Source organism: Corapipo altera, unplaced genomic scaffold, assembly GCF_003945725.1.
Source record: "Corapipo altera isolate COAL_440 unplaced genomic scaffold, ASM394572v1 58, whole genome shotgun sequence".
Taxonomy (NCBI): domain Eukaryota; kingdom Metazoa; phylum Chordata; class Aves; order Passeriformes; family Pipridae; genus Corapipo; species Corapipo altera.
Window position 1 is genome coordinate 2,369,343 of NW_020884898.1, and position 120,682 is coordinate 2,490,024.

General features: G+C 40.3%; 4 protein-coding genes and 2 long non-coding RNA genes across 13 annotated transcripts in view; 2 read left to right on the top strand and 4 right to left on the bottom strand.

The window, feature by feature from the left end:
- Window positions 1–831: 831 nt before the first annotated feature.
- IFT57 (intraflagellar transport 57) lies at window positions 832–15,891 on the bottom strand. The gene is made up of 11 exons (XM_027648602.1): window positions 15,680–15,891; window positions 13,541–13,703; window positions 12,338–12,456; window positions 11,312–11,402; window positions 8,019–8,087; window positions 7,360–7,482; window positions 5,319–5,390; window positions 4,614–4,745; window positions 3,624–3,686; window positions 1,807–1,873; window positions 832–1,265 (listed from the first exon to the last, which is right to left on the bottom strand). The coding sequence occupies exons 1-11, from the start codon at window positions 15,859–15,861 to the stop codon at window positions 1,087–1,089; spliced, it is 1,260 nt and encodes a 419-aa protein (XP_027504403.1). The 5' UTR covers window positions 15,862–15,891; the 3' UTR covers window positions 832–1,086.
- A 108-nt stretch (window positions 15,892–15,999) lies between these two features.
- HHLA2 (HERV-H LTR-associating 2) lies at window positions 16,000–28,525 on the top strand. 5 transcript variants are annotated; one of them, XM_027648605.1, is made up of 9 exons: window positions 16,000–16,127; window positions 17,088–17,209; window positions 17,804–17,860; window positions 19,014–19,092; window positions 20,232–20,328; window positions 21,005–21,322; window positions 21,762–22,025; window positions 24,390–24,680; window positions 28,336–28,525. In XM_027648605.1, exons 4-9 carry the CDS (start codon window positions 19,048–19,050, stop codon window positions 28,482–28,484), a joined length of 1,164 nt encoding a protein of 387 aa, XP_027504406.1. In that variant the 5' UTR covers window positions 16,000–16,127; window positions 17,088–17,209; window positions 17,804–17,860; window positions 19,014–19,047; the 3' UTR covers window positions 28,485–28,525. The 5 variants fall into 5 exon arrangements, with proteins under 5 accessions (XP_027504406.1, XP_027504408.1, XP_027504407.1 ...); XM_027648607.1 differs by lacking the exon at window positions 19,014–19,092; XM_027648606.1 differs by lacking the exon at window positions 17,804–17,860.
- LOC113949700 lies at window positions 24,644–26,717 on the bottom strand. Its single transcript, XR_003528528.1, has 3 exons — window positions 26,437–26,717; window positions 25,940–26,099; window positions 24,644–24,756 (listed from the first exon to the last, which is right to left on the bottom strand). It is a non-coding gene; the product is annotated as an uncharacterized LOC113949700 (long non-coding RNA).
- Window positions 28,526–29,437: 912 nt separating the features above from the next.
- Window positions 29,438–74,913, bottom strand: MYH15 (myosin heavy chain 15). 3 transcript variants are annotated; one of them, XM_027648597.1, is made up of 42 exons: window positions 74,774–74,913; window positions 73,602–73,705; window positions 72,942–73,085; window positions 71,098–71,254; window positions 69,628–69,655; window positions 68,670–68,763; window positions 67,458–67,478; window positions 66,759–66,851; window positions 65,289–65,352; window positions 65,098–65,196; window positions 63,155–63,258; window positions 62,592–62,730; window positions 61,882–62,000; window positions 60,661–60,810; window positions 59,614–59,784; window positions 58,397–58,576; window positions 56,983–57,115; window positions 55,129–55,196; window positions 54,053–54,140; window positions 53,713–53,830; window positions 53,302–53,425; window positions 52,494–52,630; window positions 51,860–52,115; window positions 51,164–51,406; window positions 50,372–50,548; window positions 49,724–49,869; window positions 49,005–49,095; window positions 47,674–48,063; window positions 46,570–46,696; window positions 45,359–45,477; window positions 44,681–44,877; window positions 43,302–43,651; window positions 42,604–42,728; window positions 39,755–39,870; window positions 37,625–37,817; window positions 36,707–36,910; window positions 35,600–35,725; window positions 34,061–34,231; window positions 33,454–33,558; window positions 32,067–32,162; window positions 31,423–31,560; window positions 29,438–29,583 (listed from the first exon to the last, which is right to left on the bottom strand). In XM_027648597.1, the coding sequence occupies exons 1-42, from the start codon at window positions 74,865–74,867 to the stop codon at window positions 29,566–29,568; spliced, it is 5,817 nt and encodes a 1,938-aa protein (XP_027504398.1). In that variant the 5' UTR covers window positions 74,868–74,913; the 3' UTR covers window positions 29,438–29,565. The 3 variants fall into 3 exon arrangements, with proteins under 3 accessions (XP_027504398.1, XP_027504399.1, XP_027504400.1); XM_027648598.1 differs by lacking the exon at window positions 29,438–29,583 and having other exon boundaries at window positions 31,414–31,560; window positions 74,774–74,864; XM_027648599.1 differs by lacking the exons at window positions 29,438–29,583; window positions 67,458–67,478 and having other exon boundaries at window positions 31,414–31,560; window positions 74,774–74,864.
- Window positions 74,914–98,804: 23,891 nt separating this feature from the next.
- On the bottom strand, window positions 98,805–120,143 carry CIP2A (cell proliferation regulating inhibitor of protein phosphatase 2A). Of its 2 annotated transcripts, XM_027648793.1 has the most exons (21): window positions 119,939–120,141; window positions 118,757–118,904; window positions 117,633–117,745; window positions 116,398–116,492; window positions 115,659–115,755; window positions 115,381–115,503; window positions 115,084–115,229; window positions 114,310–114,385; window positions 113,067–113,294; window positions 112,550–112,709; window positions 111,570–111,711; window positions 110,704–110,803; window positions 109,711–109,829; window positions 107,486–107,678; window positions 106,083–106,157; window positions 105,889–105,999; window positions 104,931–105,127; window positions 102,997–103,110; window positions 101,137–101,219; window positions 100,506–100,645; window positions 98,805–99,435 (listed from the first exon to the last, which is right to left on the bottom strand). In XM_027648793.1, exons 1-21 carry the CDS (start codon window positions 120,038–120,040, stop codon window positions 99,265–99,267), a joined length of 2,733 nt encoding a protein of 910 aa, XP_027504594.1. In that variant the 5' UTR covers window positions 120,041–120,141; the 3' UTR covers window positions 98,805–99,264. The 2 variants fall into 2 exon arrangements, with proteins under 2 accessions (XP_027504594.1, XP_027504595.1); XM_027648794.1 differs by lacking the exons at window positions 98,805–99,435; window positions 100,506–100,645; window positions 101,137–101,219; window positions 102,997–103,110 and having other exon boundaries at window positions 104,926–105,127; window positions 111,570–111,713; window positions 112,552–112,709; window positions 119,939–120,143.
- A 42-nt stretch (window positions 120,144–120,185) lies between these two features.
- The window catches only part of LOC113949757, a 909-nt gene continuing 412 nt past the window's right edge, over window positions 120,186–120,682 (top strand). Inside the window, exon 1 of the long non-coding RNA XR_003528552.1 lies at window positions 120,186–120,471. This is a non-coding gene — a long non-coding RNA (uncharacterized LOC113949757). The remainder of the gene's footprint in view (window positions 120,472–120,682) is intronic.

Sequence of the window (120,682 nt, forward strand, 5' to 3'; positions counted from 1 at the left end):
CTGATCCACTGATTCTACAAAATACTGGTCACCTTTAAGTGAGAGAAATTGATTGTAAGATGAAGGGAATTGCCTATGATAGTTAGGGGAGGATTTTAATATCACTGGAATTGCACCAATATTGTCCATGGCTTATGAACAACAGGAACCAAAATGATGTAGTAGTACTTTAATAAGATTATTTCTTTGTTCCATGCTCCTTCATTACCAATAACATCTAGAATCACTCCCTGCTGACACATTTACTAAGACAAAGCGAGCTCCCCTGTTGCCATAACATTTCCAACCCCTTCCTCCTACATTTTTCTTCTCATTCCATATTACTCAACTAGATTTGGCAACATTTTTCCTTCCCAGAGTTCAAAATTAGGTGTTCTGACAAAAGAACAGAAAACAAGAATAATCCAAATTATGTCCACAGAGCTCTACTACATACTATAAATGAAAGCAGCATTTGACCCAATGCTAATATAAACTGACTGAAACAGTGATGACACATGGAAAACAATTAGATAGCCACAGTAATTCCCAAACAGTACTTTCCATCTTCTTTGGTCTTAAATAGATTTTGATATCATTGCTGCTGTTAAAGGCAGCATTGCAGCTGATATCAGTTTTGACCCAGCCTTTTAGAAAAGGTAATGCTGTATTATTTCAATTTCATCAATTAAATACTTTATACTAAATCTATGTAAATGGCAATAATAGACATTTTACATTCCTTTCAAGTAATTTCCTTTCAGCACTGTAGAGTATCAAAATTGCAGGCTGTCGGTATCACTCTACAGACCTTCCACACTACATAACATTCTCCAGTGAAGTAGAGACATCTTCATTAATAAGAATTTATTTGTATATTTGGAAGAGATCTGCAGTAAATCTTTACAGCACAAAACTAAACATGGTTCCATGTTGAGTTCAAAGTGTGAATGTTACTTCTTAAAAGTGCATGACAAGCATCTTGTTAAAAAGGAACAAGAAAAAACGTAATTCCCCTCTCCCAACAAAAAGGAAACCTCTGAACTCACAAAAAAGCAAATGGCAGAAAACTGTATTTTGGGCAAACCAAGTCAGGTCCAAATAATTTTAATAGGCACCTACTGTGGCTTCTGGAATCATTGTTGCATGCATATCTCTAGTCATATTGGACTTCTCTTTCAGCTTTGACTGGAGTAATGCGTGTTCCATGACACCAATCTGTATGTCCATCTGAATGGTTTCTTGCTTCAATTTTGTTAAGGCCTGTTTAATCTTCACTAGAGGAGCTGTTCAAAAAAAAAGACAAACAGTGCAACTCTTGACAGCTACTTAACATAAAAGCATTGTTTTCTATACTTCACTCCTTAAAATTGAAGAGCTGAATGAACAAAAGGGTGTTCTACTCTAAAGACATGATTGTACTGATACATCATTTTTAATATGCAAAAATTGCAAAGACAGAAATAGGCAATGATAATTTTGCTCTTTTCTTGACATCTAAGATCTTCATAAAGATTTGCATCAACACTAAGACAGGTTTTTCAATTATGTGTTTTGCTCAGCTGAAGCCTCATCCCCATACCTGTCTTGAGGTTTGGTAGAGAACAGAAGACACCTTCGATAGAGGGTCATCTTACCTGTGAAAAGCTATTAAATAATTTGTGCTCCACACTTTGTTTTCTAATCCCTCACTTCCCACTATTATGCTGCTGCTGCATCATACTGCTCCTTGTAATTGCTCTTGTTTTATTTTTCTTTAATCAAGTACAAATTATATACCTGTCACTAAGAAAAAGAGTGTTTGGTTTGAAGCAAAAACATACTTACCACCATCAGTCATGCTGCTTCCTTTCTCTTCTGTTTCTTGCTTTACTTTCTCTAATACTTCTGTAATCTTAAAATAGATATTTTTTCTTAATTAAACCAGATGAATGTCAAGTTAAAAAAAAAGTCTCTGCTGAATAACTGCATTAGTTAAAAAAAAATAAATAATCCATCTTTCTTATTGAATACAGAGGAAAAAATTTTTCCAAACATTTTAATTTAACTTTACCTACATTAATGTTGTAAAAAATTACAGCAAAAAGAGTAGCAAGTTAAACAAACAGCATGGTGTTACTGAGAGTCTGTGCATCCCGAATGAGAACAACAATGTAAGTGTCTCAGTGTGATGCTGGACGGAAGAAGATAGGAATCCATATCCTTGCAGACCAAGATTCACCAAATAGCCATGCCCACTGCCCCTTCTGGAAGTGTCAGGACTTCAGCATCTTACAGTGGAAACTTGAGAAACAGCACTGCAGCACAAGAAGGTGCAGCACTCAAGCCTGCTGGCACTGGCACAGGTACAGGTATGAAGAATAAAAATGCATTTCAGCACTGACTATCTATTGCCCAGTGTGCCTTTGTAGACAACGAAGAAAAACCAAATATATCATTCTATGGTACAGTCAAGGTAATAACTCAATATTTTTTTCTATAAAAGCAGCCCTTTATTAAGGGTTCAATAAACCTTTTCAGTAACCAAAAAGAACCATTACCACACACCTGCAGTGGTAACAGTATCACCAAGTGGGCTGAGGTTTGATTGCACTGAAGGCGCATCAGCAGGAACATCCAACGTGTCTAGTTTATCTCAGATATGCACCACTGCATCTACATAGTTTGAAGGATGCCAACCACTAATATATTCATCATCACTAATCAGTCTATCAGCTTCCAAAGCACAAACACATTATAAATCTCAAGTCAACGTAAAATACATTTTTTTTCAAACCTACTTCCTTGAGAGTGAGACAGAAAGCAGCTCTAACTCTGCAGAATTCATATGCTCAGAAATCTTTCCTGGAAAACTCCCATTAAACTGCTGTATTACCTACTGCAGTTGGACTAGGTGATCACTGTAGGTCCCTTCCAACTGAACTATTCTATCCTAAAACAGCTCAAACTTGTTCCACATTTTCCAGCACATTCTTAACGTGTAATCTATTTTATGTTACTTATTCCAGAGACATTATTGTTTAATAAATAAAGTGGGTTGCTCAAACCCAAACAGAGCCATTAAAAAAATAATTTCAGAATTGGACAAAGGGTTGAAGTATTTGGAAATCAGGCCATAATTCTACATGACATGCCATAAAATATTCAACTTGTGGAGGCAGTTAGAAGTCTGGAGATTTTTCTTTGAATTTGTCAGAGCACTGATTTAAAGGTAAAAAACCCCCACAATAGAAAAACAGATTTGGGTATAATTTTATGTATGGAAACAGTTAATATTTAGCCAAATATCGCTTTTAAGTGCCTGGAAGATGAAAATTTCAAATTGTTAATTTGAACTAAAAATAATAGCTAAGCTTTTCTTCTTCCAAAGAATTTATGGATATGACTTATTACTCCTCAATAATTCTAGGACGTAGGTTATAAAATACAGAACATTTACCCTCACTTACAAACTGAGCTCACAATTCAGGAGTTAAAAATCATCAGCAGCCTGGGTTTAAAATTTAGGGACTGGACTAGATCACCTCTCCTTAACAAACATTAATCTTTAACATGAGAACAAATCAGAAAGAACTGGTTTCATTAAACTCCAAATACTAAATACCAACTCTCTGAAGACTGTTTTAAAATAAGATATGTTTTACCTCAGAAAGCACTCTGCTCCTTTCAGTTACTCCTCCACTTCCCTCCTGGTACTTCTCTTTAGCCTGGAAAGAAACATGGTTCTTGCTATAATGACAGAGTTGAAGAGATATATGCAGATAGCTCAGAGAAAACACCAAAACTTGCTCTCACATGTTCCAATTCCAGAAACTCTCCCACAAAGTCCCAGTGACATTTACAAATGAGGACAGGCTTAAAACATCAGCCCCTGTAATGACTATCATTCAAAACTTAAAAGCAGTTTTCAAAATTGTAATTGCCCAAATACACACCAGATAAGGAGTATGTTTTTTAATCATTGACATGAGGAAATAAACATAAAGAAAATTTGCCAGAACACAACAGAACTGAATTCCGGAGCCTGGAATAGTATTTTGTCAACAGTAAATTACTATCTTGAAGATATTTAAAAGTTTAACAGCAAGGCAAACAGAAGCACAGAGGTCAAATCCTGTAAATCTTGTTGTCCTCATGGTCACAAACAGGAGCTTAAACAGGCCTCCCAACTAGGGTATCAAAAAGCTTCTCAGACAACACTCTACTGGCATAAAACCTAAACAAAGCAAATAAGCAATCAGAGTGCTTTGTGCACAATAGCACAAGTACTTAGTCTAAGAGATGGATGTTGGACTGAGACTGTAGCTTCTCCAGTCTGACAGATGTGTGACCTGCACAGGGAAAACAGAACTAGCAATTTACTAGCTGCTCAAGACTGGGAAGAGATTTAGAAAAAACAGGAACTCAGTTTAGAAAACTCAGGGAAAAAACATTTACTTTGCCTTGTAGAACAGTTGAATAAAAATTGCTAGTTTAGCTTAGGAAAAATATAATTTTACAAGAAATCAGCATGTCCCCTGCTTTATATCCAACAGCAAAATTCATAGATACTCACTCCACTTCTTCTTGGCCTCTAACCCTCACTCAATAGCAACTTAATACTAGAGAAGGCAACAACAAAAGACCAGCAATACCTCACTCAGCAAGGCTTGGGCTGAACGGTATTCTTGAACCAAGTGCTCCAACTGATTGTTGATGTACTTTTCCCTGCTATTGATCTTTTCCAATGTTCTGCTGATCTCATTATGGAGCTTGTCAAGGTAACCCTAGAAAATCACATTCTGTGGGTTGACAGTATACAGACAGTACACAAAGAGTATTGAAATGGTGCTGTAGTTAAGAAAGGATATGGAAGCCTACAGTAAGAGAGAAAAATAGTACAGAAATGCTGTGTTTAGCCAACAAAAAATTATTCCCAACTGGTTTGCCCAACTCCAAAACACATATTTCAAGCTCTACTGCTTCCATCACAAATCTCAATGTATGTTACTCCAGCAACAGTACTTGAGAGTATTTTGGTTTTTTTATCAGCACTTATTTTCAGATTCTATTATTCTATTTTGCCTTCTGCAGTCAGCATGTACTTATGGTAATGCATACATTACTGAATCCTGATACCCCTGTTAATCCTCACACATACAACTCTTTCCCACAAGGTATTTTGCCAGTCACACTGTCCCTAATCATCATTATCATATCTTACCCTTTTTCGTTTTACAGCAGTAGCACAAATAACATGAAGGAAAAAGAGATCAGTTTAGTTCTTAGTGCATATCAAATAAAAGAGAAAATAAAAATGCTGACAGATCAGTGAAATAATCTGTACATACAAGACATACCCTAGTTTCTTTCAAAGAAGAATCAATTCCATCCTTATGCTGGTGCATTTGATCTACATGAATCCTCCAATCCTAAAAAAGATGTCACAAATTAAAACACAGGTAAGTACAACTTTTATCCTCTGGTTACTAAACAAAGGCAGGTAGGCAAAGCAGAGTCAGTTCTCTTTTATTTATTTATTACCACATATCATCCTGCCACTGCTTTGTTCATAGCCAGAGGCACTTGCTCAATGTGACACAATCTGTAAATCTCCTAAATGTCATGTGACACTGAGATCAATAAACAAACACTGACATCCTCACTGACACCATAGCAGCTCTGCTTTTGACAGTCTGATCTTCATGGGACTATTTCTGCTAGAAAACACTCTGGACACAAATACTGAAAATATTGAATGTAGCTGCACTAGCTCAGCTTATTCATAGACAAAATTAATGCTTCAGATGTCCAAATCCAACAGTTCCAGACTATCAGTTCTTCCCTTTCTATTTTAGCCTTTACTGTTACAAAGAGAAGAATGGAAAGAAATGAAAGAGGCAGAAATACCTGGTTTTGATAATGGGACACAATCAAAGGAGGGAAAATTACTTCCACCTTCTAGATCATAGGAAACACACATGGACTCAGGGACGGGGGATGAGAAAAGGTGCTGTGAATTGTCACAAGACATTACATATATGTTCTAGCTTCCAATGTCATTGATTAAACCATTAACACACTCCTGGTACTATTTTCACATGCACAACTTAGGAAACAGAATATGATGCTTTTCTTGTAAAATGGAAAAACACCAAACACTTCTGTCCAGCTATTTCTGAAAGCATGAAAGCACAGATGCTAGAAAAAGAATAATGCTCTTTTCATGTTTATTTTGACGTATTCCTTATGGCCAAGAGATGGTGCATTAAGCTGGAAGATAGTAAACCTTAGATCCTACAGTGGCTTTAATTTTTCATGTATGTCTTTATTAAGTTTTAATTCCTTACTGTGAGAATCAAGCATCATGTTCTCTGTAACAGATGGGCTTGCTGACGATCACAGAAAAATTGTTTGAACCAGGCAATTCTTCACATAGAAGAATGCAGGATAGTGTAAGACAGGCAAGCAGTTCAGCAGACACTTGAGAGCTCCCCTATTTTTGGCAATATAATTATCTTTCATTGTATTCATGTATATGTATTGTATTGATCTGCACTGCTACAGGTTGCTCCAACACCCCAAGTAGCTGGGTCACTACAAATGAACGATTTCAATACTGCACTGATCTGTGTGAGCTACCCAAGCTCCTGGAAAGAATTCTTATGGCAATGCCAGGAATAAGTCCTAGGTTTGGTTTTGCCAAAGGTAGATGTCTACTTCTAAGCTGCTCATTCCAGACTACTTGAAATAGATTTTGGAGAGAAATACTCATGATGAATATACATATGGTATTATACACATGATGAATTTCTCCTTGAGATAGTTATCTGGATATGGTAAGCAAAATCTGTTGAAAAATTTCTTTTTGCTAAATGTAAGGAAAGCACATAATGACCAGATTAGAGGTAAAGACCAACTTTACTGTCATGTAAAGTTCAGAAAGATGAATTCCATACAATCAACCTTTCATGTGGCAGACAAATGGAACAGTTGAAAGAAGTTCATCAACTCTCTTCCAGGACAATGTTTTAATAGTTGGTAAACTGAGGGTATAACTTTTCAGAAGTGTGAATACATTGGAAATGTCAAAGGATTGAAGAAGTTTCTACTGAGCAAATATACAGAAATAAATATATGGAAGTAAATATACAGAAATAAGGTGCTCTGTCAGTAGCAGAAAAAAATATTACATAATATTGAAAAAACACCCTACTGAAAATTATTGCTTCTACGGTCAAAGTAAGTGGCTAAGGTTCAGACAAGACAGCACTGGAGAGCCCATTTATTCACAAGTCTTGGCATGACAAAAGACAAAACCTGTAAGTGGAAAGTAAACAACACTGACTGAAATAACATTTTAATCACCATGTGTACACACACAAATCCATTCTCAGGTACCTTATTGTCGGTCCTGACTGTAACTTTCAGCTGTGGAAGCACACGTTCCACTTCCAGATTCCACTCTGCTGCATCTGTTGTGGACTGTAAAATCTCTTCTTGCTTCGCAGTTTCATTCATGTCCTGTGTGAAAATCACAGTTTATATAGGAAATAGCATTGTTATGCACAGTGAGAACTGTTAGAAATCATTATAATTCATATTTAGAAAAATATTTATATCAAGAATTATCTAGACTACAGACATAACAGATTTCTTTAATGGCTTTCTTTGAATTCATAAAGATTAGAAATTAAAACATATATCTTCACATCATACTTAAAATTGAAAAGAATTAAATGTATATAATAAGAAGTTACAATACATTTCAGAAATGGTGTTTGCATGTGTCTGTGAGATTAAAATACATTCAAGAAACTAATATGTTTCCCTAGAAGTTTCTGCAAAAAATTTCTTGCAAATGTGTCCAGCAGTCCTTCAGTGATTTCAGTTTAGAAACTAGGTGCACATGGTTCCTTTAAAATAAGCTGATTCATTTCAGTTGGAATATTTTTTCAAGTTTAGACTACGCAGGGATTTTCAGATTTAAATCAATAGAAACAAATTGCTGCTCCAGATGTAAAAACCTTTCAAGAGAGGACTGATGGGTAACAACTTACTGATCTGTATGTTTGTGCCTTTAGAACATTCAGGTCAATATAATTTTCTTCATTGTCTGATTCTTCTTCCTTAAGGAAAGTTGCAAAGTTAGACTTCAGTAAGTATTGTACAATCTTTCTCCATAGTTTTATTTTGCAGGACCACAGAACAAGAAGCATTAAATTCCATATTTCTGAGCAAAACAAGACATAGAAAGTTTATGATAATAGAGCTTATGAAGAGACACGATACCTGGGACAAGCTGAAAGATAAAAGCTACCCCATATTTCCTTCAGAGTGCCATAGTACTAAAAAAATAAACCAAACAACCAAAAAAATCCCCCTAAACCTAAGCCCTCTCTCCTCAAGTGGGCCATTATCAATAGTTGTATGGTAACTGTAATTTTCTACGTGTTTCTTAAAGCTTTACCTTAAAAATAAAACCAAACCACACCCAGACCTGAATATAGTTTTCAAGATGTTGTTTGCACTACATATTTGGAGTTGCAGAATGATGGCACATTTTTAAGTGTTCAGAATAACACAATTGAAATTGAGGCAACTGGTTTGTTTTCTTGCCTGTGAGACCACACAGTTTCACAGAATTCTCTATTATAGTCTCAAAATTGCATTCTTCAGTGACTGTGATCAGCCCAGAGCCCATCACCCATAACATGCATTTTCTGTGCATTACCCTCCATCTATCTACACCGTATTTCACCTGCCATCTCATCACCCATACACTTCACCCTTATACACCTTGTCCCTCTGTTAACTGGCTTTTCCACTGAAGCTGAAACTTCATCATCCACCTCCTTTCCAGACAAATCATGAAAGCTGCAATAACACAGGTCTTAGTGAAGAACCCTTCAAGACTCAGTGAAAACCTTGGAGGTTGTTCCTCTTTACCCAGTTTGTAACCAACAGGGACCACTATTCTCTTCTGGCATGTTTGACCTCTAATCCCTGACTACTTTCAAGAAATTACTGGTGACTAGATTGGGACTATCTTTTGCTAAATCGAAAATATGTATTTGTGCAGCACTTAAAAGACCATCCTACCAGAACAACAAGACTAGTTATCAGAACTGAGAAACCAAACTGTGCAGATCTACTTGCACACCCAGCCTCACTGGCTACTGCTGGCCACATAGTACAGGCTACCCAATTCCCCAAGATTTAAAAAACTTTTACAGTTCTGATTTACAGACTAGGCTTGTCTCTGCCCCATCAATTTTATTCAGAAGAATCAAAACAAAAGAACAACCAATGAACCTCATTGCTAGCATTTAACTACAGGAAATATTGCTAAATGCAATTATGGATACAGCTAATATCAATATACTGGCAGCAACAATGGACTGGGGGGGGGAAAACTTACTTTGGCCTATAATTAGTCCCTGTAGAACCACTAGGTGCTCTAAAACTAGAGTATCCACTTGGTATAAACCACCTGGGAACAAAATACCTGGGAATGAGGCAATAAAACCTCAATGGTTTTATTAACACACACATTCAGAAGAGCCAATAGAACACCTTAGTTGTGAAAATCATGGCCTAGAGCAAACCTGAGAGCAAACCCAGAGGTTCTTTGAAGGGCTTCATCTGTGCTTTGGTTAACTGTTTCATGCCTGCTTCCCCATTTAAGCAGCTTAGACCTTAACAAGATACAGAAAAGAGCAGACAGATGACTGTTTTCCTACTTAAACCTTTTAGCCAACAGCTTACATTTCTGAGGCTGGTCAAAAATGCAACACAGAATGTCTTTTATTCTTCTCAAAATTATTCAAGACCTTTTCCTGTGGAGACTTGAAAGCTGATAAAAATGCAACCAGACAGCCACATCACAATATTTGCATATTGTATGAAAGTTTGGAATTTTTCTTGGCTAATAAAAATGAGCAAAATAATGTAATACTTAGGAAAACTGAGAGAAAAGGAGGAAGAGAAGTAAACTCTTCAACTGTTACATTATTATGGACTATTGTGTCCTACAAATTGGGACTATAATCAGAACCATATGAAAATGTTACTGGCACTCTATTTCCAACATTTCTGACCTTTATTTTTTCCCAAGCAATTGAACACAAAGTGGGATAGCTGTGGCATTTTCTATCCAACATAGCTGGGCCTTAGCACTCCAGAAAATTGGTTTTCCCTCAAGTAATTTTTACTGACAATGCAAGGGACCACTCCCAGGCCCACAGCTTTCAGTATTCTGGTTTTGATCTACATTCATTTTGCACAGAATCATCAATTTTTGCAGAAATCAGACGTGAAACTAACTTCTTTCTGAAATGTTCACTTTTATTGTCCTCAGCTAACTTCCTCTCCAGAAAAATCTTGTTTAAGTCAACAGCAAAAAGACTCACTTCACAAACATGCCTGTTAACATGCCAATGTATTGTGATCACATTAAGCTACCAGTTTACAGTGAGACTCCATCTCTAGTAAAACTAATCTTCTGAAAAAGTCAGTCAGCAAGAAAGAACTTCTCTTCAACATCCTTCCATCAAAAAGTCCTAAAAGCATATTAGAACTTTCAGGTGTACTTCATAGGCTGTTTCATAGCCATGACAACTTCACTGTAATTATTACAATTAAAAAGTAGGAATAAATAAAACAGTTGATCCTCAAACATTGCCATATTTTTGATAAAAGGTATTTCAAAGCACACAGAAAGACTTACTCTTCAGTCAGAATGAATGATGGAATACTATTACCATTGCATTCATGGAATGTATATCAATGAGCTCCTGTGACCTTTGTCTACAGCAACAGTTCTGCAACCTTTATTTAGGTCTTTGTTGGTATTTTTAAATAAACGTTCTATTTCCAGTTGTTCTTCTTCATCTACTCTGTTCCCAAATTTCAGACGAACTAAATACCAAAGTTACTGCTTCCTATTTGCATGAAATCTAAGTTACAATAGTGAGCACTCTATTAATTAAGCACTGGGCAAATTTTAACCAAATATTAGCCAATTCTGTAAACAGGGATTGGAGTTTTGTTTAACATCAAGAGCTTGTATCAGTAGAACACAAACAATTCTGAATCTCTGTGATTTTAATGCATGGTTAGATTCCACTGCACATAAGAAGATGTGCTCTGTCTCTGTGAGTTAAAAACCTTATCTGAAAAGCAACAAAAAACTACAGAGAATCTGATGATGCAAGAATGGAGCCACAGGGAAAAAACTGAACAGCTAATAGAAAGGACTTCTTAAACAAAGCCAAACAAACTGAACAGTGAATAAAAACTTGCCCATGGCTGACCAATACTAGTATCATCAAAAGCGATGACATAAACCTACTGCAACGTCCTCTTCCAATTTATTAAGTGTTAATTCTGCATCATCTTCTGTTATTTCTTCTTCTTCTAGCTCTTCTGTTGGATATGCTGGCCTGAAATTAATTCACAGAACAGCAGTGCTTTTAAACACAGTAAATTGGAAATACCTCTGTAAATTGCTCCTTAACAAACAAAACATTTCATGAGAAGTATGGATGGTGTGGATTATAATGAGACAGTGATTAGCATCTCACATATTTAAACAAATAAATTAACAGCCTTAAAAGGCATTGTTTATTTTGGACTGTCTTAAAAGTAAGGGTTATTTACTATGCCAGGCAGAACAGTACATTCATACTACAAAGACATCTGAGGAGTAAATTTTGGTTTTCTCTTTTGGTCTAACCTCTTAAAATTCAAGCACAAGTCACCACAGACTTATTTTCAGCCCACATTGGAATCTGTGTATTAAACAGAAGTAAGAGGAAAATATTTCTGAGGTAGAAACTACTTTGCTACATCCATTTCAAAACCCATCAGAGTGAAGGAATGAAATAAAGAACACTTTTAAAGACAGTTTCATACACTGAAAATTATCCGTGATCTAATTTCTCCTAAGATTTCCTTCATATTAAATAAAACTACTGTACCCTACTTGTAACATGATCATACGGTGCCTACCTCCAGTTGAAGAGGTTAAGAATTGATTGATAGAACCTAAAAGGACATTAAATGTTTCAACTCAACTGTCAGATTAACAGGGAGTTATGCATAGGGAAATGACCAAAAAAAAGGTCATCAGTTAAATCTTAATTAGCTAAGTCTATTAATGGTCCAAACTCAGGCTTGCTGGTAATAGACTGAGTTGTGTGAAATTGCATTAGGAATTAATTGGTCCCAGTGCTTCAAGCCTAGTTGAATTTTGCATCTCATGAAACATCAAGTAAAACATTTTTACTCATTACTATGTTTTGTCTTTACCATTACAACTTACATCTGTTTGCTGGAAAACAATGCATAAGGGAGGATGCTTAAAAGTGTATTGTACCTTTTCCAGCTAAAGCCAGTGTGTTTCAAGGCTTCTTCAGCTAAACAATCAAGAACATAGCACACTTGCTCTCCACAACCAGACTTTAATTTTGAGGGAGGAAAATCCACGGGCCTTCCCTAAAATAAAGAGATGTGCTGTTTATTAATGGCCCATTGATCCGAGTTTCCTCGCAGGGAGATAAGATTTTTTTTACACTAAAACCAAAGTGTCTCTTGTGCATGAAGATTTTATTAATGTTAATTCACATTCTTCCCTTACGCAGCTCCAGTCAGGCAACAGAAGGGAAAAGAAAATATCCCAAGGAAGAGATGCAGTGTAGAAATCTTAAAGCACATGGTAACTATCCTCGTAGGGAGCAGATGAGTCAGAATCCACAAGAGAGATGGATGGTCAAGCACACAAGTGACAAGCTGGCAAGGTAAGAACAGCTATGGAGAAACTTCAGTACTGAGACTTAAATACCAGCTTTTCAACATTGTCTTGTTTGCTCCAGATTTTATTTATAAAATATTTTTATTTATTGCTGTCCTGTAGAATAAAAATATTAGTTTGCTATGGTTTAAATCCTTTAGAGAATAGTCTTAACATCATTCACACCTCCACTGTAGTATAATCTTCCCTAAGATCATACTTCCTGTAAGTTGATATATTCTCCTGACCTTTGTTACTGTTGGTTTTTTTTCTTTTTTTTTAATATTGAAAAAAAATCCCAATACTTCCTGGCAGTTTATACAACCTTTTACTCATTAACAAAAAAAAACAAGAAAACATGAACACTATTCTAAACCATTTCCTTCACTGTGAATTATACCATTGATTATGGCAGGAGCAGGATCACATGCACTGTGTAAACTTTCCAGACAAAATCTCTGTAAATTATACTACTATAAATGAGCAATATATGTGGCACTACAAAAAGTAAACCCAGTTTAATCCATTTTGTAGAACAAAAGCAATTGGAATCATATATAATATTATAAGACCGTTTTCTGCAGTGCTAAAAAAAATTAGCAAGTAGGTATAGACTGTATAAACTTCCAATTAACTAAGTAACAGAGTAGAAACTTATAAATAGGAGAAGTCTGTCTGGTCCTTGCAAACAAAAGCAGGAAGGGGAGGAAGTGTGTGATTGCAGTTCTTTCTGAAGGCGATGCCCATGTTTGACACAGGCCTGGGAAAACAGCCTGCTCAACGACTTACAAAGGACCGCAGTTCCGAGAGCACGTTCGATATCACCGCGTTGGGGTCATCGCACTCCTGGGGCTGCTCGAAGGGACGTCCCGCTTTCGTGATCAGCCAGGCAGCGAGCGCGCAAAACATGAAGAACTGCTCACCGGGATTGGTGGGCAGTGCAAAGTAGTGCCTGTTTAAAAAGCAGAAAGAACGGCAAATATTTTGAGCTCCTGGAGCTCGTACAGCATTACAGGCCAGCACGCACCACAGAGCAGTTTCTTTACCCGACTTTCTCAATGAGCAATCCATCTGAACTAAATTCGGGATGCCTCGTTTCACACATAATCACAGCAGATAAAGTTTGCTACATCCAGCTCACTTGTTTCCGGCTTTGAGTGAGCTATTAATCAACATTAACTTCCACGGAAACAAATGGAAACTGGGTACTCCTCTCTCCTGCCAGCAGCACTATATAGCCTCGGTTAAACACCACCAAATTAGCATTTCCACACAAACCCAAGTTACTCCTCTTGTTTGAGGAGCAACTTGGAGGAGTTGTTTATCTGAGCAGTCTCAAATCATGATGAGCTCAGTTCTGTTACCATTTTAGAGATGCAGAATCCCATCACTTCATAAAAATACTACCACTTGAGAACCCATGCAATAGATCCATTCAAGTATTCCTTGCATATCATAAAATACTTGGAAGCTCAAAAGAATCCCAAGTCAAAAATCTGCAATTGCCAATAACTTGTACAAAGAAAGGTATCTGTATTTGGGTATATGACTATGCCGCTTTAAAAATAAGCAAGTAAATAAATAAATAAAATTTGCACCAAGTGACCATATGCAAACTTGAATGGCACTCTCTTGTGGAGGGGAGAACAAATTTATGGAAACTTCACTTCCTCACGAGATGTGTCTTATTTCTACATATTGGCATTATCCCTGCCATTATTCCAGAGCAACATCACCTCTCTTCTTAACATCCCCAAATTCTATTCTTGACAACAGCAATACATCCAATTCCTTTTATTTCAAGTTCCCCCGAGCACTTCCCCTTCATACATTCCTCATGAGTGGCAACAAGCTGGTGTACCTAAATCAGTGCACTCAGCTCAGATCAGGAGCACGTTTTGAAGTGATCCTTCTACCCATCCTCACTTACTGTGCCTTGGGTTGCTTTGGAGAGCAACCTAGACAAACCAGATCTGCTTTGGATCACACTAAATTCAAATATATAGTCTTAACAAGAATTCAGTCAGTAGAACCAGACCACAGTTAGTCCCCCGAAAATGTAACCCACATATGCAGTAAATCACATACTCAGTAAACCACATTCACACTGGCTACTCAGAACCAAACCCTTCTGTTTGCAGACACAGCTGCTCACTACGGTACACAAAGGTTTGCTTCCCTGCTCCAAACATTCCGATGGTCTGACAGCTCGCTAGAACCAACTTACAGCCGCTGTGCTCATGCTTGAGCCTCTTTCCCAACAAGGGAATAATCTGGACTGCCTCTTTTCCCCCTACCTACCAAAATGTTGCTTATAGAAAGCTTAACTCTGTGACACGCTGCTGTGGAGCCTGGTTGAACCTGACAAGATGGATTTGAAAGTTATTTGGGCAGGCAGATGTTGGGAACATATTGGTCCCACTTCCCAAGTTTCCTGCCTCCTCCCATAATCAAAAAAAAAAAAAAAATTACATATGAAACAAATATATATTGGATATGAAAACCTAGACTTAACAAGAATGGATCCAAGACCCTTTTTGTAAAAGGTCAAAAAATATACACTCCCCACAAATAGTTACTCTGAATTCAAGAAACTCAGAATTATTTAGAATTATTTAGAATTTAGGTAGAACTGATTTTTGCACAGCTACCTTGGCATGCAGCTATCCAGTACCTGTCGGGGGCAGGGAAGGTCAAATGCTATTTACTTATCACATCTCAGCCTTCGGCGTTTGGAAAGCTTCCAAATGACACGGGAAGCTGTGCCTCTGGCAGGTTTTGCCTTGAGCCAGGACCTGGCTGGACCTGCCAGCCGGGACCTGCCCTCCTTCCTTCCCTGGGCTCTGACCGCCCGCTGGGATTTCTCCCCCGCCGACCCCTCCCGCTGCCGCGCGAGCGCCCGGAGGAGGCGGCGCGGGCCAGGAGCACCTGGAGAGCGGCCGCATGTTGTGGCGCCTCAGCGCCTCCTCCTCGTAGCTCAGCAGCTTCAGCTTGTCCAGCAGGTCCTCCATGAGCACGAACATGTGAAAGGCCGCGCCGGGGCCGCGCTCCGCCGGCCCCTCTTCCGCCGACCGCTCCCCTCTCCGGCCCACCCCGGCCTCCTCCGCCATCTTGGTTGCACGTAACCCAGGGCAACCGGGTCCCGGTCACGCCCTGGACCAATCAGCGCGCACGGGGCACAGTAACCCCGCCCACCCGATATTTGGCAAAGGTGTATGCTCGGGTGGCTGTGGCGGGGTCGGCGCGGTCTCATGTGACTGAGGCTTGTCTGTCCCAGTATAACACAAACTCCCGAGTGCCTCACACGGTGCCGGCGCAGGGCGAGCAGCGCCTCGTGGCCTGAGGTGCCGTACTGTGCAGCTGGATGTGTGGAAGAGTAAGTCCTGGGAGCTGAGGAGCTGTAGCGGGAGACCAGCTGCGATCGCCGGCTGGAAGCGCCGTGGGGCGGTGGGGAAGGGAACGGGTGGGAAAACCGGGGCTCCCGGGAATGTGCTTGGCGCTGGTGAGGCACTTGGAGTGCTGTGTCACGTTCTGGACCCCTCAGTTCTGGAGGGACACTGAGGTGCTGGAGTGTGCCCAGAGAAGGGCGGCAGAGCTGGGGAAGGGCCTGGAGCAGCTGGAGGAGCTGAGGGGGCTTAGCCTGGAGAAGAGAAAGCTCAGGGAGACCTCTTCACTCTCTACAACTCCCTGAAAGAAGGTTGTAGCCGGGTGGGGGTCAGTGAGTTCTCCCAGGCGACTAGTTCTCCCAGGACATGAGGACACAGCCTCAAGCTGCACAAGAGGAGGTTTAGGTTGGACATTCAGAGGAATTCACAGAAAGTGTTGCCAAGCATTGGAACGGGCTGCCCAGGGAGGTGGTGGAGTTACCATCGCTGGAGGCGTTCAAGAAACGACTGGTTGTGGCACCTTATTCACTAGGTGGTGATCAGTCAAAGGTTGGACTTGATGATCTCAGAGGTCTTTTCCAACCTAAATGACTCTGTATTCAATGAATGTAGGAAACACACCTCACCTGTGTACTGCTAACACCAGACAAGGCCTTTGAAGAGAGACACCTCTTCTTCCAACTTCTTCCTGTGTTTTGTTTGGGTTTTTTGTAAGCCCTCTTCCCGAAAATACTTGAGTCATTGCGTTTCTTCTGCTGGAAACCAGATAGCACACGCAGGGCTTGAGCTGTCCAGAGAAAAAGGAGCACTAGGGAAATATTGTTAGAAAATAATCACCTAACCCTGCAGGCAACCCAAGGCACCCACCTCTTGTTTCACATTACCAGCTTTCTGAGAAGAGTATCATGATGATTTCACTCTTATATTCTTGTTTTCCTGTGCCTACTCAGAGCTGACCTCGCTCCCCATGACATTGTTCTGGCACTGTAAGGAAATTGTCGGTCTCGCTGCTGCTGTGGTGCTCTGGCTCTCTGGATGCCCCAGCACATTCCCAAGTGGCATGGCCACTGCTGTGGGTATCACATTACTGATGAGAACTGATTTCTTCTCAGTTGCATCTTGCAGGAGTTAAAATTAAAGGGTTTGTTCAACAAAGCCAGGCAAAAGAAATGGTTAAGAGAAAAAGACTTTTAGTTCCAAAGAGGGAGAAAGGAACTCGAAAAGTGTGAAAGCTTCACATGTATAGAAACTTAGTTTGCATTGCAGAAACAACTGCTTTCCTTTATGGGAAAGGAATGAACTGTGCCATGTGTATGAGGCAAAGATCAACAGGGAGTGCTGTATATTTGGTTTTTTATATATACCAACCCTGCCTGCTAGTAACTGCAAGGCGACTTTGATTTTTGGCTGCTTGTGAAATAAGAAGAGGTATGAGAACTCCATAATGTAAGTGTATGGAGTGGGGGAGGGTGAGAATATGATATGTGTATATTGAACTAATATAAAGTATTTTTGGTCTACTTCCTAAAACAGTTTTGAATGTTTAGATTGTGAGAACCTTCTTCCATTGGGAATATTTCTCAACAAATGAAGTATGAAGTTAATATTTAAATTGTAAGAGTTTCATTGGAGGGAGATAGAGAATTATTTCTCTTTTCCACTACAGAAAATGCCTCTGAAGAGTCAGTGAGGAAATCCTGAAAAGCTAGTGTCATTATGGCAGGTATGAGATTTTGGCAGTATGTGATTAACATGTGCTTTTTAGAACTTTGCACGTTTGTTTTTCTTGTTTGCTTGTTGGTAAAGATTGAAATCCTTTGGTATTTCCAGTCCTCATAAGTGTGTGTGCTTGAAATGTGGTGTTCTTTAGTTACCTTGAAAAGGAATTAGTCAGAATCAGTTTTACTAAGAAATAAATAAATTTTGTTTGACAGGGATAGAAGAATATTTTTATATATCTGCTCTCAAAGTAGGTCGCAGAGTAAAGTTCACTGAGCTGATTGCTCTTTGCTAGGGGAGTGGTCTTACCTGGTTTCAGATTGAGAGTTCGAAGAGGAGGAAAGATTTAGGATACGTGGTTTGGTCACTGTCTAACAGAAGAAAAGGAAAGCATGTGTTCTTTCCCTATAGTGGCCAAAGCAAATGGCCCAGTGGCCCTACCACTATTTGAGCTGTTCAATATGTCTTGGGAGATGCATTTTAGCACCTTGGCTTGCTCTGAGAAACCCTGGCTGAGCTGCTCACCAGTTGAGACTGTGGTGATTCTGTATGAAATAATTCTCCTGGAAACTAGAGCATCAGTAACTAACATGACTACAGTGATCTTAATTCTAGTTGTACACTGTCTGTATACATAATTTCATATTTCACTGCAAAGCCTTAGGGCACAATTTCGTGGTTGTACCATTTGTTTAGTGTAACAAACAGGAAAAGCATATTTGTAGAGTATTTTGTAGTGTGACTGTAACTATTATCATACACACACTTTATGCCTTTAAGACCCCAGACCGACTGAAAAGACGGGCCAGAACCTACACTCCTTGGGTTTTTCTACAGACCAACAAACACGTTTCTCAACATGGTGCAAAGCTAAGATTTGTGCTGAACATGAAAATTTTCAGCTGACTGGTTGTAGTTCTGTATTTTAGAGCAGGGTTATCGAGTACAGGTAGAAGATGGGAGGCAGTGTGCGCTGCCCATGCAGCCCCCAAAGGCATCACAGAGGTACTGTTGGAACCACTTTACTCTGAGAGCACCACTGCCAATTAAATGTGACTGTCTATTAAACGTGGCACATCACTCACTAAGGGAAATATAGCATTGATTGCAGTTTTTGAAATTCAAACATCAAGCACAGTATGCTGTATCAATCACAAGTTGGAAGTGATGGACAAATGAGTAAAGAATCCAATGAAACATGATGTACACCACTTGCAAATGGAAGGAGAAAAGAAGGTGGATACTGGCAGTTGTTGCTGACATGGAGCAAAGTTATATATCATAAATGTTTGGTTTACTCTTGTGTCACCTCTGTCTCAGATTTAATATCTTGGTGCCTCTTTGTTATTTTTGGTTTGGTTTGGTTTTTTCTCCTAATGAATAGTGAGAATATGTAAAACAATCACTCTAGCTTTACAAAAGAAATAACATGCGAAAATCATTGGGATGTAAGATTTACTTTCACCACAAATGCAGTCTCACACACCCCAGTCAAAATCACTCATTAATATTAAAAGAACTGGGTAGCAAGCCTGTCTAAACCTGTGCCCTGTGTAAGTAGGAATGGTACCTATAGCTGCCTTTTGGACAGAAGAAAAGGACTAGGGAAAACTCTTTAAACTCTTTTCAAGCTATTTGATTAATGAGGTAATTTCTCCACTGTGGTATGCTGTATTTTAGGATGTTATGCCTGAATGGAGGAAGAGTGCAGTTTATCAGTTACAATAAGATTATTCTTTTTCTATTATGCATGAGAGCCTTCAGTTAATTGCTATTTAAGTGACAAATCAGAAGATATGATGAGAGACTCTCCTCCTCCTTTGCATTCCTATCCTACACTTCTATATGCACATTTTTGAAAGTTCAGCTGATGCCCTTTTGATCTGGTGAAAAGTAAAGTGTGAAAAGTTCTCTATATCTGCAATATTTGCAAATACAGTCAAATTTCCCATCCAAGAAAGTCAATGTGGTAGTAATCAGAAATATATTTTAAGTAAAAAAAAAAAATCATGCTTGACAAGGGACATATTACATCCTTTTGCAAATTGTACTTGAGCATTTTTCCTTTGTGTCCTGTTTAGGAACAATGAAGATTAATATTCCCTAGCCCTGCAAGAACACTGAGAGTAAACACTTTCTATTTATTACAAATGAAATATCAATCTGCAAGGGACTGCAAGGTAATGAGAGGCCCTCAGCCATTATGAAATGCATAGGATCAGAAGGCCAAAAATCTGGGCCGAGACTGTTGGAAACGAAAAACATGGTACAAAGGCCTACAGGTCCTAATAAGATGTACAAAGGAAATGATATCATCATGGTATGTCTTTTACCTGCCTTTAAACAAGTTTTCTCCCCTTCTTTTATGTTACAAGTTCGACATGAGTCTACTACGAACCAGTGAAGACATGAAGGGACAGAACATACCAACTCTTACCATCTATTTATTTTACATCAGTGCTACACTTTGGGGTGAGTTTTAGCTGAAAAATAATAAAGACAACAATTATTACTTATTTCTAATAGGGAGAATTAATTAATTCAAACACAGTTCATTAACGGTAAAGAATCGAGGAACGTGCGAGGAATGCACACCCGAGTTATCTCTGGGGGCTGGGACAGAGCTCCCTGTCTGTGGTGGCAAAGTTGTTTCAAGAAGTTCTGTCCTCACTGCCAGTTACACCATCACGTCCTTTTTCCCTGTGATGGTACAACTGCTTGGCACCATGTGAGGGTGATGGGTAACGTGGGTCACTGCAGCATGGCACTGTGAAGGTATGAGGAAGCAGCAAGCTGCAGCTCAGAAGGGTTTGAAGTTCAAGGTGGAAAAGGTGTGGAAAAACATTTGAAGCTCAGGTGGTGAGGTGGCAGTGTGCTGATTTGAACATGTAGGTGCTTACTCAGGATTTCTACGTAAACTGATTGTAAGTTTAAAGACCAGAGCTCTGTGTTATAATATTGATTAAACTGAATGAAGACCCTTGCTGTCTCAAGGGACTCATGCAACAGAAAAGCCATGAAAGAGACCTTGACACACTGGGTAGTGCTGCCTGCAAGAGGTTTTGGGTTTTTTTGTCAGGGATAAGGAACGGCAAAAATATACTTGTAGACTGGATTAAACTTACTCATTTGTTCTTATGGACTTTAGGTTTTACAGAACAGGAAGAAGTTACAGGGCTATTTTCTGAGGATTGCATCCTTCCTTGTTCTTTCCCATGGGGGGATGATGTTGTAATTCACTGGAGTAAAGGTGGAAAAACTGTGCACTCCTACTACCACCAGAAGGATCAACCGGCAGATAGCTCAGAATACATTAACAGAACACAGCTTTTCCATGAGAACATCACTAGTGGAAATGCCTCCTTGAAAATTTGTAACCTGACCGTGACTGATGAGGGCACTTATGAATGTTATGTGGGAACAAAGAAAACTCATACAACCTGGAACGTCACACTACGTGTAAAAGGTCAGTAAGACATCAAAAATGCTTGGATTGCACCAGTGGAAATGGGATGATTTTCTCGTGTTATTTCTTACATGGAATCAAAATCCTCCAACCCAACAGAGCACGTTTTGGGCCTGATGGTGTTATGAAGCAATTTGTTTACTCTAGTGAAACACTGTAACATGAGTTGAAAAATTACAGTGCAGCAGTTGTTTTCATAACCTACTGCACAGTGATTTCTAAGGGGTTATTAGGTGGTACACATTATGTGGCTTCTCGGAATAGTATAGACCCTGGCATTGACAGTAAGTCAATATGCTTTCTTCTGAAACCAAACACACATTAAGTGTTGTTCTAATTATTCTCCCCAATGTTATTTCACAAGAGCAATCACTTCAAGTTAAAAACTATTTTGAAAGTAGTAAGATTTATTTTTTTAAACTTTTTTTTTCATCTACAGTTTCCTCTTATTATGCACTGGAATACGAAAAGACAGACACAGAAAGGAAACTGAAGTGTTATGCCTTTCTCACTTATCCAGCACCAAACATATCTTGGGTACAAGGCAACGTATCCATCCAAGAAATAGATCGTGAGGAAACCAGGGATGGAGTTCTCTATTCTCTTAGAAGTGACCAGAACATTATAAACACAGGAGCAGATCCTTACTACTGTCATATTCATGTCCATCGTTTAAACTGGATTGCTGAATGGAAGATGCAAGGTAAGAATGAATGGAAGTCTCTTCCTGCATCATTACTAAATGTCACAGCTGAAGACAGCTGTTGGCTTCAGAGCCAAACTGAAGACAGTATTTCTACAGTGGGGCAACATGGGATAGTGCAAAAGGATATACCTTTCTCTTTGAAACTCATCTATTAGGATTACAAGGCAGCATTACAATTTATATCCAAGAAGTAGAAATGAGAGGGGCTAGCTCACCCTTCTCTAAGTTACTTTTACTCTGAATATTTCTTCCATATCAGTTTCACATTTTAAGAGGTACCTTTTAAGAGGTACACTCCAGCAAGGAAACAATGAACTTGGACAAAATACACGGAAACCTTATGTGGAATATGTGGGTTATATGAAAGTTTGCCTGCTGCTCTAGATGCATATGGTCCTTACTCAGTCCATTTCCCATCTTTTGCCAGACTTTTATCAGTACTGTTTGATCCTTCCACTGTACATGCATTCTTAGGTGCCAGTTTGAGTGCTGGGCTGAGAGCAGCAAACACTGCATTTTAGCAAACAGCAGCTCATTTTGTTAGTTAAGAAAAATCAGGACTATGAAATTTCAACTCTCTGTTTTGTCCTCCTCCTGAATTTCATTGGAAATTCAGTTTGAGTAAATAAATGGTTCTTTTCAACCTCTCCTGTGTCTTAGGAAATATTTTTTAATTGGATGAAGAGCAGTACAAGAGCAGTTCCCCTGTGAGATGTGCATGGCTGCTTCCATCACCCTGATTTCCCCCTAACATACACAGATGCTCTCAGTTCCTAATCCACTGCATGTGCTGCAGAACAAGAGCGCAGTTTTTAATACATAGAATGGCTTACAATATGGAGAGTTTCAAGTATGGCATCATAGTAGCTAATAATTGCAGTGTGTTTGTTTTGTTAATCTATACCTCTGATCCACAAGAGAAAAAGCTACATTTGGTTACACTTTTGAGTTTCCCTGCATCCATCTATCCCCTCAGTAGAACATCTTGGAAGCAAACTGCTTTACTTTTCCTTCTGTAATAGCAGTGTGGGGTACAGTTTTGTTTTGGTTTGTCTTTATGATTTTCTGCCCTACACCTCTCTTTGTTCAGCCCTATACACAGAAACCAAGCATGGTTATACCACGTCAAAATAATGTATTAGCTTCCTCTCCAGCTGACTGCCAGCCACCACAGCCTCCTCTGGTTTTCCTTTCTTGGCAGAAAATTCCTACTGTTAAATTGATAGTTGTAATATGATGCTAGTTTGTCTTATCTTAATATTTTATAATTTAAGTATTCCTTCCACTTACTTGCCTTCTCCTTCCCCTTCTTATTTTTTTAAAACTATTCATTAACTGTTAAATGTTCAGCATAGATAAGTAAAATACTTAAGTCCACTGTAGCTGAAAGCTATTTCTAACTAAATACAATCTTTTTATTCTTTTATTAAATTATGTTGTAAGAGTTTTATCCTTTTGCTTTAAATGTGCAAGTATCTTATTAGTTGCATTTTCTCTCTGCTCCCAGCATGTGGGATTTCATGCTACTTTACACAGTAACTAAGACTAGACTGAATCACTTCTATTAATGAGCCCCCCAATTAGAGGAGAAATAGTCAAATGAAAAAGAAAGAATTTTTTTAAGTATTGCCAATACCAATTAGAGTTTTTTTTAGTGTAAGGTAGGTTTGTTTTTAAAATCTTCAGATGCTTCTAGAAACATTCTGTGATGTTTGAATATGATATCAAAGTAGTGAACTGTGTTTTTATATTTGTCCGTGGTAGTATTAGACTGTAGCACTAAACCTGCATTATATGGGAAAACTGTGGTTTAAACAGGCTTTAAAATGGCTTTTGGTAGTCTCTTTGCAAACACATGCTTCTTCTTCCCAGCACCCCCCATGTTATCCATGCAGGAATGTCCTGGGAAGGTGTCCTGAGGTGTTTCCCATTGGCCTTTGTTAACCTCTTCCTGTGATTGGGTGTTCCTGTAAACCCCTTGAGACTTCTAATTGGTTACTCTGTGAATCCTCCTAAACCCTATAAATGTAACATCCCCAACAATAAACGCTCTCTTGCCTCCTCTCCACGCCCGGTGTCCTGTCTCCCTGCCTGTGGGGGGGGGGGAAGGGGGAGCACCTCTCCCCTCCAGGCTCAGGACCTGAAAAGACCCCTGAGAAACCCCTGGAGTCCCCTTTCCCCATCCTTCAAAGCATCGCAATGGTTCTTCAGATGGAAATGGAACTAGAACTGGGCCGCCCCACGTCGAGGGTGGGGAAAGGGATCCAGATTAGACCTCATAAAAAAATCAAAATATGTCTAAATAACCTTCAGAGTATTTTCAAAATAACCTGCAGAGAGTTCTTTAATTATCTGTTTCAGACCAACTGTCTAATACAGAAGGAAGTGACACCATAATTCCTTGTGAATGCAGCAGTAACACTGCAAACACTGAAGGTGTCTGTGTTGTTTGGAAACTGAACAGGAATTCAGTGACTTCAGTCGTGGCCTCCTTCAATGGGACATCCCACTCTTACCAGCCTCGAGCCCAGATAAACAGAAGTGACTTTTCACTGATCCTGCATCATCTTACTGCAGCTGACAGTGGAGAATATCTGTGTAATATTTCAACACCTCACTACACAAAAGTTATTGTGACAACTTTGCAAGTTGGTAAGTTGCCACTCCTTTTATTTCAGAGGATGAGGACCATGTAGGGTCATGCACAGCCAAAGAGTCAATCAGAAATCTGTAAAATACTAAGAAAAATCATCTTGTGTAATTGGGACAGTTGGGTAGAAGAGATATATTATTATTGTTGTCCCAGGCAAAAAAAAGGTTAGCTAAGATGTTTTTATTTAGAGAATAGAAATTTCTTATTTTTCAGTCAGCAGCTTTTTTGTGGCCAAGGTCTCAAAATTGGTGGCTGCCTTTGGTTGCCACCAACTGCCCTCAGAGCTGAGGGGACAGGGGGACTCCTAGAATCCTGTCCTAAATGTTCTGCTTACAGCAAATGTGGCTTTAAAGGTGGCAGAGGGATGATGAGAAGCCCGAAGATGTGGTATAAGTTTGCCTGCAGAAGAAACCTGATTGAAGAGAACACACAGTTGCTATTTTCAAAACTTTAATTCTATACTGTGGGCCTCTTTTAGGCCTGGGTATATATATGTTTAAATGCATGCCTGTGTTTTTATGAACTGTAGTAAATTTCCAGCTGTGAAGTCTTAGTTACAGTTTTTTCTTTGTCAGTAGCACATAAAACAACAGTAGCACACGGGCTACTTTAATTTTACACAATTAAATACAATCACCTAAAAGACTGAGAACTAATACAGGGCACCTCATTGGTGTTTTTTAAGAAAGAAGAGAATTTGAAACAAGCCAGGACATGAAAAATAGTGGCAACACAAGAGAAAAGGGGCTAGAATAAGTGATAATAGCTGCCTCTTTTTGTCTTCCTTTCTTCCCCCTCCCCCATGATAGCTTAGTTTCCTTCTGAAAACTTGAAGTTTTAAATGGCTGTGGGTATACACAACCTGAAGGAGGGGAGTTAGATTAAAGAAAACATTTAAGTCAGCCAAACATACTTCCCTACAGATCAGATTCCAGCATGATCTTCCTTATCCTGTAAACCTAATATTGTGCTTCTGAAGTGGAGAGCATTGAACACCTCCAAGGAGTCACACATTTAACTGGCTCTCCTAAGTTACGTGCACAAGTCCATCAGTCTCCCTGTATGTTTACAGAGACAGTCCAAATATGATCAGTCATCCCCTACAAATGCCTTTCTCTAGCTGCTCTCTACAGATGGATCTTACAATAGCCACAGGTGATACAAATCCCCTCTTTAGTGGCGAAATTACTGTGCTGCTCACAGAATCTTCCTGCTCTTGGACCAGAAATACATTATACAGTACAGAGAAGACACTTACCAGAGAGATTGGCACCTTTGTGGCAGCATAGGCAGAAAGCAGATAAGCGGATAGACAGCAGGGTGGAAGGGAACAAGACAGGTCACTATGTTGCAGAGCAGTCATGGCACAGCAGCTGCTCAAGCATCAGGAGGATTTCCAAGTGTCACTGGAAAGAAGGCTTTTAAGGGGAAAAGAAAGATGAATATACAATCATTTAAGAGAGTCTGTCCTGTGTGAGGAAGGGTTGCAGCTTAAAGCTGCTCTACCAAAGGAACTGACAAGATGTGGATACAGAGTCAAACTAAAGGCAATGACTAGGTTAAATGCTCTGTTTTGGCAGCTCTCGTTTATTAATTATTTCCAGAGAAGTGTAGAATTTTTCAAATTCTTTGGACTAAACACAGCAGTGGAAAGGTAGCCTGAAGCAGAAGAACCATACAGCTCTTCTGACAGTTTGGTGCCACGCAGAGGTTTGGGCTAGATGGGCAATTGTGGAATCCATTGTTACCACCCACCTCAGGATTTCTCATGTCCACCTGGATTGCATGGTCGCATTAAGAAGCTGGGAAATGTTTTAGATTAAAGTTGTAAAGATTTTGCAACAGAAGTCATGAAATCTGTGGTCCAGGCTGGATAACATTTCCAGAGTTGCTCTACTGGAAATCAGCAGTGCCATTAATGGCACTGAGCACCGTGCCTGGAGACAGTGTTTAATATACTGGGCAGCTGGTTGGTTTTAAATGGGACTACTGTTAAGAAGTCATCAAATCATATCACATAAGCACAAATGGAATTCTTTATCGGAACAATTAAGTAAAATAATGTGCTTTAGGCTATTCAATTTTAACTCAGTAAAGTATCACTTTAAAGTCCTACAGTATGAGTCAAATGGCTTGAACATTGTTGTCTTTGTTTCCTTTTAATGTTTCTTTCTCCCTAAATCATAGCTTTTAGATTATAAATAAGAAAAATCATTGCTTTGATATAGTTATTGAATAGTGAACATTAATTTGTGATATAAAGCACTTCTGTTAAACTTTTTGGAATTTTTATTTTTAAAAAAATTCAGGTAACACCTGGAATATTGTGCCAGCAGTGGTAGGAGCAGTGCTCTTAGGACTTGCAGCAGTACTGGTAGCAGCATACTGTCTTTGGAGCAAGGTATGTACAATCATTAGAGTATTTTTTTAAGGTACTATTCATACTGAGCCCCTCAAGATTTGTGTAGGGGTTTGAGTCAAACTTTGCAACTTTTTATAAAGTTGTTAATCAGTAGCTATAGCTTGACAGTTATGATTAAGCAGTTGCAGTGTGAGCATCATGAGTTAGGATAATCTTTTGTTTTAAGAGACAGGGAAGACAATCTCAGGGCTGATTGGGCTGGCGGGATAGGAGCCACCAGGAGTGAAGTCAGCAGAACTGAGCAGTCACTGGGGGAAAGGTTACCCCTCACAAATACTTTCCGGTAACTTGCTTTAAGAACAATCAAGCTGGTGAATTTTCTCACTTGTGTTTAAAACCAAAGAAAACCCAAACCAAAGCAAAAAGTCCCTCAAACAATTCACGTACAGAGTCCTCATTAGGGCCCAGATTACTATTTCAATTGTATCCAATGTCAAAGCTCATAAAAACCTCAGTTTGAAAAGTTATACTGCGTTGCTTTGTTTGGGAGACTGTTATAACCATATGGTCCCTAATCTCATATCTTTGCACATCTCTCCTATTTACTGGAGTACAGCATCTTCAAGTGGATGCATTTTATTCTCATGCATTTGTTATAGGATGGCTCTGTCTCAGAATATTCTGTCTTTTTCCTCTGCATTTGTTGTGAGTATCCTTAAAAAAACCAAACTTTCATTATTAGTCCATCTTTCTGTGCCTGACAGTACAGCCCTATCCATGGAGAGATATACCTCCAAACTCCCTGGGTTTTTGTCACAGTCTGAATTTGGTATGCTTCAGCAGGCATTTGATGATGGTTACCATGAGGTTGAGCAAGAACACATGATTATGCCTGTCTTTTTTCATGTTTCTCTCACAGATTCACTTACATGCTTTTTAGTCAATTTTAATGCTAACATGCTTTAGAGATGATAATATACTCTTGCGATGCAGCTCTCTAAAGAATTTAAGCAAGATTAATTTATCTTGGGACCTATTGAGACCTTGAACATATCATAATCAGAGGAAGTGGAACAGTTTACAGGGTAACTCAGCTCTGGTTCCATGGATGAAGGACTAGATGGAAGAAACAGGAATGTTTCTGCACTGTTATGTAGATGCTTATTTTATTCAGATAATGTTAAAATGGAAAATGCTAACTTACCTTTACAGTGAGTGTGTCTAGTTCTGTTCCCACTAGGGGATTAATTTTACACTTCAGTAGTTCTTACAAGCATTTTTGTTTTGCCTAGAAATGCAGAAGGACAGGAATCCTGTGAGCACCATAAGGTACCAGAAGAAAAATGCTTCTCTGCGCACAGGTGCAATTGAAATTGTTGATGAACAGAGTTCCTTCACCTTCCCCTTTCAGTTACAGCAAGAGGGGCACATGGAAATGTGATTCTCTGAGCAACAGTAAGAAACAAAGGAAGTGATAGGAGGGGAAAAAAAAGTCAATTGACGCTTGTATTCAAGAAGCTGGCATGAAAGATTGGAACTTGGGTTTCCCGAAGGAACAAAGAATTTTCCACAGAAGAAGAAATCTCTAAGTTTTGAGGGATTTTTTTTTTCAGTGTTAGGGAAAGAGAAGGCTTACTGTTTTTCATTTCATTTAGTATTTGTCCTGGGTTACACAAAGACTCTGGTATCCACCTTCTCTCTTTTCCCCAAATATGCCTACTAATTTAGACTGTGGGGAGGGACTTAAGGGGGTACTCTATTATCCTAGGAGAAGAATGTATCCACAATTGTGAAAAGACTGGAATGCTGATGACTCAGACAATCCAGGTGTGTACACCTGCCACCTCAGGCTACAGAGCTGGGTGTTTCTTTGTCCTCACGCAGACGACTCATCTGTGATAACTCCAAGCTTGAGCTTGGGGAGGCATCAGGACAAATCACGCACATGGCCTGAAGATATTCATCTCTGCCATGGCCATAATGGATCCACCTGTGCTGACATAACAGGCAGCCTTAACATCTTAGAAGATGTCAAAGGTTCTCCTGCAAACCCACCAAGGCAAGCGCTGTGTGCTGACAGTGGTGGAGAGAACCACTGGATGGCTGGAGATGCACCCTGCACCTCACTCCACTGCCCAGAACACTTTCTTGGGCCTTGAAAGTCAAGTCCTGTGGGGACATGGCACCCCAGAAACAACAGCTACTTTAGCAATCTGCGTATGGCATACATGAGGCTGTGAAGCATTACTGGATTTGCCCTTGGTTTTGATTTTGTCAGAGATCTACCAATTAGGATTTGTTCCAGCATAATGAAGTGGGCTGCTGGCAAGATGTAATCTTTTATTGATCCCTGAGGCTTGGCAAAATAGAAACACAAATAAATGAATGAAATATGCTATAAAGTCTGTTTGGATTTTCACTTGATGTTTATTTCTGTAAGTGCTTTTTTTTTTTCTACATCTGCTTTCAGTTGTGCCTGATTATATCAAGTATCTTCTCATTTCTGCCAGCTTGGAGTGAACTTACTCCTCTTCATGAACCTGAAATGCAATTGAGATAGTATGTGACTGTTAAAAAGAAAATGGAAGTGTCGAGGGGTTTTAGGGTAAATTCACAAGTAAATGACAAAAAGCTTCTATTTACTAATGCTTCTACTTCCTGGTATTTTCAGTTTGTATCTGAAATAGGGTAGCAGCAATCTAGCCAACCTTTGCTAACAATACAGCTCTCTTGTCCTGATTCTAGATTATATATATCCCTTTGAGAGCAGAGGACTTCTATACAACCCTGTTTCAATAGATGGCATTTCCAGGATAGTGGATACTAGTAGCAGCAGACAAGGTATTTTTAATGCTACATGATTAGAGTAGTCTCTACAGTGCCTTTCTCTCCCCAAAGATGTGTCATGACTTTTGGGACAACACTCACTGCCTGAACATGTTTCCTGGCAGCTATTGCTGCTACTGCCACGAAACTCTTTTTGTGGAGCTGACACCACTACGTGCACTGTTGAGCTCATCTTTTGGCAGTGCAACACTGCTGTAAACCAGAGCTGGATTTGGTGTTGGCAAATAGCATCTGACTAATAAAACCAGACATCCACTGTTCTATGACTTCTGCATATTTGAGGCAGAAAGAGGGTACTACTAAGATACAGGGAATAAACAGCAATCTTAACAGTATTTACAAAAATAATTTATTCTTATGGTTTACCTAAATAGGTATGGTGTTGGTATGATGCCATGGCATCATATGTGAATCTATGAGTTTTCTTTTTTTTTTTTTTGTAGGGCTGGAATGATTTAAAGAAAAATCTATGGAAATTTTTTACTCTTAAAAGCTGCAAATCTTCTTTTGAGCTTCAGTTACAGTACTGCTTCCACCATCTGTAAATGTGTGAGAGACCAGATATTCATGTAGTTTTAATGTAGCTGTGCTCTAGATGGTGGAGCAACAGTCATTTATATCAGTCAAAGGTGACTCTGTTAGTCCAATACGAAATCAGAAGTTAAAGTGTTCCCTGCCATAGAATGGTGGCTACAGAAGAGAAGAGGGGAGTGTTGGACTCACATGTGATAAAAATACCAAAATTATAGAGAAAGGGGTTTTTTCACCTCTTTTTTAACTCAGGAGTTGTTATCCCCATAAAACTTAAATGATGTTAAGCATGAAAGTTTATGTTTCCCTTCCAAATGAAAGAGATAAAGCAATGAGCCAGCTCCTCTTTCTGTCATTCCTAGAAGTAAGAACCCTACTCTTTTTTGCCACAAGGCAAGCATAGATAAGCAGAAGTTTGCTTTCAGTTCCAGACCAAGAGCTTAGGTACCTTTTAGGTTCATCAACATTGTTCTGCTACCATTCATATCAACTGCAAAACACCACAAAGATATTTCTAGTAACTAATGACTTCCCAGCAGGTAGGTGACTAATCAGTAACATTTTATTTTTGTCCAGCTCTTCAAATCAATACAAGTTCATTAAAAGAGCAATGTTAAAATATCTGGCAATCTGCTAATGTGGTAACCCCCAGGCTGTATTACATACATAGAAAGCTGCATCAACAGAGGGAGGAAAAGGTGGAGTCTTTTAATATTCCTTGAAAAAGAAAAACTCAAAAAACCAACCATAATAAACCCACCTTCTGCTGCTGAGCACAGAGATTAAATGACACCATCAAAAGGACAGAGAATATATTTTGTCTAAGTGTCAGATTGCTGTCCTAAAGGGTTATCTGAATGTTAAGGGGTAGACTGAAACTAAAAAAATATGGTAAACAAGAATTTATTCCTGTCTATGCTATTTTTAGAGATGTAACAGATACATAGCATCCACTACTGTGTATTAAATAGTCTCATTTACCCCACACAGTATTACTGTACCTTTTTCATGCCGATATCCCTTGACTTGCTCCTCAGCTTATTAACCTGAGATTCAGCTATTTCAGCCCTTTCTTCAGCATCATCCAGATCATGTTGCTGTTTTCTGTACTTCGAGAGGTACAGATTGGCTTGAGCTTCCTGGTGAGAAAAAACAGTGCAGCTGATTTCCTCCTGTCCACATGAAACAAAGCTTTTCATTTGAAGTGGGGTGGAAAGTGCTCAGTGTGATGAGCTAACAGCCATATGGGGACCACTTGCTTCCTGGAGAACTGAGATTGTTGTTTTACAGAGCTAATGTTTCCAGTGGCATTCTCCATTTTAGCTGAACTGTGATGCTCTCAATGTGCTTTCTGAGGGGCTAGGAGGAAAAAAAGTCTTTCCTGTTCTTTCCCTTCCCCCCTTCCCTTGCAAATTATACTGCAATCATAAGATAAAATTGAATATCTTAACTATAATCAACAAATATGCCAAATGGTTTATTTTACATGAAATATAAATACAGTTTTATATATTGGGGTTTATATGAAATAAAAATATTAATGCACAAAAAGCATGTATTTGTGCTAGAAGCTTCTATGGGTAAAAGACTGTGGGTTTAGAACAATAAATCTCTCACAGGTAAAAAGGCCCAAATAGTTACTTACAGCTTCCTCTGCTTGGTGCTTGTAACTCTTCACTTTTAATTGTAGCTTGTCAATCAGATCCTGCATCCTGGCAAGATTCTTCTTATCTTCTTCTGACTGTATCAAAACACTATTAGTTGGGCTGTTGGAGTAAAAAGGCCTAGAGCATCTCCCACAATGCACGAAGTATAGATGCCATGCATATTTTAGAAACTTATAACTCAAAACACAAACTAGCCATGTTGTGATCCTTCTGTATACAGATGAGAAAATACTCTGTAGGTTCATTGAAGATGTGTGTAAGCGTGGAGGACTGAAGAGAGTACCCTCTACATTTATATACATGTAAATATAGATACAAATAAACACAGATACATATGTGCACACACTGTCAGAAGTGTACACATACACACACCCAGAGTTCCTCACTCAGGAATGAGGAACACTCTGGTCATTATAAAGCGTGCTGTGATATAGTGAAACAGATTTATGGAATAGTCTAAAACTGTAATTTGCATAATTTGAAGTCTGGTTTGGAGGCATTTCTGGCAAAAGGAGCCAGGTTTCAGCTGTCACACTCAATAAGCAGAAGGACCAGCTAATTCTGCTGGCTCACTGTATTCTAAGAAAACAACCTTCAGCTTCTGCATACAAAAGTCAAAGTAAAACTAGTAGGAGGCTAAATAATCTAAAGCAGATGGATGGGTTTATCTTCTTAAGAATGCTTTTGGAAACAAAAGGATCAGTGCTCTGCGCTGCAGGCCTTTTTCAAAACAGCAGCTGTTAGCAAACGCGCAGGAGGCTCAAGACTAGGCCTTGCTGCTCAGCAATAGGTGACGAGGTTCTGGGACTGAGCAACCCTACACTGAGTGGTGCATTACAGTCAGCAGAGTCCTTCTGGCTCCCTTTGGCAACAGTGGCACTGCTGAGAGACAGCTGGGCTCTTTCTTGCCTTGCATTGTGAATAGTCATGGAAGCCTGCTTCATATTAATGCTGTACTAAAACTCTCCAAATTCCCAGCGGCAGAGGCTTTCTAACACTAGTTACAACAAATCAGGGAAGACGATGATGATTACTGGAACAAGATGCCCAGAGAAGCTGTGGATGCCCCATCCCTGGAAGTAGTGTTTAAGGCCAGGCTGGATGGAGCCTGAGCAGCCTGGTGTAGTGGAAAGTGTCCCTGCCTGTGATGGGGAGGTTGGAATGAGATGATCTTTAAGGCCCCTTCCAAACCCCAACCATTCTATGCTTCTCTGACAGTAGCCCTAGGGAGATATTTCTCCTATGCCTAAAACTTTGGTTGTAATCAGAAACCTCTGGGTAATGCCATCCTTCACTGGAACACTGAAGCTATTTAAGACATGTTTCTTTACAGGGACCTAGTGGTTACCACAGCCCCCAACATACCTGGTAAGTCAGCTCTTTTATGCGTCTCTCAAACTTGCGGGCTCCTTTTTGGGCATCTGAATTGCGACGCAGTTCAGTCTCAAGTTCATTCTCCAGCTCACGAACCTGCAAAAGAGGAAAACCCCTTGCCATTATGCTACATATATTTAAAGCAGCAGATAATTTGGCTCGCAGTTCAAGAAATGCTTATTTTCTAGGCACCCCCATTGAGTCAAATTTCAAGAAGAGATCAAAATGTCACCTTTCCATTCTGCTTTTTCCTAAATGTATTTAAGCTGCACCAGCAGTCAGAGGTGCAGACATTTGCAAAGGCCAGAAAAGTTTAACAAAGCAAGCATTGGAGAGGCTTTTGCTGATTTTAGGTGCTCAGGCTTTTAATTTATTTATTTTTTTTAATCAAGGACTTTGGTCATCTGCTGGTCAACAGCTCATTGTAGCTGGATGATGAAGGGGAAGCACTGCTCACCTGCATTTTGTGAAACAGAGGAAAGCGTTCATACTATCCCTTCTTGGCCTCTATAAACTTAACATGCCAGCCCTAGGCTACCTACCTAGTGCCAGTTCTGTAAGAAGGCGGCAGTGGTCTGAAATTGCATCCCAAACTTACCCTGGATTCCAGTTTCTGGATCTGCTTCTTGCCACCTTTCAGAGCTATTTGTTCTGCTTCATCCAGTCTCTTCTGGAGGTCTTTAATGGTTTGCTCCATGTTCTTCTTCATTCTCTCTAAGTGAGCACTAGTATCCTGCTCCTTTTTAAGCTCCTCAGCCATCATTGCTGCCTGAAAAATAACCACATTTTACAGCAGCTCTCTTATGCTCTTGGATTATGTTTCAAAATAGAGGGTGGAAGATCAACCTTGAATTGTCTATTTGGATCATTCACTGTACCCAAAGCTCCAGATAATACCTTCTGTGTGTATGTCTCGCATGGACAGAGAAAACAGAAGAACAGAAAAACCTTGGAGGCCTTTTTTCCCTCCCTATTCTAAAGTTTTGATTTAAGATTTCACCCTTCCCTTTTCCTTTTTTTTTTTTTTTTTTAGTTTTATTATCCATGCTATATCATGTTCTCATTTATAATGCCTACAAGTAAGCCTATGACACTCACTAGAAACATTTTATACAGAAATTATTCAAAATCTAATCTAGGTGTTTGGAGCTCTTGAAAGGTAGTAGCCTAAGACAACTGGCAGACAAATTTCCCTGCCCAGTCACAGGTGAGAGCTGCCTGGGCAGTTGTAAGAGCAGAGCAACTTCCACAGTCTGTGCTGGGATAGAAAGCTCGGTATCAACATCTTACATAGTCCCTGGTCTTTCTGTAAGACAGGTAAAAAGGGTGCCAAATTAGCTCATTCCTGCTTTCATATTTGTACCTGCCACCAGGAGCCGTTTACAGATTTTGCAACCATCAGTGAGCTGTCACCAAAAGACAGCAGTCATTGTAATCCAGGCTGGAGCTGCATCAGGGAGAATTAGCATCTTCTCTGTGGCAGGCACTAATAGAGCTGTCAGCTGAGAACAGTAAAGACCATGGTACAGGAATAGCTTCTTCCAGGCACTCCAGACACATAACTCACAGAAAGGTCCAGTTTTAGCTTTCATTTTATTTGCCAGTATGATGTGAAACATCATCTGAACTATGAAGATGTGGATTTCTCCAGGTCTGTGGGAAATGAAACCATACCTGCCCAAACACCTTTCTTCCCTAGAAGAATACATTCCATCTCTCCTCCTGGGATCTTAGGCCTCATGTTTCTCCAATTCAGTAAGTTTGTTTCTCACATCATATTCTATGTATACGAGGAGATCAGTTAGGGTTATCCAGGTGAATGACTTGCTTGATAAAAAGGTGACATGACTTGGGACTTTGAGGACCAATGGAAACTGCATTCTTGGGAAAACAAAACCCCGAGAAAACAACCAAACCCAAACCCTAAACCTCAGAAAAAAAAAAAAATATCTGTCCTCTCTTTTACCTCTAGCCTGCTTTATTTTGTAGTTTCATCAGTTACCTCCAGATAACTGTGGAACACTTTGCATGTATGAGCTCTGTAACAAGCACAGAAATGGTGACCTGGAAATACTTTCTTGGCTGTCCTTGGACATGGCAGTATGAGAAGAGGTGAGCAAGGAACCAGCCTACTTACATCTGTGATTGCTTTCTTGGCTTTTTCTTCTGCATTCCGGCACTCTTGGACCGATTCTTCCACTTCATTCTGCATCTGGGAAATGTCACCCTCCAGCTTCTTCTTTTGATTGATCAGGCTTGTGTTCTTTTATTAAGTTTTCCCCAGAGGAACAGTGGAAAAGGAGGGAAACTGATGATTAGAGACAATTCCTCTAAATACTATAGCACACCAAGGCTTACTGATTTTTGCAGCTCCTGGATTACACAGAGCAATATTTGGGAAGGGAGACCCAGGTACATGGTAAGGGCTGGCCTGACTAGCAAATGTAGCTTCAGACTGAGGAAATATTAAAATTTACTCTCAGAGCTTTAAATATTCAGCTTTTGATTCAGATAAAATAATAAGCAATAAGCTTAGAAGAATGAATAAGGCAGTTCATTCTGGTAAATTAATGATCGTTAATCAGCCAATAAGGTGACTAGAACAGAATCTCAATGCCACCAGTGGACTGGAGGAAATACTGCAAAACATCACCAGCCTGTAGCACATTTTGATTTTTTTGTGACTATTATTTGTGAAGAGAAGGAAAAATGCTGGCGAGTCAGGACATGCCCCTCCGTGGCACCTTAAAAACTGCAGTATCCACCTCGACAAAGCCCAAAGGCCAATCTTAATGGAGACCTGCAAGGCACAGAGTGCACTTTGCTGCGGGTGGTTTCCTGCCCTGCTCAATCCACCTATTGTTAGAGCCCGGCCCCTGTGGTTACATCACAGGGTTACAACATCAGTGCCCTGCACAAACACAGAACCCGCTTTGCTTCTCCGAAGAAATGCCTCACCATCCCAGACATGGCTTAACTAAAGCAGGAAACTGGCTTTACGGCATGTAAGAATGAAAGAAATAAAATTTACTCTTGTTATTTTCCATCATCACTTTTCCTGGAAGCTGTTTAAAGCAGTTGGATGAATCATCAATCCCAGCTACCTGGAAGGGAGTGAGGTGGCATATCTATAGTGTGACCGAACTGTCCCTCATTTTCTCTCTTGATTTGTGATGGCCATGGACAAACAGTGTCAGTGCTTAACAGGGAAGGCAGTGAGGGAGAAGGCACAGAAAAAGCCAACCTGACTGTGAAGCAGGTTCACACGTTCAGTGGCTTCCAGCAGCTCGTGCTCTGCCAGCTTCCTTGCCCGTTCAGTCTGGTCCAGCAAAGCCCTCAGCTCATCCAGTTCTGACTGGAGAAGGTTGTTCCTCCTGTCAGAGACTGCCAGCTGCTCCTTCAGATCTTCATTCACGTGTCCTGAATCATCCAGTTGTACCTGGAGCTCCTAAAACAAAGCAGGTGTTTGGTTTTTTATCAGTATAACTCCAAGCCACTGTGCTTACATAGGAGGATCCCAGATTGCAGAGGTTAAATGAGGCCCACCTCAAGAATTTCAGTGCTTTTTTTATTTATTATATTTATTTTATGTATTTCCACACTGTAAGCTGAATAGCTTTTGTGGTACACGGTGCAATGGGGGAAAAATCTGTGTGCTCAAATCTGTCATAGCTGGTTCTGCCTGAGGCAGAATTAGCTGCTTAGGCACGGGAGAGGCAATAATAGAAGAGGTGCCTTAGCAAAGTGCTGCTTTTTTTTTTTTTTTTTTTTTGCTTTTACAAATATTGATGCAAACAACAAAGCTGAATATACACACACTCCCTGTACTCCAGCCAACTCACTTGCTCTCTACTTTTAAAAGACTTGCAAGCTCACAAGAAAATCACAGGTTTTCAGTTTCTCATACTGTAGCTTTCTGCCCCTGCAGGAGGCTGCAGCCAGCAGGGGTTTTATGACTGGATCTCTTCCAGCTTGTATGCAAGTCTGAGAAGAAATCCATATTTCTGTATTCTCTGCTGCCAGATGTGATCACTAATTCCCTTTACACTGTTGGGAGTAGCTTCCCTCTTAATTACCATCACCACTGCTGTTTTGGTCTGTGCTGATGAAACCCAGCCCGTGACTACTGTTGGGAGCTTGGGACCGGCAGTTCCCCGAGTACCTTTATTTGTGTCTGCAAGCCACGTGCTGACTTGGTTGCCTCAGCAGCGTGCCTGTTAGCATGGCTGAGCTGGATTTCCATCTCGTTGAGGTCCCCCTCCATCTTCTTCTTGAGCCGGATGGCCTCATTTCTGCTGCGGGCTTCTGAATCCAGGGTGGACTGCAGTGAATCTATGGCACGTTGCTGGTTTCTCCTGAAAAGGACATGAAGGATGAATGGAATAGTTTTCCTCTCTGCACAGGAATGTAGAACTCCATGCAACAGTACTGTGCTCTCTGAAAGTGTCTCATTTCCAGACACAGTATATTTCTGAATGCCACATGTAGCACACATACATAGTTTCTAGTTCCTCACTGCTGTCTAACTGGCTGGTGTACTTCACACCCTCAGCTAACTCCTGATCTGTAAGCACCGGTAACATCCTTCTTCTGCACTTCCTTTGTCAATACTGGATCCAAGAGCGCTCTCAGACTTCTGGTAACCACAAGTAAGTATGGATTTGAATCTAATAAGAAGCACTTCAAGCCTAGCAGTCACTTCCTAAGATATTTACTGAATAATTTACATCTCAGCCTTTTTATGAAGATGTTAGTGGAGGGTATTAATCAAACTGAAGGTAGGCTGCTGTGTTCTAAGCTAATTACTCTAGGTGCTCTTTATAGTAAATGGTATGTATAAGCTACAAGTTATTTGGTCTTAAAACAGATGTTGAAAAAAACCTTTCTTATGCTAATGGTAAGGGGAATAATTCAGGAATAGAAATCCTGTTATGGACATCTAAATTTAGAAGAGATTAAACCCACCAAATTAACATCCTTGCCCCCCTGTGAAAGGCAGCTTAGTGTCAATTTAAAAACAAAATGGATGCAAACAGTGGCTTAATTTTCTTGACTCTGTAACAGACAAGTCCTACCATGAAAGTTTTGCTCTCTTACAACCAGAAGGTAACTCAAAGCACAGAATACAACTCACACAGAAACATTTATCTCACTGCTGGCCAAGTTTTGCTAAAAGTGTAGGAGTTCTGAGAAATCATTGAGTCAACAAGGAAAACCTTGAGGGCCTTACTGCTTCAGCAAGATACTGAACTGTGCCCTAGATTCCCAGGAAACAACACAGCCTGTCTGCTGAACACTCTTAATGCAGCTGAAGCAGAAAGCACTGGTTAGCTTATCCCTAGGTCTCTGCAATCCAGACATCTGCAGGATATCAGAAGATTAAAGGGCAAAAATATTCTTGGGTGTGAAGTAACACTGGTCTGGATGGGCCTTGGACTTTCCCTTCCCTACCCTTTAGTCTACCAATAAACAACGACATGATTCTTGGGTAAATAGCATTGCAACATTGTCTAATTCAAGGCCAAAGTTTTCTGAATGACTGCACACACACATTGCTGAAAATCTGGCCCAGTGTGGCCTCCTTTTAAGAGTGTGACCCTTCAGTGAATTTGTGCTGGGTAGGAGGGAAGAGACAAAAAACATCATCTTCCTCTTATCTAATTGCTTTCCATTTTTTCTGTTGATCCCACTCACCTACAAGCTCCTCTCCCGTGTTATAGTCACGCTTTCTGCACCTCTGCAGTTCTCACTGCTTACCCAAACGGTGTACACATAACAGCAACCTCCTCACATCCTCCCACGATCAGTGTAGCTGTAGTTGCATAAATTAACTAAATGCCTTTAGATAACATAGGTTTGAGCACACTGAAGTAAGTACTGCTGATTTTGCCTGGGGTTCCCCTTGGGAGTCAGCCATCCTACAGGATTAGGAGATGGCAGCACTCTAGATCTACCTGTTTCCATACTGTAAACATACGAACTTAGTGGCCCTTGATCTGCTGGGAATTTGGTTGTGTCACTCAGTTTTGTTACAGTTGCCATGTGATACTTTAATGGGTTTAATTGTACTCTGACAGAGACTGAACTGACAGGAAGATTTGAACTAAGAAATGGCATTGTGATAGGATTACCTTTTGGCAAAAAGTCAGAGCTGTCTTGGTTTCTGGTACAGACTGTATCTGCTTGTTCTGGCATAACTACCTGTGGTGCATTTGACTGGCTTGGGTCTTGAGCATTGTTCTGATCTTTTGAGACTTTCCCCTTAAAAAACATGCTGCTTCCAGCATGGTACCTTATGTTTTCCATTTCTTCCTCCTTTTCTGTAAGTTTCCTTTCAAATTCTGCTTTAAGCTGAGAAAGTTCGAGCTGAAAACGAAGGGTCTTGCTTTCTTCATGCTCCAAAGCTCCCTGAAATAGAAAACATCAAGAGCTTGCAAGCCAGGAATTGCTTTTTTTTTTTTTCAAATCACAAACAGCTGCACAAAGATGATTCCTTCATGCATCTCTTCCTGTTTCCAATAGCACTACTTCCTCCTTCCCTCTCTCTTTAGGCAAGGACATGACTAGCTTACATGGCAAAACAACACACTTACTTGCCTTCTAATGCAACCTGACAGTTGGAAAATCGAGCAGCAAGCTCCTCAGAGGACAAATTGTCAAACAGTCCACAGCTCACAAGAAAACTCCCAAACAACGCCACCTTTGGCCCTGCCTGCACAACTTTGACATCAACAGCTGTTCCCTGCTCTGCACCTCTGTAAAGACACCCTCCAGAAATTCACAGGTTTGTAAGGGATAGGAACAAGCTAAAACAAGATTATTTTTAGGAAGGTGAAGGGGTCCACACATTCATCCTCCAGCTCACAGAAATCTCTCCAAATCACAAAGTGTTGGAAGCCTCCTAATTATATAATCTTATTAGACAACATGACTTCAAAGGAAGAAATAACAGCTATCATCTCTGTATGACAAAATGCAAAAATGCTCTGTCATTCTTATGAATTAAAATGAATTGTCTGTGAAATAGGAGAATTTTGTTCTTACGTCTTTATTGCTACATTTTTCTCATATATGGAAGTGAGGAACTAAGCAGACAACAGCCCATACAGAAATAGCAAGGCCTCTGACTTTCAGGTCTTGCATAAATCAGGCTCAGTGTCATTCTGTCTCCTTGTTGATTGAACAGAGAATGAAAGCACAGAACAGAACATCATATTTTTTGGAAGTGCTCTCTGAGGGTGGAACTGCACAAGCTTAGCTGTGCTTCCCTTGAGAGATGATGGAAACAGAATGGAGGTTCTGAAAACAGAGCTGTACAAAATCCCTGCTAATCTCTGGCCAACATGCAACAGCTACAAGTCAATCAAATGAACACTTCATGCCAAGGAGCCACAACATATTAATGGGAACAACACACAGAAGTTCTGTGTCACCAGCAGTGACTGCCAGAGACCCAAATTCACAAGAGAGGGAGAAAAACTGCATTAAACCGTCTCTTCCACAATTAAAATAAGATACATCACCACTTTACTTTTGTTATTTCCTAATATCACAGAGATTTAGGAAGCCATTCCACACAGTCCAGGAAAGTAAATTGTGCCCCTTAGATTCCTCAAGAACTGATGTATTCTTTCTAGCAAGGGAAGTTTTTTGACAGAGTACATAAACATTCTCCACATCTCAGAGCTGTGGAAAAAAGACATGCTCTCCCTCTGCTCTGATAATGACACTTGTTTGTTTGGCTGTGAAATCCCTGCAATGTATAAAGCATCCTGTAACAGACAAAAGAAATTGCACAGCATTTAAGTTATTAAATGGATCCCTGTCACTGGATGATGTTCATTTTAGCAGATATTATTTAGATGCAGTTAAAAAAATGCAGCCTTCACTAAAAATCCCTTGCTATGTGTTGTGTTGTTTCTAGCCAGCACCACCTACACCCCTTCTTAGCTTTGCAGTGCACCTCACTTTTGAGAAAACCTGTCAGCTGAGCCCTTTAAGTGAATAACAAGTATTTCCATTTGACTTGTTCCATATTGTTGTTTCTAGAAACTGGGATGAGGTAATCCTCTTGGGTATGTACATACTTGTCACTGCAGAAATTAATGCAGTGAGGCCAAATGTCTTTATCAAGCTCCCGTTTTCATTTGCTTTCTGAGACTACTGCATCTTTTTAAGCAGGCTGCAGTATCCAACACACTATCAGAGACCTTATAAAATTGAAAGTCATCAGGAGGTTTGTTTTCTTATCCTCATAAATAGGAATTTACTGTTGGAAACTAGATGGCAGAAATATCTGATAAAAAGGTATATGACCATAATTTTCAGTAGTTTGTGTTTTTCAAAAGACTATAATATTCTATTGTAAAGTGAGCAAGGACTGAATTTTGAGGCAGTGGGCAGAAGATTTTTGAGCTTCCTGAAAGTGAAAAAAACCCCAAAACATGAAACCAAACAACTAAAGAAGGGCAACAAGGCTAGTGTAAGGTCTAGAAAACATGTCTTGTGAGGAACAGCTGAGGGAGTTGGGTTTGTTTGGTCTCAAGAAGAGAAGGCTCAGGGGGGACCTCATCTCTCTCTACAACTACCTGAAATGAGGTTGTAGTGAGGTGGTGGCCAGTCTCTTCTACTGCATCTGCAGTGAGAGGACAAGAGGAAATGGCCTAAAGCTGAGACAGGGGAGATTCAGATTAGATATGAGAAAAAAAATTTTCATTGTTAGGGTGGTCAGGCATTGGAATAGATTGCCCAGGGAGGTGGTGGAGTCCCCATCCCTAGAAGTGTTCAAGAGGCATCTGGATCTGGGTGATATAGTTTAGTGGTTTAGAGGTTACAGTGGTAGTGCTGGGTGGATAGTTGGACTGGTCTGTTCCAACCCTGATGATTCTATGATTCTAACAAAAAAATGAAAGCTACAAGGCACCTCCTTTGCAAGGGCCTCCACTGATAATCATAGAGCTCACATCTCCAAAAGTCACTGGTCACTCTTGAAGACACTGGCTAGCCAGGCTGGAGGAGCTGGGTGCAGAGACGTTGCATGTGCTAAAAATGAACAATTAGCTATATCGCTGAGAGTATGAAAAGGATGGAAAATCCTGATAAAGACACCTTTCCCTCTTCCCTTGAGCCTTCTTTCCTTACCTCTGCTTCTTCCAGAGCCAGCTGAACTTCTGACTTCTCTTGTTCAACCTGCTTCTTGATTTTTTCTATTTCATGGAGGCTCTTGTTTCCTTCACTAATCTGATTTGTCAGATCAGAAATCTCCTCTGTAACAAAAGAGGATGGATGGATTTAGCAAACAGAGTGTCTGGAACATACTGCAATTCATGGAGTGTGAATACAGGAATCATGCCTCAACCTGCTATCTCAAGGGCTTGTCTGTACACAAGCCCTGCTTTACTTTTACTTGCAGCAACTTTTTTTGCCCGAACAACTTGAAGGCACAGCCTTTCTTGTGAATACATTTTGAAGTGGTTATAGTGATTTAGATTTTATCTGTGATCTGCAGGCTAGCAACACCATGCTCTGCTTTGAGAGCTGTCTAGGCTTCATTCACTGCACTTCTGTCATCTTTCGTGTTCCTCCCCTGAGAATGGCTCCTCTGCCAGTGACTTTTATTGGCAGGGGGGCAAAGGGAAACCTGCTCTTCTCTGGCCATACCAGTTTCTGTGTTCAAAACTTTCATTGTCAGCATCAGTCAGTGTCTTAAATGATATCAGAAAGCTCATCTCAGGATGAGATAAACACCTTTTCCCACAGCTGCTACAGGGCACCTGCATCCCTCCAGCTGTCCACTGATGTGGCTCTTGCACTGGCTGCAGGACCTGAATGAAGCCTACCTTGGAGGTTCTTGTTTTCCCTTTTCAAAGTTTCCAGGTGGTCCAGTGTCTCCTCATAGGCATTCTTTAGCTTGAAGAGCTCAGTGCTGAGGCCACGGGCCTCCTTCTGGGAAGCCTCCAGCTCAGCCTGTGACTCTTCATACTTCTGCTTCCAGTCATTGATGATCTTGTCAAACCCACGCTGCTTCTTGTCCAGGGAGGCAGCTGCCGAGTTGGCCTTCTCCAGGTCAATCATCATGTCTTCCAGCTCATTCTGCAGCCTGTGCTTTGTCTTTTCCAGAGAAGAGCACTTGGCATTGGCTGCCTCAATCGCTTCCTCAGCTTCTTGCAGTCGAGCAGCAAGCTTCTTCCTACCGGGTGGGAAGACACAGTGAAATGAACAAGTGTCACCACTGCTGTGTTAAAAAAAAACACGGGCACAAAAAAAATGCCCAAAAAAACAAGTTTGGAAGGGGAAAAAGGGGGGGGGGGGGTGGACGTGAGGCAAGGGGAAGGGGAAGAGAGGGGGAAATAAAGCCTCTATAGAGAAGGGACTATGATGGAATAAAACCCCAGCTTAAATTATGAATGCTGACATGTGGCAGATAATTTTGTGCATGTGTGCCTTTGTATGAATATTTGAAACTGAACTTTTGAACTTACAGGCACCAGCTTACTACTTACTAGCTGTAACCAGAATGGGCTCTTTGTAAATATTTTATAAGACCTGGTCTAAATGACAGCGTCATTTTTCTCCAATTAAGAGATATGAGATAACCACCAATTAGGAGGCTGGTCATGCCCTGGGCTTTTGTTCATAGACTATTTAGATTGGGAAAACAGGGGTCTGGCAAGAAGAAGTCCTGGAAAGAAAGGATGGCCCAGAAAGAAGATTGTGAAGATACTAGATGGAGAAAACATGCTGGAAGTGGGAGAAGATCCTAAAGATCAGAGATATGTGGAGGCAGATCCTGGAGATGTTCAGAAACCTTGCCCAGTAACACCTGAGCCTGGTAACTGGGAGCAGCTGCACAATATGAGCCAACATGACTTTCTGCCCTACTTTCCCAGGGCAGCCCATCATCTCCCAGCTAGGAAGGGAAGTCAAGACCAAGAAAACAGCACTGGGCTGGGGCAAAGCTAGTGAGTATGAAAGATAACCAAGTAGGGCTATCTAATTTTGTTAGTACTCAAATGAACTCCAGTATCCACAAACTCTACTCCACAGACAAGGACTCAGCAGAAACATTGACCTGCCCAAGCAATATGGAGAACAGAAGGACAGCCACAAATAACAGCAGTAAGTCAGAAGCACTTTTCCAACCAGGTTGCCCTGTTTCTTAGCATGTAACAAGTCCTAGGAAGCACAGTCCTGCCAGACAAGGGCACATATAACTCACTTGGCATCTTCTAGCTCCTCCGTTCTCTGAATGGCATCAGTCTCATACTTTGTTCTCCACTGTGCCACTTCTGCATTTCCCTTAGAGAGAGCCCGCTGCAGCTCTGCCTTGGCTTCTTGCTCCTCCTCATATTGCTCCCGCAAGAGATCACAGTCGTGCCTGGCTGCTTGCAGGGCATGAGCCAGGGCATTTTTGGACTGCAGGGATAGAAAGGTCACAGCATTGCAGGGTTACCTACAGCAAAACCCAAACAAACAGCCCCTAGAAATTCCAGTGGAGGCTTAAGCCTTTTTTTCTTTTTGCCTCTGGCTTTGACAGTCCAGGTCAAGTGAAGTAAGAAGTGTTTGAAGTCATCCCTAACTAGTGACATGTGGAGGAAACTATCAAGACTGAAGGTAATTTAACAGCTTTGGAGAAACATCCAAACATTTAAGTTGCAGGATCTGAGACTTTGGCTATCTTACTGGGTAAGTTTTATTTAACATTTCTAGATACTGATGATTTTCCCACACTCTTCTCTTGTCTCTTGCCTTAGTCAAAGGCAGAAAAGTATATCAGTACAACTGGTAGGAATCACTGTTGCTCCTATGTCTCATTTCAGCTTTTATCCAGGCCTCAACTGAACACAGACATTTTTCTCCATTCCATTGCAGTGAACGGACATAGTCAAAGCATTACCTTGGTTTCCTCTTCCAGCTGTCTCTTAAGTTCTTCAATCTGTTGTGTAAATGATGTTTTCCCCCGGGACAGCTGACTTATCAGTGACTCCTTCTCTTCAAGTTGTCTAATAAACTCACCTACCACAAGATTCAACAAACAAAGAAACAAATCAGTATGATGAAATGACAAAGTCCCAGTCTCTGTCCAATTCTGCTGAGGAAAAGAACTTACAGTGATTGTGACTGACCTTTTGTGAAGCTTCTTCCAATGTTATAACCATCAGACACTTTTCCAGGATAACTTTTCTTAGTTTTTTTTGGCTTTTTTGTTTGTTTGTTTATTTATGGGGTTGTTTTTATGGGTTTTGTGGTTTGTCGTTTTTTAATTTAATTTTTTTTTATGCTGCCAATACTTTGATTTGTTAATTTTACTTCAGTTTCAGGGTTAGACTATGCTGCTTACTTTCACATGTAGCTGTAGCTTGCTTTGTTTATACTCTTTTTCACTACTTTACATTGTTTTTCCACAGACTTCTTTTCAGTGGGCTGCAAGGCACCCTGAGAACCTCAAAATAACCAGCATACGGAGCAAAGGGATACATAAGGAAAACTTAGTTTAGCACAAGAAGAGTGTCACTACAGGGTGAAAACTGCAACCTTAAAGGAGTACACAGAACTAACAAGTTCTTTGAAAATACATGGAGTAGTTACATCTGATGAGAGTGCAGAAATTAAATAATACTGCTCTGGCTAAAAAGGTAGCAAGAACTTAGAGGCTATGTGGTATTTTTGGTCACATATGAGCATCTTCTAGGGTGAAATGCCCAAGGTCAGATTGAGGAAGATGGTGTTCAACACAGAGAGCAACAGTATGCCAGATCCTTCTTTATCCCTCTTGCACTGAAGGATGGGTGTACATGTCCTTGTTCCTGAAACTGGTTACCTAGCTGGCACATCCACTTCGGCTCGAGATGGTATCACAGTATGCTAGTAAACATGGGTATAGGTTTGTTTCAAAAGCCAGTCCAAGGCAAGGTCTCACCACCAAGGTTATATAAAAGTTAAAGATAGGAATGTCAAAAGACACAAAAACTACTGCTCCATTCAGCAATCCTAATGTAGGTACTCTCAGAGCAGATGCCATCGCACAACACACCTCACCAATGCGGTGCTGAGGCACCCCTGATAAATTCCTGGGAGACAGTCTATCTGGGCTGAACATGCACATACCGTTCTCACTCTGAAGTTTTGTCTTCTGAGTAGTGAGGTCATTCATGAGGCGAGTCATTTCGTCCAGTTTCGTTTTTGTCTCGTTCAGATGGTCTTCATAAGTGCGACAGAGTTTCTCTGCATTGGCCTATTGGGAGTTAGGAGAAAAGAAAAAGAAAGCTGTAGCCTCCTGGCAGACATTTGGAAGAAGTAGCCTTCCAAATGTATCCTTTTTTTCTGTGTGCATGTTTATCTTTCAGAGAAATGGCAGATAGCAAAGACACAAATACCAGAGCAGTGGAGCAGGGAAGAATAGCCCCATGTCTATGGTCCCATGTCAGGGGACTCCCCGTCAGACCACCTTCCTCATTTGTTTTCCCTAAATTGAATTCCACCACTGTAAAAAGACTCTGATAAAACTTGAAAAGCAGTCACATGCCTATGAAGTTCAGGCATAGCCTCGTCATAATTGCTAGATGGGAAAATCACCTCCAATGAAAATTGCTCTACTGAGTCTGCTTTAATTGCCATTTATCATAAATTGGGTTTGATGACAGCTTTCTAACTCTGCGAATACTGACATTTCTTTTCTTCACTTGCACTGAAGGAAATCTATTTAGAGTGCTCTGAAAGCTACCAAGATTATCTACTCAGCAAACAAAATCCACAGTTCATCTGTGAAAATATACAGCATGGTCATGCAAGCCTTTGCTTTGCACTCCTTGCTAACACGAGTCAAAACTGTGAACCAAAGTCAGGATCTGAAAGGACTCTGCTGAGGGTGACATTTCCTGCCTTGGATGGCATCACCTCCGTTGTCACTAGCCTGGGGAAGCCTAATTTAAGTGACATATTTTTATGCTCTGAAACACATGGATAAACAGTACGCCTGGGACTGAGGATGCACTATGTGTTTTAGACAGGCCAATTGCTGTCCCATCTCCAGGTGAGAAGGGTTTTTTACCACCAGCTGAGGAAGTGAGACACTGTGCAGATAAGCACCCTCCAATTGCAAGACACCACCTTCTAAACAGCTCTGGCTGTACCAGGTGTCCTGGGAAACCTTAAGACGAGCCTTAGCTACACGTGGCTTTGGGGGGCTTTGGGAAGCCTCAGGACCCTTACTTTTCCCTTGACCATCTGCTCCATGTTGGATGACAGATCATCCACTTCCATCTTCAGCTCGCTTTTCTCCTTTTCCAGTTTCTGCTTGACCCTCTGCAGGTTGTCCAGCTGCTCCCCCATCTCGGCCACACTGTCCGCGTGCTTCTTCCTCAGGGTGGCGGCCGTGGCCTCGTAGTGCAGCGTGGCCTCCTCAAGGTCCCGCCGCAGCTTCAGGAACTCCGCCTCACGTTTCTTGTTCATCTCCAGCTGGGCAGCTGTGGCTCCTCCAGCCTCCTCTAGTCGCTCGCTTAATTCCTCCAGCTCTCGGGCCAAATCTGATCTCTGCTTTTCCACCTTGGCTCGAGCAGCTCTTTCTGCTTCCAACTCCTCTTCTAGTTCTTCTATACGAGCCTACCAGAGAGACATGAACACTTTTTGGTCACCTGCATGAGATTCCCATCAGAAGACCATGGAGCACCTCACAAATTGTTATACCCTCTGCCAGCCCACGTTTTACAACACTGGCAGCTCAGCAGCTAAAGGACTTGTCCATTTGTGCCAGTAAATCAGATCTTGAGCTACAGTAATGATGATGAGTCATATCTTTCTCACAGTACATTGCTCTACAAGTTCTAGTTCAAGACATTTAGGTCCAGTGCATTGACCTTATACTCCTGTATTTGACATTCAGCTGAAGTATATGTGAGGACTCTCTAGTAGGAGTAGCAGCAATAAATTGTCCTTTTAGGAGCTCTGTGACTGAAGTAACTTCTCTTTAGTAGTGTTAAGATAGGATTTCAAATACAGTAGTGTGAAGAACTGCATGGATAGTGAATATTCACTGGGAGCAATCTTTTTTATTAAAAGGTTTTTTGACCAATCTGCACTTTACATCCAGGTTATACAAATATTCTTTCTTAACAAAAAAAGCAGAGCTGATATTTTTAGGTCCAGACATTTTGTTTGGATGGTGCTGACTTTCCTTGGCCTTTTCATTTCTATTAAAAGTTTCCTGAGCATATAAACCCTTTCTCTAAATTTCAAATCCATGCTTATCCCTACTGAACTCCTCCTCAGCAACTACCCTCAGCTCCATGGTCTGGAATGTTATTTGGTTAAAGCAAAACACCAGAACCATTCTGCTTTGCTTGAAACTGCTAGCATTCCATGGTCATATGTCCTGCTACTGGGAAGGAACCACATCCCAAGGGAAAAGGGAAGTGGTACAGAGATGTACCACTTTCTGTCTCAAAGAGGAGCTGCAGGTAGCCATGAAAAGTTTCTGCAAGGCCTTTCAGTGAGGCACAAAGAGAAACTCATCCTATGATATAGGAGAAAAAAAGCAAGCTGACCTGAAGCTCCTTGATCTTCTTCTGCAGCTGCATCACTATAGCTTGTTCATCTTCTATCTTGGAATTCAGCTGGCTCATTTCAAATTCTTTCCTGCCATAGAAAGGAAAATCCTACTGTGACAATTTGCCTTGTAGCTTCAAGTTAGGCTTTTGCAATTTTTAAACAGTTGTTCAATAAAACTTCTAACGTATCTAAAAATGAAAACAATCCTCATATATTGCAATTTGCATGAAAACACATTTTCCTCTGAGCAGCAGTTTACAAGCCAAGCCTCTGCATGCATTTGTGCAATTATATTTCTGGCTCTCTGTGTCATACAAAAGTAACACTATTTTCAGACTCAATGGAAAAATACTTTAACAGTCAGGTCTTCCATGTCTTTCAACAATACTGTCACAGATAGTTAGGATGAACAACTTTTTAGAGTGTTCCTTCAGCTTTCTTCTCTAAGCAATGAAAACATTAATAACTTTCTGTGGGTTTTTGTTTGTTTGATTGTTTGGTTTTGTTTTTTTTAATGCTGCAAAGTTTATTAAATGCTAATGTTTCAGGTATACTGTGCAAAAATGAGGGTTATTTTCCCTCCCTTCTTGGCTACACACTCTCATAAAGGAATTTCCTTTTAGCCACCATCAGAGCAGGATGACACACCTGAAGGCTCTGAAATAAGAATGGTAACTGTGCTGCTTTATTTTGTACAGCACTATCAGCTTCTTACTTTTTCAGCTTTTCTTCCATCTGCAGCTTATCATTCTCCAAGTCCATGACACTCTCTTGGGTCAGCTTCAAATCCCCTTCCAGTTTGCGTTTTGCCCTTTCTAGATCCATCCTCACTTTCTTCTCTTGTTCAAGTGATCCCTCAAGCTTTAGGAACAAAGTCACTTAGTAAATATATTGAACACAGATGGTTCACAACACTCAGATGTATGCTGTGCCCAGTTCTGTGCTGAGCTCTAGCAAGCTGTGAAGCAGAAGTACTTTACCCACAAGCATCATTTTACATTTTTTGTTTTCTAGCAGCCAGTGGGCATTTGGACTAAAGAAATAGAACAAAAGGGTTAGTCCATGCTTTGCAGTTGTGCAAGAAGTACAGTTCTCTTAGTAGAAAAGTTCTGTTTGACTTCATGCCAGTTACTCTGCAAATGCAAATTGGGTGGATTTTCCTGGGTTATTGCAATCCTTTCAAAGGCTGAACTACACAGATAAATTTTATAGTATTTCTGTAATTATACTTTTTACAGACAGTACAAGGACTACATTTCTCAAACAAGAGGAATACATTTCAAAGCTTTGCAACCTTTCATTCTCATGAAAGCTGTTAAGTGGTGGACAAACAAGACTGGTGAAACATGAAGGCAGAGCTTACATCATCCACTTGCTGTTCCAATTTCACTTTAGCTTTGCTCAGTGTGTTGACTTTGTCCTCCTCTGCTTGTAGGTCATCCAGAACTTGCTGATGAGCTTCCTGCAAGGACTTCTTCTCCTTAGTAAGTTTGCTGATATTCTCATCAAGTGTCGCCATTTCTTCTGTCAGATTTTTGACCTGTGTGAGAAAGGAAGATGTATTTGTAAGATTTTGAAGGAAGGGATTAGCACAACATAGGTCAAGTGACTGTCTGTTCTGAACTTGTAAGCAGGAAAACAAAGGAAGAAAAAAGGATCTCTCCTCTCCCAGCACCTTGTGGCTTTTTGATTGAAATTGCCATCAAGGAAGTCAATGTGTGCCAGCTCTTGTTGTGAGTGTAGTACATTATTGCAAATATAATAAATTTTTTTCAGAGTCACTCTCATGGTGATGGACTCCAGCTTCTGATTCTTTCTGGGAGAAGCAGGAGATGAGCTTTACATTTACAGGCTCTAAGCACGAGAGATGGAAGAATTCATGGTTAGGTTACAGCAGAAAATTGTTTACTTAAAAATGCCAAAAATAGACATAATTTCTTAGCTGAATTGCAGCAAAACTTACTTCAGAAAAAGGGAAACTTGGGCTCAGAGTTAACAATTTTTATCTTATAAGGTCAAATAACTGTATATACTGATACTTCAGTGTTACTAACAGTGTAAACCACTGTAAAACCATCAGAAGACCAGTAGCACTTGTCATAAAGGTAATCCATGCCCAACCTCTTCTGAACACATAGTGAAGTTCTAAGCGCACCTTGTTTTCAGTAGCATGCTTCTCTTTCTCTACTTTTGCAAGTGTTATTTCGAGATCATCAATATCCTTCTTGAGCTCAGAGCACTCATCTTCCAATTTTCTCTTCTTGGAAGTCAGCTCAGAATTCATCTCTTCCTCATCCTCAACCCGCTCTGTCAGTTCTTTGACTTTGGCCTCCAGCTGAATCTTGGATTTAATCAACAAGTCGCATCGTTCTTCAGCATCTGCCAGAGTGTCTTGCTCCTGGTGTGGCACAAGAAAGAGGACAGCAATGACTGCCTGGCCTTTTTACTTCCTCACTTTTTCTCTATCACGTAAGTGGTCAGAAAGCCTGATCCAATGCTACAGGGCAGTGTAAGGAAAATTTCCTACTCTTGATTTCAGAAGACAAGTAGTTAATGAAGCAGGATGAGACCATGGTAACATGACTAGTGGACAACTTCCACTTCTTACTGCCACAGACAGTGCCTTTCTACAGAACCTCTTAACATCTGTTATATTAGATTTTCTATCCACTCTAATTTTTGGCAAGACTGATGAGATCAACATCTTATTTTAATAATACTCTGATCTGTAAAACCTTGAGTTTTAACAATACTCTGGTCTGTAAAACCTTGTAAAACTAATACTCTGGTCTGTAAAACCTTGAGTTTCAAAGAACATCTAATAAGTATATGAATCTATGTGTCTACTCACAGCTTGGAGCTGGAGAAGCAGATCATTTTTTTCCTGAACTAAAGAAACTTGCTTTTCTTCAAGTTCCTTTCTCCGGGCTTCAGATTTTTCCAGGGCCTCCTTCAGTTTCAAGAATTCTTCCTTCATATTGGCCATCTCCTTTTCAGTTTCTGCAGTCTTCAGAAGAGGTTTGATCTTAAAGAAAAGCTTCATCCAGGGCCAGTTCTTGACAGCCATAAAAGCACGGATGTTCCACTGAATTACAAGAAGAGCATCCCTGGTTTAAGAGAAAACAAACAAAATTCCCTAAACGTCAGCCTGAATTGAAAAAGTGCGGGGTTTTTTTTTCAGTTTCAGTCAGTTTCATGGCTTTGTTCTGAGCAATATTAGGAACTTGTACTAGATTCCAAGAGACACAAGAAATTTCCTCCAGATTTTCAGAGACACAAAAAATTTCCAAATCTGATTTTTACCAGAGCTTCAGGCAACTAATATACAGTTTTGTTTTATACAGTTATTTTCATCATACATCCACTTTAAGCCTTTAATTTAGGGTTATCTATAGCCTTAGGGACTATAATTAATGGCTCTATTCAACTTATAATTAAATGGTAATTACTATTGTCTGCTAAGATTTAAGGGGGTGCCTTCATACCTGCGCTCCACTATCTTCTGAAACTCAATCCTCATCAGTCTGCCACGTGCTCTTGCCTGGATCATTGTCAAGATTTTTGCAAGTCTCTCATCCCTCATCTCTTCTAGATGGCCCAGGAGACCAGCCTTGAAGAACACCTGGTATATGCACAGATGTCATTTCACCATGACAAAGGGTTTTATTTCAAAGTTACACAGACCTTACTGAAATAGTTCAGGATGGTATTTTTGATGACACATTATAAACTATACAAGTATGGAGGGCCAAATACTACTTGCATTGGGGGACTGCATTGTACAGTTCCAGAGTTCTTTTAAAACTGGGGTTTATCTCCCCAGTTTTGAATAGGCCAAACTACTATATTGCCACAGTACCTTTCAGCTGTGGCGGAGTTCTAAGTAGGTCAGCTGAACCACAACTTCTGACTCCCAGAAACCCCTGCCAATGGGATCATGTCAGAATTGTACATGGCCTCATTTCAAAGCCTGCAGCTGATCTTGTGGTCCATTTCTGTTTGAATGTACATATATTAAATAAGCTACTGTTTTATTGAGGGGCATAGAGCATCAGCTGCTGCTGTGTCCACTTGTGTTGCTGTAATAAAAGCTTTGTGGGAGCTTGACCCAGAGAAATAATGTTCCTCTAAGAACAGCTTAAAACCTACTATCACTGTGCTGCTATTTTGCTGGTTTCTTGTGTTATTAAGTCTCCATTAATCAGCACCACCAGAAAGTACATAGTGTCCTATTCTGAAAATTAAATATTAGATTTTCTCTTTACATAAGCAGTGATGATCTTTTCTAGTTACCTTGGTGTGTCCAAAACGATACTGGGTATGGTCAACATCTAAAGATGCCATCAGTTTTTCAGCAGCTTTTCTGCTATCCACGAACTTGTCCTCTGGGATCGCACCTGGATTCAGAATGCGGTACCTGTTAACAACAGATGAGCAATGAGTAAAATTGGCCTCATTCTCCTTTGGTTTTTCTTCCCTCTTGCCCCAAAACTTTAAGAAAAAAAAATAAAATCACCCAGGGTAATTTCCTACTTTGCGTCTACACAGACACAAGGAAGAGCAGAATTCTGTGTTATGTGTTCAGGTAAACTGAATGGAAAATAAACTTGAATGGAATAAAATACCTCAAATAAAAATAAGAAGACATGTTTCACCTATTTTGAGTGATGGATCAGGACAGGAGACAGCATAGCTCTGCATTACCTTTGTTTGAAGTCAGCATAAAGCACCCTGTTTGGGAAACCCTTACGGCAAATGCGGATGCCTTCCAGGACACCATTACAGCGGAGCTGATGCAAGACAAGGAATGCATCCATTTCACCTGCAGGGGAAAACCAAGGCTAAATTAAATTGAGTTTCTCCATAGGGCTTCATCTTTACTTCCCTGAGCAAATAGGAAAATGTGAGGCGTCATCTCCTGAAAGAGCAGTATCAAGGTGAACAGCACAGACAGTATTTAAGTACAATCTGGTGACTTAGAAGTAAGTAATAGAATGATAGAGTTACATATACTAAAATTCTAAGACTGTTGTGTTTTCCATACCTGGAGTTTTTGATTCATTGGGGATAATGCATCGTACAAAGTGAGGGGATGTAGATTTTAGGTTAGTCATCAGCTTATTTAAATTTTCCTAGAACAAACACATTAAAAACACCATTAGCTTTAGCAGTTTAGTGAAATTCCAATCACATATTTCTCTCTTTGGTTTGTTGCTTGTTAGGCTTACTAAGGTCATATTTCTAAAAAATCTCCAACTAAGTTGTAAGCTTGCCAAAATTATTACAGAGAAATATGTTCAAATAAACCTAAGTAACTTTATTATAGGATTCCTCTCAGTTGTGGTGAAGTCTTAAGAAGACATATGTTTTACTTGGAAGCCCAGAAATGTCAAAAACAAGATGAGCAGCAAGCAAGATGTAGTATCATCCTGTGGAGCATTTCTGTAAAACCAGCTGCATTTTTGCCTCGTCACTTCCCCACTCATGATTGTGAAGCGTGCCTCCAAACAAGATAAAGCGACATGACGAGTGAGAAGTAACTGTGTTCTTCTGTCTTAGGTTTACCTACATTAGAGCTTCCTCAATGTTACCCATAAGAAATGGTAAAAATTATAAACCACAGGCCCCATTTGTCCCCAAGCATGATCCTAGTGGCAGCTTCCACCAGAAGCACACGCCAATCCCAGTAGAAGTGGATAACTGAAGAAAAAAGAGACTATCTGCCACTTCTTTCAACCATGACTGCTTTAACCCTAGGATACAATTCCAAGCAGTAATAAGATAGGCACTAGCAAATTACTTGTAATCAGTTCCTGTTCCAAAGGCAGGCATGAAGCTGTAATCTACAAAATAGGTGATAAAGGTTGTTCTCAACATTTTGTGATACTTTCTCAAACAAAATAAAAATCTCCTGATTGCTCAAAGATGATGAAATGGAGCAGCCCCTGACACACGAAATTTTAATAGCAGTGTATTCCCTTAGCCAAGATCAATAACCCAGTCCCCAAATCAAATTCCAGCATTTGAATTTCATTTTTTTCTTGCCCATTACAATCCTTAACATTCTTCTTCAAAGCATTGTCTTAACTGAAACCATCAGGTGAGGAGAGATGAGCAAACCTTGTGCAACGATGACACCGTCTGAAAAGAAGCACCTTTCTTGCGTTTCTTTTCTCCACCCTGGTCACCTAAAGGGAACAAAGGAACATAAAACAATCTGTATCTCACTAAGAGGTGCAGGCAGGATGTTGGAAACAGGAAGACCATTTTAATAGCACTACTCCCTTTGACTGAAAGGCATAGCTAATGACCTGATAGCTGTGACTGAGCACATCATGTGTGATACATCACAAATTTGCAGCTCTCTGTCCATATTTAGGATTTTTGTCAAAGACCACTGCAAGCTTTCTGGATTGCATTTGCATTTCAGATCTATACCGCATTCTTGTTATGCAGAAAGTCCATAAATATGAATAAGGCAGAAAAATAACTTTTAACAAAAGTCATTTGTAGTTCGTTGAAAACTCCGTAGGGTGAGATGATGCAGAAAAAGAAAAACTTAAATAAAAATAATGCTTACGGACAATGTATACTCTACACTGTACTGTATAGGCACTGATTCTCACATGTCTGCTATGCAGACACTGACCTTGTGCAAGTAACAGTTGTCTAGAATAGAGGGAAATAACTATTTGTAATTTTAGATATAGTAGCTTTGCATCCCCTGAATTTTGCTTAAAGCTTGGAAGTCAAAATCACTCAGATCCTCCCAAGGAATACTGAATTCTGACAAGCCCTTTACAAAGTTTCACAAGTTTCAAACATGACCCAAAAATGTACAACAGTTGCTACAGCTTTCTAAACAGTGGACCATTAGACCATTCCCAGGAGGTCTGGCATTCTGTCACCTGTCAACAATAGTCAACATAAACGGAGAAGTGGAGAGTGCAATGCGCTTGATGGAATTATCCACAGCCTTTCCCCCTTCAGAAAGCGACACTGCTGAGACTGGAAAAGGCTAATCTGGACAGGCTGCTCCTTTCTCCTGACACCTAAGAAAAGCAAGGTAGTATTCTGACAGACAGGAATATCCACAGGCAAATAGACAGTTAGTAATTTGCAAGGATTTGCTAGTGGCAGGATTTTTGTTAGGTATATTCAGGTCCATCTCATTCCATTATGAAGTCTTCAGCCTGCTTGCTTCCTCAGGAAGTGTCTTATGATTCATGACAACAACATCTACTGAAAGGAGGTGAGTAAAAAACAGGCTATAAGTGATTGCAACTTCAGGACATAAGAGCTACATCTTTGTAATGAATACCAGTTATTTACTTAAGAGCAATTTGCTGGATGTTTACTACTTGTCTTCTCACAAATAAAATAGTTTCATGTAAAAGATAGAGATTAAATACATCCTCGGATGTATATTAGTCTTGTCAAACAAAAAAACAACAGCAAACAAAAGGAAGACATATTGCCAAAGTCTTCTACTTTGGCTAATATGAAATGGTGTTCCTGTACCTTCAGTATCTACTTGCCACTAATCCAACAAAATATTCCAAAACTCTTTCTTAAACTTGCTACCAACTTCAGGGTTGGTAGCAAGGAGGATTATAGCATGGGAAAGAAGAGCTGTTCTTGTTCAGAGGCATTTTATGTACACAATTTTTTGTGTGACACTTGGCTGCATATCTGAACACTTGCATGCCTAAATTCCCACTGGAGTATTCACAACACACAGATTTCCTTGCCAAAATTGCTCAGAGACATTACACATTCAAACTATCTGACTTAATGGTCTCCTTGCTATTACTGGCAAACTCCTACAGATGCTGTGTGCATCTAACTAATTAGTCACTGCCTCATCTAACATTGAGACAATTGCATTTGAGAGAATTGCTTTGTTTCTGAAATTCATTCCCTAGCACACATCCCAAAAACCAAAGAAAACCCATGTGAGCTGTTTCTGCTTACCGCTGTCAGCGCCAATGTAGCTTTCAAACAAGCTTGCCAGGAGTTTGTTGGATGATTTTTGGAAAATACCTACTACGGTTTCATTAAGTGGGTCTTTGTTCTTCTCAAGCCATCCAATGATGTTGTAGGGAACCTACAGCAAGGCATTGAAAACAAACCAGAGGTTGCAAATGTTCCTCGCCAGAGCAGCCAGGAGCTCTTTATGGTTTGGCTTGAAGCCAGTGATTCCTTCTGAAGTGCCGTGCTTAGTGCAGTACCAGCTGCCCAGTTTTTTCATCACTCCCCCTCCAGTTCTCTGCTTCCTAACACCCAAACCTCTCTTCCTAATAATTACCATCAGAATCCCATGCACCCCTTCCAAACTGTCTGGTCCCTACATTTGCCATGGACTCCATGTGGTTGTAGAGATACCACGTCACCGGTGGCCCAGAAACCCTACTAATAAGTGCTGAAGTATAAACCGCACAAGTAATTATTTAACTTCAAAATAGCATGCTACACTGAAATAATTAGGGTTTTCTGACAGAAATATAATGATTAAAAATCTAACTCCAGGACTTTACCACAGCTCTATTTAGTGTGAAAATATGTTCCATTATGAGTAGCATAAGGGAATAGAAGTTCTAATTTTCTTTGCATAATACATTAACAACTACAATAAAGACCAAGATGGGCATTATTTCTTTTAATAAATAAAAAATGAGCTTAATTCTCAATTATAATTTGAAATTAACAGCGTCAGGTAAATTCCAGCTCTGCTGTGCTGAGGCTTCATATCATCTGTAAAAAATGTCCTGTGCTCCTCTCTTCCTGCCTATCTGGTCTGAAAACAAAGCTTTGAAACTGGGCAAGTTTTGGCTCAGGTTTCGCAGCACTGAATTACATTGTTGTTCACCCCAGCATCAGCAGACCTGTTAATTAAACTCCCACAGCAGAGTTAACCACTCTTCCTTTTGCTACTTTGACACAGTGGTCCTAGTATAAGTAAAAACTGATGTTAAATATTTTGTTTTGTTTTGTTTTTCTTTTTTAAAACCCTCCTGAAGTTAGGTAGAAATTTATCAGTTCATTTGTCCAGGAAATAAAGGTGAAGAGTTAGATCCTGTTGCTGCTCTTTAATCACTAGCCTTAATCTGACTATAGGAAAAATGAAAAGGGCAAGGCATATTTTCAGCAGAAGCACTATTAGCCTTCCTCAGTTTTTTTCATTCTGTTTGTGCATCCAAGGACCAGATGTCCTGGAGTCTAATGGCATCTAACTGTGTTGCAATACTTGTGCAGAAACAGTAGGTACCTGCTTTTACTCCTCACTGTTCCTTTCTTCCCCTCTTCATCCTTCCCACCCTCTCTTGTTGTGTGCTATGGCCAAAGCCCACCTGGAAGACCTCTAATATAAGGCAGCAGAGGTACTTACTGCACCGGCATAATGAAGGAGTTCAAAGTGAGCTTCATACTTCCTCTTCTTGTCAGGTCTGGGCTTCTGTAAATTAGGTGACTTGCCAAGATGATTGTCATAGAGTTTAGATTTGAATGTCATATCTGTAGCTTTCGGGAACATGCATTCCTCTTCAAGGATAGACAGGATTCCCAGTGGCTGTGGATTGAGGAACATCTTTGTTGGAAAATGTTTAGGCTGCCTGCTGTCAGTAGCTGTGCAGCTTGTAAGTTTTATCCAATGGAATTTTAAGCCTGCAAAATTTTTTCTCATTCTGAGGAGGAAGCCTTTGCCTATCCAGTATGTCAGTTGTGCCTTAGGAGACCTTATGATGGCTTCCAGAAAGGGTTTGATTTATCTTTCAGGGCAATTGGACCAACTGCATTTTATCATTCTTTTTTCATGAAAAGATGAACTAACCTCCTAGCAGTGGACACATTTTTTATGAGGGACTACAATCATGCACAGATATCCTGGCCCTCCAGAAGAAAGTGATTAAGTAGAACACTTAATAGTCAGCCTTTCTACTCCAGCTCTTCCAAATGTCCTGCTAGCGCAAAATGCAAAATTTCGTGTTTCCTTTCAGATCAGCAGGGATAGATGCTGTGCCATAAAACATGGTAGAGAGATACAAAGGGAGATATGGCTAGGGACAGCTGTGCCCACCAGGACCACACTATACTCACAAAAGAGGGAAAAGGAAAGGCATATCCCATGCTGGGGAAGTGGTGAGAGGTTTCTACCCCTTCCAGGGCAGAAAGAGCACAAAGCATTTTGTACATCAACATGCAATGTGAGAAACAGGAGTCTCAAAGGGAGAGGTACAGGGCATGAGACTGAAGCATGGCATTTGCCTTGAAAAGCTGACAAGTTTGATGTTAAGTATATGTGGAACAAACTAAATGGAAGAACAGCAGGGACAGAGAAAGACAAAAGTGCAAATCAGGGAAGGTTTTACAGCTGTACAAATTACCAGTTACAGCTTGTGGTTACAGTTTGCTCTGTAATGCAGACTTACAGAGGTAAAATTGAGTAGTCACAAATACTGATTTTCCTTTGATTCTATACTGTGTGTAGCAAGGCAAGAAACTTGTTCTGCTGTTTATCCTACTCTGTTCACTGGGCCGTGAAGACATATCCAAGGGAGCATCATGATTAAAACCAATTCAGAAAGTATTCCTTAGCACTGTTCATACCTTCTCAATTAGATCAATGCAGGCCTGCAGGTCCATGCCAAAATCAATGAATACCCAGTCAATGCCTTCCTTCTTATACTCTTCTTGCTCCAGGACAAACATGTGATGATTGAAAAACTGCTGCAGTTTCTCATTAGTGTAATTGATGCACAATTGCTCAAAGCTGTTAAACTGCAGAAAGAGATAAAAAAAGGAAGCATTTGCATTGCAGTTAACTGTGGACAGCAAGAAGGAAACTGTTTACATCTAAAACCTTCTAAAGAGTAACTGGTTGAGAAACTACTGAGCATAAGACCGAAGGCAAGGGAGGAGAGAGTTCAGTATCAGACAGTCAGCAGCCCACATTTGTTCAGGTTTCTCAGGATGCACATGCCTTTCCTTCAGCAGCATGCCACACCAGTCCTGCAAAGCAGAGCAATGCATTTTTTGCTCTGCATGTATGGAGAGCAACATGTAGCAGCAACAGCATTAAGCACTTATGTTCAGGAATGGATTCCGAGAAATAAGAGCTGTGACATGCCTTTCTCACATACACTCCTGTACAACAACGACAGAACAACAGAACAACCCAGATTGGAAGGAAACTCTGTGCTATGGCCTGTTGAAAACCTCCAGTGACAGGGGCTCTACCAAGCCCTGGGGAGGCTGTTTCAGTGCTTGATTGTTCCCAGTGTAAAAACTTTCTTTCTTACGTTGATATGAAGATGTATCTTATATTGAGATACAAAGAGGAAGGAATATCAAACCCTATAAAATATGCTTTCTCTAAAAAAGAAAGAATGGGAACAATACATTCTCCTAAAAACAACCCAAGGCATGTGAGACGTTGTCCCCAGGAACTATTGGTGAGTCCAGTTGTGCTAAATGCTGAGTGGTTTTTACATATGTTCATGAAAAAAAACCCGTATAAAATCATATACACTATATGCTTTAAGGCTTTCTCAGCACTTTGCCTCCTGTTCATTTAGAAAAAGGAATACCCACCCAAGAGCTATCGTTTGACATCTTTTATGTCCTTCCACCAAATCCTCACACATTAATACTCACATCAAAGATTTCAAACCCAGCAATATCCAGGACTCCAATGAAGAACTGTCTTGGCAGCTTAGTGTCCAAGGTCTTGTTGATACGGACCACCAGCCATTTGAACATTCGATCATACACTGCCTTAGATAAGGCACCAACAGCATACAAAACCTAAAATACATGTTTCAAAATACCACTGTGTGAGACAAAATCCACTGTGGAAAACAAGGATTTCAGTGCAGTAGCCTGTTTCAACGTCTGCTTACAGTTTAAATGAAATTTCACAATGGTTCTTATAATCACCAGGGCATACTTAGTACAACACACAGCTTCTCCTATTATATCTGCTAAATTTTTTTCAAATTATTGCTATGTATATATGTGTGTATACTAACGTACATAAAGTGCTCTTAAAGCACCTCTTTGGAATAAGCTGGACAGCAAGCTGCAAATGATTTATTCCCTTATACTTCTAGAAGTTAGGTATCAGAAAGCTCACATGCCAGATGCCAACCATGATGTCCAGAGCTACTGCCAGAATAGGGGGTGAGGTCTGTGCTCAGGTTGCTCACTGCCATTTGCTTTTAATTTTTGAGGGATGCAACAGCATGAGCAATAGGAAAAGACTGTCTAAAGTCTCTTCTTTAGCCCATGTACAACTACACCATTCAGACAGACCTCTCTGCAGCAGTTTTATAGTTTCTCAGCCTGTCTTCAAACAACAACTTTCATTGTAACCAAAATGCTGCAGTATCTTCTACAGCTGCAGCAGTGCTAACCCAAGGACTTTTTTCCCTCCCTAAATTAAGAGATACCTTTAAGTGGATATTACCTTTAGCTGATTGAGGTCACACAGAGCTTAAAATTACATTAATAATGAATGAGTGATGAGTGAATAAATAATCCATGGCTCAACTCTTCCAGGTAACTATTCTCATCCAGAATTAGATATAAATACCCATGTGGTTTTACTGCACCTGGTTTCCTAGAGTGGCTGCTACTGACACATCAGAAAAACAATCCTATTAAAGGCAGTGCTGGCCACTATTCCTTTGTCAGTCTCCTTACCAGTTTTCCTCACTTCCACTGTCTATTCCATCAAGTTTGGGGATATAAAATGAGAACAGGTACTGGAGGCTCATGTTAATATTTCTAGCAGTTTTCTGCCTCTGTAAGATCTAACAGATGAATTCTGAAGGCTTGCAGGGCAGGTTACCAAGTATCCTGAAAGCTTCACCTTACCTGTTCAACACTTTGACCTTTGGTCACATACTCATTTCCAACTTTCACTCTAGGGTGCAACAAACCCTTAATCAAATCTGAGGAGTTGATTCCCATCAGGTAGGCAGCTTTGTCAGCACCTGGTCAAGAGAAACAAGGTTTCAACTGGCTTTAAACTCCTACATGGAAACATGCCTAGCCGAAAAAAAAATAAAATGGAGTACATCCACTTCCAAAGAGAAACTGGATAAAGACCTTGGTCTTTTAATGATTTGTGTTAGGTGTGCCTGTACTCTCCATTGTGGTAGAGAAGATCATCTAACTATACCCCAATTACTGCAAGAATCACACTTAAGAAACTCTTCAAATTTAGGGAAAAGAACATATCTCCGCATTGATTGTAGATAGTTTCAGGTGCAAGAGAAAGTAAAGAAGCAAGACCTGCAGACAGGAAAGAGAAAGCTAAGGCAGCAACATTTTACAGCCATTTTGTGCAAATGGTCTCAAAAAGGGAATTTGATCCTGCTGGTCTGACTGTGCATGTTCACCTTCTGCTGAGTAAGGTTACCCACCACTCACCAAGTCTGCTACAAATAAAGCAGGAGCACTCTTGATTGAGCAGGAGCTACAATGTGCAAGAACAAAGCAAACAGGTTGCTGCTTCCTCAGCACACTGCCTGATACATGCCAGAGTGTTGAAGGTGAGGAGTAATTTTAGGTGTTATTCTTACTTTCAGTGCCATCAGCCTCTGCCTGCTCTTCTCTGGGTCTCTGTTTGAATTTCATATTCCCAAAGTGCATGATGGCACCTGTGAGCTTGTAGGAACCAGACTTCTCATCGGGCACAAATCCCAAGATGTCCATGGCTTGCTGTGAAAAGGAAACACGGGTATTTTTTCACTTCTCTACTCAAAAGCAATGGTGTTTTGCAGCCCCACAATCTACCTTTGCTGGCAGATATTACTATTTTGCTGAAGAATGTTATCACCCAAAGCAGCCCCTGGAACACTCTGAAGACCCAGCAGTGGCTGGGAGTGGGGGAACAGTTCCCTTTATCCAGCATTTTATAAATTAAAATTAAAAGAACACTGTGCTCATGGGCACATGGAGTAAGGCCAGATTCAAAAGCATAATAGTCTACCAGTCCTCATGACCCCACAGTCTGAATAAAATTAAGACCCATTTCTGCTTTCTCTTTAGTAGTTCCAATGACAGAATTAGGCTCCTCCCAGAGATCTTCCTCCCCACGTGCACCCGGTCTACAGAACCCAAAGTCAAATCCATGCAGGCTTACATCTGTTGCCAACAATTCTTCTCCATCATCCAAGTTGTCCACTGTAACTACTCCTTGGGAGCAAAAGTGGTAGTCATATGGGTTGGTTGATATCAGTAGCATATCTGTAAAAGAACTGCCAAGGTCAAAACTGCCATCCATTCAGGTTAACTTCAAAGATGGAGATCAAAAAATCAACAGGAACATGCATTTTGCTCTGCACAACTGGGCTGTTTGGTTGGGGTTTTTTTCAACAACTGCAGGGCAGCAACCAACTCTCTTATTCTACTGTTTTAGTCTGAAGATGATAATTTAGAGAAAGTGTGAATAAAAAGAATATGGAAATACTGCATACACATCTATTAAGCATGTATTGTAGTATATTGAGTTTGTAATTTCCTGTATAGCCCTGCTTTCTGCCTTGTGTGCCTGCAGGAGTAAAAATATTGTCTAAGTAGAGAGACATATAATCCAAGACATACTGTTCTCATCCAAGTTTCCCCTTTTTTATAACAGACTCACAAAATAGTGACTTCCATCACACTTTGCAGAAGACAAAAGTCTGAATACGGTTTGCTCTCTCTCTTCTTTTTCCTTTGCCTTCACATCAAAACCCACAAATGCAGAGTTATTTTCTAGAAAGCTAGCTGGCTTCAAAACTACAGGCAGAGATCTACTTCCTTAAATCAACAGAATGTTTCTCCCATGTTCAGTAGACCAAGGTTTGGTATGGATTTCAATCTTTTGTATACATGCACACATTCCTACATGTCCAAATATGCATGTATGCATGTAAATATGTCTATCAATATATGTTTATATAAAATCTTATTGTCTATAAACCTATCTCACTTTGCTATGTAGTCACTATGTTATATATTCATTTACCTACATTTATACTTGTCTATACTTATTGGTATTTATACTTATCCACATTTAGATATGTATATGTTTATATACAAGCACATACATTTCTTGTCTGCAAAACAGAAGTCCCTGTTGCTTTCAGCCTCTTCAAGAGCCTGCAGACTTGCTCATGCTGGCCAGAAAGGTGTGTACTGTTGTAGAGTATACAGACAGTTTAAGAGAAAGAGCATATTTTCCCAGCACAGGGATTCTCACAGGAATCTCAGTGCAAAGCTTCCTTGAAATCTTTCCCGTAATGTAATTGTCATTAATTAGGCCACATAAAGCTAAGAGTGTTAGGGACTTGACTAAGCACTGTCAGGATAATAAGACTTCAAAAGAGATCATGGTTGCTAGGGCCTAGTGGGAGTTTAGAAGAGCAATAAAGTGACTCCACAATGTGTTTCATAAAATGTGTTCCTTCAGAGCACAAATTGAAGCCAGCAAACCACATCGCTTAAATAACTAGGGAAGGTTTTATTCAAAGCATTAGGAGACGGCAGCAGAGACCTCAACTGCTCTCTGCCCTTCTGCAGTGGATCTGTGGGACCACATTTAGCCAGGGGAATCTTGAAAGGGGTAATCACCACATAATCAGCAGCAAGCAGCTTTGAACGTTCTCTCCTGCTACACAACATGCTGGGATGCCAGTTTTGTCACTTGGGGCAGAAAGAGGAAACTAACTTTTCTTCATAGACCTATAAGCAGATCTTCTCATATGTGAAAATCTGGATAATTAAAGTTTTATCACCACAAATGCTTTTGGAGGCATAGCATTTTCCAGATGTTTTGAGACCTTGGATTACAGAAATTCAGTGTAACACTTTTTGCCTTTATACTGCTATGTTTTAAAAGTCTTAAACTTTAGAAAAATGGTCTCTGTTGCTGGCACTGGAACAGTATCTCTGAAAGATTGTATTTGACAGTGGAAGTTCAGTTTCATCAAGTAGAAGTGTAAGGGCCTTTCTGCACATGAGTTTGCCCCCAACCCCTCCTTAGCCACTGTCCATTCAGTTGAAAGTTGGTTCTTAAAGGCCTTGGATCCACATAATGCTTACCTAATAGTTCCGGTTTCTTTCCTGACAGGATTTGGTAGAAGATGTGATAGTCTCTTTCGCCAGGTTGCTGGAAAATCACTCGGGACTTCTCCAATAGATCTAGTTGCACAAAGGAAAATTCAGTGAGAAAGGCTGTCAGAGCTTTCAGATGAGCAACTGTATTTTTAAAAAGGAGAGAGTTTTCTGCTTACAAATCTCAATATCAGCAGATGACAGCTTGCCTGTAGTTCCAAAATGGATTCGGATAAATTTACCCTAATTCACAAGAAGAATATTCTAATTAGTGCATATAATATACACAAAGGGAAACAAAGGATGCTGCTTGACGGCAATCATTTGGCCCAAAGAATCAGTTCATGCCAACTCCTTGGATTTGCACAGACGGATTTTCAATGAGAAATATCCAGCAATGATACTGTTCTTCTCCAAGTCTAATTCTGTACATATAGCCATGTAATCTGCTTGCAGAGAAAGGATAACAGTACACTTATCTGCCAGGCTAAGATACAGGAAAGCACATTGCTTCCAGTTTCATGATGTAGGTTTACTGTAACACAGGACTCAGAGCAATAAGCCTGGACTTAAGGGACACAAGCTCCTTTCTTTGGCTTCTCCTCATTTGCAGTCCTAAGTTATACGCAGCTACTTATGTCAGAAGGGTGGTGTGATTTTACATGGCTTTGCCCATTAAATTTGCATATTAATCCATCCCAATTCATAAAAAATTAGTAGTTTTCATTTAGTTTCTCATATTCGAACACATAAACTTTTTAAAATAATTAATTTCTGTTCCAGCTGACAAGCCCCTTTTACAGTTGTGTAGCTTTCCACAGATGCTTACAACCACACTTTCCAATTTAATTTTTAACTAGGTTTGTTAGGGAAGCATGGGCTCCAAACTCAGGCTGTCATCCTCATGCCATTCTTTTTGGACTTCTGAGCCAATGTCAACCAAATGTGGCAGAGGCAGAGCTCCCAAACTATTGCTGTACTGCAAGCCTAACGGAAAAGAGGAGAGGCCCAAGGTCATGTCAGCAGTGAGGGACAAGCAGGGGGAGCTTACTGAGCCAAAAAGCTAGATGTTATGAATCAAAAGTAGGAGTACTGCTGCATGTGTGGGTCTCCAGAGAGGGATGATGTCAAATGGACCAGGGACTGCGGTGTATTTCTGATACTTAGTGATGAAGTAGTGTTATTATAGAAAGGGGAAGTGATTTAGGCTAGAGGAAAATATGGTAGGAAAATAAGGCTATGTAGCAGAGGCAGTCCTAGAGAAGATATGCCCTTACTGTTGAGAAGGCTTCCTAAAACTGGGCTTTACTTGTCTCCTGTTAATTTTAAACAATTTAAACATTTTAAACAATTATTCAGGGTGGATCTTTCTTTGTTCCTTTTTATTTTTCAATCCTTTCAGTAAGTTTGTTTTTAGGTGTTGGGTTTTTTTGTGTGTTTGGTTTTTTGTTTGGGTTTTTTGGTTGGTTTTTGTTGTTGCTTGTTTGCTTGTTTTTGTTTTTGTTAGATTCTACTTAGTCATTCTCTGTGTGGAAATCCAATCACATTACTGGGTAAAATGTGAAGCAATTTATGAAGGGCTTATGACAGAGATATTATTAACTGGCCATTGTTGAATTAGACATCACTGCATTATGTTACTGACTTACAAAACGTGAGGAATTGTCGTTTCTCAGGGTTTTGGCATTTCCAAAAGCTTCTAGGGCTGGGTTTGCTTGAATGATTTGATCCTCCAAGGTTCCCTAGGAATCAAGATTGAAATACTATTGAGAAACCTACAGGCCACAGAGTCACCTGTCAACTATAACTCAGCCATGCATTCACTTACAGAGTGGAGCCTCTATAGCAAAGTGATTTATTTAGCTTCACCCCAGGGGTGGCACAGTGTGAATGGCATAACAGCAAGGTCATCAGGCAATTACAAGTGCTTAAAAGGCCTCAAACATTCTGCTGCTTCCTACTGTTTTGCTTTGTAGTTTTCACATCTTGTGCCATCTGCATGCAAAAGAAGTCACTGTATCTTCCTGCATACTGTGGATCATGTGGGGACATTGGCGTCAATGTGTGTAGGAGAGGGGCTATTGAAGACACTGACAAGAGCTAGAATGCATTAGATTTGAAAGCACTCAGAGCTTGTAATATTTGGGATTTTGGGGGATGAGAAAAGCTTTAACTGTCACTCGCACAGACTTCAGTTTGCTGAAGCGAATGACTTTGTCTGCCTGGGCTCCGGGGATGCTTCACTGGGGGAACCACACAAAGTGAAATGCTGAGGTTTGTGACACATCTGACAGAGCCCAGTACCATTTTGGCATGGAAAAGGTAAAATAGCAAAGCTCATGACTTACCCCAGTTTTGGTAGAGGGTTGCTGACAAAGTAGAAACACAATGGAGAGGAAAAAAAAAAAGAGAGAATGTAAATATTAATATGAAGAACAATACAAAAGATAAAGATTAGCAAGGTTAGCTGTCTTGTGAGCACCAACACACCAGCAGTAGTTTTTGAAGCCTTCAAAAATCATGTGTGGTAGTTACTTTGTATTAACCATACATCACAATGGTGCAAATAACAGATATTGAAGCTGGAAGATGTTCCATGTGGTTTATCAGCCCAGATTGCATTTTATTTTCATTATCATCATCCTTTTTTCCCCCAAATAATCCAAAATTTTAAGTGCAGCATGATCTCATTGCCTAAAACTTGTCTGTTTGAATTTACACCCTTTTATTCTTGCCATCTGGCAGCAGTCTCCTTTCCCTGTCCAGTTAGTTGGTGTTTTGGTTCACTGGTTCCTTCATCTCCAGAGCGAAACCACCATGAGCACCAACCATGTTTGCATGCAGAAAGCTGGCTCTGGATCACTCAGTCATTTGTTAAGAAAGCCTTGCAGGCCTAAGATGAATGTGGATTAGACTTTGATGGTGTATAGACTCAAAGCCTGGCTGAAATTTTGGTCTTACAAATACAGGTCATAAAAGTCAGTTAATTCACCATGCAAGAGCACTGAGCCTTCAAGTGCAATGAAGCTCGTAGCAACACAAGATGAAAAGTAGCATGAATACAGTATTCACTGTAACCTTAGAGAGCACTTATAAGAAAAACAGCACTTATCCAAACAGAGACACACAAAAGCTGATTGAAAAAAAAAAGTCTTTTGTCAAAACATTCCTATTTTTTGGTGAATAAAGAAAAGCTTTCACCACAACAGACATTTTGTTGAGAAGTTATAATTCTAGTCTTTTTGAAGACTATTTTCCTTATGAAAAAGAAATTTCTTAATCTTTATAGTCTCCCCATCTTCTGACCAGCTTTAACACAATCAGAAGCAAATTTAGCACACACAAAACCTAAAACTCCTGGAAAAAAGAGCAGCAGTAACAAGCAACTGTCCAGAAACCTGAGAGTGTTTTCTGCTCCACCTGGAGTGTGGCAAGTTCATCTGTGCATTGTCTCTCTACCTTCAGAACAGCATGCTGTCAGTACTGCAACTCATGAGGTTAGTTGTACACAACAAGGGAACCTTGGGAGTCTGAAATAAGACAGCCACTGGCAGACTTACGTTCTTTTTACCAGTTTCACCCAGGGCTGCCACTGTGGCAAAGTACTGGATGACACGTTTCGTGTTGACAGTCTTGCCAGCACCAGATTCTCCGCTAGAGGAAGGAGGAAGTCAACATAGGCATTGCTCAAACAGCTGTAACTCATCCTTTCAACCACTTTCCAGCCAGCTCCTTGCCTCAAGGATATTCTCAGAATCACTGACTCTGATGCCTGCAGCCTGTTGTTTGGCCATTTCCATGAAAATTGCATCAAGTTGACTGAATGAAGAGGTGAATTCCTATGATAGCAGTGGCTCACTCTTCATGTGACTGGGCTCAGAAGTCCAGTCCAAACCTGCTGAGATTTCTTTAAGCCTTGAAGTTTTATTGCAAACTTCCAGACTGAATATCTGAGGTAGACCTATATACAGCTAATGAGTTAGAAAAAGTACAGCAAAGCTGCAATAATTTACCAGCATTACCCAGGAACACATATGACTGTGTAGAGACACCCTCAAGCCTCCATCTTTCATGCTTGCCAGTAAATGGCACACCTCTTCTTCTCTACCTTGATCATTTCCCTCTCTTTCAATGCATCTACATAACATTCTTAAATATAATTTGCAGCAAGAGCAACCACACTGAAAAGAAGGACTCCTCTGTGTTCTGAAGAGGGCAGCTGCAGCAGGGCTAACCCTGGAAGAAGCTTCTCTAACTGCCTACTGACTTGTCATGCTTTCTTGGAATGAACACTGGATGGGGATCAGAAATGGGCCAACCTCCACCAAACCCTTAGTTTCTTATGGAGCTCAAGTTAACCATCAGATGGCCAAATTGCCAGTTACTCGACTTGAATCAAGTTCCAGGTGATTGAGCTGAGATTTCAGGAGTCAACTTGTATTTTACTTCAGGTTTCTTTTTCTTCAGAGTTTCTCACAGGCAACAGAGTCTCATATCAGTCAAAAAAGAAACACTTACGTGATCAGCATAGACTGATTCTCCCGATCTGTGGAGGAGGAAAAAAAGGAGACAAACTTAATAGGGTGTGCAAATTGCTTATTATAATTGTAAATGAGTACTAACTACTCCAGCATCAGTCCTTCAAGGACGGTAGAGAATCACATGAAGCAGAGACAGAAAGATAAAAACTAGTATCACCTCGAATGACCTCCTTCAGTGAAAGCCCTGCCCTTAATACTTCTCTTGAGTTTTGTCCAAATCAGTATTAAAGACCTGTGAGTCATATACATTCTCCTGTGTCTGGGAAACTATAATAAAGAAAGTAATTTCCTGTTACCAAAACGTTTCTTCCCTTACTCCTGGGTGTGTCTTTGCTCACATCTGACCCTTCTGCTCCTTAAATATCACATCAACAAAGTAATTTTGCTGGTTTTTCACAGGCCACTCCTTACAATGCTGGAATGAAGCAAGTTATTGTCCAGGCCTAATGGCCTGATCAGAAACAAGTATTTATTAGAACACTTTGCAACTTTAATATATTATTAAGTTCAGCAAATGCTAAATCATGGCAGTTTCCCAAGTCACTGCACCTCAATTCCTCTTTTCTTTTTAAAATCCCAGTCATCATGGCAGGCTACATATTGGATAGTCTTATCTGACAAAAGGGCTTTTCTTTGCAGCCACACACACATCCCCTCTGCCCAGCACTTTCTGTCCCCTCACAGCTGAGGCATTTTCCATTTTATTAAAACCAGGTAACAGCAGAATGTGTTCCAGTCAAGCCTCTTCGGGATTTACGCTGCCGCCTCGCAGGACCTGGTGTTAACACACTGCTGCTGCCCCCTGCTGATAAACTCTTTTTTTTTTTTCCCCAGTAACTTGAGGGTCAGGGTGACCCTCGAGTTTCCACAGGGAAATCGGAGGTTCAGTGCCACAGAACTGATGCCCAGAGCCAGAGCACGTGGTGTGACAATGAGCCGTGGCAAGTTGGTGCAAGTGAGGTGCCCACAGCACCCTCGTTAGCTGGCTTTCACTAACCTTGGAATGCATACATCTTATCAGTGTTAGAATACAGAGCCTAAACTGACAGTAAGTGTATTTTTGAGGTTGGGAAAACACAGACGTTTGGGACATGGGCCCATTTCTGTTACAACTACTTCTGGATATGGATTCACCCAGATTAGACAGCTAAATTTGTGCACCTTACAGATAAATCCATGTACGGAGCTTACTGTTACCAGAAGTACCACTGGAAAAGGCAGGGGGGTTTAAGAAAAAATTATATATATATATATATATGTAGAGAGAGAGAGAGAGAGAGAGATATACACATACACAACAAAAACCAGCAGACTGCCAAGCCCCGTTGCTTGCAGAGTATTTTCATGTTTGTTACATGCTGTAAAAGCTCTGACAAACTTCCATCCAGTACAACCCCATCAGCTAATTAAAGCAAAACCCAGTGTGAGAGCAAACAGTGCCACTTACTCCGCAGCATGTCGTGGTACGCGTTATCAGCGATGGAGAAGATGTGGGGAGGAGCCTCTGAGCGCCTCTTCCCTTTGTATGCAGCAACAACCTCCGACTTGTAGACAGGCAACCACTTGTAGGGATTTATAGTCACGCAGAATAAACCGGAATAGGTCTAGAGAGGAACACAAAATAAGAGCAGAAAAAAAAACCCTTTCAGTGAATAAGTAAAAAGTCATAGTTAACCAAGCAGGACCTGGTGTTGCCAGCTGCTGATTTGGGTTTGGATTTCAGCCTTCGATTTGAATTTCTGAAGATACTGGTCTGCTAATTGACTTTCTAATGGCAATCAATACCAAAACTACAGATATGGAAGTTTTCAAAAGGAGAAAAGTGGGTTTGGGATGTCAACCAGAAACAGAAACATCCCTTTCAGTAAAACAAAGGAGCAGCAAATAGACCTACATCTGATTTTCTGCCTTGCTACCCCATGAGAGTTGTTTCCTCTTGAAAATGGGCATTGTGATGGAAAGTTACAGTTTTCCCATTTGAAATCCATTCTTAGGAGGAGAAAAAAGCCTCTCATTATTATTTTCATGTGAGCACCTTTGGACAATTTCTGGTGGACGTTCAAAGAGAAAACAACTTCGTAGGGTTATACTGCAAAGATGTGGAGCTTTTTTCAGCTTTTGGAGAAACACAGTTGGTAAAAATTTATCTTTATAGATGTTCTTTGGACTATCAACAGTCCAAATTGACTGGGGCCTGGATATTCTGAGGAAAAATGAGCTTCCAGTTGTAACCTCAGGGGATTGGTGTCAGCAGGTACTTAGTCCAGCTTGAGGTAAAAATCTTCAAAGAAACCCAGTTGTTATATGGGCACAATCACTAAGTGCACATAGATTAATTAGCTCAGTTAAATTCTAAAAGTTTCAGGTGAAATCTAGGTCTTTTCCCCTAAAAATAGCATTAGGCCTTGGCATGAGTTCTCAGTCCTGTTTTCTACAAGAAAAACAATAAACCCCAACCAGAAAATGGATTAAAGCAAGATGCCAAATTTAACTTTCTACCTATACTGATCTACAAACAAAGCTGTGCTTTAGGCCATACATGTCCGTAAAAGGATTATTAGAGAAATGCAGAAAGTGTTTGACAATCAGAATTTAAATGGGAAAAAGTTGGATTTACTCTTCTGATGAATACCAAAAGTCAGAGCAGAGATTGGCTGGAAAATCAATAGATTCCTCTGACTGATTTCCAACACAATTGAACGCAGCGAGCTGAGAGCAAAATTCTGTCCCTTTAAAATTAGATTCTACTGAAACTTGTTCTGGTGCTGACAGAAATTATGTTAATCATGTCATGGGAAAGATACAGAACAAAGGGAAAGATCAGAATGAAACAAGACAGATGTTAGCACTGAAAATGAAGGGCATATAACTACTAAACTAAGATAGAAAGGCTCATACTTTAAAGAAGTTATGTTTGTAGAGAACTCTAAGCTTGAGGCAGTTTCTTAGCAAAGAAATCCCCATGGCTGGTGTTGACATAGATTAGTATGAGAAGATGAAAAACAAACTGGGTCTCCCCAGTGCCTTGATAGAAGAAAATACGTCCCACACCACACCTCTCCTAGGCAAGCAAGAAAAACCAAAGAGCTATGCACCATCTTATTAATTTGATTTTGTCTGTATTCAGGCACGTGCCAGCTCTGAGCAACTTCTTTCTTGAAAAGATGAGCAAGACCCTCAGTTCTGTGACTTGTCAAAGTTGTAAAACAAATATGAAGAACACAACACATTCAAACACGAAGTCTGGACTTGAAATACAGGCAGTTAAATACACCCTGTGTTGGCCCTTACGTAGATCATCCAGTTGCTGTAGCGCTTTCTCAGATTGTACAGCACAGACGCCTCGTTCAGGTGGGTCAGCATGGACATGTCCTCGATCATGTCGAATTTGGGAGGGTTCATTGTCTGCACGTCATCTTCTTTTATAGTCATGGTCTGCAAAGACAAATAAGTACAGAAACACTGGAAAACACCGGGATTTTCTGTTGCTTCACACACCTTATAAGAGAAAATATATATTTCCCCCTGTAGAGGGAAGTTCTTCAGCTCAGTCAATACATAATATCATTTGTTTACACAGATATCAGAAGCATGGGGGAAGGCTGAGATGACAAAAGTAAGAAACGTGATGGTATGGCTGCAAAAGGAGTGGCTACAGCCTGGGTTTTACCTGTGGGGACCAAACCAGAACTGGCTGGTAGCAAACCTCCAGGCACAGACTGCCCATGGCTGTGTGGTGGCTGACGATCGACTACCCAACACTGTATCGCTGGTTTTCCCTTGGTGGTTTTCTGAGTGTTATCTTATCCTGATGTGGTACCACTTACTGGGGCTTCCCTTTCTCAGCCCATTTCATGAAACAGGTAACTGAGCTTAAACTAAGACAGGGAAATTCTGGATCTTGCAGCTCTGGCCTTGTTAGTCACAGATCAGACAAAAACAGTTTTGTACCCTTCCATCCGCTGTCTGCACAGTCACTTTGCCTTCGCTGCTTTCGGTAATTTCAGCTTCAACGTAAGCTTTCTTTTCATCAGGAACCCAACATTTCTTCTTCCCTGTGAAATTGTGGAGATTGAGGGTTTACAGGCTTGTATCAAACAGTAACACTATGCCTACCTAAGCGAGATTTCTGGGTTACTTTTTCTGCACAAGTGACACAAAACCTCTGGGATTGCAACAGATTGGCAGTGCTGGGAAACTGCCTGATGAAGCAAAAGGAGTAGGGCTCCCAAATGTTGTCTCCCTTTGAAACTACGGCTCAGCTTCCTCTAGATCCTTCCAACACAAGGTGTCAAAATATTTCACTAATGCTGGCTAAGCCTCAGCCTCCATGGGAAATCCATAATCATTATCACCAGTGTGCAGATGGAGAAACTGAGATCTAAGCCCAAATTAAGGCGTAAGCTAAAAAGTCACACAGAGAATTTCAAATTGCGCAAGGAATTCAACCCACATTATTTGCCTGCCAGCCATCAGATTTAACCTTATTCCTTCATATTTTTTCTGAGGTTTGTGTTGAAAAACAGCAATATTAATAACCTACATTGAGTTATGTATGTGCCTTTTTAGAGTTTAGAGTAGCTGCACTAGACTTTAGGTCTTCAGTTACAGCAACTGTTGGGAATAGTGAAAGGCTAAAGTTATTGGCATATTTACACACTTACTACTAAACTTCAGGGCTCATATAAACCCATTTCATGAAAAATAAATTATGAAAAATTAAAAGCTATCATCACGTTGTCATACAGCCTATAAATCAAACAAGACATCTAGTCAAGCCACAGAATCTCTCATTACTGAAACATCAATGTCTGTTGTTTTTCTCTCAAAATGACAGAGATGATTCCCCTTTTAGCAGAGCAGTATTGATACACCTCACTTCTAAATCTAGATAATTACTCACCATAGATTATTTTTATTTTGTACTATCTGTAGTTTTTTAATAGCTTTGCCAAATTAAGGAACCAGAACTTGGTTGAACCAGCTACCTCCAGCAGCAGCAGCATAGCAATGACAAAGGAGACTCTGCATCCTGCTTTGCTCTGCATTTCCTTAACTACACTTGGGTGTAACCCTCATCCCTCTTAACCAGCCACTGGCAGCACAAAGGTATTGCAACTCACCATCGAAGGCAACGGTCTGAGCCTTCATCAGCTCCTTCTCGCTCTTTCGGAGGTAGGGAGCAGCCTCCCCAAACTCTGACATATCGACCATCATCTTGGCAAGGATTCAAGGTGGCACAGCTCACAGAGGAAAAAGAAAGGCACCTGATCCACCAAAGAAAGAGGGGGAAAAAACACCTAAACAAATGTCTATTTTGTGAACGATCCCAGGCAATATAAAATGCTCAGCACAACATGGCAGGTGCGTGATCAAAGTGATGATTAATTTGAATCAAAAATACACAGGTTTGGAGCTATACTGCACACTTAGTTAAACCCTTCCTTGGCTCAGCGTATTTAAAGTCACTCAGACCTTGCAGGGTTCAAAAACCTCGACATGGGTCACAGTTATCTCCACAGGAGAATTTTATCTCTTCTTCATGGCACATATGGTGCTTAGGAACAGGAGGGACCACTTGAAGCTGTGACCACTTGAAGCTGTGATTTTAAAAACTACTTAGCAGGGGCCTCTTCTGGCCCCTTTCAAAATTGCCTGGAGCAGAGGTATGCTCTCATGCCGGTCTCCCTGGAGCTGTGCCACTCAGCCACTTCAAGCACCATCCCAGGTAGGCATTTTCTGGCAAACACGGAGCAAGACTTCACTGCTGCAAACTGAGAACTGCTGCAAGGGTGTGTGTTATGCCCTTGATGTGGCACCAGGGACATGCCCATGCTCTCGCTGCAGAAAGTCAGCACCAGAGCTGGAAACAGCTCTACTCCCTGCAGGACACTCCTCTCACTGCAGGAATCAGCATGTTAATAAAAACAGGACTAACACGGATTGGGGAGTTGCTGTGCTGGTGCAGCTTCCCAGGTTGCTGGTACCTCCGAATTCACGAGGTCTCCCCCTGCAGCAGGGTGTGACATAGGGCAAGGGAATCTGCAATATTGGTGCAAGGGCTTTGGTTTTAGATTAGTTTGAGCATATTAGTCCAGCTTAATACCTATGCACGTTTTCTCAAATGACAAGGCCGTGGTGTTTAGGAGCCTTTTATCATGAAAGAGAGGGCAGGGGATATGGGTATCAGTGAGACTAATTTGCTGGGTTTGTACTGCCAAGTAATTAATTTGATTGTTTTGTACTCTCTAAAGTGATCAAACAGATATGTTGTTTGTTTGTTTTTTTACATACACAGACATAAATACACACACACACACACACACACACACACACTTACATAAACTACTCAAAGTGCTGTCCAGAGAATGTCTAAAAGAAGTTCCACTGCTAAAAGGTGTACACACACAATTTTAGAATTTCAGGTATTTTTTTCTTTAAAGTCAAGACATCATTCTATCACTATTCAAAGCTGTATAACTGACTCTCAGGTATAATCTCTTCCTTTATTTAAATTCTCGTGCAATATCCAGAGCAGTTGGACAATTTTTTGAGACCCCTATCAAAACAGACACTGCAGTCTTTCAAAATTTAATTCAATGTATTTCTAAGAAAATCCTGGTAGAAATAAAAACTCCTCGCTAACCAAGGCAGCTTTTTTCCAACACATTCCTCCTGGGGAACGTAAAGCCCTAAGACAGCAGAGCTGCCAAAGTGTTACATCCAGTAGTACAAGCTGGATACCTTCTGTCTTTTTGCTGTAGAGCAAAAATTTTCTTCTTCAGAATTAACCCTAATATTTTGTAGACTTAGAAATAATCTTTTAAATTTTAATCTTTTTAAAGATTAAGGGCCTACATAAGCACAAGTATCAATTATTTTAACATGATCTGAACTGACCAAAATTCCCAGCTGGAGACACAACTCAATACCAGCCTGGCAGAATCTCTCTCCCTCTCTAAGTGTGTCTCAGCTCTAGTGGAGCAATGAAATTACATCAATTCATACATTTAAACAGAATAGCGTTAGAGCACATAAGTGTCATTTCACATTACACGTGCAAATGCCAGAGGGGCCACTCCAGTGTTAATCTCTAGGACTCAGGGCAGGTTCTCACAAGTCATAATACACGCTAAAGTGCTCTGAACCACTTCTGTGCAGCCTAGCTCCATTTGCAGACCTCTTAGGGACAGTTACTCAGCTATCACCTTCTTTTCTCTTCCCCATCCCCCCATATTCAAGATGAACCACTATGGCAAGTATGTTATGGTGTAAAGCAGCACTATGGCAGCTGGGAGAGAACCCCTTTTTCTTCAGCAGCCTGTGTGTTTGGAGATATGGCAGAGGTTGGAGCCCAGGTAGCACACGCCTTGTGGGTGCAGACAACTCAGTGAGGCAAATCCATCACCAAATAAAAGAAATTGGAAATTTTGTTTTGTTATGGACATAGGATTATTTTTAAATTTCAGAATACTCAGGAAAGACAAGGCTAAAGCTAAAGATGTTCTAGCTAACAACAAAAAGAGCCAGCCCTTGTATATAAGTTGTGGAAGAGTCTTGAAAACACCTACTCCCTGTAGAAAGCCAATTCTGTTGCACGAAATTAAGTGGCATGGTGAGGACCACCGACAATTTGACGGTGCATTCAGACTTGGAAAGGAGGGACTTCATCTTTCTCTGCTGGGACTGTTGGAAGAGAGACCGTAGTACTAGCGGCAGGTAGTAACACAACGGCAACGTCAGGCATCACTTGGCTTTGAAGGGAGCCCAGTAATTTTCCAAGGGTTGTGACTCAGGTTGGATTAATGAACGCCTTGGACCAGCAAGCTGCTTAAAATTGCAAATTACATAAGCCATCATCTCTTGCAGATGATATAGAAGGCAGAAAAGACGACTTGCAGGTACTGGCTAATCATTCCACCCATAATTACCAGGGACCTGACACTTCCCTAAGCAGTTACTCCAGTTGGTTAAATGAAAGTGCTGGTGTTAGAGAAGAAACATGTACTTGCCATTCTAGCATTCAAGCAGCATCCTAGGATGACTAACATAGGCTAGATGTTTACTGACACTACTACTAGGCCACATGAAAACCTTAGTCCCATCAAAACCACGGTACAGTGTTAGAGCACAGCACCCGCACTTAAAAGTGAGAGAGGTTGGTACTCACCCTGGAGAGCACACAGAATGTGTCACAACTCCACCTCGTCCGGACTTTATATGTCCCTGTCTCAAGGTCACTGGTGATAACTGTTTAAAGGCATGAGCAGTTTTCCTCCATGTCTATATTTGTCCGCCGGGTCCCAGCTGAGGAGACAATGCCCAAGGCGGGGACACGTGTGGTTGTGCCCTGACGAAGGGGGGCAGGAATGTCAGCAGGGAGAGACACTCTCCTCGTTGCCGGCTGCCCCTCACCACACCATTCTTGCTCCATGACTTCATGGAAAAAGCTTTTCCTGCTTCTGTGTTTTCACTGGGGCAAGTATTGCTTTTCCAAGTGCCTTAGAACTTAATTAACATGGGTTTGTGTGTGTGTGTGTAAATTAACTCTATTCAGACATAACTCCCCTGGAATAAGAAAATCAAAGCTTCTTGCACAAGGGATAAGTGATAGGGGAATTTGATTACATGACCCAAACTGCCTTCAAGCAATAAAGCTAGGATGTGGGTTCTCATATCCTAGTCCAGGGCTTTAAATCCCCTTCTTGGGCCCCAGGAGTTTAAAAGCCAAGACTATAGGCTCAGGTTTGGCATATACAGGTATTCCCCAGAACTAAGAGTGTATTGATTCTGCCTGTAAAGTGAATCACAAATAATGAACAAAGTAGGCATCAATTTTAGAGAGTGTTTTGCTTCAGTAAACTAATTTATGAGACCAAGTTTAGGCAATGTCTGACCTTCTTATTGTGAACTCATTTTTCCTGTAAAACAAGCACCGTAAGTAACTCAGGTCTCATTTCACTGCAACCTATAAATAGTAAAACAACTGACACAGCCAGATTGATTTGCTTTTACCAGCATGCGTAGATATATATGTTCCCTTTGGTTCTGTCATAAACTGAATATAAAAGCATGAAGGAAAATAAATATTGTGGATAATGCTTGTTGGACACAAGGGAAGACAATATATTATAAGGCTTTATACAAGTCAGTTTCAAGGAAGTGAGGAGGGAGCTTATCCACAGCTTCATTGAATTCCTAGATACCCACAGGGACAAGTGGTTTGGTTTTTGACCAGGCAAGAAGGAAAATGTCTGCTATGCTGAGTCTGCTATTTTTAAAGCTGTTGCCCTGATGACTGGACAGGGACAGGTTGCACAGACAAAGTAGGTTTGTAACAAACAGGAGTTTATGGAAGTGATGGGCTCAAAGACAGAAGACTGATGTGGCGGGTCTGAGGATCTGAGTGCTTTAGTAACTTGGTATTTTTAGCATTTGGGGAATGCAACCAAGAGACAGAGAATCACTACTGCTTTGCTAGAGACATGTGCACCTCCAGAGCAGAGCCCTCTGCTAAAGCTAGGGCTGAAGTTTTCTGTCCTGCTCTGGATACACCTGTGAAAGGAACCTCTGCTCAAACTGAACACAATCAGCTTGTGTCACCTTCCAGAGCTTGACTGACTGTCACACTTAAACCAGAATTGCTTCCCAGCCTGCTGCTTTAGAGGCACTTGGTGCCCTCAGCATGGATCTATGTCGATGTCGGATCTAACTCATCGTCTTTTTGCTTTATAGCTGGCAAAATAGAAAACAGAGCTGGTGATTCTGGCTGCTTGGGTGAACAGCAAGTGATTTTGTAAGCTCAAGCAGATGCTCCTGATCATGTAGTTTGAAACAAGGTAAATTGCAAGCATCACCAAGATTTATAGACATCATTAATCTGCTGTGAAAACTGAGAATATGATTATTTTAAGTGATGAGCATATAACACACTGATACTCTCTCCCTCTTGCTCCTCTCTCACATTGTCAGTAGCTTTGCTTCTAAACACAATATTCCCATTACCACCTACACTGCTTAAAAGAAGCCATCTTCTTACAAATACGCTGTTATCACTTACAATTTTTCTGTTCTGCAAATATTCAGCTTTCATCAGTCCTGTATGAACACTACAATCTCTCCCACGCCTCCCTTTTCTTTTTTTGGGGCTGCAAACAACTGTTTCCATCGCTGACTCTAATGTAATTTCAATGCTTGTGTCACCTAGAAAGGGACACAGCCAGCATTGGTTTAAACGTGATCAATTTATTTTCCTTGCTAGCCTGATATGAATTGATACTGCACATTATTCCTGCATTTTTGGAGTTTATTTGCTTTCTTTTAATATGAAAGAGAAATTGAAGTACATTTTCCCTTGATTAAATTTGTAACAGTGACAACCAAAGACATTTGTCTCCTGCAGGGGCTACTTTTAGAAAGGTTAATGCTGGTCACTGTTTCTAGGGAAACAAGGGACTTTGATAAGGAACCCTTGTGACTAACCTATTTTTAATAACATTACTTATTGGAAAGGAATGCAATAATGTTTATCAGCTCTAGACACAGATAGTGCCAATATTGTGGTCTTATATGGAAAAGCTGATATTTGGGATCTGTAAAAGCCCAGTTATGAACCCTCTCTATTTTCTTAGACAAAAAGATCAACCAGTCAGCTGGGTTTTGACAAAAGCTGACCTTTAGACTACTCTTAATGAAATGTGCACTGTAATAACTTGTCGCTCCTGAAAAGCAAGATCAATGAGAGAGGACACCAGTTCAAGATGCAGATGCTTGGAGAAAGCATCTTCTGAATCAGGATCCTCTGGGCTGCTCCATAAGCAAGCAGAAAGACTATCCCTCCATAAGATGCATCTAAAAAGACAGAGAACATAATATTTACCTTGAGGGCTTTTTTTTGTCAGTGGTCCCTGCTGGTGTTGTAGTCTCTGTTTAAAAGACAAATGGGAAAGATCCAAAATGATATAGTTGGATGCTCTCTGAAAGAAAAAGTTCATCCATGTGGGAATAGTTTCGGCAGAAGAAATGTGTTAACATCATACCCAGCAGAAAAACCAGACCTGTTCTATACAAGTGAATGTATTTTCTCTTGTGAGGAATTATGGTTTAATTCTTCAAGCTGTTGAAGGCCTGAAGAGAAATTGGAGAGGGAGAGAAGCTTGCCTTTAAAAATAGTTGCACTCTGCTACATCTCTAAAGAAGGAGAAAATTGGCACTAAACAGTATATTGAAAATGTGTTTATGACAGTTAAATTTCCATTATTAGAACCTGAGATTTTCAGGTTTCTGCAAGCCTTTGTGCTCCCCCTGCTGTAGTGCCTGTGCTCTGCCCTGGACACAAGCTTCTGCAACCCAAGGAGGTATCGGGACACCACTTCACGTTCTTTTCAGAGTCGTATTTTTAAATAGTTTCCCCCAATTAATTCTTTGCTGATAGCTACTGTGTGATGTGATAGTAGAAAGGAAATTTAAATTTCCCTATGGAAAGCATCTGCTTTCAAATGTGCCTGGGGGAAATAATTCCTAAACCACCAAAAGTGTTTTAAGTGCTTTTTAAGCCACTGTAATCCATGATCTATTGTTATCAAAATGCAGACCTCTGAAACCTCTTCCCGTTTTGAGCAGCGGGATGTCACTAGTGACTACAGATCATTAACCCACGAAACCGCAAGAGAAGTGTGGCTGATCTCCCTGCCTTGGTAGCATGGCAGCATCTGTCCCTCAACCTCTTATCCCATGCCAAGTGCCCAGCTCTAGGCTGCATTGGCACGTTCCCCTCCTAACCCGGGATAGGATAATAAACATTTCAGAGCTGTCATTGCTACCTCTCCCCTGCTGACATTCAATCATTACGGTATCTTAAGAATGTTTAAACAGGTCAGGGTTTTAATGGGAGAGCTTGGCTTCTGGGAGTGAGACTGACAGCGCTTTGAGAGCAGATTAACAGCACTGATAAATCAATCTCATACTGACTCACAGCCACAGAAAAAATAGGAAGGTGAAAAGCGAACCTAGTTAAATAAATGCTCTCATCTCTCTGAAGATATACCAGGGAAAAAAAAAGAAGTTTTTTGTCGTGGACCTTCTCACTCTTCTTTCTGCAAAAGCTGGCACCCTACCACCTCTCCGTGAGAAGTTTTCAGTCTCCAATAACCTCGAGCATCCCACCCTGCCCATCAAGTCAGAGAGTAATGGCATGTTTTCAGAACTGTGGTGCAAATTGGTGCGTGTAGGTAGTTCAGGTTAATCTTTTCAGCGTTCATTAACGAAGCATTTGTTTGCACAGTACACCATCAGAATTACTGTAGCCCAGCCACCGATTCTATTAAGCCCTTCTGAAGCTAATAGCAGAAGTATTTTAGTCTTGATCAATGCCAGTGGAAAAAAAAATATATAAGTGTCTCTCTAGGGTTTGTATTACACAATCTGACTTCAAAGACAGGGTACTTCATTAGCTGACTTCAGGCTCTGACTATGATGCACTCTCTCTGCTCCAGCAGCCTGAAAACCACATCTCCATTTCAATAGGCAGCACTGTCCTAAAATACTCCTAGGCCTTCAGACACAACATATTCTAGCTCCCGGTGCCAAACTCCTGCAAGACAGCTTGCCTTTCCTTGCCTTTCAACTTCAAGTATTCAGAGACTGCCTTTAAGGTATGGGCAGAGGTGACTGAGGTATGGGCTGATCGCCTGGTTTTGCTACTCTGAAACCTTATTTTTTAGAGGAACTGAAGGGGAAAGAAGTAAAATATTTATGCCCTTTTAGATACAAGAGATTTTGTGATTTTTCAATTTTTTGCTGCTGTAACTATGAGTCATAACTCTACTTTCAGTCAAGGATTGTTTGCTATCTTGTGTTTACCTTATGCCAACTGCAAACTACACTAAGAAAATGCCGTGACAGTTTAATTGGTGAAGCAATTGTCAAGGGGGACACTTTATTAACATTGCTAGTGCTGACAGAAGAAACTCGATGTGATTGGCATGACGCTAAATAGAGGGAAAGCACTGCAGGAAGGATATTGAGGGAGTTTTTCAGCAATCTGAAGACGTTGATTCTTTCCATGCAGAGATACAGTGATATACAGATACACTGAGCTGGTCACCTCCACCAAAAATTCAGTCAGTAAAGCTCCTTTAAAAACTAAGGCCAGTTTTTAAAGAAAATCTATCTCTAGAGGTATTGCTTTCTGCCTGAAAAAGCACAAGTCTGTGCTTCGCACATACTCTAATGACTTGATGCTTTTTGTCAGTTGAATTTAAACACCTCCAAAAATGGACATGACATTCTTCTCTCCAGCAGCAACGTTCTGGAGTGACTGGCTGGTGTGTGCATATAAGTGTATATATATAGAGACACACACATACATATTTATACCTCTGTGTGTATATCTAAACATATCTATACATATATAGAGACTTATAAATATGAAAACAAGTTTATTTTCTAACCTCTCCCCTCCCAGCTGTGATGCTCCACCCTTACAGCTAAATACTAGATAAAACAGACGTTTCCCTTGAAGATCTGATGAACTGACCCTGTGAATTGCTGCTGTACCACTGCCAAGCCGTGGTAAACTCCACCACTGCTGTGCTCCCTCCTTTCACTATGCCAGGCTCCTGCTACCCTGGCTCAGCACCAACAAGACAGAGAGGCTGATGCTACAGCTGAAATCCTGCCACCAGCAAAATCCCCAAAGTGCTTCAAGCTCAGCCTCTTTTCCACACAGGGAATTTCTATTTTGCTGGATAAGCACATCAAGTCTAACCCCAGGTTAATTTCTGAAAAGGTATAGCAGGGTGAGAGGTGAAAGGGGTGAGCTGCAGCAAACTCCCACTGCTTCAGTGCTATTTGGGGACGGCAGAGATGGGAGTGCTGACATGCCAGAAGTTACAGGAGAGAGGGTTGAGGAGGTCATGGTGAGAAAAGTCTGTGCTGGACCACGCAGAGAAACCCACTGAACCCATTGGAAAAAGATTGCACCACATGCCTAGACCAAAATCCACTGGGAGACCATCAGTGAGATCGGCCAGGCCTTTGAGGAGGACAACTGACTTTACCAAACAGCAGCTGATATTTCCAGTGAGGTCACAAGCATAAGGCCCTCCCTTCAGAGTCACACCAGCTCCCCAGCAGCTGCTAATCTTGTTGAAACAGAACTGATTTTAATTAATTAATTTATTTATTTATTTATTTTAAGTTGAAACACATATTTTGTCTTTACAGGAAAAAATAATGAAGGAGATGGAACAGAAGAAAAGGCAGCTTATATGCTTGAGTCCTATTGCGCAAAGCCCAAGTACCGGCTCAATACGCAGTTTTAGGCACTTCAGTCTCACACAATGGTCCACAAATGAAAAGGGAAAGAAGAAAATAAATAATGTATCTGATATGATGATGCAAAGCTAGACTGCTGTAAAACCACTAATCAAGAATGGGGCATCTGCCCTGGCTCAGCGGATGCCCCTGAAGCTTCACTTTAAATACCAGTAGTTCAGCAGCATGAAAACACCAAACAGCTCACTTGGCAGGACCACCAGTCCGGTTAAGTAACTCACTTAACTCAACAGAAAACCTCGGAATTTGATCTATGCAGCCTGTCCCACAGAAACTGCTCACCAGCAGGTCCATCTATTCAAACCTATTCACCAAAACAATAGTCTTGACTGAAGATCTGTTTACCACCCTGTGAATGCAGAGAGTTATTCATCTCACCTTTTCAGATGCTGCTCTGCAGGTCTGGTGCCTGAGTCTTGCCTCTGCTAGAGGAGAGATCGAGATCTCAACAATAACTCCTGCAGAGCAACAAAATAACATTTTTATTTATATAGCTATAGAAAAAATAATATAATCTTTTAAAAATCATCCCTGATGTTTTTCTGAGAATCCAAATTTACAGTAGAATACTAACTGCAAAATTTAACACAGAACTTTGACAAAAATGTGAGCTATCTTTGGGTATAAAAATATGCTATAAAAAAAATAGAAAAGGAAGCTTTATTTTTTAAGTTGGATTATTCTGCTGCTTGCCTGTCCTATATATAGGTCTAGTCCTGGTAGAAGCTCTGGTCCTTTTTGTACTGTAACTGGTGAACAGGGATTTCCCAGAGCAGAAAATCTCCCCTCTTGTCCTCACCCAAATGTGCACCAGAACCACCGAGAGGGAATTGCTGAGCTAAAGTGCAGATGATTTCCACTGCATTGCCAGTGTGGTCTGGATACCTACATTCATCCATTACTGACACACCTTCATACTTCAAGATTGGAGAAGTATCCATGCTCAGGAGAAAAAATATATTAAAAACACTGTGATACAGAAATTACTGATAATTTTTAGGAGAAGGAACCCGACCAAAGCAAAGGTAGGGGCTACATCCATATAAACAATGAGGCACTTAGTTCCCACTGCTTTCTCTGTGTGGAATTACAAAGCTGATTACCTTCACGATCATGAACATACTGCTTAGTCCTTCTTCTTTGCTGTTGGACCAGAAAAAAACCCCAGGAAACAGGGCTGTAAGAATTTGACGGTGCCCTCTGGGCAAGTCCCACTCTTCTCCACGGGGAGACAGTCTTCTCACCAGATGGGTTGTCTCTTTCATGCTTGCTGGGTTTCAAAAGTAGGAATTTTACCTGTGTAAAAACTAATGGCAAGTCATTTCTTGCTTAACCAGTTTATTCTGAAACGAGAACAAGAGGGACAGGTTTTAGATATTCTAAGCATAAGGAGCAATGCAATACTTGGCACTGTGGTTCAAACAGAACAGGTAGATACATTCAAAGACAATAGCAATGCCCATTATGCTTCAAGTTACATTGCAGGGAAATCTGGCTCACCCTTCATTGGACACACAGCCTTGAATTTTAGCTACTTGCAGCAATCAGAAGACTATCCTGAATACATCCAAACTACTTACAGTTTTCTATTGCCACACAGGGAGTCTGTGCCTTGTCAGGTAAAAAGCATGCAAATTGGTGTTTGAGACCAATAAGTAGAATTTATTTCAATGAGAAAAGAATCAGAGAGCAGATATCGAATCCCATTTCCCAGAAATAGTAACCCAAATGACTTTTAAGACCAAGTCCAACAGTAGGCACCAATTCTATCCCATACTCATGCCGTGTAGACAGGTCTGACTGATTTGTTCAGAGTATGCATAACATTCAATGAAAAACCACCCAAATGCTTCCTTAACCAGAAAGGACACAGTCTTTCAGACTACAGCTTCAAGGTGTGTTTTAACGAGCGTTAAAAGAGTATGAATGTGTGCTTTTGTACAGCCTGTGGTAAGAGGTTACAAAATGAAACAGAACCTTCCACACTCTTCCTATTCCCCACACCCCAGGCTGTTTGTTAGCAGTAACAACGTGTGACATGTCACACGGGAGCGTGATGAGCTGAGCTCCAGACCTCTGACCCTGAATCACTGATAAAGTCTTGACATGGAAAAAAGGGCAGCCCGAGTGCCTTCACAGCAGCCAAGCTCTGGGATTCAGCAACGCCTGCCTCAATCCAGCTCTCTCCTTTAAGTGTCTCCTACCACCATTATCAGAACCAGAAGTGAAGAGGTATCAGCAATGGAAAGATATTTTTGCACTGAGCTCTTTCGCAGATGTGGTTCTCATCTGACTCCCCCCGTCCAGCGCAGCAGCCAGGGCCCAGCGAGGGGAGCACACGTGTGTGCGCGGACGCGCGCGAGGGGACCCGCCTGCCACGAAGGCTGCTGGACACGGGGTGCATTCAAAGAACAAGCCAAGTGACAACCAGCCAGCCATGTCTTGACATAGTCATAGCACTTAATTCTCGTCCTTTCTGTCCCTCCCCTCACCTAAGGACCAGATGGTCTAGGGGTGGGCCTGTAATCTCCCTTCACACCTGTCTCTTCCTGGACTTGGAAAAAGCACACGGCAGAAGGAGAACACCAGCAGTCCTCATTGCTTGTGGTTCCCCGTCTACAGACTAAAAACCAACCATATATGGGCAAGAAAGAATAATTAGCAGATACTGTTTCAGTCTTACTCCTCCTTTATCCATTAATGTCTTCAAAGACACCCCCTTCCTCCCCAAAATAAACCTGTCATTGAAAAAACAGGACGGACACTTCACCTCGATTGTTAGTACAACCTGACAAAACACACTAAGCACTGACATATAATTCATCATTCTCAAGATTGAGCACTTGCCGTGTCTATCAGAATTTCTTTAGAGATCTCAAATACCAAAAAAAGGAATCCTGCACTTTCTAAGAGAGTGTCTTCCTAGCAATAGAGGATTAGGGTCCTTAAATAAAAGCTGAAAATTCTGCGTGAACTGATGATAAGAACAAATCATTAGTATTAAAAATGCAAATACACAGAGGATGTATCATCCTCCTACACCAGCAGTATTTCTGATCAGCCAGTCTAAGTAAATCCAGCTCAGTATTTACGTACTCAACTTGAAGAAAAATACTTATTAAGGACAGAATCACAGTTAGGAATATGACAGTGGTGCTGCCATTAGCCTGGGACCAAGCATCACTGATTCAGGAGATTAAGAGATTAGATAAAAAGAAACCAAACTGAACTGAAATAAGAAACATATATTTAGGGTGTTCAAAAAGTCTTAATGTTACGGTATAGTGAGGACAGACTGTGACTAAAGCATCTGTTTGTATTCCTACAAGCCTTTTTAAAGCCAATTCCACCTTCCTGGATTCATTGAATGAGTAATCACTAGCATTCATTCATTTTATCAGGCTGGTTTTTTTTGTTTTTTTTTTTTTGCTTTTCTCCCCTCCAGGAAGTTCCCGTTTCAAAATGTCTTGTGGAGACTGAAAGAGGAGCACCAGCTGTGGCTCCTGCACAAGATTTCTGGCCTTCTGGAAGTGCAGAGTACTGAGGAGCAGAGAGCTATTTTAAGGGCAGAGCTACTGGAGACTGCTTAGACAACCAGCAGTCACCAGCCCCCTAACGAGCCCCACACCTAGTTTGTATGACTGAAGCCTCACACAGAGCAGCTCATTCTACTCAGGTTTGGCTTTTAATATGGAGTAGAACTGGGTTAGGGTTTTACTTCTAGAGGGAGAACACATACAAAGAAATGCTATAGAGATCCTATTTTCTGAGTCTTACCAGAATCAAGTGTTCTCTGTGGTTTTCCCTCATTCTCAGTGGCAGGCAAGGTTTCAGTGGTGTGGGGGACATTTCAAGCAGAAACATGCAGGCCACTCAACCATTAAGCCATTTAACCTTTAAAGACTAAAGCTAAGTGACACAGCTAATCCACCAGTGAAAGCCTGTGTGTGCCCTGTTTCCCTCGTAAGAGTGGCACTACAGCCACTGCAGAAGACTGATAACAGGTTGCATTATCTCCAATATCATGCTAGACCTATTTAAAATTTCTCATGCTGTTCTCTATTTGTAACATTAAATGCAGCCATTGCTAATAACTTGGCTTAATTATTAACTGATTTCTTCATATACATGCAGGCAGAAGATTTCGATTCTTTTTAATTATATGGAAAGTTCCAAATGTCTGTTTTATTCCATTAAGATCATCCAAAACTCTGAAAAACCTGCAAGCGCTTAGTTCTTTAAATGACAGTTTTTAATTAGTTTGAACTTGGGCTAATTAAAAGATTTGCAGACTACAACAATCTAGTTCATTTTGAAAAGGCAAACTTTTGCAGAAAATATGCTCTATTTTCTCTTGAGATTAAAGATTCAGCCAGTATTTTAAGCGCAAAACCCTCTTCAGCCTTAACAGTGGAATTTATAAATGACAGCAGGTAACAGAAGTGCTCCATTGGTTTGGAGTCTAAGCTACAAAAAATACCTCTTGAGCATACACAAATCCACTGCTCCAACTTGCATGAAAATCTGGGCATTGGAGACAGGAACAAGAGCTTTAGCCAGAGTCTTTGGTGGTAAGAACCTTGGCTTAACCCTCTCACCTACCTGTGCAGCACTGTATAAAGGGGAAAACCAATGGTGAGCTTTGACAGCCACAGACAGCCAGCCTGCAACAAAATAAAGGAATTGAGTTTGCTAGGTGCTCCACGAAAACACTTGCTTCAGTGGATAAATTTCAAAGGAAGGACAAAATATTTTACTTTAAATTTGTAACCAACAAAAATAAAGCTGTGATTGTGCTACAGATATCTCCCCATCCACAGCTATTTTGTCCTCACCGATCAATTCCAATGTCATTGGACAACGGGAAAGTGGTTCTGATGACAGCCCTACAAATCAGTAGCCAGCTAGAAGCTGGACTCTGAAGCCAACTGAGTTAGGAGTTTTTCTCAAATTCAGTGGCCCAGAGCCCAGGCCAGCCAGCACCTCTGTAAGTTCCAAGCCAGCATCATGATATGCCATTTCCATCCTACTGCAACGACCTCCCCAGGGACAGAGGAGACACCCCATTCCTGAAAGGTTTTAGGGTGCAATTGGACAAGGTGCTACACAATCTCATCCAGGCTCCCTTTCCCATCAAAGGATGGACCAGATGATCTCCCAGGGTCCCCTCCTACTTGGGCTGTTCTGTGATCACTAGGGGCACAGAGATGAGGAAACTTTTGTGTAGAGCAAAACAAGGACTTGAGGAGGACAAAGGACTTGATTCCACCGTGCATAAATTTTGCTGCTTTCAGTCTGCACTTCTTTAAATGTATGAAAGTCACCAAGTCCTTGACTGGCATGAACAAAGTTGGATTTTCATCACGACACCTTCACACAGCTGCTGGCAATGAGCTTCCTTCATACACAAATATAGTTAATGTATACAGTGATTGTTGGCTTGATTTCTCCATTTAGAGTGAGTAATGCATAGAGCCATAGTAACCAGCTCCTGCCTGAGTCCTCCTTCTCTTCTGAAGTCAATTCACTTATGCATGGCTCTGTGAAGAGGAGTTTATATTTCTCCTGGTTGGAAGAGCGGGGAGATCTGGCTCTCAGTTCTGCCACATGCTGCAGATATGACATGGAATGACCTTGGCTATTGTTCTGTAAGTGGTTTTCCAGCGTGTCACATGCATCTGTTACCCACTTATCGACCCACTCGAGCCTATATAAACCAGCCAATATTCTCTCTGCTAAGCAGGGTTATTAAAAATGCAGCTTCAATGTGCAGTAATATCTCCAAACACATTTCCCAGTCAAGGTATTAATAGTTTTAAAGTGTTGGAAAACCATTTTCAATGAGTTTATGGAGTTTCACAGCAAAATAGGCTTGTAGCTAGCATTCATATTAGCATTTTTCCTGCCTAAAGCATATTGAATCTGAGGACATTTAGCTTTTAATGCTTTAAAGATATGAGCATGCCAAAGCCTTTAACACAAGATAACAAAATCCAGTTTCACTTGTGTAGATCAGCTTTTGTAAGTGTTGCTACCCAAGCGCTGAACTGAAGTCCCAGATCTTATCTAAGCTTTATCCCTTCCTAAATGGGTAAAAATAAACACATCCTTTCTTGCCCTTTATGGAGACAAAAACATTGCAAAGAAGGAAGAATATGTGTACTGTGAAGAACGGAGCCACGCAGCAGAGATCACCTCAAAAGGGCATGCAGAAAGTACTACTTTAGTTGTTGAGCCCTTTATAGTAAATAGCGGTGTTTATAGTAAATAAAGGGTAGCTTAGACTGCAGGAAGAAAAGTCTACCTCCTTCCCCAGAAAGCCTTAAAGAGATTACAGAGACCTTTCCACAGAAGAATAATATCGGGAGTTTAAGAAAAAGCTCAAAGTTATTGTGATATTTTAATTGCTACGCAGTACCTTTCTGAATGAGAGGGAAGGTGGCCACATGCATGAACTGTGGAAAGCAACTATTTTAGATAGCACTAAAACAGGTTTGCCCTAAATTGCTGAGCTGAACTTTACCTTGGGCTATGCAAAAGTTACCAGAGCCCTGCTGGCATCAGTATTAAACAGTATTAAACAATTGTCATTGCTTAATATTTCAGTCCAGCTGAGTTGTCATCCGGGTACATGTCCTTGTTAGATTTTCCTGGAACTGATGATGTTTAATGAGTCTGGGAGAAATCCAGGAAAATGTTATCACTGAACAACAGACAGAGAATAATGCCAGACTTAGCTACCTGATCTAAAATTTTTACCACACTTCAATGAATGGAAAATACTTCCCAAAGATTAGGACCACTCCTTCTATCTCTCCTCTAATTACTTTCTACCTTAAGTTCTGAGGAATGGAAGAACTTTGGGGAGGTGATGGTGTAGAGGACACTGTTTTCTGTAATGCAAGCCTCATGCTTCTTAACTCGTGGGGCAAAACCCCACTCTTACGTCCTTGCTATCCATGGCTGTAGTGCAATAGCTTTTTAGATTACACACATCCCACACGATGGTAAAATTCTGACACATTTAAAACACTGATAATTTAAATACTTTTCCTCTGAGACTCGCTGACATAAGACATCAGCTTTATCTCAGAAGGATATCAAGGAAAGATAGAGGAGACTTAACAAGTGTCACCCTCCAACAAACAGCACCTGGAGAACTGTACCTCAGCGTTTGCACTTGCTTGGGCTCGGCCAAATGGCTTTTCACCTCCAGCAACTGTCATTTGCAATCCCCCCTGTGAGCAGACTTGGTAAGCTACTACAGCTTAGGTCTAGCTTCTATCCTTTCTTCTCACCAACTTATGAATAAACATGACAGTATCATCAGCTCTTAAGTAGTTAGATTTATAATAAACAAGGCTTGGGAACAGGAGGGAAAGAGGGAAGGAAAAATGTCATTTGAGTACTCCAGGCTTCAGAAATAGAACAAAAATTGGAGGCTGTGTGACCTCGCTTCAGCACCTGCGTGCGTAAGCGCTCTGCTTCCAGCGCTGTGATTAGATGCTATTTTTCCCCTGGGGGCTCTGCCTCATTCTGCATATGAGATAGGTCTGCGTGGGGAGGAAGGCAGAGTCAGGTGGCGAAGGAGACACTGCTGTCTGCATGTCCCTTTCCACTCTGTTGCAGAAGCTGCCTTCTGTATGAGTCAGAAGTGGGAAAAGAAAGAGGATTTTAAGATTCAAGTAATTGCTCGCTGCATTAGTATGCCAGGAGGCTTCACTACAACGGCAAGCAAGCCATTTACACGACTTTTAGACAGGCAACCACCGTAACTGGTTTTATTTCCTATGTAACTAGAGGTTGAAACCCTGATTTGCACAGAAATGCTGAGTGGAAGCACATTGGAAATACTGCAGGTCAGGGCTGCAGGTAAAGCCACCAAGAACCAGCCTCTGGAGCTGTGGAAAGCATACCTGTGCATTCATGTGTGAAGTGCTATGTACTAACAAATGGAGGTTTTCAACCTTTGACATAAGGGGTCCCAAATTAGCAGTTTACCCTAATGTATCTTGACTCCCTGTTGGTAACACAAAGGTAATGATATGTGGATACTGTAATGACAGGAACCATACAGATATGAATGAGTGAGGGAGGCTACACAGTAGATATTCCATTTCGCTGTTTAATAGCTACATACAGGTAAAGGTTCTTTGCGCACACACGGGTGTTTGAGCACCATCTAAGCAGCAGCAGCCTCTGAGCAGTCTGGGGGAGAACAGTCACCTGGAGGGTAGCATGCATCAACCAGCCTAAAAACTGGGCAATCCAAGCATACCTTGCCTAAAAATATACAGCACTTCAGCCACAGACACTAAACAGAGATGACGCCGTTTCCCAGTATATTCACACACACACCTTACCAATATAAACAACTTCTGCCCTTGCTAGTGAAAGGCACAAAGGCATTTACTTGGTCTTTGCAGAACACAAGTAAAGCAACAGCACAATACCTCAAAGCATGTTCTGAGGAGCTTTTCAGAGTTGGAGCTCTTCAGTACTGAAGCAAACTCCTAAACTGTAGCTGAAATGAACACAATAGTTCTCCGAGGTTCCGCACTGCCTCAGAAAGCCACAACAAAAAACTTGTATTGATTCATCTCATCTCCAATATAAGCAAGAAAATTAAAGGCTTCTTTTAAAACTAGAGTCATTTCCAATCGCTAGATGCATGATAAAAATAAACCAAAGATATTTTTCTAAGCCTTAGGCTCAAAAGATAAAAAGAGAAACAATTAAGGCACTCAATATGACACAGAAGCAAGAAGAAATGGCCCCCATCCTCCAAACAAGATTAAATAAAATATATTGTAACTGAGCAGTACCGGATTTTTTTCCTCCTGGGGCTTATCAGTAGCCTCTGTGGCTTTTTAAATGACAAAATTTAAGCTCTATATTTCCTTTGAAGGTTATAGGGCATCGTGGCTGTGCTGTAAAACAACTGATATTCAACACTTGAGTATCAATGTAAGCAACTAAAACACCCAGATAGATTATTCTGAAGAATAACTGAGTCAAAACAACAGCTGCTTACTTACAAAATTAGTTTCTAATAACTTAATACTGTGTAAAATCCTAAAACAGATTGTTAGCTCAGTTACTCTGAAGAAAAATTTAACCAGTAGAGTATTTTTTCTCTTGTGTAAAGGCTTAGCTACATATGGGTAAGTCAAGGACGAGCCATCCCTGATATGTAGGAGGTCCCACCAGTATGAGATCCTTGTTCTCCAGGCAGAGATAACCTTTTCAAAGATGTACTTTGGCCCAAGGAACAGGATCCTATGGAATTTAATTAAATGACAACTCAAAGGCCAGATGTAGAACAGAGACTCTGTAACATGAGCCAACCACATTCAAAGAAAACTGCAATCAACAGTAATACTACAGTTACCTTAGTCAAGGAAATCTGGGATCTTTCCACTCCTATATTGGGATCTGGTGACACATTCTCTTCCTTTCCTTGCACTTTCTCCTTTCCTTATTCCAGAGCATAAGCAGTGTAGAAAATGTGACAGAAAAACAAACAAACAAAACTGTCTCCCTAAGCTTCCCACATTGCAACAAGGAATGTGCAAGCCACCTTCATCACATTTCCCCAACATTGAAGAGTTCATTTCTGACACAGAGTTTTTAGAGGAAAAGAAGTTTTCAAGCCCTGAAAACAAGCAGTGCTTTCAAAGTCCATCTAAGCAACAAGAGTACAACGCCCAGTCCCAAGTAACCTATCTTGTCCTTGGCTTGTTCCTTCTTTCTTAAGGAGAAAGCCCAGAGGTTTGTATCACACAGAGTACATATATCCCAGCATACTGTGTTCAGTACTGGGGTTGTGTACTGGCTGAAAAGATACTTCAGATCATTCCCAAATATGCTTCAAGGTCCTCTGTACCTTCTTCCTTTCTGCCTCCCTACACCAAATAAAGTGTTTCATTACCTTCTTTCCTCAAGGTTGTTTAAAGCTCAGCTATTAGCCCAGTGGCTTTGGATTCAATTTCACAACTGTGCACTTTTGATATGAGGTTGAACACTTCCTATTGTTAGGACTTCTTGCCCAGACTGTGGTCAGTTTTGTCCACACAGTCCATTTTTCAGTCTAGGCCAGAACCTTCACTGCAAGACTCAAGGGAGGTGAATCCAGATACCTTTCCTCACAGACAGGTGCCTTACCCCCAGCACCATCTTTTTTGTTTCTCTTTTTCCCCAGTAAGCATCAAAAACACATAAGGCTAAAAGGGGAAGGTTGCTGCCCCAATAGATTTGTTACACTGTTTTCCCTTTTTGGTGATTTCTCCACAAGATGGAAGACACTGCCAGAAGAAAGCAGCACGCAGCGATGCTCTTACACATTTCTCCTGGGAAGATGGGGTAGTGGGGCAAACACCACAACACTTCTCATAACGATACACCATTTCCAAAGACATCCTCAGTAATAAACCAAACAAAATCTGTTATCATGAGCAAAGTGGCTGCAATGTTTGCTCAAAACCTAACACAGCTCAAAAATAATGGTTCAGGAAGACAGACTTCACATAAGGGATCCCATAACTCCTGTCTGTTTTCAGACAAAAGCTAATGGCCACAAAAAACCCCCAACCCAATCCTCACCTTCTGGACTCAAACTTGCATTCAGAGCCCAGCTAGAAAGCCATAGGGGCACATAAAGGAGACATGGAGAGTTTCACCTCTAATGCTGAGCATGAAACACACACAGACCCAGCTGGCTCTTCTTACTAATTCCCCTTTATAGGAATCACTCATGGTAAGACAAGATCTCCCAGCTGACCACCAGCAGCCAAGACCATCATGTAATTCCAGGTCAAAGGGTAAAGGTTGTGTCCAAAGGAACATGAGATTGTTCCTTAGGTAGAGGTTAACATATTGCAACCATGAGAACTCAGGCACAGCAGATTCAAACAGAATCTGGGCATAAAATGGGTCATACTACCTTGTTATTTCTGTTCTGAAATGGACATCTTGGAAACAGTTGTTTCATTTTTCCAACAGTGACCGGAACAATCCAGACTGCCATTCAGGGGGTGGGGAAGCACCTTGCCCTGGTTGTCAGGCATGGTCCAGGACTACCAGGATATTTACATCAACAGCTGTACAGCTTTCAGTGTGGCATAATTCAGCCTAACTAGTTACCCCTCATTTCTACATACTCCTAGGAAAGGAGCCAATTGAGATTGGACTGTGGTAGAGAGAGATGGATGTGTCACTGGGGATATAAAGCTAGCAGGCTGTTCCAAACCTCATCAGGTTGCAGAAGGGAAATTGGTGAGATGGAAAGGAAGCATGCTTCAGTGAGCAAATCTGAAGATTTCCAAAGTAACCAGATGGGAACTCATGGAGGAGTTTATTTATATATAAACCAACTTTGCAAGGTTGAAAGAATATTTTGTGAAATAAGTACTTGCCTAAAAATACTTGATCTTTGGCTGCTAACAATAAACTCTAAGAAAAAGGAGCAGAGAACCTCTTCTTACATCTTCACATGAACTCTTAAACCCAACCTATAAAGCTGGGTGTCACAATTTCAGTGGAGTTTGTCCCATTTTTGGCCTGCACTTATTCCAGAAAAGTGCACTGCTAGAGAATTCCTGGAGGACTAGACACGTACCTCTGAATCAAAACTGTAAGCCTAAACGAGACATAAGCCCTGACCAGCAGTCAACACTTTTGGCATTGCTGAATCTGTGGCGTAAGTGGTTTTTAGGTTTCTTTACTCAGATTTTTATGTTTTGTTTATACTGTCACTAAATAAATCCTACTGCTCACTGTGAGCACCAAGTACTTCCTGAAAAATCTATCCAAGACCATATCAGCTGTTCATTATACTGCTTGTTTTAAACAGGCCTACTTACCAGCATGTATATTTAGGGTCACTCAACCACAGCGAGGCCACACTTTCAGTCTGTGAAGCTCAGAAGTCCTATCATTTGTGCAGGATATTAACTTGATCCTGAAGCTAAGAAAATTCCAGGTGAAGTTTCACAAGGCTGGAAGGAAAAGGTTTTTTGCCTACATTAAGCCACATGCACTAACACAAATACCACAGCACAGGTATTTTGACCACACCAATAATAATAAGCAATAGCTCTGCCTTGTTTATAATAGAGATAAGTGTAGGAGGAGGACAAAGACAGCACAGGAATTGGTTCAGGAAAAGCTTCACATCCCATCTATTGTGTAGGCCAGGATGATCAATGGACTTAATTCAAAAGTCAGAGTACCATTCCACAGCCCAAATTATCAAAGAGGTGGGAAAGACTCCACTAATAGATTCAAACAGCACAAAAGAAAACCTTCCTAATTTCAATAAAAGACAGAGACTTCACCAGGGAAAAGCAAGTAGTAGGCACTGCCACTTGGAATCAGTGGTGAGAGAGAGGTGGAGGGATGGAGAAACAGGGGAAAATGAAAGCCTAAAATAAACCACTAGCAGGGAAGTAGAAAAAGACCAAAGAATGCAGAATCGAGGCTAAAGAGAAAGGGAGTGCTAGGATGAAGACAACAGACAACAGGATGATGAACCAAAGAGCATCAACTCCAAACTCTTTACTATCTCATCATTCTCAATACCTACACAAAAGTGAACCAGAGAGCATAGAAAATGCACACTACAGAAAAATAAATACTGATTTTACAGTGTGACTGAAACAAGGTACAAAGCCATACAGAACCATATGCTGAATGGAGAACTTTCTCCAGTTTATGTATAAAAAAAACCAGCTACTTTCAGATAAGTAGCACTATAGTGCTTGATATTGAGATGTAAGGATGCTCTGAACTAAGACATCTCAAAGTCTCTGCTTGTAAAACAGGCAAATCGACAACCTGACACAACACAGATAATTAAAAATCGACTCTGTTGAAGAGCTATTTGTTGTGCTGGTGCCAGGAACTCCCTACACTGAATGAGGGAGCCTATGGGGAAAGAAAAAAAAAAGTCCAATAGCACAGGATACAGCATGTAACAGGAATGTTAAAACTGCACAGGGAACCTTATTAGAGGACTGTTTTGAACACTGATAACATCAAGATGTCTAAAAGCAAGCCCCATAACACAGGTATTTCTCTGCATGAATTAAGTGCAAAAATCTCCAGGTTTTTCTACAGTGGAGAGAGCTACATGTTTTCAACAAAACTTTAAACAGGCATCAATTTATTTGCTAGTTCCATTAGCCACTGCTCATTACCATTTGTGAAAACACTGCCAGGAAAGAACACAGAAATGCTGTCAAACTACCTTGATGTGCCCATGCATTTATTTGCAACCCCGAGTTCAGCACCACTCAGAACAGTATATTGAAACAGCACATTTTTCCGGGGGGTGTGTGGGGGGTCGAGGGGTGTGGGAAATAAAATCACTATTTATATACTCTGGATGCTGTCATGAAAATGCCAAAGATTAATTTACCATTTTTGGCAGACATGTACTTTATTGCTGCCTCACTCTGGGGAGCAGCTTGATATTTTTGCCCTGCCATTCCACCACTTGACAACAAAGTCAAACCAGCATTTATCAGTTTAGTTCTTAACATGCCTGACATTTCCTACCAGAATTTGTTTACTGGAGCACTTCTTGGTAGAAAAGGAGAAAAAAAATAACCCTACCCCCCCCCCACCCCAGCATTTACTTACCCTTTCCTCATGACCAAGAGACTTAAAGAGAAATGAGCCCATGCCTGCAAATTCATTTTGACACTAAAAATTTCTTAACCCATTAGACTGAAGCAAAGACATGATTAATGAAGCTCTCCTTCCTAAATGAGTTTGCAAAATTCCAACAAACCCTTTTAACTCAGTGAATCTGATTATTCCTTTTTTTTTTTTTTTGGTTGACCATGCTGAGCAATAACTGCATTATGCAGAAAGGCAACCAAACTGCATCAGCTGTATACAAAGCTGGCAGTCATCCCTACAATTTACCTCACTTAACAGAATACATAGAACACTGAAAACACAGCAATTATTTTATTTTTTATTCCCCTGGTCTTCCCAGAGACCAGAACAATGTCTGTAAATCTTCCCTGTGGACGAGTTATAAAAACTTTATTTCAGTAACAGGTTAAAATAGATATAATTCATCTGATGTTGGGTAATTGCAACAGAATGTACAAGGCTGTAGTCAGACATGAGCTGAACAGTTTCACTAAGGCACATCTACTACACAACTGAAAACCAAAGAGTCTCAGGTATTTTAAAATTACAAATTAGCCACTACAAATTAGATATAAATAAAGACAATAATGTTACAGAGATACTTTTTTTCCCCCCTCTGGTAATTCTACCAAAATACAAATACTAATGAAATACTTCTGTCAACTGCTAAAAGACATGTTTTTCATGTCACATTTAAATTAAGGACATGAAAGTGTTCTGCCACTCAAAAACATGCATCAAATCCTAGTACTAGTCTTTCATAGGAAAGTACATTTTTAAAAAGAAAACAAAGTTACTTGAATAGTTACACTATGAACAAGATATGAAATCCTGTTGATGTTCAGCAAAAAATGACAATGCTGATAATAGCTAGCACATTGGAGGATTGCCAAAAAAGTGCAGACCTTTTTAAAAAACCAAGTGTTGTAGGATTAGCAAAGTATTATCTAGTATTTAAGAAATATTTGTACATTCATGTAATGCATTTTCTCATGCTTTCCCTAATTGGTGCTGCTTGCCAAAAGGTCAGTTAGGTTTGGTATTCAAGATGTTCAAATTCATTTCTCCTCATAATTAGAAACACCTCCACATTTTTACTACATGAAGCACTTGGACCAATAGGCTGATAAAAAGAGCTTTCAATGTAACATGTTCTAACTGATAGAATTCATTTTATTTTTCTGTTTGTACCTTAGACATCAAAAAGCAACACTGCACAATTAATAATAATGGTATTCAGAAGAGCCAGAATTAACAAGATTAAATTATAAAAGTGCTTGGCTTATGAAGCATGCTGCTTACCAGACAGCCAAAAGAAAAATATACAGACAAAAAAAAGTCAGTGACTCCTTTGCGCTTTATGTTTCCCTACATATATATTTAGTCACCTGCTGAAGTTGCATTTAGCTCCCAAAACAGATGATAATACTTCTACCAAGACCTATTTGCTATACAGTAGCTCATTTTTTCAGATCAAAGTTTCCACAATTACTACATTTTCTTCTCAACTGACAGTTAGGCTACTTTAATTTCAGATGTTTTAAAAGTCAGATCTAAAAATCTTTATATACATTCATACATATGTATAAAACACTAAAATCTTAAAAACAGAGCCCTACAAACTGAGGTTCACTGCTTCTGCACTTAACTTGCCACCACTTAGACTATGAATCATTGCAATCATATTGGAGTGTTTGTTCAATTCTTCCTTCTGTAGTTTTACAAGTGCCTCTTTTTCTTCCAAGCGTCCTTCCAACTGGGATTTTTGAACTTCCAGAGAAGATGCCTGAAGAAACAAACAAAATGTTATCATTTCCTCCATTATCAACTGAAAAACACACACAATACCGTGAAAGCTGAGTGGCCCAGTGGTGAATTTAAGCAAGTAATTAAAAAGCAGTTTTAAAATTACAAGCTTATTTCAGAAGTCTCTCTCAGCTGTACGTTTGGTGCACGTGAATGATTACAGCCACTGCCACACTGCAAAATGGGAAAGCACCAACCCCCATGTCCTATTTAAGCATCAGAAGTGTTCACAGTTAAACTGTCTAAATTTCATGTCAACACTCAGACCAGTAAATATTTACTGAGAACAAGGGAAATATTTGGTATATACTGGATAATATTGCCTGAAGAGATTAGGCTTTTGCTTCCAGGAAATGGAAATACAACAAATGTGTTTGTCAGACTGCCCACTTTGCATGTAAAATGAATCTCTGCCTTGTGAGTTTACATGGAGCCTTACCTGCAGGCAAGGACATGTAGGCTGCACTGAAGTTTGGGGATTTAGTTGTTTGTGGTTTTATTTTGTTTGTGTGCTTTTTTTTAAAAAAAAAAAACAAACCAAAAAACGCTACCCTGTTAACTTGGGATAGCCAAACTGGTTTCTGTTTTAAAAGAAGACTATTTCTTAGAGACAAAAATATTTTTTTATTAGAATTTGAAAGATCAAAAAAAAAAAAAAAATCAGGGGCATTTTGGTGCATGGATATGTACTTTAATTAAAGATGTGAGAAAGGAGGGAAAGTAAGCTGATCCACATTTTATATAAGTCAAAACTACTGAAGAGGAATGTGCTACACTCTCTTATTCAACATTACGCTACAGGTTTGGTGATTTTTTTTTCCCCTTCCAAACATTACATACTCACACCTCGTGCCTCATACAGCCTCACTAGAACTAGATCCTGACTTAAAAATCAATAGTTATACAATTAAAATTGAGAGAATTTGCTCGTCCACTACTGGACTAGTATCTTTAGCTACTCTACCAGCAAAATACCCATTTACCAACTCACCAGTTAAACAGGTATCTAAAATTCCAGTCTCTAGAATGCAAGTGCAAATAAGTCCTTACCTTGATACTCAGTTCTTTCCTTGCTTGCTCTGTTTTACTTAATTCCTTTCTAAGAATATCGATAGTTTGTTCCATATCTGTTTTTTCTTTCTGTTGAGTTTTCAGTTTTTCTTCCAGAACTTTTATATTCTGTTGCAAGGCTTAAGAAAATGTACACATAAAAAGATTGGTTGCCAAACTTAGAAAACAGGTACTGCATTGCCCTGGGAAACAAGGTGTTTTTTTAATTAATTTTTTTTTTTAGACTCAACATGGCTGCTAATTGAATTACTGAGTAGTGCCACCTACTGCTATATTTTAGCGGTTGCTTCCAGTCATTTGCAGAAGAGTTAAATTAAGCTCTTCTAATTTGCAGTTCCTACAGAAAATAGTTATAAAGACACGCTGTAAGAAGATCCTGAAGGGACATATGATGCTGTGCAGAGATTCAGTGAAATCAACTTCATGTATCCTTTGGAAAAAATTAACAGCTGTATTTGTTTCATTCAACTATTAAATTACATATCCGTGACCAACTAAGATTTACAAGTTGCTTAGCAAGATACAGCTGCTTATCTAGAGCCCATAAGAACAACATCTAGTTAATGTGGATAGTTCTCCAGCTTCAGTGACCTTTGGGTAAGTGACTTACTCAATATTTTGCCATCTCTCTCCTGTAGCTGTTGCTGTAATTCTTTTCTGCGATCTTCACTTTCTACCAACTGTGCAGCAGTTCTAAAAGTGCAGAGAAACAAATTTCAATGATCAAAGAGGGATATGCCATCATTTCCACGTCTGAGAAGCTAGAATGATTTTTGTATTATTTCCAGTCACTATCGAGAGTTTCAAATCATAAAACCCACGAATGTGCAGGGTGTGAGCACAGGAAGATCTTATTTCCTTCCCCCCACTCTCCATGGAACAGTCATTGCCCTTCTCTGATTATGGTAGAAACTATTGAAAGGGTTCATTCCTGGAGCTCAAAACCCAGAAACTGCTGCCACAAAGCATTCAAAACACTGACAGAACTGAAATTGCCATTCAACAAAATTCACTGCCATTAGTGATTAGGGATGCTGGGGTTTTAGTAGGCTCCTGAATAGGCAATACCATTAGTAAAACTTGTTTCAGGCATTATTCAGGACATCTATGCTTAAAAAACTACCATTCTGAACATCATCTCAATTGTCACACAACACTCAAACACGACCAGTCCATAAGATATTGCCATAGCTCATACATAGGTTTGCCTCAGACTTCTAGACTTGGTGTAATATTTAGTTTCCACACCCATTTAATATATAGGTACTGTCATCTACCAGCAGCATAGCTGTAACCTGAGCACTTTATGCTCTGTGAAGCTAATCTACTTCTTCAGTGATCAGCTAGCCTAATTTCTAAGGCATATTCTCTTTGTCACTTGCCTTGCCTAGATGGTATTTGCTGTCACTCTTGGTTACTTGTTCATCCAGTTTTTATCTACCAGTGTCTAAGCTGCAGCCCCTAGCAAGAGGGAGGGAAGTGTATTTCCGTGGTCTCCATTTTATTTGTGGCAGTTCAAGAACATCTCTATAATAACTGCACCTCTGACCTGCCTTTAACGAGGGTCAGCTTTCATCAGAACAGCTCCCCAATTACAATGATCTGCATGTTGAATCTAAGTGCACAAATTTATTCAGTAGCAAACTAATGTATCAGTATGATAATTTTCCATTTGAATCAGAACTCAAGGCAGTGATTTGGACTGCTCTGATTACTGACAAGGCAAGAGCCTGGAAGGATGAAGTGAACTTTGCAAGCAAAATCAAGAATAGCATTTTATTTCTAAACTGAATACAAGGCCTGCCTATGTGCATGTTTTAAAGGTATCTTCTGAAAATTAATGTATTAAATAAAATCTGTCAAAGAGGAGCCCTATATTCCCCTAGTTACACTGGTGAAAGGTTTATCAGACCTCTACTTTAAGCCATCAAAAAAGAAAAATTATAATTAGTCCTCAAGAAGACATAAGTAATGCTAGTTTTATGGTTGAAGAATGATGTTTTATACCACAGACAGAACACCAATCTCAGTATCTCTAATCTCAGATGTGTTAGTTTAGTAGGGTTGGTTGTTTTTTTTTCTGATCTGACAACATCAAGAGAAAACTTGCATGAAAATCTTCGGGTGATAAAAGCATTTAAAAATTCAACAACTACCAAAAAGATACCTCCTCACTCCCCCAAATGCATCCAAGAACTGGGTCATCCTCTTTTTCTTCCTACTATCACTGAAGTCTGTGGGTATTCCCTCACCACCTTCAACTAATAAAGGAGCAAACAAAATAAACCACCACAGACTTTCACTACTACAGATTCTCATCTAACATAAACATATAAAACAACCCTGAAGCATCTTTGGCCTCCTCTAACTTCGCTTCTCAGATGTTACTTAAAGCACAGTTGAAAAATTGAGACTAAAGTGCTGTTTAGTTTTACTTTTCAATTTGCTTTAAAAACTAGACTGAACTTACCTGTCATTCTGCTGCTCGAGTGATTCATTTAGTTTCTTCATTGCTTCCATTTGTTTATTTAGTGAATTGCATGTAGTCTGTAGATCTTTATAATGTCTTTCAGTTGTTTCATACCTACACATGAAGTATAATTGCTTTTGAAGAGTTTTACTTCAATAGTTTGCAAAAAAAACCCCCAACAACTTGACATCATCTGTGCAATCATCCCACTCAAGCTACAAGCAAGGTGTTTTGGGAAAGGGGGGTGTTCAGTTGATGATTTTTTGGGTGGTAGTTAGTTGTGTGTTAGATTTTTTTTTTTTTTGTAATGAACATACTTTGAATCATATAATCATTTGGGATGGAAAAGTTGAGTTCATTCAGTCAAACCATTAACCCAGCATTGCCAAGACCACCACTAAACCGTGTCCCTAAATGTCACACCTATGCATCTTTTAGATACATTCAGGGATGGTGACTCAGCCACTTCCCTGGGCAATGCTTGATTTGGAAGAAGAAAACAAACAAACAAACAAGCCAAGCTTCAGTGGATCCTTTAGATATCCTTAATTATTAATGATCAGGAAGCAACCTTCTTCCAGCAGAAAACTTAGGAACTGACAAAACATACAAATGCCTTTAGAAATTTGCAGAGCTACTCTATAACAGTTTGAGTATGTCAGTCATTAAGGGACCCGGGGAGTCAGTTCATGACTTCCAGTTGTCTCATGATCCTAAAAACTGAACACACTGAAAACAATGCAGTGTGCATTTAATATAGGCTTATGAAACAGATCACATACTCTAAGGAAACATTTTCCTATTTTCCTACCAAAAGAAAAATTCTCTCCCCTGATGTCAGTTATCCGATTGTTTTTAAGGAACAGTATATTTGAAATATGAAAATTGTTTAGAAAGCAAGTTTTTGCTTTGTAAGGACATTGTAAGGATCAGAAAGCTTTTATTTCTACTTTGGAGAATTTGAAGCCTCAGACTGAGGCTGATTTATTTCATGTGACTTAGTCAAATACATGGTCACAAAGTGTATGGGTGCATATAATTCAAGCAAAAATGGAGGCACTTCCACAGTGACCATATTATACACTTATTAAAGAAATCTTATCATGGACAAAAGTTTTATACATTTTCCTCCCTTAGTGACTCCTTTATTGGCAGCAGTAAGCCTTCAAAATTGCCTAATGTAATGCCTGCTCCCATTATTAAGCAAGATATTTGCTCTCAGTTTTATCAGCTTCTTTGCCTTGCTGACACCTAGTGACAAGACCAGCTCATGAGAGTTGAAAAGTTTACGCCTTTATTCTTCCAAAGCACATTCTAGTTTCCATCTTCATGTACTTCTGTGTCTCATGTGTCCCTTTTTAGCTTAAGATCCTAAAGAAAATAACACTTATAAATAATTCAGGACACACAAGGTGCCAGCTCCCTCCCTAACACACTTTTACCTAGTTTCAGTCAAATTTGCTACTGAATTGATCAAAGATACAAAGTCCTTATGCAGACATACTGATATTGGCTGCTTCTCCACAATATTTGCAGCATATAATCAAGACAGTGTATAAAATCAAAGACAGACACTGAGAGCATGGTATAATGCTAACAGAAATTAAGGATTGTTAATTCTGTTTCTTAAAGAGCAATGCTCTTTTATACAAAGTTCATGCTATTTCCTTAACTGGACCTTCAACATCCATGACTTCGGTTCTCATTCCATTGAGAGCTGAATGTTAAACTATGTTAGATTTAACATAAGTTCTTGAACGACTTGAGTTCACCTCATTGACAAGCATATAGAAGAAAGAAAAAACAGTGAGTTTTCCACTTAAAAAAAACATGACTTAGCATGTTATGTTGCTCTTCCTATGTGCTTAACCCAATAAAGGACATCATCACTCTTTAAACACAAAGTCTTTGTTTAGTGATCTTACACGCCTTACCTCTGAAGAAGATCAACAGAGGATTTTTTCAGTATTTCATGTTCTTCAGCAACTGTCTGCAACTTCCTGTTGTGTTGAAAGAGCTGCTCAATATCAGTCTGTGCTCGTTCAGATTCCACCTGCTGAGCTTTCAGCAAATCATTAAGTTCTTCATTTTTTCGTTCTGCATCCTTCAACATTGCAGCCAGAGTTCTTGCCTTTGAATGGAAGGACACGCCCCCCCCAAATAAAAAAAAAAAAGGAACAAAAAAAACACATGCACCATTACCAAGAATTCTTTTTCAGAAGTCACTTTGTAATAGGCATGTTTGAGGCCATAGATCTAACACTAAAATGTCATCATCTACATTAAGAGAACAAATTCTCTCACGTAACTACAAATTAATTTGTTCACTAAATTCCTTTAGCTCCCGTTATAGACAATGTGAGGGAAGAGGGAAGAACAAAGTAAATGATGACACATTTTAACTATGAATTTAGTAATCTGCAGCCCAATATTTACTATAACCTTTAAAGAGTAGAAATTATTCTGAGTTTTCAATGTACAGCTCAAATACATACCTCACAGAAGCAAGCTTTATTTGAAAGTTCATCTCTGACCAGTGATTAAAAGACACAAACAGGAAACAGTTCTCCATATACCAGCACATTCTATATAGAATTTTAGTAAGTGGCTTTATTAATTCTAAAGATTACTACCACTAAATTAACACTAACGGTTAACAGTGAAGCAGGCCAGTTTTGTTGACTTCCTTAAGAGAAAGGACTTTAAAGAAAACTGTGCCGAAGAACAACTCAGAGGAAAACAGGATGTTTATGATGAAAATTAAGACTGCCCTAACTTGCAAGCATAGCTTACAGATAAGCAGCATAGTTTCCACATGCAATCACAGTTAAAACTACCAAGGCAATTATTAGTCTCACCTCTGAGTCCCAGAGGGAAGCTCCTGCTACTTACCTCGGACTCAGCCTGGGCTCTCTGACACCGGTACTGAGCCATCAGCCTATCAGCTTGAGCCAGAGCTACTGCCTTGGCTTCCAAAAGGTCTTGCAGCCTGGCTTCTTTGGACTGTGTGTAGGAAGAGCATTTTTCATTAACATTTTCTGAATGTACAGACTGCAAGGTACCCACACACGCCAGGTTGTACTCACTGCTAATGCCGACAGCTTCTGCTCGTAGACGTCCATTATGTCAGAGATCCTCACGTCAGACAACGGCTCCTTCATCTGTGGAAATGTTTTCCAGTTACTGCTACTGTAAATCTGCATGTACTTAAGAGAGGTAATAGCTGTAAGCTTTGTAAGCTCCACCTGCCCATTAGCTTTTTGAATTCCTATTTTCACATCTGAGACTGTCTGCTCCAGTACATCCACACCTGACTCTTGGGGAAAGTTCATGACTAATTGAACTAGTTAGGCTTAATAGGAGTCATCTGCAGTAGACTGTCAGTCCAGCACTATAAAAAGGTAAAATCATCACTCAAATTGTTCCCTTTGGTCTAATCTTTGCTGGAGAATTAGCAGTTCCCTCATAAGATATCTAAAGTAATATGCCTTAACACTCACAGCACAAATGCTTATGGCTAAAACTCCTTGTTCATGCTCCATGACTTTCTCAATGTACAGATTACCAGAAAAGGCCCAGGAAAGTTGTTCTGACATGATATTCTCCAGAACAGAACTTACTATGTTAACCCATTGACTTATTAGACAAAATTCACCATATAGGGCACAACAAATGCTAAGTGTTTATTAAAATATATGCCTGAGTCAAGTGAGAGTGCTACTTTGGGATTTTGGGATATTTCATCTTAGGAAGTGCTACTAAACACCACTTTTGAGCAGCTGTTCATACATGCTGATGTATGACCAAGTGCAAACTATGCCAGCTGTTCATACATTGAACACCTACTGAAAAATTGCCATTTCTGCAACATTTTGAACCATTATGTAAGAACTTATTTGCATATTAACAGGAGGCCCCATGTAGCTCCAGTTGTCAGTTCATTTTTCTGTCCCTGAAGTACAAAACAAGTAGTTTATTTTCCTACTTTCAAACTTAAAATATCCAAAAGGACATAGAGATGACTACCACGAGAAAACCTTCTCTAAGTTCCTTTCATTTTCTCTGTACAGTAATACAATGTTTAGGCGTACAAGAGGTGCACTACACTTTTCTAAAGCAGCATAGCATCTCCTCTTGATTACAGGCTATTTCTCAGGAAGCAGAGGGAGGAGGCTCCTCGTATGTGTCCTGGTGAGTCCAGGCAGCTGGATTATATCTGACTCCTGCCTTCACATCTGACAGGTAAGAAGAGCATGGGCAACCCCACTGGAGAAAGGGACCTCAGTAAGGAGTCCGAGCTTCTGATGTAGCTCGAACATCACTGAATCTGCTCAGGAGCTCAGTAAAAGGAGCACATTCTAAGCAGAGAGCAATGTAAACCGAACTCAACTGATACACACATGGTAGACTGACACTTGGATTTTAATTTCCATCCCTCCCAGTAAAAAGAGCGACAAATATTTAACAAGGGTATACAAATTCTATCAACCTCTAGTCCAGAGTGAAGTTTCTGTATTAATTCCTGAATATTTGAAGCTGTGGATTCATCACTTGAAGGATGGGATGAAGAACACCTCACTGAAGTAATGTTGGTCATAGGTGCCTGCATTTGGATTCTTTTTGCTGCATGTTCTGTTTCTTGTTGTCTGTAGGCATTATTTGCTGCAATGCTTTCACCAAGCCTGTATAAACATAAAGACTATTACTGACACAATCCGCATTGCAAGGACTGAAGAGGAGAACAATTTCATAACAAAATTAACTTCTCTTTAATGGAAAACTGATTAGAGTCACATTTGCATTATCACAGAACATTAAGACGTGTATCAGACATGTGCCCAAACTGTCCAAAGATACAGACAGTAGGAAAAAAAAAAAAAGAGTATTGTGGCTAACCTTTACAGACAAATGCAGAATCTTATCAGAAAGGGCACGGTGCTCAGCTCTTTTCGAGCAAAACAGATCATGCCTCTTATGAGCCTGCAAAACAGGTTATTTTACCTGTTATTCAACTTAACTAGGCCACTGTTTGTCTCAATGAAGATGGAGAAGGTATTTAGGAAGCATTTTTATTGGGCATAAAAATAAGAAGATTGAATCACGAAAAAGCAGAATGCTGCCAATAAACCTGAGTTTTCCCTTGTCTGCAATTCTATTTCACAATGCTATATTGCATGCAGCACATTGACTTTTCTAAGTTTCAACCAAAATTTAAGTACGCAGATAAAAGTGCAATCTGTTAAAATTTGTATAGGGAAGAGAACCCAAGAGCTTAGAAAGAAGTAATTACAGTACCTATATGCCAGTATCTGTATGTAATTTGTGGTTGGTATTTTCAAGGCAGCTACTAATGACATGTTTCAAATAAAAAACAATGATAAATCAAAACAGCTGATTTTAGAGGCACCAGTTAAAACTTTTTTCCTCTTGATAAATTCCTTAATTACTAAGCTATCCCAGCCACTTCACTGAAGTGCTGTCTCAATTGCTTCCTAAGTGAACCCAAAGCCTATTTTTAACCTGCATTTATAGACATGTTATTTGGCTATTCCATTGTCTAACTCCAGACATATTTGATTGCACAGATCCTTCATTATTCCAGCCAGACTATTTGTTACTGGCCATTATGAAGATGTATCCTAGATCAACCAAATCATGTAATTATAGAACAATTAAGGTTGAAAGGCGCCCATCTACAGACCACCTAGTTCAACTCTCCTGCTCTAAGCAGGTTGCACAGGACTGTAATATTCATAAAAACAGCACTGATGTTTTCAGGGTGAATACAATTTTAGACTCTTATTAATGTGTTCTTATCACTGGCCTATTTCTGGGTTATGATGGAAACAGCAGGATTTCCTGGGGTGTGGGAGGATTTTCATTTGTTTTCTGAACCAAAAAACCACAGCAAGGCAAATTGCCATGATTTGGTTGGGTCATCTTCCTTTACTTTTCCCCCCATATAAGAAGTAATTCAATCACTGTTCCAGGATAAGCTGGTTATGCTACAAAATCTTTCACTGGAGAAAAGCAGCTCAAATGCCAAAGAGGCATCTGATTTGGAAGCTCTTTCAAACAATTTCCGTTTTTGTTTTTAAAAAGCTCTAACAAAAAAGGAAGACGTTTCAGATTAGTTTCCTAGGTTGCAAAGACTGATATAATTTAAAATCTTTTTTTTAAAAAATTTTATTACATCTACAGAAATAAGGACTATCAAGCAGAGTTTGTCAGTGTTTTCCCTTATTTAGGCTACCTTAAATACCTGAACCACATACCTACCATCTGACTGTGTCTTACCCTAATCTGCTCTTTCTTGGAAGCTACTGCAAAAGGGTGAGCAAAACTACAGGAACTGAAGAATTACAGGTCTGACAAAGTTCAGTAGAGAGAGAGAGAGAAATCTGACAGTCAGAATATTAGATGCACCCTAAGTAAAAAGTTCCAAGCACAGACTTCAGGTAAATGAATGCTGGGGGACAGGAGTCAGTCACTACCATGCTCCCTAGGATCTGATGTAAAATGAATGCCATCAGCATTTAGACTCTTCCTCTCACTTCCAAGATCACTACTACAAGATCACTACTACAAAAAGAAAAGATGGTTATTCTAAAGTTTCTGTCTCTGATGAGCTGAAAATAGCACTCCAAAAACCATGAATATCACTAAGCTCATAAAAATGTGAAATCTAACCAGACTCTCCAGAAATAGACTTACACTATGGCAGGAAAATCTGGTAAGGGTGCAGCCTCAAACAGTATCCTAAGTCCCACTTGGACTTGCTCTCTATGGTTTGATGTTAAAGCAAATGTCAAAGGTGCAATCAAGTGCTGATCCTAAAAAAGACAGTTTGGTCAACACAAAATATAGCAGTCAACAACAACAAAACCTCTCCCACCAAACACAAACTACCAAAGCATTACAATATCAAGGCCTATGAGCACAGAAATGTTTTGTTCAAAACTTAAGCTACCTCCTTAAAGTTTGCTCTTCTAAGTTTCTGAGCCTGAAGTCAACGGAAGACAAGTGATTTTAAAAACAGTTTACACTTCTGAGTATTTAAAAACAAGTTTTGTCATTGAAGCCAACAGAACAGGTAAAGAGACTACTTAATTCCCTGAAGTTTTCAAGTGCTTGATTTTCAACACAAAGTGCCACAAGCTAAAGTTTTATAAATATTTATTGAGAACTGTAAAACTCGTTCTTACCCATTAAATTACACAATTCCCATTCCTGAAAGAAAAGTCTCCAAAAGAACAACAAGTGTTTGATTGTCTGGATTGCTTTTCCATCATTATTAAGGCATCATCTGACCAACAGGCATCAGAAACTGTTTTGACCATGCAAAGTCCCAAAGTAGTGTACATATTTAATAGCAACCAACACCACTAATAATTATACTCTTGTGATAGGTTTTTTTCTACTTTGCTACATTTAAACTGCAGTCCTAATGCAGTCTTAAAAGGATAATTCTTACCAGACAGCTAAAGTATTTCACACGCATTACTGAAATAAATGATTGAAGGAGAAGCAAACTGCTCTTATTTTAGAAACATTAACAGTGAAACAACCTTTAAGAATTGTGCACTGGGGATTATATTTTCCTAAAAGTTTCATCACTTCAGAGACAAGCATGCAAAACATTCAGAACTGTAGTGCAGTGACACTTCCCTTCACAGATCCATTTCATGAGACATTTTAAAATCATACCTGTAAAATTTTGTAGAAGCTGACCTCCATACCAGGTACATCCTGCTTCAATCTGCTCATGAGCTCAAGCGTTTTCAAAATGATATCAGCAGCAAGTTTGCTTTTAAGACATCCAAGTGGAAAAGCAAATTGGATGGAAATAAAAGTGAGATTTGTCAAATCAGCACTGACAAATAAATTCAGTCAATTAAAAAAAAAAATTTAATAAATACCTTCACCAAAGAAATTAAATATGTCTAGCAAGGCAACAATGCCAAAACCAAAGAGACCACATTGAGTTCCTTGGACATGCTCCTAAGCTTCTCCAGCATGCCAAGGACGGCAACAGTGAAGACCAAAAAAAAAACCACTTCCAGGTTGAAAGTGAGGAAGGTTTAATTGTAGGTCCAATTATATTTCACTGGGCTTTGGCTGCGTAATTCTTAGTTACATCAACATCCAGGTTCATGACACTGAGCTGAAGGAACGTGTATTTCATTTTCAGTGCAATAATTTCCCCCAGTAGTAATGTGTGATATTTTTGAACTCTGATTGTATAAAATCAAAACGAGAAATTAGGTGCCATGAACCAGTTCTAGTAAGCCTCTATTTGGATAAGCTTGAACTACTGCATGAGGTTTAAGGTCACTGTTCCACATAAGTGGATCTCCAGTTTATGCCAACTGAATGTTTAAGCTAGGTTTTACTTACTGAACTGACCTGCAACATTACCTTCTATTCCCACAAAAATACTCAGTTTGATTTAATACCAGTATTGATTTATATGCACTTAAGTGGTACTTTCAACTATCATATACTTTCCATTGGTATCACAACTCTCACACAAGTCTTGCTAAATTAGATTTCAGATAAACATGTGTGCTCACCACATTTTAGAGTCCACTACTTTTGTCCCAAAGCCAGTATCAATCCCACTGTAAGTAAACTGGTGTTCTATTAGACATGTGCATTGGCTGGCAGTGAGTACCTTTGATACATGCATTTTCAGTATGTCATCTCTACAGAGCAGTAGACAGAGTTAAGAATAAATTCAATATACCAATGCTTAGGTATTGGCACCAAAAGGCAACATTTTCTAATAATAAAGGACACAAAAGCTAGTGCATCAAAGTACAGGAGCCTCCAAAAATTCTTTTAAAACTCAACTACACAAGCCACTTAAATCATGCTTAATTCACAACCCAAGGAAGTTTCACTTTTCAATTAACACATACACTTACTTGGAAACATACTGCTGAGGGAAACCACAATAAAATCGGTGGCATAAAGAAACATAGTGAACAAGAGGCAGTGACCAGGTAGCCCCTAGAAGGGAGTCAGCAAAGAGACTTCTTCACAGAACTCAAGCTTAGATGCAGGACTACATTCTGCAGTCACATCCTCCTTACTAAACTTACTGTGAATGCTAAGGACTCAATGAGGAGTATAATACTATCATCCCACATTATTTTTCCTTGTTTCATTGATCTAAACTTATGTCATATTTGGCTGGGAGCTGCACTTGACGTAGCCAGGCAACAGTACTATACTGATCAAGATGGCCAACCAAACCCCCCTTGCAATTTCAACAGAAAACACTCTTCTTTGGTTTTGATCTGCAAAGTGCTTCTGAACTTGGCAATAGCGACAATGTTTTCTCCTGCACCACTGTATTACAAAGTAATTTCACAGCAATTAGAAAGCTACTTAAGATCTACCAAGACGACAGTTTTAAGTAAAATTAGGGCAGTTATTGTCATTAGAAGCCATTAAAGTGACCCAAGATGGACGTATCTTGTAACATCTTAGAGAAGATCATGGTGGAGGAATAATAAATTAACCGCCAATAGACACATAAAAAGGATATTTGTCAGGACATTAATAGCCTTGACCATTCTTTCACACTTTTTCTTCACTAATAGCTCATCCACAATCTGTTCTGGCATCTGAAGATGATCAAGAAGAACAGGCAGCAAAAGATCCACAAAGTGTTCAGCTGAGACGCTGTTCCCATGGTTGATAACATCCTGTAATAAAGATATTTTATTTTGTGTCAATATTTAAAAGTACAGCACAAGGAAGCCAAGCTTACTCTTCTACTTCCTGGAAAGCAATTCTGATAGTTTTCTATCTACCTCATGACTTCATGAACTGCCATATTTTCCACTTACAACACTGACATATTTCTATAATACAGCATGTCTTTAAAAGAATAGCTGTTTTACCAAGTATGTTTTATTTCAACACAATTTCTTTATAAAGAAGTCTTCTCCAGGTGTTTCTTTTATGTGCTATTTCTCAAGTCAAATTCCAATAGTTGTTTAAATATAATTTAAAAACAGAGCTCTACGAAGCTCTTTAAACCCAATCATCAGTCTTGGTACCTCAAAAATCTCTCTGAATAGTTGCAGTGATAGAACTGAACAGTCTTCAGAGCCTTCCAATGGCTGGTTTGACAAGTGCACCAGTGCAACAGATGGTTCAAAAGTCTTTGAGCGAGTCACAAATCTGGTGCTTCCAGAGACCGGGAAGCCAGACGGTTCCAGTATCGCCTGCCGCAGGGTATGACGCAGCTCTGCCACGGAACAGAAGGCAAGCAGCAGCTCCAAGATCTGTGTGAAGTGAATAAGAGTTCAAATGCTGTTAAGTCAAGAACTTACACAGAAATTGCGACGCCCATAGCACAAGTCTAAAGAGATATGTAAGTTCTACGCAACTCCTTTTCGCATTTTGAAGTTTTCTGAAGAATAGTTTTCCTTCCTTAAAGCCAAGCCAGCAGCAGAAACATAGTTCATTATATTGGGGAAGGCTTGTACAGTATTCAGTGTATTGCTTTCCCTTCTTTCTTAAAGAGTATGACTGCTGGCTAGTGATTTGGTAAGCAAGAGAAATGTACCTACACTCAGAATGAAGAAAGCTATGGAAGTGAAAACATTCTGAGACATGAACAGATGCTCTCGTCTGCTCCTTCTCTAAATAAATGCAATAAACAACAACAATCACACAGAGAGAAAAATTAGCATTTATTATTAACTAGGATGTGCAACACATTCATAAACAGAAGCTTAAGATGCATTTCACAGATGTGTTCAGCCCCAAAATTTTCATATTTTAGCCTTAGCAATAGATAGCCAATGGTTTATTTATGTAAGGTGGTAGTGAGACAAACCTGAATGGAACATTTTACTGCTTAAACAGATGCAGCATCAATTTGTTCAACTAAGGTGAGAACATTTACTCTTAAATCTTTGAAATTAGCATCAGGGTTCCCTGATCATCAGTTGAAGTCTGAGTAGTATTAATTCAAGTTTTAGACACTGAAGTGGGTACACACTGCACTTCTGGTAGATCCCAAAAGTTCTTATTAGCTGAAGCACAGAAGGTGTTTTTGTTGGTTTTTGGCTTTTATGTCTGTTGCCTGAAAGCAGACACACATAATCTGGCAAAAAAACAGCCATTACAAATTCAACCTGACAGCCTTTTGAATATTCCAGGTCATTTAAGAGTCCTGAAGTCAATGTATTTCATTATTGACCCTTGTACACAAGGAACCTACTTAGGAAGGCAGAAGAGGAACTAGATTAGGAGTTGTACCCTCTTAGCATTTAACTGAAAGAGCATAAATACCTTAGATGATGAATCAGGATCCCTTCCATGAAGAAGATCTAATACTTGACCAAGGCAAGAGGTAAAGTGCTCGTATCTACAGCATGCATAGAGGAGAAAAAATACAAAAATAAAATTGAAATTTCACCACAGACATTTATACTGAGCGGTGAATGCGAGTGCCCTATTCCCCTTCTTACCCCCAGACACTTCACGTACAGTTACAGTTTTGATAATGTAAATTCTATTTGAAATAGAATAAGCTTTAAAAATATTCTAAGAATGAAAGCAAATTCTTTAAATAAGCCAAGATTTTTCATCTATTTTTATGGCTTGATTCAGATTGAAAATTGGCCGCTAAATTCTGCTAGCTGAATTTGCACAACCACTAGTCAGCCTCTCCACAGAACTGCTCTATAACACCCTCACTCTCGTAAAATTATTACTTCTCACAACCTCTACCATACTATTCCACTTCAAGATGATATAGCACTGTAAGAGGCAAGATCAAGTTGTCTGACTACCAATACTGTCCAGACAAGGAATTACAGAATACACTATTCAATATTCCTTAAGTGACAATGAAAAAAGCAGACTTCAATTCACACTTCTGTGTGAAACTATAACCCAATAATCCTTTAGGTTCAGATACAGCAGTTATAATCAGCTATTCAAAAAGCATCTAGGGGTTTTTTTCCCTCCAGTGTTTGGTTCAGAATTCAAAGAGCATACAGCAAAGAAACTGAACTAGAGCTTAGGAAAAATAACTTATTCTTTTAGGAAATTAAGTCATACCTGGTAAGATAATCTGCAACTTTGGGGTTCTTCATAAGATCCATGAGTAGATCAACAGAGTATTTTCTTGTTAGAGTACCATCTCCATTTACAACAATATTGAATATTAACTGAAATGTCTGATGGATATTTCGAGCATGAAAGAGCTGAAAGGAAGAAGAAAGTTATGTACAGGCACATACTTTGCAGGGTCTCTTGCTTATTAAAACGAGCTGGAATTAGAATTTTATTTGGCCAGTGTGACAATTAGTTTTATCTACAACTTAAGAATAGAATAGACTTCAAAGTATCACTTACTTTTTCTCCTACTTCTTCGTTTAGGGTAAGGCTTGATAATACTGAAAGTGCAAACACAACCATAGTCAAACTGCTGTGGGCCAGGAAGCTTATTAAGGTACGATAGAAACTCTTCACATTATTCTAAAGCAAAAAGGAGAAACAAAGGTATTATAAACCCTCTAAATTTACAGATTTTACGTATTTATAAATAAGCCATACAAGTCATGAATAAAACAAAAATTAAGTAACTCTTGCCCTTAAGCCAAAGAACCATGACATAAAACCAAAACTCTTACCAAAGATTTTATCTGACTTTGAATAGACAAGTTGTGACGACAGAGATTTGCCAGGAGTCCCAAACATGGTATCGTTAACTCATCTTCAGTGGATTGACTTAAAAGAAAAGTCCAAAAGATGTTTTTATTAAAGTATCTAGAATTTAATTACAAGAAATTGTAGGGTGGGAGACTGGGGGACTGAGTGGTTGGAGGACTTTTAATTTTGTGGGTTTTGGGGGGGAGTTTGTTTTTTAATTAGACACCATTCCACCAAGCAAAACAAAATTCAGATTGTAATCCCCACAGTGTGGGCAGCTTTTAACTGGGTACACCTGAAAAAAGCCCCAAAGTATCAGAGATTAATGCTATCAAAGGTCATTTATTGTATATACTTCTAATACTCATTAGACTTCTTACAAAGACACTTGAATAAAGTTTTTATTAAGTTAACAAGTCTGCTTCCTAGTGACAAGCATGAATTTTCCCCTGGCTCTTCTCTTTGTTAGCTTCCTGCTCCCAGAGGTGTAGGGGTGGGCTAAGAGGCCAATTAATATTCCATCATCCAAAGTCCCACAGCCACTGCATGAAACAATCCGAAACAACATGGTTTTCAAAGAAAAGTCTGTTAACTTTAGAGAAATAAACGCCACAGCTCACTCTGGAGACCAGGTTAGTACAATATGCTGTATGCCTTCAGAAAGTTTAGAAACTCAGCTTGGTATTTTCCATAAGAGAAGACAACCGAGTACACACTTACACGTGGTGCATTAGAAATGAAATTAATTCATCGATGTTGGTGCCAGCACAGAAGACTGGAACGTTGTAGGTTAGCCTCTGCAGCAGCTGAATACCCTGAGGAAATAAACAGCTATTCACATGTCTTTCCTATAGCATCTCACTGAGGAACGTTACAAGTTACAAAAGCTAAAACCAAAAGGACAAATAGCAAGACACCGCAACTGAATTAGTTTTCAGACTCTAATGCTAACATAACAATTACACAAGCTGCTGCAAGCACATTGAGTAATGTCCTACTGCACTGATGTACTTATTGAAAGCCCAAAGAGATTAGTAAGGTTTTATTTTGACAGAGGAGTTACCTTTTTAGACCATCCAATTCTCCCCTTTGCCTTACCAGCAAGTTCTCCACCATCAGTGAGAACGGGGTTTTGTCCTATTCAGAGGTCTAGAAGTCTCACCAAAATTCAAAAAGTACTTTGCAATGTCTTGCAAAAAGGATGCTCATAGGAAAACAGATTTGCTCTAAAGACTGCCAACAGATCTAATGGTAGCAAAGTCCTTCATATAGCACTCTTTTGGCACACAAATGAGTTAATGGAAGTTAATATACTCAGATATGACAAGAATCACAGCACAGGTTAGCAGCTGAAACAAAATCTAAGTGTTTCAAGGTCTCATTGGATCTATTTGGCGACTACAATATCTCTCCTACTGATGGGCCGACCACTTGGATCCCCAAGTTGTGGTACTTCTAGTGCTTTGAGATATATGCAAACCATGAGAAAAGTGTTCTTTACTGGATGCCTGACTCATTTTCCACTGAACAAGGGCAACAGCACTACTAGCAAATTCATTTTCTGCTTTTCCACTCCATAAAGAGAGATGTGACCACAGGCAACCAGCAAGCGCCTGCTGAAAGCTCAGAACCACATAGGAGAAAATCTGTGCATATTTAAAAAAAAAAACTGGCAGATGGCACTGACCAGAAGTAAGGAGGTAGATATGCCCTGCAAAATTTCCATGAAAACAGGCATTTCCTTTCACTCCTTCACAGTCACCTGTCAAAGTATTAGATAAAACAATCTCCAGGCTTTTGTTACGAACATTAGGAGAAATAACCGAATACCACACCTGAGACTTTTCCTGAACACATTATTTCAGATAGGGCTTTTGGAGGGTTATTATATGCATACAGTATAATGCATATCATGCAACAGTAGCTAAATATCATTAAGCATTATTTCCTGTTACCTGTAATAAGAGTGGGTCGCTAAGGTTAGTAGAACTTCGATGAACCACTCCTGCCAGCACGATGGTCAGATTGTAGGTGTCCTGTAGAGCTTCTCTAGTCTCATTGTCTGAAGCTAGAATTTAAGAATTATTAGCAAAACCCCCTATCTAATAGCAAAAGCAACTGTTGTATTAGCTACCAATTTAAGCAGAAGCCAAAGTCAAGTAGACTAAAACTGATAACTTGATAGGGTTTCTAGCAATAGCTAAATAAAAAAATAGCCAGTTCTACTTAGGAACTGGAAAAGATGTAGGACGACATGCAGGTAAAGCAACAGATCAGCTGAAGGAGGACTAATTCTTAAAATTTTCCAGACCCAACCTCAGCAAATATTTTACAGTAACTGTTCCAAAAACACAAAAGAAAGCTCAGAGAGGCTTAAACTCCATGAATCAGAGATGATAAACAAGTGATCACCCCAAAGGACTCAAGTCTTAAATAACTACTCATACATGACAAGAACCTAAGCAGTGAAGGGATAATTTTCCCCCACATACGTACATTGTGCTCTGAGCACAGAGCTCCCAGGACAATGAAGTCCCACTTCTGTGAAATGGAGGGGAAAAACCAAACAAAAAAGTCATCTCAAGAGACAAGTAAGAGCAGTAGAATCTATTTTGCAACAGGGAAACTTGATGCACACAGCTCTCCAAGCTATAGGAGAGCCCAAACTGCCACCCTGCCAACACTCTGGTGGGAGAGGTAAACTGAAGTGACGACAGTTGTTGATGTAACATGGCTTCTCCCTATCCTTGCATCCAGGCAGGTCTCTCACTTCTTTAAAAAGTTAGTCTGTTCAAGCTCCAAAAATAAAGGACAAGAGAATAATTCCTCATCCTACCCAGTGAGGAAACAAATTCTGACAAGCACAATCATTGTAATTTCACAGTGATGACTTGAAATCTGCTTCTCATGGAGATTTAACATCTTAACAGATGTCTCAGACAAGTACTCCACCAAAACGAAAAATACTTCACCTTTCACATCTAAAGCTTCTTCCAAGAAATCCATCACCCCCACCACAGCCCCTGTCTTACCTTCCCTTGCCCAGACAAAAGACAAAAAGTTCAGATGCAAACCTTACCTAGTTGTGAGAGCAAAGTAACCACAGACAAGGTCAGAGATGGGTTTATATTAGTGTCCTCAAGGAGCTCCACAAGGCAACTGAGACATTCACTTGGTAGAATCTGGTTTGAAGCAAATAACCGTGTAAGCTTCAGTCCAGAGATAACCTGGAGACCAAAGGGGAAAAATAACCTTGCTAAACTGCAACAAAGTAATTCACATAGAAGTCAAAGCACAGAGTTGTATTAAATAGATTTTGCCCTATATGACAAACTGAGAATACAAGTGCCACTCTACTGAGGCTTTTGTATTCACATCTGCGGGGAAAAAAAAAAAATTTTGAAAAAAATCTGTTTTTCATTCCTGTGGATGTGTTCCCTTTACTCTTGGAAAGTACTAGGTTTATTTATTTTGAAAGTACAACCAAACAGATTGCTCAACACAAACATTTAGCAATCAGCCTTCAGCTGAGCCCAACAGCCTGCTTCCTAAGGATGTGCACGGGAATCCACAGGAAGAGAAGCAGCAGCAGTCAGTGTTGTTTTGGGAGCACTCTATGACTGAGATGAAAAAAGTGGAACCTGGGTTCAGGGAACCCTATACAAGAAGATGCCAAAACCGATACATCTGCACATCAATACAGGCAGACACAATTTGTATTTTACATAACAGAGACACATAATGCTGAGTTTGCACGTTCCCTGTATATCTCTTTATAAGGGACACAAACAAGAAAGCAAAGCGAGATGCTAACTCTCATATAAATGTTTTAGCGATTAAAAAAATAAAACGGTATTTGAAAAAGGTACCTTGCAGATGAAGTAACTCAGCCAATGGCCAACACAAGGGTTGTGCACAAGGCTGTACCTGGAGACCAGGGAAATGCACTAGCCTACCCTCTGAGCAAAAAACACACTGGAATATGTGTTACATGGCAAACTCCAGTTACAAGACCAGTTCATCATTCAAACTCTGGTTTTTCAGACGTTAAAATAAATGATCCTTGTGGGTCAGAATTCTGAGGATATGAAAAAAACCAAATGTCCCTCGTAAGACACGCTATAGGCTTGCCCTGAGTGTTTATAAGCATACTGCACACTGTAAACACACTGTAAACGCACAAACACAACACAAAGCATTATAACAAAGGACACCACGGCCACCCCCACGCCCCGCTCCCACCGCGCCTCGGCACTGCCACCTCCAAGCTGCGCTGCAGGAGCGCAGCGTTGTGCGGTGTCTTGGCGGCGCGGTACTGCGTGGCTGCCAGGAGCAGGGCCTTCATGCAGCCCTGGGCGTCCATGGCGGCGCAGCCCCTCAGACGCTCCGCACTCCACCGTCACTCACATTTCCCGCCGCCGACGCCATTTTGACTCAGCGGCCACTGAGCGGGACCGGCCGCCGGCGCCGCGAGGCACGACGGGAGACGCCGACGCCGCCATCTTGCTTAAGGGAGACGGGGTGGGCGCCAGCGGGAGTCGAGGGTGGAGCGGGGGAGATCCAGGGAATGCAGTGGCTTGGGTTAATGACACCGGTTTCAGGGCTAACGTGCGCCGCTGAGGTGGCGCAAAGAAAGATTCTTCCTAAGCGGAGCCGTATGGGGTTGCGGTGAGCTGCCTTCCAACCCCCCAACCTCTGGAGGGCAGCCTCGGGATTGCAGCTGCCGCCGGTTCCCACCTGCGCCCACAGCCCTGTTTCGCTTTGCTACTGCCTGACTTTTCCTCTCCCACTGGGGTGGGCTCGAGCCCGGGGAGCAGCCAGGAACCCCTCCTAGGCCCCTCTGGCCTCTCCCCTGGGAAGGGGAAGCCTTGGTGGGGTACAGGCGGCGGCGGGGATCGAACCCGCCGCTTGTCCGCCTCGCACAGTGCCCGCCCCCTGCGGTCCGACAGCGTGTTCGAACCTTCCTTATACCGTGTTCTCTCTTACACTGTGTTCATACCTTCCT

What these genes read in the sequence shown, in the direction of transcription:
- CIP2A (XM_027648793.1), bottom strand. Translation starts at nt 120,040, where the DNA reads ATGGACGCCCAGGGCTGCATGAAGGCCCTGCTCCTGGCAGCCACGCAG. An exon ending in TATTCAGAGAGATTTTTGAG is followed by an intron (nt 112,710 to 113,066) that starts GTACCAAGACTG and finishes TCTTTATTACAG; the next exon opens with GATGTTATCAACCATGGGAA. An exon ending in CTCGAGCAGCAGAATGACAG is followed by an intron (nt 101,220 to 102,996) that starts GTAAGTTCAGTC and finishes CTGCACTTTTAG; the next exon opens with AACTGCTGCACAGTTGGTAG.
- HHLA2 (XM_027648603.1), top strand. Translation starts at nt 17,105, where the DNA reads ATGACATTGTTCTGGCACTGTAAGGAAATTGTCGGTCTCGCTGCTGCT. An exon ending in CATCAGTGCTACACTTTGGG is followed by an intron (nt 20,329 to 21,004) that starts GTGAGTTTTAGC and finishes TATGGACTTTAG; the next exon opens with GTTTTACAGAACAGGAAGAA. An exon ending in CGTCACACTACGTGTAAAAG is followed by an intron (nt 21,323 to 21,761) that starts GTCAGTAAGACA and finishes TTTCATCTACAG; the next exon opens with TTTCCTCTTATTATGCACTG.
- MYH15 (XM_027648597.1), bottom strand. Translation starts at nt 74,867, where the DNA reads ATGATGGTCGATATGTCAGAGTTTGGGGAGGCTGCTCCCTACCTCCGA. An exon ending in TCAGACCGTTGCCTTCGATG is followed by an intron (nt 73,706 to 74,773) that starts GTGAGTTGCAAT and finishes ACAATTTCACAG; the next exon opens with GGAAGAAGAAATGTTGGGTT. An exon ending in TGGCTCTGGAAGAAGCAGAG is followed by an intron (nt 39,871 to 42,603) that starts GTAAGGAAAGAA and finishes TTTCTATTTCAG; the next exon opens with GGAGCTTTGGAGCATGAAGA.
- IFT57 (XM_027648602.1), bottom strand. Translation starts at nt 15,861, where the DNA reads ATGGCGGAGGAGGCCGGGGTGGGCCGGAGAGGGGAGCGGTCGGCGGAA. An exon ending in CAGTCAGGACCGACAATAAG is followed by an intron (nt 5,391 to 7,359) that starts GTACCTGAGAAT and finishes CATCTTTTTTAG; the next exon opens with GATTGGAGGATTCATGTAGA. An exon ending in CCCAAGCCTTGCTGAGTGAG is followed by an intron (nt 3,687 to 4,613) that starts GTATTGCTGGTC and finishes GTTTCTTTCCAG; the next exon opens with GCTAAAGAGAAGTACCAGGA.